This window comes from Excalfactoria chinensis, chromosome 8 (assembly GCF_039878825.1).
Source record: "Excalfactoria chinensis isolate bCotChi1 chromosome 8, bCotChi1.hap2, whole genome shotgun sequence".
In the NCBI taxonomy this organism is placed as follows: Eukaryota; Metazoa; Chordata; class Aves; order Galliformes; family Phasianidae; genus Excalfactoria; species Excalfactoria chinensis.
In genome coordinates, this window is record NC_092832.1 from 24203096 (window position 1) to 24347274 (window position 144179).

Consider the following 144179-nt stretch of genomic DNA (forward strand, 5'->3'; position numbering starts at 1 on the left):
ACACCCAGCCTGTTTGAGATTAGATATTACCCAAATCGAGGCGCTTCTTTATCTCCTGTCCGAGATGTATAGCAGCCATCACAACTACTGGCTATGACAGGGATATCCACGCTGTGCTGTGCAAACGGCAGGACTTTCACAGAGGAGCAAAAGCTACGAAACAAACTTACTGAAATGACGCCTTTTTAAAATGTTTTTATTCATAACAGTATTACATGGTGTGTTACAGAAATTAATGGAAAAGTTCTAAAAACTTGTTGGGTTTTTCGTTGTCGTCGTCGTTGTTGCTGAATGCGTTATACATAAAGTTAAAAATAATGTGTCCGTATATGTTAACAAATGGTCATTATCTGAGGTAAAAGTTAAAGTAGGTTTAGAAATGTACTGCAACAGTCATTTTTTATCTTTCTCATCTTTATTAAAAAAATACGTGTCAGAATGCAGAAATAAAAATGAATGAGAACCACGGAGTAAACATTTTTGCAAAGAAGGTGCCCAGTACGTTATTAGATGAAAGGTTTTGTCAGACACTTGGATGACTACGATCTATCTCTTCATGACAGGTAAAGATCAAGAATCTACGGGGGATGACAACAGGATGGCTGGTGGGATTCCCTGGTTTTTAAATTTAAAGTGACAAATTTAGTGCTAGTGAAGGACGAGGGATTCAACAATTGCACAAGCTGGATATTCGAGTTTATCTACAAGACCGGTGCAGTGCAGAGGCCGCACATTCCTCTCAACTCAACAGCCCAATCGTGACCCAAGACGATGTAATTGCATGACACAACAGGTCAGAATTTATTTATCAGTGTTGGTAATGGTACGACAGCGGCCCATAGGGATGGCCCAGCTGTCTCCCATGAAACGCTACAATCCCAGCCTCGTTCCCTCTGCACCTATTTGCTGCAAGAGCTACAGAAATGATCTGCTTCCTACCGATACGATGTCAATGAATCCTCTGAGGCATAAATCTCTTCTTTTTCTTTCAACGTTTTACCCCATAACTGGAAATGCACTAATTAGACTGAACCTCAAATGTCTACGATGAGTCAAAATTGTCTTAGTTCCGTACAGAGGACAAAACCAAAAAGAGCTGCTGAAGAAATAAGTAGCACCACAGTGCAAATTAGGAAAATAGCCTTAAAATGTCCTTCGGAAACATTTTTACCTCTGCTTTTAATCCTGAAACACTCAACCCACCAGGTTTTAGTTCATCCTCTCCAGTTAGAAAACCAACCTTCCTTCTCATGGGAAAATAAGATTCGCTACAAAACTGTTTGCACATGTCTAAAGGATAAGCATCAAACGACCGTGAATGGGAATAAAAGCCCTCTTCTCTGCATGTTCATAGGTCTATTCACAGCTAATTTTTTCATCCACATACATTCTGCAACGCACTTTGCTCTAATTTCTCTAATTCAAAATTAAAGGTTGGAATCATGGCGTGAGATTTGGTTGTACACATCAACAATTGCCACCCCAGGTATTATTTTGCCTTCTAAACCATTTTTAGCTCATCAAAGAGATGAAGGAAAGCAGAATATTTATAACTCCAGGCCTATTTTAACCATGACAAAAATGCAAATTCTAATGTGTAAATTTAAAAACAAAATCTGCACAATAACCCTAAAAAACAGATTAATCATTTAGTTTCTTTAACCTTTTTCACTTTTTCTATTTTTTTTCTTTTTTTTCTTTTTTCTTTTTTTCTCTTTTTTTTTCCTTTTTAGTGTTAAACCACTAAATTCAATATACTGTAACTGCATAGGAACATCAGGAAAACACATTTGACCTGTATAACAATTCTCTGTAGGGCAAAAATATATAGATTCTTTATGAAAATCATGTGCTAAACGTATGAACCCAAACACTGCACTTCTGCTTCAGAAATGTAAAAAAAATGGAAGTTTCAAATTCTTTCATTCTGTGTGTAAACAGCTGGATGACTTCTATGCAGAGGTTCTGGAATCATAAAGGAATGCCAATGAAACGTGATTTCTTGTTAGTGGAGTACGCCTGTGTGAAGAAGTTACGCCATCAAATCATGTGTTCCCATTAATTTCGCTCGTTGCTGACAAGCTGACTGCCTTCAGCACATGCACTTGAGCTTCAGCCCATTACCATAAGCACGTGAGAAAACGTACGTGACGTGAGAACCACAAACTGGGTTTGCCACACCTCCCAAGCACTGCAACTCGCTACCTTCTCTACTGTGTAATGGCATTAGTAAAAGAATTCTCATAACATTGATATTTACATTAAAAAAAAAAACAACAAAACGAAAACAAAAAATCAACCAACCAACCAACCAAACAAACAAAAAAACCTGGCAATTTTCATTCAAACTCCTTAAAGCCATTTCCCCTTAAACATTTAAAGAGTTTAACAGTAAGATTTTTTTTTTTTCAAGTTATAAAATAAAAATCCCATTTGATTCTTTTTTTTTTTTTTTTTCTGATGTACAAAAAGTGATAAAGATGAACAATTCGATCACAGAATCAGTTCGTTATTCCAAAATCCAGGCCACCCTTGTCCCATTTGCAAAGTCTGTTTCATCCGACCTCCTAAACCAGAATCACATCAGTATTATTTGGCAAATGATTTTTCTTTTTTTTTTTTTTTCTTTTTTTTTTTTCATCAAAAATGGCACACAGAGAAGAAAACACTTGTCTGCATAGCATTACAGCAGCAAGATATCGAAGAAATAAAAATATTCCTTTTCTGTACTTTGTTTAGAGTTTCCTAGGAAATACTGAATCTTCCGTCTCTTCCATCCGTGGGACTCCATGTCCTTCCTCTACCCACAATACAATGAGTATTCAAACAGAAAAGCAGCATTTCTTCCTCACAATGCGCTAGAACTTAAAGGTACATTTGGCAACATCTTCAGTCCGGATGGATAAACAACAGAGTTTTTATTCCGTGGTTTCAAGTTAAGAATCATTTCCGCAGGAGGCGTTTTGCTCTTGGATCTGTCACTCATACAAAACAACAGAATAAGAAATATCAAAGAAAAAAAGAATGACACTGCCAGCGCTTTTCTGTTGTTGCTGTTCAAATATGCCTACGCAAGGGGAAAAAAAAAACCAAGAGTCAGGATCAGCCTGATGTAAATGATGATGAAAAACATGTCACCGTGACATAAAAAGTGCCAACTTGTGCCCAAAAAGGCTGTTGAATGATAATGCCACTGCTAATACAGATTCTGCTTTTTTTTGCTCAAAAGAAAAGGAATGCTCATCATTTATATGTGGCATACACAAGACAAGAAATGCTGAAAAGAAGAGCGAGGAGTGAGATTTCCTAGTCTGGATACCCATGAGTTGTGGGGACAGGGCCGGACTCTTGGTGCGCTAAGCAGGGGAGCTGTCACTTTGTGCTGCCATAGGGATCTGCCATCGGTTGCCAAAAATTGTCAGGAATGCTCGTAGAGCCAGTCCAGGAGGGCAATCATCTATCCTTGCCAGACAAAATCAATCGGAAAAAAGCATGAGAGCCAAAGGCCTGCCAGGTGGTTGGGTTTCGTTCGATTCTCGGAGCACCGCAAGCCCGTACCAATGCTATTTCTTAGGTCTGTTGATCTGGGCGTAGAGAGGTTCTGCTTCCTGGGGATGATAAAAATAAAATAAGCGGAGATGTCTCCAGACATTTTGAGAACATTTTCACAACATCTGTTTGAGGACAGCAATACCTCGTGAGTCAAAACCCAAAGGAAGTGTTTGTTTTCTGCGCTGCTTTGAGCGATCGCGGCACCCCAGTTGGGTTGTGAAGGAAATGTGACATTATTTCGGGAAAGGCATGCTTACAATCAATTTCCTCTTCCATATTGGCCATGCACCGATCCTCAGGAGGTATTGCTGGGCATAGACACACGGAGAAATGAAATGATTTTTGTACAAATGGGTGTTTTGAAGTTTACGGGCCAGAAATGCAGCTGGCACAAAAGGCTGTTGCATCGGGCTGAGCATCCCACCCAACAGCACAGCGACGGTACTCAGCTGTGGATTTCACACAGCTCACGTAGGAAAACAACTGCAAGCAGAAACTGCTGCTGAAAGCTGAGCTAATGAAGCTGCGATGGGATTGGAATCAGCAGTATTTTCAGAGCGATGTGGTGTGTGCTGCTTGTGAAGGAAAAGGAAAGCTGGCTCTGAGCAGCTTGATTAGGGCTCTGCACAGCCATTAGTTCAGGTGTTAAAGCAGGGAGGAAAGGATGGTGGTTTTTCTTAGGAGTTTCCTAGATGTTGAGGAAAGCAGCTGTGTTTTCAGTGCTCCTTCATAGCTGACACCCGGTGCTTTCTCAATGCTACGTTCATCCTGTCTGCAGAGCGAGGCAATGCAGCCATGCAGTCTGCAATCCACTCTCCTTCATTTCCAGAAACTAATTTATTCAACTAAGAATGACATCTAGGAAAAGAACAAGATGGGCAAAAGGGCTAATTAATGCCATACTGCATTAACTCTCCACAGCTTGATAAATATTCAAATACAACACCACAGAGTTGAATTTAACCAAGTTCGAGTCAACTCATGCTGCAGCAGTATCAGCAAAAGCTGACTTTAGGCAAAACCCTTTGAAGGCTGGCCAAGCACTGCAGACCACAGAAATACCTGGCAGGATGTGGCAATGGTTGAAGATGCTTCATTTCTGCAGCCTGCAGAGACTCTTCTTCCCTATTTCTTGCCTACAAGAAGCCCTGAGCACACTATGAGCATCAAGAGAGAATGAGCAAAATCCCTCTGAACGATTAAATAAAGGCTGCTGAAATTATCCACAGCAAGAGGCAAATGCATCTGATGACCTTGAAAAACCAAAGGTAATCAGAAGAGATGAGTGAGAGTAAATACCTGCACCTCACATCCTGTGCGCTGAGCCCACCTATGCCAGTTTTCAAGTACTGCAGACACAGAGCTGGCAGAATGATCCATCATTGCCAGTTCAAAGGAAATATGTACTAATTAATGGGGGAAGCTGACACACACCAGGACACTCTTCAAGCACGTGCTGAACCTGAGGTGACTGCAAAGGGAAGCAATAAGAAAAGAGAAGAAAAGGAGAACAAAGGACGTTGGTTTCTCTAGTTCCTTAGGGAAAATAAAAGCCTTTTGAAGCATCAGATGTGTTTGTTAGAGGTGTCCTCTAATGTCTGTAAGGTACACAGACACATGGAAAGAACAGGTACCCCAAGGGTCACCTGGCATCACTGGAAGAGGAGTTCACTGTAGGCTACTGGCACATTCAACAGTCCATGATGGAGACTCCAGAATCACAAGCCTCAACCTTCTGTTCATACCCAATATTTATCTAACATACACTTCATGTGGCAACAACCTTCATTTCTCAGCATCTCGAGTAACTTTTCTTCTAACAGATTTTGAGTATTTTGAGTGAAAATCGTGCTCTTACATCTTCCTTTAGGTAACTTTCCCATTTAGATGCCTGATTTTTCTTCTCGGTGCATGAGACTTGTTTTCTAATATTATTCTAAGACAATTCATCAGTGCATCTTGTCTGCAGCTCAACACTGCAAATGGCACCTGTGAAGAACCGATAGTGACCCTTCATAGAGCAGAAAGAGCAGTAAAAGTCAGAGGAGAAACAGAAGGAGAGTTCAGACATGCTGACTTCCCAGACAGCTTCTCCCAGTGACAGGCAGGAGGGCTTTCACAAGGATTGTTTGGGAAGGTCTTGGAAGCAGAAATACCCCACTCGCCTTCTTTTTATGCCCTCTACATGAAAGACACAGGACATATAAGTAAAAGGAAGGAGAGCCAAAGTTTTAGGAGAGCTGTTTCACTGACATCTTCTGCATTCTACCTCTATTACTGCATTTGGAACAGATCCAAAGGGAAGTAAACCAGCAAACAAAAAAACAACGGGTCTTTTTCAGAGAAAAAAAAAGAAAAGATTAAGTAAGATGGCATACAAGGCTTCCAATTGAGTGTTTGCAATTCTATATGATTGGCCCCAAAGCACTCCTGATGTGCATTAATCAGCCTGCAGGAATAAAATAAGAAGACAAGTGGCAGCATCTGGTTTTGCTGTTAAATTACACTTGAAGGGTTCCAACAACTTTGGGTTATGCAGTTTCTGGTAGATGTTTAAAAATCAAATGCTTTCCTGTGTGTCTGGAGGCTGCTATCAGAGCAGCGTTCACCTGCACACATACTGACAGGGCTCCTGTGCTGAAGTGTAGCCCTTAAACTAAGAGATAGTGAATAATGAGGATATGAACTCACAAATCAGATATCTGACTTAAGTGCCAGGTTGGACAGGGGAAGTCCAAGGGTACATTGCCTCAAGTTAAAACACCCAAATATTCAGGTATCTCGAAGTACGCTGTGCCGTGCTGAATTAAAAGCTCTCTGGAATCTGACTGCAGAAACTATCAAAGAGAAATTTCTCCTTTCGTATGACAGATTTACATATCACAGAGACACATCATGCTTAAAATCTGTTCGTTGTTCTAATTTTAAGGAACATTTTGCACAACAAACACACTGCTTACTAAGCAGGAGGGATTTGTGTTAGCCTACACTGCATGAGATAACGAGGTTCCTAATGGTCTTGAATAATATTATGTACTCACTACAAGTGAAGTTGCATCCAATCTAAAGGTATTAACATCTGGCCCTCAGCAGACATGGGAGAAATCTCCAACACATTCAATATCTACTTGGGTCCGTGTCAGTGAGCTGGCTCACAAAATGTAACACAGGACTTGGTTAGGAAGCAGTTCTTTTTACACGGGTAGTCCTTTCATCATTGCAAGGCACCCTGCTATGTGCAAAGCTCCAGGCAACTTGTACTGAATTGTAGAGGTGAGGCCTGCAGAGATTTCTTTGCCCTTTGCAATAGATTCTCAGCACTGGTTTTACTCCTGGCTGACTGATCAGAAAGGGCAGGCTCAAATGATTGGAGTTTCATGAAATAAGAGTGCTGGAGCACCAGCCAAAACGAGAATCTTGTGCTGGGGATGCAAGTGAAGGGAAGCAGGAGTGCAATGCATCTTCTCAATTGCATGCTGATTTAATAAAGGAGGACATAGTACACTTGGCAAGCAATATTCAAATATCTTTGGTGGTATCACGTCATTTCTACTCACCCAATTACAGCCTGTGGCTCAATGTTGCCTATTTTTAGTATAATTAGCCTCTATCTGCAGAAATATAGCAACCTGCCAGTTAGGGATTGTGGCTGGAAGGCGTCTGTGTTCTTACTACAAGCCTGCCCGGGAATATCTCCTAGTTCCAAGTATCTAGTAGTTTAAAACTTGGTTATCTTCTCATCAGGAAGGATGCTACACATTCACAAACTGGGAATTAAACCAAAAACCAACAGTTGAGAACTACTGACAAGAGATGAACTCTGCAGTGCTTCCTAAACTGTGATCCATTACAAGTGCTCAACCTATTAAAGTCACTCTAAGGTTCCTAATTCTGCTTGCTGCTGTGTTTTCTTGCAGAATAACAGCTCTGGAGCCTGCGGCAAGAATAGGTCACTTAAAGTCATCAGGAATTTTACTCTGGACTCCATTCAGTTCCTACTGAGACGGATGAATGATGGCAACAGATCCTGCAAATACATGTCTGAGCACACCCAGATTCTTAGTGCAACTGAAAGGGACCATTAAGTAGTAGCAGGTTTCAGAAGCAGCTCTGTACAGCCTCCCGAGGTTGTCTAAACTCTCAGATGAAGCCAATACTTTGTCCTTAAGTTGCTATTGCTGCCAACTGCGTAGTCACAGCCTAGATAAAGACTTAGAGCAGTCCGTTCTGGAGCTGACTGAAATGACTAGGAACACTCATCACAAAGAATGGCACATGGTCCGAGATGGGAGATGGCAGCGGGCCACCCAAGTCCCACCAAAAGCTGAGAGACAAATATTCAAATGCGCTGTTGCTCTCCTGACAGTGCTGATAGCATCATGAAGGGTGTGACATACTTTGAGGGCTTACAACTGTCTGCACACATTTCAAAGAACAACCAAACAAGCTTTTGAGGAAGATATGTTCTAGCCGCAAATGTTTTGAAGGTTTCCTGAGAATCCCTCGTGAATGACTGCCAGAGCAAGTGTTGGACTGGGATGCATATCAATAGAGCTGTATTTATTCCAGCATTTGGAGTTACTTTTATTGGGTTAATTTCAGTACCGAATATCCCTTTATTCCCCTTCAGAACTTTCACTCTGTTGCTAATTAGCCCAGAGGAATCAGTTTGTATGGTCCATAAGGAGTGAGGCAGAGTGTCTGACAACCAATCCCAGTATTCAGGGCATACTGACTCTTTCCACTGTCTCTTTTAACCACGGTTATCCACTACACAGCCTAAAGACAGCAGCAGGGATTAAGTGTAAGTCAGCTGAAGATGGCAGTCTTACTATTTACTGTTCTCTCTCTTCATCCTCCACACTACTCCTGAACAATGGGAAGACAACTAGATACAAATCTTGCTATGAACAGTTCTGCAAATAGTTGATGTACTGAAAATCAGGCCTGGCTGCTCCTTATCTCCAAACATAAAGGGACAAATATGTAACTGATCCATAAAATGTCCCATTTACCTACAAAGAACCCATGGCCATTTGTAGCAGAGCAGTCTGTATTAATGCCTCCTGGTAGCATCAGGATTTGGAGAGTGTTAAGATCACAAAGGGAAGAGGTGAAATACAGAGAAACGAAGATAGATAGATTCCATCACTAAGATGATAGCAGACTTCAGAACTAGATGGGTTGGTTTTAGCAAGTGGATTTCCTACAGTCTTCTGCTGGATGGCACAGTACAATGATGTACAACGATGCCAGCATAACTTCACTGGAGAGACGCTGTCTTCTCCTTCAGCTTCCTGTTCCTGCCTACAGCTTTTAGGTGTTACTGTAATATGATAATTAGAAACATTATCTAACAATTCCTGGAATGTATTTTGGATAATTATATCTAATTTATGCCAGACTGTACGAGGATTAACAGCAACTATGGAAAAAATATGGAGAGACTGACAACATACCGTTCTTTTAGTTGCCAGGTAAAAGAAAGTAGCTCAGTGTTATACACATACAGAACAAAAAGGGGTCCCTCATTTGACTGCCTTACACAGCACTCTGCAGCAACAGCCTTCAGCCACCGCTTCCAGCTACTTCCAGAACTGCTGATAGGTAAATGCGTGTGGTTAGCTCACAAACGATGCTAATTATCTTAGCGGCAGAAAATTAGAATGAGATTTTATCATTATTCTCCTTGTGATGAATTCCAGAATTACCCTGATGATGATGAACCACAATAAACGAACGCACGTAGGGCTGCAGAGCGTGAGATTCAGCTTAAAGTCAAATCCTCTTTCTTCTTCTAAGAAAGAAGTCTTGAAATGGGCTAAGGCTGGGACAGCTGGCTGCACCAGTGCTGGTGGAGTCAGACAAAGGCAAATGGTGCCATGTGGCACCATCAATCTGCACAAGCAGCTCTTGTTGGTTTACAATAACCAATAGATGTTCTTGCTAAGCAGTCAGCCCAGCCTGACTCTATCTTTACGCTGTCATTTTTAGACTCACAGAGGCACAAGGCTTAACACTGCTTTTGCTTCAGCCCCCAAGAGCCAAGCTTTGTGTTGGTGAAGCAGAAGAAGGGGGAGATGCCTCCTCTCAGCACTACATATTATTAAGAGATAATCTTATTACTCCCAAGTGGATCAAAGCTAAGTTACTGTAAGACATTTTTTCTTAACCACATTTCAGTGTACAAAGTGACTCCTAATGAAACTATTAAGTTTGAGTTGAAACCGATTATGCAGGCTCAGGGCAGATAAGTCAGTGGTAAACAACAGTGTGATTTCTGTAGAAAAATAAAAAGGGTTCTACCACTGTTATGGATTTGTTCCAGGAGCTCTGTGCAGAAGCAGTATCAGGTCACGTATTTGGGTAATACAAAACACGAATGGCAGGCAGGGAGAAGATAATGAAACATATCCTTCAAATAGTAACACTGGAGAGTATTTGGATGGAATAACAACGCTCAGCACTCATAACACTTTGCAGTTTTACTGCCTCGTTGGTAGAACATATATACTGTATTGAAACAAATCACAGAACATCCACTAGCAGCCACATTTTCCAATGTGTTCCGTAACACAAAAGATGAAAAGATCATCTTTCCCCTCTGTCTAGGTCAGCCAATGCTAACATCAGGGATGATAACTTTCAGATGTCTTTAATTTGCAGTTGGAGGTCAAAAGACACAAACCCATTTCAAGAAGTTTTACATGCAGATAATACATATGCTGCTTCTACTGATTATCACATCGATTTTGAGTGGAGGTATTCCTGTATCATTACATGATTTTACTTAATGTTTGTTATGTCTATGGGAGAGATGTCTTATCCCATTTGATACGTTACGACTGACTAATGGCCAGAATGGGCTGGATAAAACAATTGTTCTGCATAATACATTGTTGGTAGTGGCTTGGATTCCCTATTTCCCCTTTGAATTCGAACACAAAGTAAAATAAGTCCACATTTCTTTAAAGCATGCAGGCAGCTGAAACACACATATTCGCATAAGTTGCAGCACACAGTGAATGGCAAAAGCCATGCAAACCACCAAGCATGAGGAAACACACTGTGGATAATGGAGAGGAAAAAAAGGAAGAGATGAAAAGGAAAAAGCAAACCATGCATCCATGAAAGCAATGGTAGGCACTGGTGGAGGAATAAGTGAGCACCTCAAGGTGTAGAGAAAAAAAGGACAGATACCTACCCCAACCTGCGCTATCTAGCTACCGACCTGTGGACTTATAGTATCACCAGTTGGCTCACCAAATGGATCACTGTTGGATGAGGCCTGAGACTCATCAGGCTAGAATACAAGAACATAACACCTTTTTTTCTCAACAATAGAAAGTGAAAAGTCAACACGAGGTTATTTTCATGCTGTGGGCATAACAAGTACATCCTATCTCATGAAAACCAGAAAGTGAGACCTCACCACTGATACATTCACAAAAGCCAAAATGCTTTTCTACAGCTGATGCAGGCAGGAAAGGACCATACGTGTCATTTTTGTACCTTTGGGTCCTTTTCTGTACAGATTCCTTCTTGCCTTTGGCTCACTTAGGCTCTTATCTGCCTAAGATACCTTGTGATTCAAAGTCACTTCATTTTGATAACACTCCTTGCTTTGGTCCACTGAGTCTAAGGCAAAGAAATACCAAGGGCCAGGACATTGAGGAATGCAACGAGGGAAGCAATTGGGATGCCAGAATGTGGAAGACAACATCAACCATCATTTTTTAGCACACAACCTCTCGCATTTCTTTCTGCATCCTCAGCATTCGTGTCATTTTACCTTGGACTCCCTTACCATCTGTAAGTGAACATTGGTACCAGATAAAGTTAACGAGCATAACTTCACATATGAACTCTGAGTTTGGTTCCTTGCATGCAGTATTAGGACACATCAACAGAAATGCTGTGCTGATGTTCCCAGCTATCAAAATCAAACCTGCAAATGCAGACCCCCTTAATTACCACCCAGTCCTACTAGAACCCAGTGATCTCTGACACTACTGAACAGCATTTGAGTATCTTCTCCTTCTTTTCTAGCTAAAAAGTGCAAATTGGTATTTAGAAGCCTTATTGCTACTCACAGCCTCCTGCTCCTCACTTTTGCTTGGGCTTTCAAACCCCTCTTCAAAGAGGTCATCTGCAGCAGGATCGCTGGTATGAGATGCTGATGATTTCGATGGAGAACTCTGTCTGGGTGCAGGGGTTGGAGCTGAACAAAGATTAAGGTGACAGCAACAGAATATATATCTCTTCATTTGTTCAGAGAGACAAAGCAGTACAAAATTTGCTCATGCTCTAGAGCCCTCAACTTATATTATCCCCGAAAACCACTTTCAGCAAAGAGCTGTAAGATGTAAATTTAAACAGAGAAGTCATTATCGATTCTGTAGGTCTGATTTCATTCAGTGGCTTCCAAATTAAGTTTGGCTGCATCTGGCTCATGTCTTTAGGAACCAAGGAGACACCGCTACATCACATTAGGAATGCGTGAGTTGCCTGCCCTATGGCAGATAAGCAAAACATAAGGTCTCTGACTGGCTGCTGGTAAATGCCTCCTGAATTCCTTTTCAGCAATCTGCAAAATCCCCCATCTCCATGCTATGGCCATGCTAAGCCCATTTTACAGCTGCTCAATGCATTTCCCCACATGTCCAACACATCAAGCAATTAGAATAAATACCCATCTCCTACTTTGCGCAAAGTATGCCTTGAATGGGACGTAGAAAAATCATTTGTAAGGTTGAATGTTACCAGCGTTTTCCAACCAGCTGGCACGTCCCTAGCACAGAGCATATATTACTGTCTTATTAGCAATTAAATTTCAGGCTGCAGCTACTGGGGCCGTTGATTTGAATGGTCTCTGTAACACTTTTCTTTATGGCCAGAACACATTTAATAAGCCAGACCATGCATGAAGGTTCTCAGTCCACATCTGTGTTGCAATTTAGTATATGAAAAGTTAAATGCTTCGAGGAGCAGTCACATTTGAGGAAAGTTACGGCATAAATGATACGAATACTCACGTGAGTTTGTTGATGGCGTCGTGGAAGTCACAGGAGTCAAATTTAACTGAGAGATGTCAAAGTCATCACAATCATCTGCTTCCTGTGCCATCCCAACTTTGTTAAAGTAACTTGAGAAGGCCTCTGAGGTACAACTGAGGGAAGGCTGATCTGGTTTTCTTGATGGCACCGGTGGAGGCTGAGCCATCTGGAAATCTTTAAACATTTCTTTTCCCATTTTCTGTCTGGGCCTGTCTGTCTGCGGACTCGATCTGTTGGAATCGCTTGTGGGTGGAACAGTAGCTATAGGAGCAATGGTACCTTGAAACATGGCTGCTTGTAAAGGCAAAACAGTTTGTGTTGGCATGAAGGCAGTTGGTTGGAACTGACCAGCTACAGATGGCCAAGGCTGCTGGGCTGAAGGAAAAATCCCAGGTTGGCCCCACGCTATCGGCTGTCCTCCCTGCATCACCTGAGCAACTGGAGGCTGAGCACCCATGGCCAACTGCTGTTGAACAAGTGGTTGCTGTCCCCAGAATGAGGGCAAAACAGCTCCCATGGCAACATAACCTTCAAAGAATAAAGAAAGCAGAAAAATAAGAATTCCAATAACGTCAGGAGCATGCAGAAAAGGCCACACAATAAATGAGAAATATGCGAGCTGCATTACTGATCCCAGAGCTTCAGCTTTTCTTTGAAAAGAAAATGGAAATACGTGTTTGAATTCACATTACAAACACTTCTACGCTATAACATGGGTTTGGTGTATATTGGCCATAATTCTTCTCCTTTTCTGAACAAAATGCCATTCTCTTCTTAGTGACCACTTGCATGACTACTCACACGCGTCTGTGAAGATATCTGCATGGACCTCAGCCACGTGCCACAACCAGAAACTAAGTAAAGTTTCAATCATTGACTGATTCTAAGTGGACCTTGCAAGGCAAAAAATACCCCAACTCTGTGATTCCAAGTGATGAAAGAAGGAACAGTAACTCAAATGCGTGTGGGTGGCTATGATAGATTCTCTAGGCATCTTTCTACCCTGCACCCACCATCACCTCAGCTAAGCAGTGAGGGTTTTCCCCTGACGTTATCCCCAGACACTTCACCATCAGCATAACCCTTCTGAGATGTGGTGGCCAATCTAATGCTGCAACACAGCCCATCTGATAAGGAGTTAACCATTTAGAAAGTCACTGATGAATGATTCAAGGCACTCCTCCTTCTTCCTAAGTGGAGCTGAGTGCTGTTCTTGCAGTGCTCTGAGTATCCCAGAGAGAGATCAGCAGTCAAAACCCAATTCCATGCATGCCTGTGCCGAATGTTACATGGTTTTTGAATTTTGAGCACTTTGAGGAACACAGATAAGTCTATGGGAAAACACCAGGGTTTACCTAAGTGGAGTACTTTTGAAATGTAATCAAATCCTTCATGTCTCATTCTCTGTTTACCGAAGACAGCACAAGATATTCATTGCAACTGCAAAGAAACCAGGGCTAAGCCAGCTGCTTTTCTCTCTCTTGCAGCTGTCCTTAGAAGGTATGTTATATAGATGGCTAAACTGCGGTTGAACCTCCAGTGATATTTTTGGGTTTTGCTTTTAATAATGTTGGTAAATTCATAATCACGTATTATTGGCTTGTTAAAGACTCATTTTGCCTTGCCCTGCAGCACTGTCCTCAAAATCCTTCCCACTTCCACTGGACAAAATCAATGCTCTGAGGATTGAAATGCAAGCCAGAGCTGAGAACTGATGACTAAATTTGTGCCAAACCCATATTTCTGGTAAATTTCTTACCTGAGGGTACGGCAGCAGTGCTGAAAGGTACAGAACCAAACATGTCTGTACTAGCAGGAAGTGACTGGGATGAAGATGGGATAAAGGCATCACCTGGAGTAGCAGGAGTCTGCAATGGGACAGGAATAAAATGAAGCAATACATATCAGCTGCAGCATATATTCACTGTCACTTCTCTGAAGCTCACAGTTTTACAGGGAAGAAAGTGAAAGAAAAAAGAATGGAAAGATGCAGAAGGAGAAAAGCAGTAGGAATAAAGAGCATCAGAATGTGCTGGAGACGGGAGAAAAAGAAAATGAGAGAGAATTTGTGCCAGAGGAAAATAAAAATAAGCTTTGTCTGGATTATATCACAAACAAATATCAGTGTATAGACTTATGATTCTAGCCATTAGGTGACAGCCTGTATAAGCTACAGACTTAGGTATTAATGCAGAAAAACAGTAAAGGTAAATGAAATATCTGCAAAATATAACAGTGCTTCCAATCAACCAACAGGACCAGAGGCATAGGTCCACGTTAAAGGAGAAACACAACCTAATTGAGCAAGCCAAGGGCAAGGAGACAGGACTTTGAATATCTAATCCCAAACGTCCTCCAGAATACACTGGAGATCTGAGCCTGGTGATTTCAGAACACCTCCACTTTCTCAGTATCTTCATACTCCCCTACAGCTTAATATAAGGTTCAAAAATGCAATAGGAAAATAATGACCGTGTTTTCATCCTGTGATGCAAAAAAGCCTGTTGAGAATGCTTTAATTCCTCTCAAAACACATTCAGCTTTCCCTCTCTTTACTCTTTTGTCTACCTTTAATAGCAGTTCTGGGCTACGTGCTTGGTGGAAGCAAGGAGTTGTGATATATCAGCTATAACTGGATCTTGCTGCAACACAGGAGAGAGGCAGGGAGCTCAAGACAGAGAGCAGTGAAGCATGCAGCTCTGATAAACACCATGGAAGGAGATCTGCAGTTCAGATTATATCTTATGTGACATCTAGCCCTATATCAGATAAATAAAAATTGAAGATATTTTTGCACTTCTTCAAGAAGCAGTGATTCCATGTTCAATTTGCTTCACTTTTATTTTCTTGGAACATAAAAACTACTTTGAAATCCTCCCTACTGCAATGGCCAATGACCTGAATTGTAAACATACTCCATAAACGTGTTGGAAATAGGATGAAGAAAAAGACCTCATGCAGTTTCCCTTACCAGGATACTTACCGGGGGAGAGGTTACATCGGGAGGAGTGGACATGTCCCCAAAAAGCTCTAGTTGGGTAACAGCCTGTAAAGATAAAATAATATAACATTTCCATTTATCTTTTGAGGATAAGAAAGAGCAAGCTAAGTCACAACAACTCGTAAAGTTAACTAGTAACAGCCATCAATACAAAACCAAAAGTGCCTCGTATGCTTCAAAATGTCCAGTTCCATATAGAAGAAACACATGGACTCGAGCTGTGGGCTTTTTATATTGCCCATGGACCTAACTAGATGGCAGCTGATGCTAAAAAATGGTACTGTGGGGAATTCTCCTCCCTAAAAAACGAATGAAGCATGAAAAAACTACTCTGAATGGGACTGGATGCATTATTGCTCTGCCCTTAACATCACTGAAAACCAAGCACAATTTACCACCAGCTCTGTTCCCTGGCTCCTTTTCTAAATCCCCAAATCAAGGTCTTAAAACACAGCAGCAGGCTGTGGAAGTGACAGAAGGATACAGAAGGGAAGGACTTTGAGAGCGCTGCCTGATTTCCCCTTGCCCATGGGACAGGTGTGACCTGGATAAGTGAACTTGAAGGAGGATGCACAACTGGGTTATTATAAGTTTGTAACTCTACATATAACTCATGTTGGAAGTGTTTTCTAAGGGCATCCTTCAGATTGATCTCAAAATAGGTCACCCGTACAAGTCTCACGTAACTGGACCAGAAGGGAAAAAGCAATTTCATAATAAGGAGCACCTTGACTGGCTGAATAATCAAACCTCTGTCACATGCTCTGGAATAAAACTGCTCATTTCTACCCAAAACTTCACTCTGTGAAATGACTGGGATGAAAGTCCTCATATTTCAACTGGGAATCAGAGTAAGATATTAATTAAGGTTAATACAGCAATCTGAAGGACCCCTATAGGGATATAATGCTCAGAGACGCTCCACTTTCAAAGGGTCAATTTCAGGACAGCCTGATTCCAGCTCTCAACCTCTGGCCATTATTCTAACAAACACTGATGATTTAAGGTAATGAGCGTTTTCAGTATGGGTAGAGCTACAGAATGTGGCCAGTCTTTACAATTAGAAAGAAGCTGCTCATGGCTGAACTATAAGGACAGAAATAACCACAGGGTCCGTGTGTGCTCATGTTGAGATCTGGGTGGAAGGCAGCAGAAACAGTCACACATCTAGGGATGTGTCCCCCCAGCTGGGTGCTTTCCTCCCAGATCAGCTCAGCTGGAGTCCAGGACCACCAAACCTCAGAGCTCCATGGCAAACCTAAATCCATCTACAGTCGTTAGCGGGATGGACATATGGGAATGCCACAGTGGCAGCTCAAGGACTACTTCAACACTTTTCTCCTGCTTGTGGTCTTTCTTTCTCCTCTGCACGGTACTGAATCATACCCACAAGTATGGGGAGCTGGAATTCTTGGTCTGAATGAGATTTAATGGCAACAATAACTTGGTTCATCAAATCTCTTCTCCGCTCTCTGCAACCTCCTTTCACATACACTCGATATTAACTTGAGTCTTGACCTGCCAACACTGAGCCCTTACATTAACCACCATGCTAGCTGATCAGTCTTCACAGCTTTACAGCCAAAGGGGAAAAAAACACCCAAAGACCTTTTTCCCCCACACTCTTCCACTATAAGTGCTCTTTTAAGAAATAAGACTGCTGTTCAACATATAATAGTTTCAAAAGGTTTGTACATTTTTTGCAATCCAATCTCTGCTCCCCCTTACAAAAGCAATGCTACGATCAGTTTCAGCTGGAATCTATATAGCAGCTTGGATAACTCCCAACTTTATGTCTAAAAACATACCTAGGGGTGAATTACTTCATGCCATTATTTCATTCTCACATCATGCCATATATATTAAATAGATCTCATTTTGCTTTGGTGATATAACACTAACATAATGCATTTTCTTCCTATGAGCGTATATATCCCAGTAAATATCTGCATGGAAATGGAAGAAGGAATAAGGAAGAAAACCATGTTTTCTTCAGGGCACACCAATTCTAGAGTGTATGGCCAAAATCCTGCTTGAATACTGCAAAAAAACACACAACCCAGAGCGTGGACACACACACTAGTTACAATGCCCACAGATTGGAATGACGACAATGGCAGCCCTCTTCTGAAGTCGCTCCAAGCCTTGTGTAGGCGCTGCTGATTCAAGAGGCCAGGAGACACCATATCTCCAAAAAGGCCACTTTCTCCCCATCTCCCCAAACTACCTGCTCAGCATCACCCCTAAATTTGCTTTTTTTTCCCCTCCCTGCATCACTGCTGAGCTTTTTGCAGAGCTGTCCCCACAATCACAGTGTTACCCATCTGTAGGTGATGGGATTCTGGCCACCACTCTTTACTTTTGTGATTTCAGTCTCACTACACACAACCAAATGCATCCATTAAGACTGTTTTATATTATCCCCATCTGCTATATTAGCTAAGTTCCAGCAAAGTTAATCCCAAGCTAAATGTTTTCAGATGGCACTATTCCTACGGCTGATTATCTCCTTAAAACATTTTTAGTGTCACAACCTTACCTGAGTGACTGAACCAAGATTTTCATCAATGTCCAGCAATAAGTTTCCATTCTCCAGCTGTAAAGTATGATTTATGAAATGAAATGAATGATTTATGAAAATGACATGAATTTCTGAGCATGAAAATGAAAACCTCCACAATTATTGACACCGCTATTGAAATGAAAACCCTTCCCATCTTGCAGTGAGGACAGATAGGATATCACACAGTCAAAACGAGTTTAAATGCTGCAAGATGGGGGGAAAAAACACAACTTATCCTTTCTAAATCTTCTGATGGATACAACAACGCCAACGCTTGCATCCCAACTGTTTACTTTTTCAGATGTTTCTTAATAGCATACACAACAGAGTCTGGTTCTGATGACATTAATGGAACTTCTTTTTGTATGTCTGTGTGAATGAGTGAGCCAACTGTTTGTGTGCCCACAAATTCACACTGGTTTCCACCCATTGACCCATTTAAGGCAAATCATGACCTAAGCGGCCTCAGAATGCTGAACTTCAGACCAACACCTGTTGAAGCAGCAGAGAACTTCCCCAAGAAAGAATACTAACAATCAATCCTTGAAAATCAAACATTATGCAACTGAGAAGTTTCATAGGAATCACCGTCCTGTAAACCCATCTCATAACAAGCCCCCGTAGCCTCAGCAATGGCTCAGAATGTCTCCCCCAGCACCTCATCTTAGCCCTTGTTGGCTCTGGAAATGCAGCAGGGAGGCAGCACGTGTGCAGGATGGGACTGCTGGAAATGCCCACTTGTGCTGCAGCGTGACCCTGCACAATGCTGGTATCCTGTTACCAGGTGGGGCTGCATCTTGCATCTGCAGGGTTGAGATGTCAGGGGCCCTGGGGTCCCTTTCAACCCAAATCTGTGATGATATTAAACAACCAGGGGCCTGGTAAGACGCTCCAGCCCCCAATCTTGCCTTCTGTTAGTTCCCCCTGGACTTTCTTTCCTTCATTACCCAAAAATGTGCCTCCTTAACATAAGCTCAGCCAGCAGAGCAGCGTGCTGCCATCTGCACAGAGTGAGGCGGAGGAGTGAGCATTAATCCTTGTATCTGGGCGACGTGAAACCTGTAATGAAAGCTCCATCTTCCCATACAGGCATGCGAGACATATTGTAAATCTTCTAAACACCAACTATGTAAATCTGGCTCCTTAAAGCAGCAGCAAGCTTTTTTAAAGCACTCCAGCCACTAATGAAATTCCTCGTGACACTTTTCACTGCTCGGTAAAGAAAAGCATATAATCCAAGGGCTGGGAAAAACACCACCAGAAGCACAGGAGTAAAGAAGTGCTCAGAGAGAAGAGAACTGCAGCTTTCATAAACCTGAACCAAAACCCACCCAGCTCCACTCTGCAGTGTATCCTGTCTGACTGCCAAATGCTCTGAAAACCAGCTTTTTTTCTAAGCAATGTTTGGAGTTTAAAAGGGAAATCTAAGAGTGGAAGATGTTTTTTTTTTAAGCTTCAGTTCTATGTCTGCAAGAGCCCGAATAGTCAGCTCCTTTACTTGGCCTGGTTTTGCCAAAGGATCATTCCAACACTGACTTACAGCAGGAAAAAAACCTGAGTAATATTGCTAGACTTTTGCAGATGAGATGATAAAAGCAGCCTCTTAAAACGTGGCTCTGAAATCCCAGAGAATGAAGCAGAGAATGTTGCTTTAAAAAAATAAATAATAAAAATACCCACAGTAATTATCTCGCACTCTGATACAGATCTCAGCAAGTTAAAAAGTGTATGTAGGATACTAAATATAGTGATTAACCAGCAATTAGCAATTAACCTTTGAGCTGGGTATTAGCTATTCAGATCCTCTCACAGCAGAGGGATTTGCACACATTTCCTGCCCTCCACTTGGCCCAGCAGATAACAGAGTGATCACCTGCCCATGCTGCTGCTCTGTGCTTCTGAGCCCTACGTGCATTTCACATGCAAAGTTTAATGACGAGTCAGTGGTTAATATTGATGCTGAAGATACATATTGTCTTCATTTTAGTTGAGAATGTAAACATTTTGGCTATATCAAGAATTACTATTTTCTTTCTGATGGTTCAAATCATTGTTCTAGGTCATCGAGGCTTGCACATTTTATACACAAGGAATGCTGATATTACACGAGCTCCATGAGCTGCAAGCTGCTTGCTAATTAACTACAGCTCATTCTAAAAAGCACAACTCTAACAAAGGAGCACAGCAGAACCGTGGCTAAACCAAACACCAGTGAAACCACAGCCAGTAGGTTGGGACTCACTAATATCCAACAAGCAACACTGTCTTCCCTCCCTGGAAGCACTCAAGGCCAGGCTGGATGGGGCTGTGAGGGTCTAGAGAGAGGCGTCCCTGCCTATTGCAGAGGGCTTGGAACTACATCATCTTAAAGATTCTTTCCAAATCAAACCATTCTATGATACTATGATCTTACAAATACAGAAAGGGGACGGACCTTGACTGGCACCCAGTGCCAGCTCCACACATCTCAATGTATTCAGTGTTGGACAAAATCAGAACAGTCAATGTCATGACTACTCCACAGATATGCATGCATGTCCACTTCTATAAATGCCTCCCCAAACACCACAGAAACTCAAGACACAAAACATTATCCTAACAAACTAATGCATTTTCAAATGTTGCCACAGTTAGCTGTGCCTGATAAAAATCCATGCCCAGTGTTAAGACTTGGGCATGGGATTGGGCTGAATGCAGCTAAGTCAGGCATTCGACCTCAGAAGTCTTTCAGCAAAGGTAAGCAGAAAAGGAAGGTTTTGCAGGCACAGATGGTCAGAGGTTGGGTCTGTGCACTCTCTTTCTTCCCCTGTATGAAAATTGGATCCCAAAAGCAGATGACAGAGGATGAAGTCAAGAAGTAAAACATCATCAGTTTGCAAAGTAAGGCTACTGATGCAAACTTATGGGAAAGACATGGTTACAGAACTTTTCTCCACACCAACTGCCACTGAAAAAAAGTCACTTCTTAGAGGATCAGAATCATCTGGAAAGCTGCTCTGAGCTGCTCTATTGCCAGACATTTTGAGATGACATTACTCCAGGGCCAGACCTTCTGTGTGAGCTGCTGGAGACGGCGTGCCCGTGGCTTCCAGATGATGCCTTCCAGGCACGCTTCTTTTGACACAGGATCTGAAAAATCTGCAAATGTCAATGTGTTCCCAGCCAGAAATAAAAACACAGCTCTCCCAAACACAGCTCCCCATTTTGGCAGGAGGGCCAGGCAGTCCTTGTAGCCCCAAGACCTGGGTGGGCTCTGGTCCAGCCAAGCTTCACGTGCAACTAAAGGTCATGGTGAGCATCCCTCCAGGTAGGGCTGCTTGTCTTCCCATCCCTTTGCCCTAAGACAGCCAACTACTCCCTGCCTGCTCTGTGCTCATTTGGGAGTATTTCCCATGTAGACGGTACAGCTAAATGGTTGCCTTAACTGTGAGGCTTCAGCTACAATGCTCTGGATCTTTATACAGCAGTTGAGTTGTTTGAAAGCCTTCATAAAATGGTAAGCAGAGAGTTTAGACATTTTGATGAGAAGGTTTTATTGTGATGTGACTGACAGTCTCAGTGAAGGGTATTTACAGTCTGACTCTGATTACTAAAAACACCATGACAGGTAGAACTTGATGTGTATGTATAAAGGGGAGACGATGGGAAATTACAACAAAAAGAGCTCATTAAACATTTCACTTTTTTAGAACAGTTAATTTCCCTTACAGAACTACAATTTCTAAGCGGAGCAGGTACCACTTAACACAAGCTCTTTGGGGTAAGCTTGCTTTCTTTGTCTGCTTGATGTCTACCCCCACTGAATTGAGAATATGAGAATTTGACTAAGGAAGGAGCAAAGTGGAAATGAGTACAAGAAAAGTCAATATAGAGGAAGGGAGATATAGGGAGGAAACTGAGTTCTGGGAGAAGGGTGTGTTTGAAACTGAACTCTATTCTGCCTTTTACATTCAACACTGTGGTAGAAGTCATCCCATTTAAGCATAGCTAACTGAAAGTCAGTTCCTTATCATTCCTTCACACCCTTTAAAGCTCCTCCACAGCCACAAAGGAATGAGAGCTGCATATACCTGGATATATCTCACCTCCACTTGAGAGGGACACCTTACAAGATAGGAGGACATTCCTGGAGGTGCCTATATCTCTTCACAGAGAGCCAAAGGTGGAGGGCACCAAGATGACCAGCTCCATGCCCCCACCTTGATGCACTTAGGCTAGGGATAATTTGCCTGAGAACACATCAGAGGAAAACGGTTGTTTTTCCAAGATAGAAAATCGATCTCTATCTAGGGAATGTGGGTAATTCAGCCTGAACTCGAGCAAAACTTGCTGCATTTTTATTAAGTGTTGTATTTATTGTCAGGAGAGAGAATTCATGGTGCCTGAAACCTATTAGGAGCTACTAAAAGTTTCTCTCTTCTCTCATCCATTATCAAATTAATGAAAGCAAGACCTCCTAATAAAGGAAGTGTCCTTATAAGTTTAAACCAGGTAGATGAGCTGGATTATTCGCCCTCAGATTGAATTTTAGAGGTTTATATAATAAGGACAGCTATAAATTGGAAGAAAAAAAAATTATGGCAAGTGTCTCAATGACAGAGAGTTTCACACACGGAAGGGTGAGCAATAAATCAGATGGGCAGTGGAATATTAAACTGCTAATTTTAAGAGCCATCACTGCTTTTCTTTTCTTTCCTCTTTCTTTTTTTTTTTTTAAAGTACATATTACTATAAGAAAGGGGAGATAAAATCGCTGCTACTTCTTCCTCCCTCTCCCCCTTTTTCTTATGGCCCTTATAAATTAAAGTAGGTAACTCGTCTGGAGGAAGAGGTTTAACCGGCTTAAGTATAACCATGAAATAACAAAAAAATGAAGTCTGCAACATCCTCCAAAGAGATGACACGTTTAATACATCTGATGATTACAGAGCTGGTTCCATATGCCTTATATCTCACAGCTATGCTCTTTACCAGGACAGTCTAATACCAAAGTGTCTGAAGGCATGATTGCAAGTGTACAGTACGCACAGTTATAATGCAATGACCTAAATTACAGACTATACTCTGAGTAAATCTGCAGCATCACTGGGGGAATAATAAAAAAGTCACAGGAAACATACAGAGGAAAACCTCTAATGCTGAGCTATGTGAGAAAAGTGAAAACTCTACAGCTATTCCTGGTCCACGAATACTTTTAATTAGCTATGCAACGTGAGTTATCTTCCTACATTTTCCCAGCCAACAAGATGATGGCTCCCTCCTCCTGGTGGATTATCATGAAATATTTATGGCAAGCTTTGTTTGTTTCTGCAAACCTCAGAAGTGTCACAATTCAGACCCTCATCCAGCCCCTCCCCAGCATTTATCTTTTTTATTTGGCATCTCAGTCTCTGCGCTCAGCCCAAGCTGTGCAGTTTACCACATCCTTGTGTGAAATGAGCCCTTCTCTTTCCCTCTCCTACAGGCATTTCTGCCATGCTTACAGCAGACTGAAATCCTGACCTTTTCCTCCATTTCTTGCATAGAAATTTCCTCAGAAATACGTATTTTCTGTGTAACCAACACAAGCTACATTCTATCAAGATATTGTTTCGTTTACACAAATGTATACGAAACAACACAACCCACCCTTCAGCAAATGTATGTTTTCTTGCTAAGGCATCTGTCATCCCGCTTCTCTCACCAGCTTGTTACCATTCCTTATACATTCAGGGGATAAATGTTTCACCACTTCTAGATGCTCAGATGCAGAAAGGGAATGGTGCCATTTGGACAGAACAGCGCTTTACCCTCCTTTTTGAGCAAAAATCAACTGTCCATGCAAGGCACAGAGCAGAAAGAATTCAGTCTACCATCTCCATTGATACTCAACCTGTTATGTACTCCAAGCACTACAGAAATAACACAACCATTTGGGAGCAAATCTCAGGGAGTGCATGGGGTGAAAACATAGCCACAACCAGTCCGCACGTACTATGTGACTGCAGCAATGAGAGTGGGTGATAAGCTTCTAGTCGAAGCGGCAGAGAAACATGCATTAACATGCAGAAGGCTCACTGTCAACTCTTAACTAGACATCACTTTTATAAAGGGTGACTTGCATAAGAATCAACCAGAAAAGACAAAAAGTCGGAGATTTAAGTAATGAATGAGATGGATGTAAGTGACATTACCAGCCTGGTTACTTTGAAACAACTCAACAACAGTAGATTGCTGATGAAATTCACATTTTAAGGGATGTGGCACACATTACATGCAATAATAAGGGTCACAGAAGCTAAGAAACATACCTCCTTCCCTGCATATAAACAGTGAAGATACTTACACTTACAGGTTGACTTTTTGGCACATCATAAACACCTTCTTTCTTTTGGCTGGTAGGAACCTGGAAAAGCAAACAGACACTGTGGTCATTCTTCCAGCAGGTCTGATGACAAGTCAAAGTTTGCAACTGATATTTAAATACAAGGCAGTTGTTTAAGGATGGCATCCTTGACATTCAAGCAGCAATGTTGATGAAGATGGCACCGAAGAAATAGAACATCTATCTGAATTTTTAAAAACCTAAAACTCAGTAGTGCTCAGAGATGAGATTTTCATTCTCAGTTTAGTCCAGCTGCATGGAATTCAGGTGCATTTGGATCTCTTTCCTGCAAAAGTGGTTGCTTAATCATTTTACTTGGGGGTTCGAAGATGCACATGGGAGTTATGATCAGGCCAGAGTGTCATCTTCCACTGTAAAAGAGATCCAGAGCAGCAGTGCAATCAAAGAGAGAGATGTTTGGCCTATGGCATTCAATTTCTTCCTTCCAACTCTTTTAATAATCTAAGTCAAGTGAAGCCACAACATGTATCCCTGCAGTGACTGGGTCCCATGGGATGCTCGAAGCGATGGTTGGTCACAAATCTGCAATTCTGTAAAGAATTACAGCCTGTCAGGGTGTGAGGATGCACAGCCAGAGAGCTGGAGTCAACAGCCTCTCTTGTGGATAGGGACAATGATGACACAATTAAATAAACTAAGTGAGTCAACAGTCATAATTTATACCTTGGGCATTTACGTCCTACTTGAGTGAATTCATTTGCTACTGGGCTTAGCACGCCCAAGGACTGCTGTTTTACATATTTATCATTTGCCATTGTATTTCTTCTCCCTCCTAAAAGCACTAAATGCCTATTGTAAATGGCACAAGCTAAAAGAACATTAAAAAAAAACAGAGGCTCTAAATAGACACACATGCTCTAAGTAAATCAGCGCTGCTTTTCCACTGAACAAAGACACTCAACCTAAGGTTAAGTTTCAAACATTTATGAAACCTCATAGGTTAACAGCAGAAATGATCCTACAGGTATGACAGACTGGCTATCCTTTTGTTTTCTAAGACAATAAATACCTTGGAGTTCTGATATGAGAGCAGGCCTATTTTAGGGAAAGCTGAAGGAACTGTGCATTCACCGAGCTCTAAAATTATTTCTTAGTTTCTATATCCAAAGGTCTCTCTACTGTTCTAGCATCTGCATGCTCACATTTAAGTGCTGAAACTTTAACACGGTGCACATGGAAGAAGCTTTTCGAGAGCAATCAAGAGGCATAAATACAGAACCCTCACAGAAACAGAATGCAATTTATGATCATAGGCACATTTTTAAGACTTCTTTTCTGTTCCTGTCCCAGGAATGACTTGATTCCCTCAGTATTCTGAAAGTACTGGTCTTTTCCACTGAAGCCATGTATCATACGAGGCATGTGAGACTGGCGAGAAGGGAACAATTCAAACTAAAAAGGGTCACTCTTCACAGACTGGTAGGCAACTGTGCAAAACCATGAATACTCTATTTCATAAGTTACTGGAATGTTTAGTTTACATAGCAAAATCCCATCCCTGCATCACTATTACAAAACAGACAGGCAAAAGAGATGACATTAAGAAATCTGATACTAGCGAGAGGACAGGCAGATGCTCAGTGATCAATTCAAGCTCAGTGATTAATTCCCGATGGTTGCCTTGATGACCTTGAAGGTATTTTCCAACTTTAGTTATTCTAACTAAACTTCAGTTATTCTAACTAATACATTATATAGACAGACAGTATTAAAAGAGCAAACAGGTGTAGCTTTTGGGATAATGTATCAATGAAAGGCGATAGAGAGAAAAAAGGAAGTTGTGACCTCCACTACATTAAACAAAAGTAGAGATTGTCACATTAGCTATTTATCTTCCATCTTTAGTTACTCACTGGGTAGGAATCTCTTCTACCATGGGAGAACAGAACTTTTTGAGTACCAGCTCTTGGTTGAAAAAGCAGAGCAGGACCAGATGACAGATTTTGCCAGGCTGAGGTGAGGAGCCATGAGGCAACTGAGGGTTTATATCAAGCGAAAACCAAAACAACAAAGAGGACCTTTTCCAATCTCACTTGTAATAAAAACCTGGATGGTTCTACGTTCATCAAGATCTTCTAAGAGAAACAATTTTTCTGGTCATCCGAGTGTAAGATGTGGAATCCCAGACTTTCCCTCATTTTTGTTCTTTCCCTGCTCATGTCTGCCTCAAAAAAGCTTCTCCTATTAGCAGATCAACCTCCAGCACAACTGTTTAATCACTTCTTGGATCTCCTTCCCCTCTGTACCAAAAGATTTCCTCAGATCACAGTCTTCTTACAGCATAGATGGATTTCCGTCTATCTCCAGATTTGTTCCTAGTATGTCATACAGAATGAATTACGTGATATTTTAATAAACCCTGCACTGATCCCTTGAGAAGAAACTGAACTACAGAAGATCATTTCATATGGCTTTCAATGCAGTTCATCATTGTGAAAAACATGAGCTTGAGCTCTAACATATACACAATGAAAATATTTTCCCCAGTATGGGGGATATCCATTGATAGTTAACTCCTATGTTTTGCTGAGTTGTTCTCCCTGCTTAGCCAAAAATGAAGAAAAGTACCAATAAAATGACTTTCTAAGAACTGCTTGGCTGGTCTCTGTGAGATTTCACTCTTTCTTAGACCAGCTGTTAAATGTTTTGTAGAATTAAAAGGAGAAAAGAGGATCTACCAATGATCACTTCATATGGTGTGCTCAAGGCTCCAGAGCCTTCACAATTTGGCTAAACTTACAGAGAAAAGTTCATAAAACCTGCAGAAGCTGAACAGACAAACAAATACACAGAGACTGGCAGATTAATCATGTAAGGTCGTAGGAATGAAATGTCAGACACTGTTTGTGATGCATGAAAACGAATAAAAGCGAATTATATATGAAATGTGTTTTACTAAATGCTTGCAATTGTTGCAATGAAAACACGGAAGCAGTGATTTTATACCTGATAAATGTTTTCTTCTGTTTCAGGCTCACGGATTGGTTCATGTCCAGCCTCAAACACAATGTACTATTACACCAGCAGCCAGAGAGGAAAAGTCAAAGATGAAACAGAGGGAAAAAGGCAATTTGGAATTCCACATAAAAACACAGGCAGGCATTAAAGAAACAAGTTCAAAGTAAAGGCTGGATGGAACCAGACAACTGGTTTGTTGGAAAGCACAGAGTAAGGTTGTTTCATATTTCATAAACCGGCAGAGAATAGACCTAAATCTCCTCTAATGATCATTAGAGCAGCTTCCTAATTCTTTCTCACTAGGGATACCGCCTGTGGTCCGATATTAATTTTCTGAAGTCAACGTGCATTTTGCCTCCTTTACATAATGGCAATTATTTCCACACGTATTTATTATCTATGAATAAAAAAGCTAAATGCGAACTGGGAGAACGGGCTGGAGCTCGTGCAACATACCACATAGTGAAAGGATGCCACAAGGCATTTCATCTTCAGGTTCTTGTTTTATTGTGAGGAACAAACACACAAAGTAAAACTCCTGACGTTATAAAAGCTGAATTTAATTTAGGGCATCCTAATTCCTCTCATCTTCCTTGAAACACCTTAGACAGTGCTCAATAGTCACTAATGCTTGAATTGGTTTCTTTCAGTGTGCCTCCAACTGGTATTTTTAAGTGGAAGAACACAAAATCTCCACGAAACACAAATCTCAGCACAAAAACACGAGAATGAAATTACATCTTTTTCTTCTTCGCACTCAGCAAGATATTGGACATGAATATATTGACATAATTCTGATAATTATCTTTACTCCCAGGCATTTTGCTTGGATGGAGCAGGACTTAAACTACAGATTTATTATTAAATCGTAACCCAAAATGCCACCAAGGGAGTACATTATAACATTAATTCCTCCGTGTTTCTTTCTAACAAATATTCGCCCTCTGAATGAAATTCTGTCTGCACAGAAGCCAACAACAAGACGTCAATTTATTGCTATGAAAACAAGGTGTCATCTTCCTTATTTTCAAAGTAGCTCCCTTTTCTGTTAGATTGCGTGTTAAAAAAGAATAAAATAAGGAAATAATGACAAATCTCCGTGGGAAACTTCAAACCTGAACTCAGAAAGTATATTTTAGGATATATTCAATCTAATATTTCTATGCAGAAATGCTGTGCTATTACAGCTTAATTCCTGAACGTGCTACTTGCTGTAAAGTGCAGTCTCTCATGAGATCTATCTCAATACATTTCAAAACACTTTGTGAAAGGCTCTGGCTGTGTTTGAAGATAACATCTATCTAAGTCATTTCTGAAACTCCCAGGCTGTACAGCTTCAGAAATTACCTGGTATACAGGGTCTTCTACATCTTCTTCCAAAATTGTCTACAGCAAAGTAAGAGGACAGGCAGTAAAAGCAAAGAACATAAACAGCAGAGATAAAAGAACTGTACTCAGAAACTAAAGGACAGCAAAGAACTAAGCAAAACGTGCAGGTAAGTATATAATTCTCTTTCTTTAGTATGCAGATAAAGTCAAGTTATTCTACAAAGTAACACTATTCTTGTTTCATGTGAGTTTAGCAACCTGCACCTCATTTGATTTGACTCAAATGCACACATTCAGAAGTTTAATGAATCATCCCTACAGGACAAGATGCTGTTAAAAACCCAACTTGCAACACAGTGGCCTTCATTAAAGCTTTCCCCTTCAACTAGAAGTAACTCTATCTTGGAAAAGAGCAGGACATTTCAAGCTGCCAATCACGCTCATCTTACCCCAGGTGACCTTTTTCATCACTGTTTAATCCTACTTCTGAGCTCTCAATAGCTGTTAGTGCCTCTCTGGAGCAATTCTGGGGGATACTTCAAACTGCATTTTCCTTGGCAGTAGTCTAAGCTTATGCATGTACCTGGTATACCGCCTGTTCACACTGCTTGTCCTTTTGTGCCTTTTTTTCCATTTCTTCCCTTTGTTTCAGTTCATAGATGAGCTGAAACAGATCTCGCAAGTCCAGAATCACAGGTTCAGCCTATGGAAACAGAAGCAGTGTGAAAGGTTTCTATGAAGGAAAGGAAAATAATAACCAAATAGTGGAAAAAAAAAACCAAAAAAAAACCCAAACAAACCAACACATCAAGAATAATTGTAAATAGTGAAATATATTCCATTTTTCTTTCTTTTTTCTTTCTTTTTTTCCCCCAAGACGGTTTCATTAATTTGCCATTTAAGAACATCTAAACAGACTCCAAGCACAGAAAGAATACAAGATGGGCCTCTTGAACAGCTTGTTATGAACACAGCCTTTAAACTGAGTTCTTGGAACAGGTCTAGAGGAGGCCACTAAGATGATCAGAGGGCTGGAGCATCTCTCCTATGAAGAAAGGTTGAGGTAACTGGGCTTGTTGAGCTTGGAGAAGAGAAGGCTCCAGGAAGACCTCATTGTGGCCTTCCAGTACTTGAAGGGAGCGTATAAACAGGAGGGGGAACAGCTGTTAACGAGGGTGGGTAGTGACAGGACAAGGGGGAATAGTTTTAAACTGAGACAGGGGAGGTTTAGGTTAGATGTTAGGAGGAAGTATTTCACACTGGAACAGGTTGCCCAAGGAGGCTGTGGATGCCCCATCCCTGCAGGCATTCAAGGCCAGGCTGGATGTGGCTCTGGGCAGCCTGGTTTGGTGGTTGGCGACCCTGCACACAGCAGGGGGTTGAAACGAGATGACCATTGTGGTCCTTTTCAACCCAGACCATTCTATGATTCTGTGATATGATTCTATGAACTACGATGAAGAAATTGACGATTTGATACTTACTGCCTGGGCTGTTTTTATTGCCACAAATCGATGATTTCCCTCCTTTCCACACACATATCCAAACGCTCGGTGGTCTGTGATATCCTTTGCAATGTACGATATCTCATGAACTGCGTGGTGGTGCTGTAGTAGCTATTAAAAAAGAAGAAAACACAGGAAGAAATACCCATCAAAATGTTCCATTAAATCTGTATCATTTCCTTCCACCGGTGCTTCACCTGGATCTCAATGCACCTATGGAATTAAAAACACCGGCATTCCCTGGTGCCAAAATCAATTAACATCTGAACTATTTATGCCTGTTCCCTTTTCAAAGTCTGGCCAAACGTGACTTATTTTTAATAACTTGACAAGAAAAGCATCAACTGAGTACTTTTCTTCCTATCTTCTGTTGAGATATAATTCAATTAACACATATCACTACCTAATTAGAAGGTAAACAGCATTGTAGGTACAGAATCCCTATGGGTAGGAATAGGAAGAGAGAACAGCAGCTACTTGCAGCTTCCCACAGTGCAGCTCTGAGTACAGGCTGCAGGATGAGGGGTGAGAGATCCAATCTCTGCAAATCGACAGCGGGGTCTCTTTATCTCTACAGCACTAAGCAGCAGGTGAGGTTTCACACAAAGCAGTAAAAGAACTCCAAAAAAGCACAGTAAGCCTGATGGTGATGGATCAATGGCTGGACCAGATGATCTTAGTGCACTTTTCCAGCCCTAATGATTCTACAATCCTATAAAGTGCGTTTTGGCCAGACAGCAGCACTGAGTACCAGCATCCTTCTCACTCTGATATAATTACCATTTTATTACCAAAATTCAAACCCAGAGAGGATGTGTGCATATGGAAGAGAACAAGCCACGTGTATGCGAGGCAGCCACAGGGAATGTGGCACAGAACAGGCACATAAGTTTCAATGGGAAGGCAGCACATAAGAGGAAGCCGACTATATATAAAACAGCAGACTGGACATTCGTCACTTTCATTCCTCAGTAAATGACTCCTAACTTCCCGAGATCGAGACTGCTTGTTCTTAGGGAAATGGAAGCGCTGATGCTGACTTCGGGCTGAACGTGGCTAAGCTGAAGGTGTGCTCCAGACTGTCACAACGTGTTAAGTGTTCAAAATTAATGATGGGATCTTCCTTAGATAATACACCGGTATTGATTTATTAGGCTCCTCTGAAAGCACGCTTACATTCTATCTGTTGCAATGAAATGAAATGTTCTCATCTCTCTATTCTGCATATGACAAGGGAACGTTATCCTCGGCTCCTATTAAATCAAAGTTCTCTGACATTGCTTTATTGATTGCGAGACAGCGATTTGCACTGAAATTAAACTGTGATCAGATTCCTTCCTCGTGGAATTAAATTCGAAGACCATTCTACCATGGAAAAAGATCGTCCACAATGTAAGACAGCAGATGGACACACTTCGATTTATTCAGGAGCCCTCATTAACTATTGGAAAATTGTTACGCTTGTAACAGTTATGAAACCTCATTTACTGTACAAATTAAGTAAAGGTGACTGCAACTGCATCCTGCCTCACAGTATGGAGCATGCAGAGCCTTTTATTTGTTTGAGGGACACAGGGTTGGAATACACGCATAAAACGTAACGTTGCAAACACATCTATAGCGCAATGAAGGTACAAGCACTCCTTTGAATCTGTGCGTTCAGAGCTTGATTCATGGACTGTGTCCTCTTTACATTTTCCAGCACTTTCTTCCAAATGTTATTTTATGAGTGCCTGATTCTTTGCTCATCATTAAGCAGGAATGACACCCGCTGCAGCTGGTACAGACTCACCACTGTAAAACACCGGGTCAAGACTGCATCATTCTCCCTCCCCAGCTCTTCTGGCTCTTTTGTCTTTGGGGTTTTACCACGACTTAATCCTGTCTCCAGTGGGTCAAGAGCCTATAAAGGAGCATTTCACAGCTCAGGGATGTTTATGACACCCCCACACGCACATTCTGGTGGAGTCCATCACAAACTATTTGATGTTTTTATGACACCATTGCTGAGTGCTGCTATGAGCCATTTAGCACGCCTCCAGTGAGGTGTGGGATTGGTGGAGGGCTGCAGTATGGCAGAACACATTACAGAGAAGACTTAATTTGTACCGTGGTTCAATACAGTCAATTAAATATTGCGCGGATTAGAAAGTAATTTAACAATTAAGCTTCAGTTGTTAAATAAATTCACTGTACACAGCTTCCAAATTATTTTAGGTCTCGTGTGACTTTAGTCACTATTGAAAACACTCATGATCTTAAAAAGCAAGCACTGACAAAGCCTTGTATCAGCTATCAAAGTCATGTGCTGCAACAGTTGTTCTTTTCAGGCTAGACCTGATGTCTATATTACATCTTATTCATATGCTCAGATACCATTTCTTGCTGTTAAAGATGGAAGTCTGAAATACTTCCTAGGCAGCAATATGGACAGCCACCACGGGCACCATCCCTAATGCATCAGCCCCTTGTGTTTGCCCCAGTCCCTGCTGCCCAAGATATTTCCTCTCCCCTCTGCCACTCCATCTCCTACCTCTTCTCCTCTCCCCCCCCCTGCCCCTCCTTGCACATCATGTGGAATTGATTTAGCTACTTCTGAGATCTGTAGCATTTCTAATTTCCCTCGGGCTGCTTGGCACCTATCATAAATTTTTTCACCCCTTATCCTCATCTTGTCCCTTTATTTCCATGCCGTAGCCTCCAGTGCCACTAAATCAATTAAGTCAATCAATTAAGTACTTGGAGGGCCCAGCAATCATGTCAAATATGTGAGTTAGATGGCATGAGAAAGTCACTGCTTTACTATCGCTATTCCTCTTTTAATGAGGTTGTCTATTTAGTGAAGCCTGGGGCACACTGTTAAGAGCCACAACAAAAAACACCCTGTGAGCTGCAAAGCCTCCTGAACACGCTGCCCCACCGAAAGCAGGAAGCACGCAGCACAAAACTGTGTGCCCGAAAGGACAAGTTTCACAGGGATTTGAGCTGTAAAGCCTCAATCTTGAAATGTTAAATGTGAAGCCTCAGGATTTCCAGGCTACCAATACTGGAATGTGGACAGCCATGGTGTAAGCATCCTCTGCCTTTGCCGAAGGAAGCTGTGGATACCCTAACCCTGGAGGTGCTGAAGACCACATTGGATGGGGCCCTGGGCAGACTGATCTGCTGGGAGGCAACCAGCCCATGGCAAGGTTTGGAGCTGGATGACCATTAAGGCCTATTCCAACCCAAGGCATTCTGTGATCCTATGATTCCATTCCCACCTATCCTCTTCTCAGACATCTGAATAAACAGCAGTGTATTTTGCATGTCATGTCAAGCTCCCTGAACAACAGCTACCCTCCAAACCGCAAAATTCACAATGAAATAACTTCACAAACCTTAGTTTTTGTTATGCTGCCGTCTACCTTGCCCAAACTCCAATTCACAAAGCGTTTGCTCTGATGTAAGAAAACACATCCCATAACCTTTAGGTAGACAACCGAACAAACACTAAAACCTGAATCTAACAAGGAAAATTACAGCGATGCCTCAACAAGAAGCTTAGCAAGCTAAAAGTGTAATAGCACATCTACCGCAATATACTGCAACACATTAAGTGAAAACAATGAATTGTAAAACACGCGAGCACTTCTGAGATGAATCTCATCTCGTTGCTCCCAGAAATGCTAGATTTGTATCGACATGCAGCATAAAAACATTTCACCGGTGTTGTGAGAGTTGCCAAAGCAACAACACAGAGGCAGAACTTGCAGGTTATTGGCCTTGCTAGCCAGACCCTTTAGGGTCCAGCTTCTCCCTTGTGAATTTGTCATTACTGCTCAAAACACACAAACAGGAGCTAGAAAGGAAAACGTAAGCTCTGGTGTGTTCTCTGAGCCTGAATGGATTCCTCAGGTGGCAGCCTTGAAGCATGTCATCACAGTGAGACAGAAATAAGTCTGTCTAATCCCTGTGCTTCTTCTGCACAGATTGAATTTGCAGACAATAACCTAAGGAAAAGCTCTTCCAAGGGCCAACTCCTAACAGGCATTTCAGAGCACAAGCTTTGCAATAAGAACACATGGCATGAAAAGCACACTTTCAGATTATATGTAGTTCAAAGCCTGGTCTCTGTAAAGGTGTGCAAGTTTAATTTCCTCTTAATAACAATAATAATAAAAATTCTTAAGAGCCATTATTTTCTTGCAGTCGAGGAGACTGAAGCAAAAACAGATTATGTGCCTTGTGCAAGCTCATGTGACACTTCACAGCTGAGTCAGGAAGGACAAAAGTCAGTGAGCACAACTGTTATGTCTAAAGATGAGCAAGTCTTCAAGTGAACTGCTGGGCAAAGCACAGTCTGGGCACTGCAGTTCAGCCCATACAAGAACAAAAACTTGGTGAAGGAACCCAAGGCAACAGCCTGGCTGGTCAGCCTTAAGAGGATGGGTACTCTGGTCTCCTGTGACATCTGAACTAATCCTCAACATTTCCTTTGCCTAACAAAAAGTATCCTACAATTGCTGGGAAGCTGGGGAGTCAGTGCAAATGTGGGTGCCCATGTTTGTGCTTTCTGCAATACCCACGTGCCAGAATGCTCAGAACCTGCCTGGAGTTGTCCTCGTTCCACATCCACAGCATATACCAGTTAGTCAATTAAGTTAGCGGGACTTAACTTTGCCAGCACAGCAATCTAATTGTGATGAATGGATCTACAATATTGAGCAAGTTGGATATTCCAAGAGCCTAATTTGTGAAAGAGAACACCACTAAGGTAATAAACTTCTGTCTGGCTCTCATAATTTGTAATAATGTCTGACAAAGACCAGATATGAATTTAGTTATTGTTCATTGTCTTCAAAAGCAAATACTAAGTTGCTCGTGCAGAAGATTCATTTATTAGATGTATGAACTTAGGAAAGGAACAAAACAAAACTGGAATGCATACATGGCCGAATGTGTACCATCATGTCAAAAGCTTTTCAATTTCTTATTGTACTAGGAGTAAAACAAGGTAGCTAAATCTAAAGCCCTTGTCCAATTACTATTAATCCCCAGCTACATTTAAAACATGCACTTGCAAATATTGTTTTAGGACAAAGAAAATCCTAAAGGGCAAGGAAACATTTCCGTAGAGCTTTTGAAAAACAAATGTGCTACACTAAACCTGTGCTGTTGGACATCCCATGAGTCTTGTATTATTTTCTACAACAAAAAAGGATCTGAACCAAGCAAAAGCAAACCCAATCCCTGTTACCAAAGTCAGCATCTCCTTCGGGCCAGTGAGCACAGTAATGCAGTACGCACCTACACCTCAACTGTTCAACACAATCTACAGGCTGTAACACACTGCCCTACCTTCCCATTTCACTATTTCAGTGTGGCATCCAAGGAACAATTCTTGTTTATTGCAATATTATTTCATTCTTTGGATGGCAGTTGGTCCCATGGCCACTTCTGTGTTTCCAAGGCTGTAACACATCTGTCTAATTGTATTCTCTGTTAGAACCCACCTCATTACTTTATGGAAAACACTTAGTTGATCAAAATAGCCGTAAATACACCAACTTTGCCTCTCTATTCCCAAGCCCAAGCTGGCACACAGCCTAAACACTGCACCTCTGACCATGCCTTGTGTTCTTTCTTGCTCTGAAGTTCATAAGGTTGTTACTGATTAAATCTTGAATTTGAGGGAGCACAATATTCACTAATAAGACAGTCTGTTTGCTCCAATACCACAGAACCTCCCAGTATTTTTACTGTATTCATCTTTACAGCCTGTGAATCCCCTTTGATAGATTTCAACTTTTACAAAGTTCTTTTGTTCCTTCACACCAACATCCTTCACCTCCCGAAATGCTTTTGATTTACACGAACAGCACAAGACATTTTTTCATACAACTTCTAGTAGCTTTGGAGATATCTTTTGGCTTTAACTGCCTCAGGTCTAAAGTGCTTCAGATTTACTGAGCGTTATGACCCGCTCTCTTCTTCAGAGCGTGTCATGAGCCCATGATTTGAAAAGCTCACTGCTGAAAACCAGCCTCAGATGTTCAAGATTTGTCACACAAACTCTATAATGGAGAGCTTACAACGATCACAAAAAACCCACTAATGTAGGCAGTACTAAAATTCAAGTTGTATTGGAGAGCCATCAAACAGCAACTTTCTTCAACCATAAGTCTGCTTTTGGAATGGCACAGACTTCTCTGGAACAAGGTAAAAGGACAAGAGGAATTTACTTTATAGTTATTTATCTGTCCATCAGATACTTACACCAATTTGATAAGATTTAAAGAAGGATGACAGAAAGCATGTGTTAGTAGAAGAATGAGAATAGGAAACAACTCTATGAACTCATTAACTGCGTATGATGTCACATTCCAAAACCAATAGAGATGAAAGCAAGAGTTGAGAAGATCACAAGACCCAATGTTTAGTGTATTTCAAGTATGTAAGTGATTTCATAATCAGAAATAAACCAAGGCATACAAACAAGAAATCCCCCCCTGCATTTAGCGCGGGTTGGCTTCAAATGGCTCAGTACAGAACTAGACAAAGTTAACTCGGCTCCACTCTTCACTTCTTGTGGCTTCCTGTGGCCACCATGTTTGGCTGTAGAGCTTACGATCTTTGGAATTCAGAAACAGTACCATTACTCACCTACACTGCACATAAGAATCATTCAGACACTTCATGCTGTTTTATGCTCAGTCTTCCTACAGCTTTGCTGTAGAGCAGCGAAGACGATACCTTTTCCCAACAGTTACAACTGCAGGAATAAACCAACTTCAGATTATCCCATAAATGTGCCAATCCTTCTTTTTGTTCAGGTCCCACAACAGGCACTTAACCAAGGATATAAAACATCCACAACACGAATGCGTGTATTACTGGGGCCCTGAAGATAAAAATGAAATAAAATCTAAAAGGCAAACCTCAAAGAGACCCTCAAAAAAGAACAAAGAACTTTCATGTAACTTTTGGTTTGATTTGGGGTCATTTTCCCTGCAATATCCAGACAGCCTGTGCTCAGCCTTGGCCCAGCACAGAGCATGGCTCCACTCCCCCTGCTTTTCTCTCTATTGCCTTTCACTTCTTCCCCACGACTTCAGTGCACACATGTCTCCTGTTTCCCTTCTCCTAGCCCAAACCAAACCTCCTCATGCCTTCATTCTCTGCGCTGCCCAGCACTAAGCCTTGTGCATGCGCAGGTCACATTCTCATATGCTGTACACATCAAAATACTTCCAAATACTTCTCATTTCCTTGAAATTTCAAGGCCCTCAACAACATTCCATTCAGAATCTGCAGGAATGGAGCTGCTTGCTTTGCTGGGAGCACAATGATGCAGAATCAGCATGGGAACCATGAAGGGTAAAAAGGAACAAAAGCCAGGTATGCGTGTTTGGTCACGGCTGACAAATAGCAGCATCCTACATAACCCAAAGGAAAGAAAGCATTTACCCGTTCCCCCGACTGCCAGACTGAACAAAGCTCTTGCTGCCCTTCCTGTAAACACAATGTGATGCTAAGGGCAGAACATTATCCACTGGTTTTATTGCCAATAGCAATCTATTACTATCATCTAGAAAACTCGAGCTAACTTTAAAAGTAAACCTTCCTGTAGCTTCCTGTCCCATTACGCTGACAGCTAAGGCCATCTGTCTCCTGTGCATTTGACAGCAGCCCATAGGAGAGGTTAAACAACCTGCAAGTTAGCGCAGAAATTCAGGAGCATCACTGGTAGCATTGCTATTACTGGGGCAAACAGAAAATTGCAGAGCAGCCTACCAGATAAAATGCACTCAATGGGAAGAAAAATCATCAGCACACCTGGGGTGTAATGCTTCCCAACCACCTCGGAGGGAAAGGAACACAGGATTTCAAAGGGAGATGGAACTTTGTGTTATGGCACCCACAGGAGGTCCCCCACTGCTCTCCAGGGAAGTTTCAGTGCATCCCAGCAGCCTGCCCTATTATTATGTCAGCATTTCTCTTGCTAAATCCTCCACCGAGCAGTCTGAATTCAGCCATTATAATTCAGTGTGTACTGAAAATGGGCCTGCAATTTTTTTTTCTGGTGTGTAACGCATTAACCTGGCTTAAAAATACCAGCACTTGTAAGCAATCCTCCCCAAGCAAATGCATTTTGGCTGCTTTTCTACCAAAACTGCAGCTGGAAAAAAAGAATGTGGTTGTACCAATGAGGATGCCTTCTTTTGTATCTCAGTTCATCTGAATTAAAGAAGGCCACTGATATTACATGCCAAAAAAACTCACCAATATATGTAACTACATACTTTGAGTTTTTTGCTATGGAATAATACCTCACTGAAAGGATGCAATAGAGCATCCTATGCAACAGACATCCTACTATTTAATAGGATCTATGAGAACAAAGGGGTGTTTTTTTTGCTGACCTGAATAGTTTTTAATCCAAGTTTTGTTTGAGCATACTAAACATTAAAAACAGATGATATTGGAAGTGTTGAAACAGTAACTTCTAGCACAGCAGCTCTATAGGCAGATATCCACCCCCATACACAATGCAGGCCAATAGGGAATATACACACAGTGAGGTTCCCCATAACACACAGAACACACAGAAGTACCACCCCCCCCCACACACACACCCTTCCTTTAATCTATTTCTGGACACTTGACTTAAACAACAGGAGGCCACATACAGCCAAATGAGACCACCACTAAGTCATTAAATCTAATTTTCTGCCTTTTTGAAAGCAATCAAGTGTTTATCTTTTTCATATTGAAAAATACAGCTACGACAAATTCCCACAAATTATTTCAGTTTGGATTAAATGCCTAGAATAGCTTTATTTTATCCCCACACCAGTTAAGTGTTAAAACAATACAAGGCAATTCCTATGGGCACCCGCTACAAGAAGGCTAAACCCAGCTGTAGATCAGAGCATTGCAAAAACAATGTTCAAACCTCAAAACACTCAGATTTATCCATGTGCAAAGTCACACCTGAGTTTTATCTTTGGGGTTCTTTACTTCACTGTGATGAAACTGCCTTACATGTAAGGTTTTCATGGCAAATTGTGTGCGTAGAAAATATATCTCCATGAGCTTGTGGCTATTAAAAATCCCTTTGGAGCACTCTAAACTTTTTAAACTATCTAGGGCATGGCTGGGAAGGCCAGTAAGAAATGAATTACAATAGTCAATTAGAGATGTAATTGTAGAAGTAGGCTCTTCTGACATTTACGTTTTGCTAACTGTCAAACATTATTTACAAAATATATTATTGTTCCCCTTTTAAAGCATCACAAGACTATAAATACATTATAAGAATAATGTGCCATGTTCAGGTTTTTAAGTTCCCTACTCTGCTATTTCCTAATTAGCTTTATTTATCGCATGTAAAACAATAAACGCCACATCTGAAGTTCATATTTACACACAGAAAGAAAGGAAACTGTGAGGCAATTGGACAAGAACTCAACTGGCCAGACTTCCAAGCATACCTTGGTCAACAGGATAACAGCAGGCTCAGCAACATGGAGTTGACTTACTTGCACAGGAGTGGGTTAAGGAGATTTGAGATAAAATCAGGGGGCACAGCGTGGATATCTACAAAGAATTGCCCCAACTACGATGGGTAGGATGGGAAGAGACTCAGCATTGTTTATCTGAGAACTGAATAAGTGACCGATGAAAGCTGACTATGTAGAGTGGCTCCTTGGAAGGGGATGAGGAGTAAAGGGAGCCACTGAGAGCCTGGAAACAAACACAGAGAGGCTATGGGTTGATAAAACAGAGCAGGCAGACTCAGCCTAGGAAGGCAAAGAGAATCGTGACACGATCAAAAGAATAAGCTGGGGAAGCAATCTTGGCAGTCACAATGGATTTCAAAAATGAAAGTCAATTGTCAAGGACAGAGAAAAGGATGACAATTGAGACATAAGAGGAAGAGAGGCAGAACTGTGTTTTAACCGAAAGCATGACAATAAGTGCTGTATTTCCAAGCAGTTACAAGAAATCTGTAAGATCTGGAGTTACCCTGGATGTGGCAATTGAAAACAAGGTTGAGACAAAAAGGCTGCGGAGCTTGCAGGATGAATAATAGATGGTGCTGATGCTTTCCTCAGCACTCAGAAAGGAGGTCAGTGGGAGACCTTTGGGAGTCGGGATTAAAATGCCTTTTTCAGCCCTGCTAAGCTTGAACTGATGGGTAAATGTATGAGGAGAGGGCTGGAAGGCAGGTCAGCGTTCAGTACTGGCATCACTTGGCATGACACGATAACCACATTTCTATTTGCAAAGGAAATAATATTGATAAAAAACATAGCAGGTGGGAAAAAAAAAGGAGGGGGGGAGGGATCAAGGACAGAGCACAGGGAATACCAGATGAAAACTGCAGGAGGCAGAGTGAAATCAGAAGCACAGGATTAAAATCCAAAGATGAGAGACAAGGAGGCCAGGAGGAAGGACTTCAGAACGATGCCAATGCAATCAAGCCACTAAGAGGCCAGAGGGATTTTGGGAAGATCAGTTTTAAAGAAATGAAAAGAGATGAAAACTAACCCTGGAATGTCCTGTTCTGGATCCAGGGAGGGCTCCAGGAGGGGGACTTCACAACTTTCTGTATCACCACGCTCCAGCAAACACAAGGATCCGATGAACTAATCATTACCATCTCTGCAGCTCACTGCAGAGCAAGTACGCAGCAGATAAAAAGAATTCCTTCCTTTATTTCTATTTTTAAAGATTCGGAGATGCTCAGCGAGAGAGACTTGACAGTTTGACATTTCATCTGCTCCAGCACATGTGCTTCAAGGAATAATTAGAGATCCATAACCATAACTCGATTGCTGGCCAAAGATGCCAGAACCAACAGATTTCCAGTAAAGTCAAGAAGCACCTTTAGTACATTTTAAGTGAGGTATTTTCAGCTAACAGTGAGAATTTTCACCTTGCTAAAATTTTCTTTCGGCCAATTTTAGCTGTCCTGTTAGCAATCGATTGGCATAATTAACACCGTTGTTCTCATCAATGGAGAAGAGTACCCGATACTGAGGTTTATCAGCACAAAACTGCCATAGCCTCTGATCAACCTTGGAAATGATTTACAGAAGCCTCAACAACAACCTCAAAAAGACTGCGCAGCAGAAGGTCAAGAGAGCTTAAAAGGTCAGGAAGACGGGCAAGATGTAGAAGTCTAAACCCGTGATCGGGTCATGTCACAGCTGTAACGTAAACTCAGCAGAAGAGAACTGGTGAGCAGGAAGAAGCCAGCAGGAAAAAGAGTGAGAGTAGATGTCCAACACGACATAACTACACCGTTTTCCTTTCTCAGCTTCATACTGATGGCCTGAAATAAATGGCTATGAATTAAATTCATAAAACACGAACACCACACTGCAATACTTCTTTGCAGCGCTGTAACATAGGAATTCTACAACACAGTGCCCAAGCCCTGTATTTTCATAAAGATATGGGTCAGTGCTGCTGTACAACTAACCTCTCCAAGGTGCATAAGAGATCATGGAAATGAAACTCTTTGGGTGCCGCGTGTGATGAAATAAGCCAAGTGGGTGAAATGGCTGGCATCTTAATAGATTGGGTTACAATCCATAGCTTATGCTATTTCAGACAAATGAGGTAGTGATACAGGTCTACCACGCTTTTTGGACGACAGAACAATCTGGGTATTTCATCTGTAATAATAGTACAGAGATACATACTGCAGTGTATTCAGGTAATCTGCCTATCCCAGAGCTGACAAAGAATTTTACTTTAACAGAAATAATTCCCAACTTAAAGCCTAACAGTATATTTTTGCCTTTGTCATATTTCTCTTTCACAGAGTCTAGGTTTTACGTTAACATCAACAGGATTTTGCAATCAGAGCATGAATTTAAAAGCATACCTCATTACATGAATTTAGAAGAAAATGGTTTCCTTACTATTTTATACAATTAAAGTACTGTTTTTAAACACATTTTGGAAAGTAACCTACAGTAAACAGAGATTTATTGTAACATTAATAAACAATGAGACAATTACAGCCTCTTTACGGAGACCGTATTAGTCATGCGTGTCTAATGAAGCATTACTAAGCTATCACAGCGAGATAGCCTGATGTGTGTGATTAACAAAATAATACTCATAAATAGCTAATGAACAATGATGGTCCTTTAAATAATTTGCATATCCTGCTACGTGGAGTTAGGGATTTTGTTGCTTTCACAGTGCTGGAGATGAATTACATTGTCTCACGTCTACGGTGCAAATTCACAGCAAATCCCCCCCATAGCCTTCTTAGATGGAATCTTCCCAAATATTGTTCCATTTTCAACCCAACCTCCTTTGTGGATAAATTTACTCAAAGGGCAGAATTCCTGATGGCTGGAAAAAATGGCATGATTAAAATCGATATTTTTTTGATGAATATTAGGCCTGGAACCTATTAGAGCTATAAAGTGCAGGAGAAGAAAATCATGCTTATGATTTTCAGGAATAGCCCGACTACAGCCCTTCATCTGTAATGAATTATGGAGCAATTCTCCTAAGTCATCTGTATGAAGTCAGCTATGACATTGCCAATTTTTAAAAATTTGCTAGTTTTGAGCTACAAATTGATTTTTTATTGTGATAAATTAAAACCCAATAGTAGCACACAAGATAGCAAACATAGAGAAGCCCATATTCTTTCAGACTATTTTTCTCCCTTTCGGATCTCCTCAGACTGCCATTGTGGCAGACACGACGCCAATAGCTAACGATAAAAGCTAGGAAAGGGCATCCTACAGAGGTAGGCAGCCTTTCTAAACAAACAGTAAAGGAGCACTGTGGCCCAAAACAGCATTCTGGAAATCCCAAAATTGCAGAAAATCACAACTAAGGGAGGAAGCCTTGGCAGGGGGCTGGAGGGCAGTGAAAGGAGAAAGCAAATGCAAGATTACCCAAGTTGTTCCATATTAAGGGCATATTTTATTCCCTGTTGAACAAACCTGAACATCAGACTCCAAACTATTATGTGGCCATCAGATCTATGAGAGCAAACTGTGACCTTTTTGTGGTCCCTTTTCCCTTCCTTCCCAGCGGAGCAAATATACACGTCCAGTTTAACCTGCTGGAAACATATATGTCCAGTTTCACTTCCACATTGAGAATGGGATTATCAGTGTCCCACGCTGCCTAATTGCATTGAACTTATTTTCTCCGGGGATGAAGCTGATGGTACGGTGACTGTGAGGAACTGGCAAAGAAGTCCATGCAAGCCAGCTTTAAAAGCTTGGAAATGGAAAACAGGACATTCCTGCTTCCAAAAAGCCACGTTAAACCTGCTGGAGAAAGCACCCCACATCCCTCTGTCACAGTCCTATTTCAAGACTGACAGCCCAATAGTCCCGTACATCACTCCGGCAGCTCAGGGGCAGACATCTGGAAGGTGGATTTAAAGCTTTCCGTCTATGGCTCAGTGAGTGAGTGACAGCAGTGCTATGAGGATGATATAGTTATGTCAGATTTAGAGTACAGGGTGTCAAAGTTATGAAATCTTCGAAGGAGACCTGTCATGTCCCCACCTCACTAGTTGCAGATATGAGTGAGCAGGAATGCTGCAGGAGAGGCAATTTGGCTGAACGACAGCTTTATTTCTAAACGCATCCCTTTTCTCAGTGCCACTTCAATGGAAATAAATCCAACATTTGTGAAACACTCGGAGATAAGTGCCACAGGACAGGTCTGCCTCTTTCTTCTTTTACACGTCTCCCAAGACTAAAAGGAAAGTAAGTGCTCCCTTATTGCCCTTTGCATAAGGTGTGGTGAGGCACCAGCCTGCACACAAGAGAAAAAGAGAACAAAATAGTGATATATATTGTTTGCGGAGCGAAAACTTTGCTCCATGCACTGAACGAAGCTGGTATTCTCTGACAAAAACAAAAGAGAAGGTATGCCATCATGTAGTTAAATACTAACACAATGTCTACATGCCAGAGGACTCAACCATGACTGCTTTGCTAGAACCAATTCTGACACTTTCTATCTTCTAGGCACAGGCTGTAATCTCAGCAATGTCCTCTTCAACACTGCTTTTGTATGATTACTTCACACATGCAGTACGCAGCACATTCCAAACGAGCTCTTCATTCCTAACTACTTGTATCATGTATCAGTGAGCTCAATGACATTGATTTTCTAATAATATAAATTAACTGGCAAAGATAATTTCATCTATCATCAGCAGGGTTTTATTTCTGGCATCGTGTTAAATAGTTAATCTTTCAAAAGATTAAATCAAGAGCCTTTTAAAATTCAAGGCAGAGCTTAAACTGCTATAAAAATCCTCTTAATTAGGATTAAAACAGTTTGTGTGTTGTGTCTTTATATATAAGTAGTATAATGTTTTGCTTAGCTTTCTTCTTTCAGAGCAGTTTAAAAATAACCAAGTATGTTAATATTCTCTGGCAAAAACTGCACCAGATAGGGTAGCCTGCATCTTGCTTGACCCAATGCTGCCAGGAAAGTGGCTGCTTGGCAGCCTCGAAGTGCATCCTCAAAGTAAAAGACCTTAGATCCCATACAATATATGTATCGTTTTTCTACCAATTATGTTTAAAATATAGCAGTTCTCATATTTACCACGTATCTAACAAACAACCCATGTTGCTGCTAACGGGAATCCTCAGAGAATCACAGATTTCATAGATCTCTTGCTTGGGTTACTGACACTGAAGCTACAAACAACCATCATCTGAACTACAGGATATTTGTACACTGCAGCAGCAGTGGCTCCTGGAATGCTGTGTATTGTTAACCAAGATGGTAACTCAAGTGGCCTATTGGACAGATGAGGGAAAAGGTCCCCTCCAACTCAAATGATTCTGCAAACCCCAAGGACGTGTGTGCAGCTCCTGCTGCCCTTCCTCTTTGTCTTTTCCATTGGGAAAACAAGCTTCACTCAGCTGGGTTTGCCCATAGCTCCCCACAGCTTCCCACGTGTGGCCCAATCCAAGCCAACCTCAATCCTAACCCTTTGTCAAAAGACTCTCAGAAGTCATTTGCCCTCTGCTGCTGCTGAGCCCATGCTGGATGCGGAAACCCCTATGGGTGACATTACCAGCCTGCAAATGGACTGCTGGTATTTCCAAGAAGCAATTTGAGGATCTGGCAGAAGGAAAACAAATCCCTCCTTGCCACTTTCTGGCCTCAGAGCTGTGAGTGCTGATGCACAGAAGGAGCATTCATGTACTCAAGTAAATTGTTCTGCAGAAGTAGCTGGGACAAAGTTTTACAGTAAACCACATCCCCGTGCTACGCTTTACAACTCAGTCATCTAATGGCTTCTTCTGATATATGATAACCCTCTATCAAGCTTATCAGATGTTTTATGTGTGCCTACACTGGTGAGATGTTACTGCCCAGCTAGGAAATGCTTATAAAGGAACATCCATGAAGAGATTCAATTTTGTGCCACTGCATGGCTGTTTTACTTACCCCTGTCTTTTCGTCGAAGATTTTGATTCCACCAAAGGAGACTGTGAGGAAGATTTTTTGTTTATGCTCTCCTTTCGAACGAGCCGCAGCAACAATTCCCTATTGAAACAAAGAACACTTGGGCTGGTTTCATTAACCTCCTGGTTTTGTTTTCTGACAGGTGCCCACAGCAAAGCACCTGTAGACAAATCATCACGTTTCCAAGAATACTTCAGGGCTCTCCAGGAACAGTACCCCTTTACTTTTGGTCTTTTCCCTTTCCTAAAGGTACCACATCCCTTTAATGCCACCCAGAGATCATTGCAAACGTGCTCCCACTTTCAATCCCTATATTAGCTAATCCTCCGTGAAATTTGTTTTCTTGAATGTTGAAGGTCATTTCTAGTGCACTTCTTCCAGCTGTAAGCCATTCCGTTTTGTCTTTTTCTTGCTTTTCTTCTTTTAAAGGCAACAACAACAAACAAAACCCACTATGAACAGTTAGTGGGGAAAAAATTCCCATGACTTAAGCTCACATCATGGGTACACACTTACCTGGAGCAAGCAAATTGAGTTTTTAGAGAAGAATCAAACTACACTTCTACTGTAAAATAAAAACCCTGGCAAACAGGGTTAGTTTGGCTCATCTCTGTCTTCTCCTTTGCAAGTGAACTTGCTGATACACAATTCATACTTTACGCTTTCACAGCCTAACCATAAAATAAACCCCATTTCCACCCGCTGCCCCTCTGCCTTCATCAGTAACAGCATAGAAGATGAAACATTAAGCAAATTAAACAGCAAATAAAAATATTCAGCCTTCATATGATGCTCAGCAATTTCAAAATGTTTTGAGGTCTTTTAGAGGTCACTGTTTCTATTGCATAGACATGAGCAGAAAAGAGAACAACTGACTTGCCAAATGGCATCCCAAAAATGATTCCTGTCCTCAGAACTCCTGCTGTTACAGACTAGGTTTCTGGTACTCCCAACTTGCTATGCTGCCTTACATGCCAACACGAACTTCTAATGCTCCCTTCCTGGTTTTCCATCATCTCACAATACTGCTCAGAACCATCTCACCACTACACAAACAGGTCTCTGGCATCCTGGAGGTGTGGAAATGGTATTCCATAGGAGAAAGGAATACAAAGGCTTGCCCAGCAGGACAGTGCCAAGTCTCCCTGATTGCTACTAGGAACTATGGAATGTCGTGAAATATCCAGTATGCCACCAGAAAGATACAAACATTGTGGCAGCCATAGTTACGTCTGTTGTGAAGCTTTTTAGAACCAATTAATTCTTGATTGACCAGATCTTTCTTTCAGATTGCTGCAGCGTACGATGCGTGCCACCCTTTGCTGCTTCTTCATGAACAACCACCTACACCTGCCTGCTCCACAGGACTGGAACCCATTCTCTGACCTCTCAGAGCCCAACCTCCAGATTTAGTAAGTCCTTAAACCTGCTGTTCCATATCTGAACCCTACACCCCACACCACTGCTCACCCCTTCCAGCCCACCCCATCAGATAATGGCTAAAGGGATGGCTGGAGTTCATTAACATTGTCATATAAAACATTCTGATGTATTATTCTTTATATTCCTCCACCTCTCCTTCTGCATAATAAAACCACTCAATTTACAGCTGTGTTGCTTGCAATTTGTGGACAAACTGCAGCGGTGTCAATCATGAATAACTACTGAACTTTGAGACAATGTATTAAAATTAAACTGGGATAAGCAGTACCAGCCGGGAGTTCATGTAAAATTGACTGATTTTGATACATAATTAACCAGAGCGTGACTTGGTGTCACCAACAGAGAATGAGCAAAAGTTCAAGCTGAAATGTTCTCCCAATGCCTCCGTTAACATATAAACACTGAAGGCTGCACTGCACCTTGAGCTTCATCATGGAGTCCTGGCATAACTTGTCTCCCCGTGCGGCAGAAACCTCATCGATCCCAATCAGCTTTGCTTTGTATCGGACACCGTCACCTTTAAACCTCTTTATTAAAGTGGCTTCGCTGCGATCCTGACCTGAAAAAGACATAAGGGAAACAGTGACATTTGCAGGCAAATAAATGAATGAAAACCCTCCAATTAAGCAGGAAATCAGATCCAGCTCCTACCTCAACGCCCGAACATTTGAATAAAATTAGAAGAAATGTACAAGTCCAATAAAACCTTTTGACCCGACTGCTTCACACCAATTCACAGTGGAATTGTTGCCATACAAAATCACCCGCACGAAATTTGCACACAAATTAGGTTTACGGAAAGAAGAGATAAGCCCCAATCAGACCTCACAAATCTGAACGCTTCTGATCTTCCTGGGCTGTTTTAATCTCAATACACCTGAGAATTCTTCATTTTGCAGACAAAACTCAAACAGGAACACGCTGCTATTCCCTCGCATTATAACTTATCTCACCGTATCAGCAATACTCAGGCTATTATCATTCCAATAATAAAAAAAACAAACGATGTTATTTCCTTAAAGAATACCACTGCTCTAAAACCCACACAATAAACACCAGTTCAATCCTTTCTGTTGGCAGACACATATAAAGAGCCAACACTAGCAGCTCTGGCTCTCAGACGCTCAACCTGAGAAGCTAGAAAATGCCGTGAGATGTTTCTTCATAAAAAAGCAATCACAGGTTAATAAAGCACAGTGCTGATAGGGTCAGGGTACATAAACTGCTATGTGCAGACCAGACTGAGTACACAACCACGGCACTACAGCGAGGCATGAAAAGCACTTTGACTGTAAGAATACAAGCTCTTAGCAAGCGTTGGTTCCTCATCCCCAGCAAGTGTCTTCAGAAGGGTTTATTTTGTGTAATCAGTCATCCTAAATATGATTAAAGATATTTTTGTCTGCTGTCTTTGGATTTTTGTGCCAGAATCTGAAACAAAAAGCAGCAGCTAGCTGTAAATAGTTGCAAGCAAGCAAGCAGCTAAAGCCAAACACCCACAGCACAAACAAGCACGCAGAATTGGGACGTCCTGAAGAATTGGGCATTATTGGCCCCCAATGGATTCCAGCAAAATAGCTGAATCAAAGAATCATAGAATGACCTGGGTTGAAACAGACCACAATGATCATCTTGTTTCAACCCCCCACTGTGTGCAGGGTCATCAACCACCAGATCAGGCTGCCCAAAGCCACATCCAGCCTGGCCTTGAATGACTCCACAGATTCAAAGAGGCCAAATACTTGGCCCAAACACAAACCAATGTTGCATGAATTTATACTTCCAGCAGCTAGGAGCTCCTGAGCTCACCTTGTACTTCTAGCTATTGTAAACAAGGAACAAGAAGCTAGAACCAGCTACCAATGAACCATGGGTAAGTCGACTTTTAGACAACTGCATTTGAGAATTTGGACTCCAAATGTTCTTCAGCCTTATTCTGAATTGGACAGTCAGATTGAAGAGCAGAAAAAATACTATTCAAAGGACCAAAAATATATATAAATTAATAAAATCTGCTTTGGCACAAATAGCTTTTGATAAGTAGGACAAAGCTTAGAGGAAAAAGCTCTTTTGCTTTGCATTTCTATTTAAAAACTTCTTTGCCAGCAGGTCAACTTTACTAGCATTACACACCAATGGGGTGAACAAACCTGGCTCAAAACCATGGAACTGAAATTTCTACCATCTCATCATGGGAAAATATAGACAGCATACATAAGAAAGAATACTTCCAAATGAAGAGCCTCCTTTGTCTCTTCTTCACCCAGCACACAGAGCAGTCCATGCTGTGACCTAAGAGCAGGCTAAATATTTGTTAAAAAATAAAGCTATTTCAAGCATCTTGAGTGCGTTTGAGCACAAAAATGCCATTTCATTCAATGACAAGGATCTGCCCAAAGCAACGTCTTGATGCCTTATCTACAATCCCTAAAAATAAGGCAGCTGAGGAAGGTTGCTGTGCTAGTTCAGGGGCCACCCAACTGTCTCCTTTGATTTATTCTCACTCCTGCTCCCTCAGAAGGAAATAAACAGCAGGTTGAAACTTCATGCTCTCATGAGTCATTTGAAGAATAAGTAACTAAATAAAATAAACAAACAAGACCCCACAAATGAGGCACAAATGATAAATCTGAAACTCGAAGTAACGTTAATAGTATGCCTTGGGGGAAAGCCAAGGCAGATGTTGGCACTGCCAGCCAGAATTGATGGAAAAACCCTTTCCTCTTCCAGCCCCTGATGTTGGACAGGAGGGAGAACATCTGGAGACACAACAAACTGCAACGATCACAGTGGACTTTTCCGTATGCCTCCTACACTTGCAAAGATATCCTGTTGATTCGCAGTAAATAAAATTCAATTCCAGCAGCTTTCTTGCCAACAATTCTCAGCCTTACGTCTTCATTACAGCAGAAGGCAGCTGTTAGCTAATAGTAATATCACGGTGACTCTGTGCACGTAAGCACTACAGAGTGCTTCCCAAGTCATGATAACGAGCGTGCATTCAGCCGGTTATTTGAACATTTATACTTATTCCAACCTATGATCTATTTTTCAGAATGAAAGTAAATCTATGACATTAATAGCCCATTCAAACACAACGTATGGCTGTGTTTGCCTACGCGCAAGCCCCACGTTAATTATGGCCCAGATTAAGTAGGATAAAGCGCTTTTGGGATAAATGACTGGAAAAATCATCAACCTGAAAACGATGTCGATATTTTAAACTGTGGTGGGAACTGCAAATTACTAGAGGCTGCAAATTCAGCCATAAAAACCCTTGAGCATATGTCCCATGTAAAGCCTAGAGAGGCACATACGCACTGCTCTCTGCTATCAACCAGCCATCTGCAACTTGTCGTTCTCCTCGCTGTATGGCCAGATCTCCTTCATCCATGTTCACACTGGCTTTCCAAATCTTGGTGCTGCAGTTTGCACCAGAAAGCTTTCCACCTTCCATTACCAGGCAACCATTTAGGGCAAAATTAGAACATGTGTTTAATGACAGGTACTTCTTTCCATTAATGTCTACTTCCTTAGGTTTCCATTTTAGGGTGTTTTTTTGTTGTTTTGACTACACAGACCACCACACTTATTGAAACCACAGTGAGTGAGAAGCTCATGTGCCATCTCAGCTGCCCACCATCCCTGTAGAGAAAGGGATCTTCAGCAGATGACCAGCACCATTGAACCATTCTAAAATGGACTGCACTTCATTACCTTCAAGACCAATGGCTACTATCCAATGACTTGCTCTCAAACTCCCTCACAAATTGCTTTTCCTGAACCAAATACCTCAGGCACTTGTTTGCAACCAAACACAAGCATCCTGCCATCCAGAAGGAAACTAGAACTGATGCTCAGGCCCCACTCTGAGAAATGAATGCAAAAGGGAAAATTACAGTAACAACATCACACAGACTCAATTTAGAAAGGTGATCACTTTTAATTAGAAAGCACATCGCTGTTGACATAGGCAAATAAATGTTTTGTTTGCAGCATATGGATTTGTGATCCTCAGAGGCGCTTTATATGTAAATGTCTGAGAGATTATTCTATCTACTCCTCTATATGCCACTGCTCCCCTTGAAGCCACACACATCCCAGCTGCAGCCACTCCCTGTCAAGCAGCAAACACGGCCTTTGCTGCAGGGTTGCAGCTTTGCACTTGGACTTGGGCAATCCTAAGAGCACCACAAATCCCCAGAGTGCTGTGATGCAATGTGGTCCTGTGCTGGTGGCTGAAGCAGAGAGGTTTCCCATTGCAGCAGGTTTAGGGCACTTTATTGATCTCAATAAATCTACTGTAAAAGTAATAAATGAGGTTTTTAAATACATTCAATCGCTTTCATCCAAGGCAAGATGCCTTCACCAGGCTATAGACAGATTCGAACCCATGCGCCTCAAGTACATTCAACCCCAAGATGCGACTCTAAACAAGTTCTCAAAGCCCTCTTATGTAGTCCAAGAGGAAAATGAGGCAGAAAGTCCAGGTCTGAGTAGCCTGGGCAGAGTACCTGAAAAAGACTCTTCTTCACCTCAACACAAGCCCAGGACCAGGTTGTCACTGCTCTCAACCCACAGAGCATTGAGCCAACAGTGCAGTAATATGCCAACATGTTGAGCAACCCAAGGGACTTGTAAGTACAGGTATTTCACAAGCAGAAAAAGAAAACAAACCAAGGCATTGCAGCAATAAGCGCGCTGTTGCTTTTCCTGCATGCTCTTCTAACATAGTACGTATTCTTCACAGCATCCAGCAATCTAAACCAATAGCCCTGGAAATGGCTATATCCTTTATTTAAATGTGTGAAGCCCTCAGGGCATAATCTGAATTTCTTGATTTTATGACCGTAAAATATATAATGATATTATCACCAAAGTCAATAACATGCTCCTGGCAATCAGTTTGCTGAAGAATGACACACCAGTGTCTGTTGTTTGGTTTTTTTTCTCCCCCTTTTCTAACTAATAAACTGTCAAAGTTGTATTCATCACACATTCAAATTACAAACCTGAAATAACACCGCCTTAGATCTCACAGGGCTGCAAAACAATCACACCCGTGCTTATAAACAGCCTACATCTTCACGGGGACAATTAGCATTTTGATAGCACCGGTGCAAAGGAGAACACAAAACACTGCAGTGCAGAAGTGACCCCCAAGACATGGCACAGGCTGGAGAACCGTGAATTAATTGCTCCGTGAAAGATGTTTCCCATTAGCTGTGCCCTTATTTCCACAAATATATTTATCCATGCTCCTATGTATTTGCACATGTGCACACGCACACTGTGCGCAGCTTCATTTGGTAGCAATTACCTAAAGAAAATTCATGGCAATTTTAATCAACTACAGATTTCCCCAAGAAGAAAAAAAAAAAAAGTGCATAAGTAGGTGTTAAAGAGAAAATATTCACACATAATTATATCTATCTTTCAGTACAGCAGCCACAGAGCAGCAGTTGACAAAAGAGCCATGAGCAGCTCAGATGGGCTCCACTCCTTGATGGCACGTTATTCTCAATGGCTGCACTGAACCACAACTCCAACACACGGCACCCCAAAAGAAACTGGAACTTGTTGGCGAGACCACAGCACCTTGGGGACACAACTGTTTCTTCACAATGTAACGGATAGCAGCAATTCCACCTAGGATGCTTAAACTAAACAAATACATGCCCAAATTGTCCTCCCAGCTGTTAATCTAAAGTTAAGCGCCTCTTTTCTATGTAGAATCCTGGAGAAAACACTTGGTTACAATGCAAGTTGAATGTGATGGATGGAAACTTGCCCTTTCACCGCTCCAGAGTGTGATACTGTCAAAGATCTGCAGTACCTCCAATGGAGTATTTGTTTTCCAAAGGAGCAGCGATACACTGGCACTGCTTCCCAACGACTGTGGGGTCACCATCCCTGGAGCTGTTTCAGAACCCTGGGGATGTGGCACCGAGGGACACGGTCAGTGGGCATGTTTGGATCAGTTGGGCTTGTGGATCTTGGACGTCTTTTCCAACCTTGAAGACTCTACGATTCTAGTTTTAGGTTGCTTAGCTAACATTGAAGGGACAACCTCAGAACTGCCTTGGGAAGCAGTCATTAAGAAAGTGGTGTTGCAAGGTGTAAGAAAACAAAACCTCACCAAGCTAGCTTTTAAGACTCCTCCTTTCCAGAATCCCACCTCCTCCTGTGAGCTGACCCGTCCAGCAGTGCTGGTGGGACACGTGAGCCTCCTCACTGGGCAAGGAGAGGGAAACCTCCCCGCTGCTCTGCTAGTGCATTTTACTCAGAAAAAGGTAAAATGCCCAATTTTGACAGCAATGCAAACATTTGTCTCAAGTGCAAAAACAGAGAGTATTTTTTTGGGGAAAATGATAAACCACATAAAGAGGTGAAATGGAAACCACTCTGTAGGCTCAATGAACTCCTATTACGGTTAAATTTAAAAACATTGCCTACAATTTTAAACACAGATAAGGGCTCTCCAGGAAAACTCAATCATCATTCAGACCATCATCTCAGCAGTATTTCCCAATTGTTCAGCTCTGCTATTTACTGTAACCTCCAACTGAGAGACTTTATGGCTCCTGGCACCATTAGCCTGTGAATTACAGTACTCAAAGACACCTACACAGCCCCACTTGCAGAACCAAGTTTACTATATAAATAAATAAGATGTTTCCATAGTGTTCGCCATCTCTGATCAGAGCTTTATGAGCAGAGATGTCATTCACAAGGTGACAGCAACTCTGCCTGCCTAGTTTTTATCTTAACGTGCTGTATCTACAGGAGCTAGCACAAAACAAGATGGACATTTTACCATCTCCAAAGCCAACTGGTTGAGCAGAATAGATTATTTCTTTATAGCGCAACGAATTACATGTGAGTATGTCAAGAGAAGAATTCAATTATTTACACAGAAGGCCTCGGAATAAAATAACGTTTGATTAAACTTTTGGACAAATCTCAGTGCTAGAGAGGTTGGGGTGAGCACGCCGGAGCTGACAGTGACTGAGCACATGCACTCCATGGGCAGATGACAAAGCACTCGTTTTAGATTTAGCCAGAAGGCTCACTGATCAATTTTATTTTCTTAGATGGTCTCTGAGATGACAGCGTATGGCCACATCGTCAGACACAGAAATGACCAAAAGCTGAATGTAATTAAACTTCCTTTCAGCCTCTGCGCTGTGCAAGTCTTCATAAATCTCTGAAAGCCATTTTGTAAGGTGCCTTTCCACAGGCTACAGAAGCAGCTAAAGCCCCAGATTCTGCTATAAACTGAAATACGACATTGCAATAAAACTTCATTTTGAGGTAGTAGCCTTGCTCGGCGAGCTCTAGGGAATGGACTAAAGTGAAGCGAGGAGAAGTTGGTGGTCCATTTTCTGCTTAAGTAATTGAGAATAAAAATTAGGCTCGCAGCACAACTAGAGGGGATGGGAGAAGAGAGTTTTCTGCGGCTTTTGTCTCTTGAAATACAGAAGACAGATCAGCAAACTTTGTTCACCGAGTGTTTCAGACCCAGGCAAATGTTTAAATCAACCGGACATCAAAATGTCAAGTAAATGTAGCCTTTGGGAACACTGGGTCATCAACCAGTTCATCCCTTACCCATCTCAGTATGGAACTGTGTCTTTCTGGGACAAACAACTTTGATTAAAGGTGACTGAAAATGTTTGCTCCATCTCTGCATTGCTGTGGTTGATTTTACGGTATTTTTTAATTAGTGTTAACGAGGAAATGGTTTTAAAGGTGCACAGTAATAAGCCCAGATACTTTGGAAAGAAAGAGATGCTTTACAGCTGCACTAACATGGTCAACCAAAGCAGCCAGCAGACAGAATGTGCTGCCAAACATCCCCATAAAGGAATTTCAGAGCAGCAAGGAGAGGCCATTTCAAAAGGTGCCGTGAAATTATGTGTTGTTTACCAACCAAATCTGAACTTGCTGGGGAAGTGGAAAGTGAATTGCAATTGCCTCTTCTTCCAAACTGACTCTCTTTAATCCTACAGGAATCAAAACTAAACCCAAGCTCCTGTTAAGGATCTACCTGTATCTGACTTCAAGATTGTGATTTGCAAGAACAATTTTAATTAGACTGTGACTAATCCAGGACACAGACATGCATACACTTACACCCAGTGCCCCAAAGTCACATCCAGACACATAAATTCACAATTTATACACTTCAAAGCATACAAATGCATTCTGTTGACGAGTCTATGCAAGAATTTAGTTTTTCTTACGTATGATGAGAGAAAAAGGGGGGAGAATCAATTCGCTTCCTACAAATACTTCTGCTGCCTTAAGATAAATGTTAATTCTCCAAGGCTGTAAAAAGAGCGAGCTAAGAAAAGGTTATGTTCTGACTAGCCTTCCCAAATTTCTCACATGCTCAATAAGAGAACAATTTATTCAGTTACATACATTAAAAAGGAGAAGCCCTTCCCTAGGCACCTCCTAGGCCACCTGAGCACACTGCTGACTGATATTCAGTGGTCCATCTCCCACTTTCTGCTACCCAAACAACCCTTAGGCCCCCATCCCACTGAGCAAAGACTCCTGCAAAAAAACTACATTGTGTGGCATACAATCATAGAACCTTTTGAGTAGGAAGGGACCTTTAAATGCCATATAGTCCAACTCCCCTCAATATACAGGTTAATGAGGTTGCTCAGAGCCTGGTCCAGCCTGTCCCTGAATGCCTCCAAGAATGGGGCTTCCACCACCTCTCTGGGCAACCTGTTGCACACTGTGACACCAATATCAACCTGCAGGACCACTCTGCACTTCAGTTGCTATGGCATAAACAATATAGACAATTATATCTGGGTTTATTGGTCATCCTGAGGATATAGGTACGAAGTACAGCTCTGCACAGTGAAGACCAATGACTCTGGCTGAAGAAGCTGAGTCCAAGGCCATGCTATGAGAGACAGCACGTGGCCTCTGGGGGAAATTAGATACCTATGTTACAAAGCCTTCTCTAGTGCAGAAAAAGGGAAAGCATAAAAATGACAAGTCAAAAATGCACAGTCAGTAGATTTATAGGAAATATTCTATGATGACATTAATTCAGTAAGAAAAGCAGCTGCTATTTATTTTCCATGGGCTAAACGGAAATACCAGTATTCACCACATGGCAGTCAACAAGAAAACATCATGCTATTTCCCTCTTGAAATTGTTCACTTTATGCAATCCAACGTTTCAGGGAGAAAATTATTTTCATTTTGGCTTCCCACTGCCTCTGCAACATCAGAGAATGTCTCTCCCTGTTGGAAAAACAATAGGAGGCAAAGAGAAAAGCAGCTTTATTCCTGAGACTTTGGGCTAAAAAACACCATCAATTTCAAAATTACAACAGTGGCAAAGTGCTTCTTTCAATTTGGTCCTTTCATTTTTGCCTCCTGCTGCTGTTCCTATTGTCAAAGCGGCAGCAGGAGGCAGAAATGAAAAGACTACTGCAGGCAATCGCCCCATGGCAAAAAGTTTATAAGAAGTGAAACACCCCTGTGCCAGAACAGATTTCACAGGTAAGGGACTGGAGTTTGTGCCTCTCACATGTGTGGTGCCATGGAGGATCAGCATACCAGGACAGCTCTTGTTTCTGGAATCACACTGCCTAGGCACCAACCATCAAGATTTGGGAGTGTCGGTCAGGAAATTAAGAATTAAAGAATTAGCAGAAAAAGCGATAAAAATACAACAATGATCCCCAATAACAACAAAACCCACTTCAAGGAAATTATTCAACGTGGAAAAGCTGGGGTCACTTTTCAAGAGCACGTTGGGTGGTAAGGGTACAAGGTTCTTGCCAACCTCACCTACGATGGCTGAAACCAAGTGTTGGTGGTGTGCAAATGGAAACAGGCAAAGGGCTAAATGCAACTGCTCTGTGCTACCACAGTTCCTACCAAGTTTAACAAATTTGCAGCCCTTTTGAAGGCTGTGGGGCAAAAAAAAAAAAGAGCATGAACAAACTTGATTTTGTCTCCAGAAGCTCTTTCAAAATGGAGAAAACAACTGCAAAGAGAGAAGAGGAGCTAATGATGTTGATCATGATATGACTCTTCATTGCATGTATTATAGAAAAGAGGAGAAGGTTTTCTTCACGGAAATGGGGCCAAGACAGTTACCTTTCTCCTATTAAAAAGAAAAAGCAATAAATGCACCACCATTTATTGTGCTGGAAGCGAACAACAAAAATTTATGGAGCCTGAAAACTATATTCTATGCAAAGTGAACCTAAACGGCTTCATCACCTGCACTGGTATTTTAAAATAAAGGAAGATGATTGAAAAAATAAAAATCCATATAAATTCCAAAGGAGGAGTTTTATATTAACTTAACCTGTGCAAAATCCTTGTCCTATTAACTTTAAGGACACGCAGATAAAATCAGTCTGCTGAAATCAACGCAGGCATTAACAACAGCCTCGGGGAGAGAAATAGAATCTATTTATATCATTAAAATATTGCCAGCCTTCTAAAACGTTATTATTCCTTGTGCAGTTCTGATTATCTTCAGAAGAGCATTTTCTGTCTGCTTGGTGTGAGACTCCAGTTGTTTGATCACTGGTACCATAAAGCTGTTCGGGCTATTTCTAACACTGCAGCATTTTGCCAGGCCATGCTAAAAGCACAGATTGAGTGATGCACGAGTCCTCTTTTGGGCTGCAACCCAAAGCCTTCTCAAGAACTTGCCTATCAGTTATTCATTTATACAAACAAAATTGACCATGTCTAATCTCCATGACAAATAAAAAAGTGTCAAATAATTTAATGTCTGTATGAAGCTTAGTGAATTAGAAGATAAGGCACTGCTATGCCAGGTTAGTGTGCTATTAGCTAGGGGATTCTCAAGCATCTGTCATGCAAAGTAGGTCAATTTCTAGCCATATAATTCTGATTATGTCAAAATATTTATTCATGAGTTTTCTAATTCAACACACTTCAAATAAGTCATACTTATGTTTAAAAAAAAGAAACACAACTTAGTTACATCTAAATTATAGTTGCCAACAACTGGGTTACCACAGCTTCAAACACTCCTGTAATCCAGAGACACAGATCACGTTTTCCCTTTGTAACATACTAGGCGTTAACAGAACTGTTTCTATTTCCTCTTTTTAGTCTGGTTTCCCAAGGAAACTCTTGCTCCAGTGAGAGATCTGGTATGACACCAACCTGGGATGAAAAGCTGCAGGTAATACGGAGATGGAAAAGTCCATTACCCAGCCAAGGCCATCTGTGACCAGCTGGTCATACAAAGACAGGAACAAACAGCAGATCCGAGGCTTTCAGGTCTATTGCAGGAAAGAAGGTCTCCTGGAAGGAATGGCTTTAACTTTCTGCACTTAAGAACATGTCCCTGGCCAACTGAGAAAGATATACACACCCTTTTGATCCTCTTTCACCACTGAACATTCACAAACCTTCAGGCTGCCTTTAAACAGCCACGACGGAAAGACAGAAAGGATGCATCTGAAATAATTATTGAATGATGGAACTCTGTAATTCATTAATCACGCAGCTATTAAATGCATGGTTTTGGCCACTGTGAACCATTAAGAAGCTGTACGCTACCCTTGAAAGTTTACTTCTCTGACACCTTTAGGAGCTACACAAAGACCTGAGCACATTACTTCCCATATTTGCTTGAGATACCACATACACACACAGCCGTGTTTCGTCAAAGACCTTTCTAATCATAGATAAAAGGAGGGCATTCATTCTTATTAAATGTTTTCAATTACCAATGTCCTAATATTAATTTTCTAGATGTCCTTCTGCAGGGGTAATCAAACCACGATCTACGTTCCCTCTGTCAGGCTGCTTCTCATGCAGCGATTTAAATGCTGTATTTTGTTTCATCTTAATAGATCTCTTTGGTAAAGTCTGCAGGCATTCAATATAATCTGATCATTGAGTCTACCCATAGTAATTACCTAACTGCCTATTGGACTGGCTTGAAAGAAACACAACAGCCAGTAAGATTAATCTCAGAACTCCCATTTAAGAACAATTCTTTTAAATGCCAGCACTTTTCTTCAGTCGCTCTCCCACACGATACAACAAAAAATAAAATCCATTTGACATTAAAAACATCAAAACTGAGCCAGAAATGGCAGATCAAAATAGCAATTCGCATGTCGAAAAACTATTTCTACCATACAGATTTTGTGGTTAAAAATTACCGATATATAAAAAGATCCTTCACGTTTTAGGAAATCCATCATTAGATTAGCGCAAAGAGTTACAGCAGATAGGGTAAGATAAGTAAAGCTTGATCCTTAGAGCCATATTTTTTGAGTTTGACTTGGTTTCAAGTGATCAGATTTCATCTCCTCACAACCCTCAAAAATTAGGCAACAGCCACCTGAATGGGATATTCCAGGAAAACCCAGCTGCTCCACCCTTCAACCAAGGTCCAACTGTGCTGATGTGGGAAATGTGAACCCACCTGGCATTCAAAGGCAAATTCTAGAGCATGGGCATCCAACCTTTTGGCTTGCCTAGGCTGAGCTGAGTGAATAGGAATAGTCTTGGGCCACATGTAAAAGATATGACACAGCTGTAGTATGTAAGTAACAAAACTTGCTTTTCATTTATATTTTTCATTAAAACATAAAAAAGAGGGCAACAAAACTGTAAAATGAGTGGGTTGGACGCATATGCTGTAGAGCACCGTAAGATCAGCACTGTAGCATGTCCCAAGGATTCTACACGAGAGCCAATAAAACACATTTCTTTTCATGAAATCCAAGAATTGATGGCAATACCTTCCCAAGCTGGTAAGCAGACTAAAATACCACGAGTTTGCTCTCTTCATTTTTAAAACACAGTGAGTAAATGCACAAGTGGAGAAAAGGTCGGCTTGTCAGTTTTACTTTGTGCAGTAACATTTGTTTATTGGCTGGCAAAGTGGTGCCTTGAGCTGACTGAACATACTGGGGAATGATGGCACTGCAGAGCTCAAAAGGGTTAATGATAGTAGACAAAACAAGACTCATTTAATCAGCTGTGTATTTCTCTGATTATAACAAACAAAGAAATGGGATTATATGGCAATTCCTAGAGCTTAGTAAACTTCAGCAGTGCCTCACAATGAAGCCTTGGCAAGAAATAAGTGAAATACAAAGATTCATCACGTTGAGGCTGTGTAAACAGTTTCCATTTATAGAAATGTATCCTAGCAACTCATAGAAATGGTTTTAAAAGGCAGTTGGACAAAAGCAATTTGGAAGAAAAACAGATGTAATTACTGAGCCACAGAGCCCGGTGGTCCTGAGTTGGTCATGCAGTCACTTCTCAACTGTGATTCAAGATGGTGAGAAAAGAAACACCAGGACAAACATATGCTTTAAAACTAACATCTGCATGAATATCTCCAAAACAGTGCATCAGAGTTGGCAGAAATGATTCTGAATTTTGCCTTCTTTCCTTCCTGACGTTGGAAGTACCACTGGCTTTCAATAGAAACAATCGCTGGACATGCATCCCTTGGTTTCTATCTGCTTGTTGTCAGAGATACGAGATGCAAAGTTGAATTTTATTCATCAGGAGCTCACTCAATTCCATTGTGAATCTATTCTTTTTTTTTTCCCCCAAATCTCATTTTTCTGAAGAAAACAGAGAAGAGACTTGTGTAATGGTGTGCAGACCTTGATTAAATGTCTAATCCATAATTCAATAGAAAGATTCTGCTGACATCACCAGCAATAAAAAAGGTTCATAAAATCTATCATGAATACAAAAGCAGCCCAAACTATATTTCAGGATTAGCATTCAGACGACAATTGCATATGCATTATTATCAACGAGGATGAACCATGTTTATACATAACAGGTCACCTCATAAAAGACTTGGGAAGCTGAAACACAACAGAGAGTTCTCTGCTTCTGAGCTGAAACAAAGATAACTCCACAGAATTCTCGCTGTTTTATTGTGGATGACTATTGCCAGGGACTATTGACACATAGACTACAATACATGGCCCATAGAAAATAATTACCCACCGGGCTGTAAATTCACGTACTGTTTGGCAATTAGCTTGGTCACCAATCTTTGAAACCGCAGCACTCAGAAGTGGCTGTAAGAGGCAGCAGGTAGGGAACAGACAGGTTCAGTTTGCCACTGAAGGACTAAGCAAAGGATTCTCATGGGAGGAATGGTTGGGGTGTTTTTATTGGTGGGGTTGCTTTCTAAGCCAACATTTACCATAAATCCCCCAGTGTGGATTAGATATCAGGAAGAAAGTTTATCATATCGAGCATATATTGGGAAAAGAACATTCTTCTTTAGCTAGCAAAGAGACATACAACTCCCTTAAAATTCACATTTAACAGTTCGCCAGAGGATATTTTTCCACATGAAACATTACTTAATTTTCAGCCTCGCATTGCATCCCGTATATTCAAAAAGAGGTGCAGCACACACTGCAACACACCACACATTTAATTGTTTCTTTCCATGGAAATGGCATCCTCTATGATACATTCTCCAAGTCGTATAAAAGGGGCCAAATCCAGACATTTCTGCTTGATTCATACAGAAGGTGTCGTGGTCTGAAATTTGTGATCTTAAGCTTCCCTAAAATCACCTTCCCATCCGTTTAAAGCATCCGTTTCCCTTCAGAGCATGTTGCACATCCCTATCAATAATCACAGTCTGTTGAACTGCAGAAGTGGCAGAGAGCTCATCTCAAGCAGAACCTCCATCCCCACTTCAAGATCCCCAAGCATCAGCCAAAACCATGACAACACCCCGCTTGCCCACTTATATTTTGTAGAACTAAACTTTCAAGTGCCTTCCCCTCCCTGGTTCTGAGTGACTGACACCAGCCCTCTGATGAAGGAAACGAAGATCATTTTATTACCACTCCCTCTCTTCCCTAATCCATTTATTACTTCTGAACTTTAACACCTACAGTCTCAAGCCACTTCTCAAGAAAAGGGCAAAAGATAATCGGATGAAAACTAAACCACAATTCAAGTGGGAAGTAGCACACCTAACACTACGCTTGATTTATTTTAGAAAACCTTACGATCTCTTGTTCTAAATAGAGTCACTGACCTAGAAACATACACTCATCTCTGGAAATAAATCAAGATTCCTCCTACATTAATCTAATTGCAGTGGAAGTTAAGTAGTCCCCTAAGTAATTTCAGTTCCCTTATTTGAAACAAAAAAATATTAAAAAATATTAAAAAAAAAAAAAAAAAAAGAAAGAAAATCAGATCTTCCTTATCCCTGGGAGTGTCTTCTGTAGAACAGCCCAGTTGTGATTAATTGACCTGCTTAAAGTAGCAAAGACATTTTGCCTTGAAAAAGAGATAGGTGTGGGCTGACAGTTGGGGTCTTACAGGGCATTCTATGAAGGAGTAAATAAAACCCTTCTTACTATATGAAATGGTCAAGGGTTTATTTACTTATGTTGTTTAATTATACTGTCAGTGACATAAAACTCCCCACAGTAACAGTCTGTATTCCAACAGACAGCCAACCTAACCCACCCAGCTTGCTTTCAACTAGCAGGATAAACTCAGACTTCCTCTACCTGTGCCCTACCCCAAGAAGCAAACGAAGATGTGATGATATAGCATTCATACAGTGCAAGTGCTAAATCACCACCACCAATACACCTGAAAACCAGAACAGGGACTGGAGCAGTATGATTGACAGATATGGTCCTGAGCTTTCAGTGTGTTCCAAATACACTTCAATATACTCCAAACTAATACAACAGTGCTTGCTTAGATCAGGGATACAGAGCTAGCTTAGCGGTACTGATCCATTTCCAACAGATAAAGCCCACTGTGAATGGGACTTGCCCCACCACAGTGGGTCTGCATAACATACCAGGTCAGCTCAGGACTTTACCTTCTCTGGCTGCATGGCCAGGACCAGCACAGACCTTCCGGCTCTCAGCCCCTTTCATTTGGTCACCAAGAGCATTCGAATGAATGCTTTTGCAGCAGCAAAAACTATTTCTGATGAAGCATTCCCACAGTAATCAGCACTAAGGGAAGCGTAATTTATATTAGCTATGTTTTTCTTGACATGCTGCAGCTGAGGGGACAACAAATAAAAAGTAATTATCTGTTCTTTTCCCAAAATATCACGTCTTGAAGTTCCAATTATTTGTTCTCACATACATTAAAGCTCACCATTAGCGTAAATATTTCTTTCCACCATTTCTTCCTTTGAAAGAAAAGCCTGTGTAGCGAAATCTAAGGATGCAACAGATTGAATATGAATAGCTTATCACTTTTGCAAAGTATCTTAACTATTGTAGGTCTTATTAATGCAGACAATTTAGACTTGATTAGGCTGAAGTTATTTTTTCTGCTCTAGTCATGCAGTTACGTTTATTTACATCAAAAGCCCTAAGCTGCATATACATGAAAATAAACCAAAATAGTGAAAGAAATACCTCCTAAGTGAACAGATACAACATCAAGTTAATCAGTGCTGCCTAATTAGAATAAATCCTAGCACTTGACTGAACTTTCCATATTCTTTAGATGAGCTGAAGCAAACCAGTTTCCGTATGATCTTTGACCCTGAATTTTAGATAGGTCTAAAAATGAGAGCACTGAACACTCTTCACACAATGCAAATGAACATATTGCAGAAGCACCTTCACTGGAGGCAAACAAAGGATGAGGTTCTCACATGCCTACTTCACTATTAATTTGATACTGACTAGTGATGAATTGAGGTGCTAATTGACTCATAAAGCTATCAGTAGTTGGCTTTAACTGATTGGCTGCCTTATAGAAACCCTATTCTATGATCACAGAATCACCGAATGGCCTGGGTTGAAAAGGACCACAATGATCATCTCATTCCAATCCCCCCCACTATGTGCAGGGTCACCAACCACCAGACCAGGCTGCCCAGAGCCACATCAAACCTGGCCCTGAATGCATCCAAGGATGGGACATGTTATATTACATCTGCATGTAAATGATGCTCCAAACATGTCAGAAAAAAGAAGAGAAACAAAGCTAAAAAGACTCAGGTTCTCACTGTTTTTGGTAACAGAAGGAAAGTCCAACAGATAGGAACTGCTCTACAAGATAATGAAGTGAATTAAACTAAACAACAGCCTGATGAAAATTGGTTAGGAAAACAGCACTAACAATGCTAAGAATGGAATATAAAATCCCTCTGACTAAAGCACACATTCAATAAGAACACTGCCTGCGTAAAACAATGCAGCGTGTGCAATAAACATAAACCATAGTAAAAAGGGAAACACACACTTTATATTAGGCAGTATACAGGAAGTTAGGCTGATTATGTACATAAGGATTGGTATATGCTTTGTGTGTGCACAAGGAAAAGAAGCCAATGACAGCAGCAGGCTAGATGATCTGCTTAGTGATCTTTTCCAACCTTAATGATTCTATGACCTGCAGGGCAGAGGGGAGTACTGTCACATGCTGAAAACAGTGGGATGAACCACCATGCTGGGAGGTGGATCCTCCCACAATACAGGGTATGGGGAGCTTGATTCTGACATGGAAAAAATAGCTGTTGGCAACAATAGCACAACTAAAGGAAGGAACCCACCTGTTACCATATCATCTCTGCAGCATTCTGTGTTAATTACTGATCATCTACATCAAATGCAAAGTCTGGCTATCACAGAGTTAATGCTGAGCAGAAAAGAAATACATAGGGAAAACAATCAGCAGGGGAAAAAGCCCACAGAACCATGAAACACGGATCCTTAAGTAACTTATTATATAAATAGTTAATTAAGAATAATTTATAGAAATGATTATCATTACCATATTAACACTAATTGCTCTACACAGGAAGACAGCATTGTATAAAGCAAGACTGCCTGCCTCTTATTTCAGAACAACAGAATACGGAGGGACTTTCTTTGGTCTCCCTGATCTCCTTCTAGTCTTAATACCTCAAGAGAGAAGGTCTCAAATTCAGATGATGGGGTTAATATACTGAACAGCACCTTGCTGCTTTCATTGAAACAAGTCAAATATCCATCCCTTTTCCCCGCCTTTCATAAACAAATATCACTTACAAACCCTGCACAGGGCCATCACCAGTATTGTGTGGTTAGCCAGCAGTAGGATTATGTCCTCATAAGTACATATGAAGAGGTAGAATTATAACTGCATGCACTTCAAGTCTTGAGATTTTAGATCCAGTGAAAAACTGTTCAAAGTGAGAAGAAACAGATGACATAAAAAAGAGGGACTAGATGACCCAAGAACCAAACATGGGAGGGACAGAAGAGGCTTCCTGCTCACAGTTTTGCTGCTAGCACTATTTTCTCAACAGATGGAAGTCAACATATCTGCACAGAGCCTGTCCAGGCTCAGGGCTGCTGTGAATGCTCAGGCTTAACTTAAGCCCTTTCCAAACTGCAGTGTTTTGGAGCTGAGGATTTGCCCTACCATATAGTGTTATTGTGCTCTTTGTATCTGTAGCAGCTTCCAGGGATATCAATAGGAAGCCTTACTTTTGGAGCAACCTACGCTCTTGCACACCACAGCAGGCACCGCTGCTTTACTTCTGGCACATCTGTGTTTATAAATGGGATCTGCAGGCCAGCTTATTAATAGCAAATCGGCGCAGGTCTACTGACTAACAAGGTTAACCAGTGAAGGTCAAAGTGTGCTTATGCTCCGAGAACTGAATTCCACGTGATTTTTGAGGCTCCTTTCCTTCACCACGCTGAGCACGCAGCTGCTCACCGTGCTGAAATCAGCGCTCAGCATTTCAGAGCTGCACCCAACAATGCTGGCTGATGAAAATGACGGCGGAGGAGAAGAGAACCGTAATGAGATGCTGCAAAAAAAAAACAGTCCCACCTGCTGACTTGAAGGTGCAGAAGCACGGAGGTGTGCTACGCAAACAGAAGTGCAGTGACGTCTGCAGCAGCTGCAGGAGCTCCTGTCCAATACAGGCATCCTTCAGTTTACAACAACCTGTAACTCTCATTCACTGACTGTAGTCTTCCTGCCTATACCCATCTCCGTATCTGCACAGTCTGCTTGCCCAGAGCACAAAGTGCCCAGAGATGACCATTCCTCCCCCTAATCTAACTCAAGGTCTCATGTCTTTTCCCTGCCTACCATCTTTTTGGCCATTTTTCTATAGCATAATGGCAATTTTGTCAATGGGCCAACACAACTTCACTGTACATTCACTGGGAAAAGATAAGAAGAAACCATCAGCTTTTATAGGGCAGAGATTAAGAACAACTTCCTGCCTTGCAGCTGGACCTATCTACCTACCCAGGACACCTACCCACCTCTCAACAGGCCAGCTCCTAACTCTGTGATTTCTCAAGAATCTTCAGTTCTCACAGTAATAAAACTTGATACGAAATTCCTTTTCTCTTATTGTTTAGATTCATTTAAGGCAACGACTTGAGTGTAAGTGGAATCTGCAAACAACATCACGCGTGACTGCATCAAAAAGTTTATAGCATTCATTTTCAGCCCTTCTGACGGTTCCAACCATCCTCTGGAGCCATCAAACCCACAGTTATTCCTGTATTCCTTGACATCAGTTTGTTGCGTTCCTTTCAGGTGAAAAGTGTCTCCAGGGTGAGTATTACCTGACTGAACAACACAGAGTTCATTACAGTCAAAGAAGGATAACATTTTTTTTCCCCCACTTTATTTACTTAACAGTAGATATTCACCATGATTTTCCCAACCAGCACACTGGCTCAAATGGAAAAGTAAGTATACTGTTGCATGTAAAAATAAATATAGAGTTATATATTCTGCCCTGTGTATAGGAAAGTTCCCCAGGGTACCTTTAAGTAATGTCATTGTGGTTTGTCTTCTAACCTAAGACCTTCATTATGCTCCTGGAGAAGAGAAATATATGGCTATGGCTGTTCATCACCAGGCACCATCAATTCCACACTTCCGCTGTGAAACTGCAGCTTACCAGGTAAAGGATTTTATTGTGTTGTTTGCTTTTTTTAATGCCTTTTTTCCTTCCTCTGCCATCCATCCCTTACCCATTCTCAGTTCTGCAAGCTGGTTTCCTAAGGATACTGCACTCCCGCACTTCTGTCTCTTATACAATTTTAAACACCAATTGCAATGCAATTTAACACAACGTGAAAGATTCCCACAGGTTCTATGAAGAAGGAAGCCAGACAGAGAGGAAGGATTCAAATGAATGCATGTTCTCACCAATGGAAACGTTGTGAGACCTGTTCAATCTCATTATTAAATGTTAAATAAGCCCCATAAGAGAAAGCAGGACTCAGCTAACACAGAACTACTCTAATCTTCTGCTGCTGCCACCCTCAGTTAGTTGGTAACCTTGATAATAGACGACAACCACCAAAAGAAGCGATTCTCAAGCTCTGCTTTGGGACTGAAAGCCCTGAGGACGGGTTTCACAGAGCACTGGAAAGCAAAAGGCAAGCCTGAAAACTCTCTGCAGAAGCATATCCTCACATTCACATGTATGAAAGGAGGAGCACGGGAAAATAAAAGCATACTGAGTTTCACAACAGTGAAACTAAGTGACAATGAGGTCAAACACAGCTTTACTGAAGCTGGAGATGAGAAAGTCAATGAAAACCCTCTTAGTTCATTCAAACTCAGCAACAGGGGTTTTCCATAGGTACAAAGTGCAGCTCTCTAGCACTGAAACACTAAAACACAACAACAACCTGAGAACGATGCCTCCATTGAGGACAAAATATCATTTTGTTGCTGTCATTTGATACAGAATACAGCATTTCCTTCTGCACAACTTGCTAACGCACCACCTGAAAGAACAACCTAAGGACGCACTCATTTGTAACCCTCATGCATAGGGAGGAAGCACAACTTCCTGCTGTTGGCTCTGATGCTATTTAGGATCGTAGAACCATAGAAAGGCCTGAGTTGAAAAGGACCTCAATGACCATCCATTTCCAACCCCCTGCTGTGTGCAGGGCCACCATCCAGCAGCCCAGGCTGCCCAGAGACACATCCAGCCTGGCCTTGAATGCCTGCAGGGATGGGGCATCCACAGCCTCCTTGGGCAACCTGTTCCAGTGCGTCACCACACTCTGGGGGAAAAACTTCCTCCTAATATCCAACCTAAACCTCCCCTGTCTCAGTTTAAAATCATTCCCCCTTGTCCTACCCACCCAGTCGTTCCCCCTCCTGTTTATATGCTCCCTTCAAACATCGGAAGGCCACAATGAGGTAGCAAAGCAGCACTAAAGCCTCACTCCAGCCACGCAGTCCCTAATTTTACACCCCCTGGATTACAAAGATTTACATCTGTCATAAATATCAGAAACACAAATCCTGGGAATCAAATCCTAAAATGAAGAACGATGCTGCACTGCACTGCAGCACACAGTAAATTGCTGTCATTTCTTGAGGTAGCATCGTTTCTGTGGTGGCTGATTGCTCTATTACTTTTGCATTCACTGCCCGTCACCAATGCGTGCAGGTTCCTTTCTGTGTTTTCAAACTAGCTCTACAATTAAAACTTTACAAAGCACTGCTCACAATAGGCAGAATACACCCATGATTTCCAGGCAGTGTGCTGCGACTCCTCTGTTTATTTTTCAAGTTCATAAAGTACTTTGAGACTTAGGATAAAAAGACAGAGCTCCATCAGCACAGACAGTATTTATAGGTTTGTATATAGCAAGATGGTGGAGAAAATCCCAGCAATAGGAGGCCCAAGGACACAGCAAATGAAAATGAAATGTTGCAGTTTCATGTTGATGTTTTCATTTCAGGAGAATGATCTATTTCCTCACTTGAAATGAATATATTGACGCTATTGGTGCCTGGCCAGTGTTTAAGTTCTCAATTCGATCATTATATGATGTTTTGTTTCATGATTACAAAATGCCCCCTTCCAGCAATCCATAGAAGTGAAACTTTGGCTCCTTTCCTGAGCTGTGCTAACCACTGCCTCCCATCCTTGTGAGGCTGCTGATGCGCTGTCATTTTCTGTTCTGCATCACCATCTCTGCTGTCTACCTGCAACCTCCTGAATAAACACAGCAGAAACGTTATATTTAGACAGGAATGGAAAGAGGATTGTAATGATGCCAAAGAGCAGTAAGCAAAGTGAAACAAATCAGATTGCAAAGGCACTGAAAGATGATTTACTTGAAATGCTGTATTTCAGGTCACCTAATCTCAGGGAGAGAAAACAACCGCAACACGAACTGCAGATTTTGATTTAGAGCTATGGTTAATTAATTAAGAAGGTAATAATAGCTGTAGCAGAGACACCTCCTGCCTGTGTGTGTACAAATACTGTAGCTCCCACACTCTCCAAGCCACCATTGGGCAGTTTTGGGGCAAGGAAGAAAAGACCCTTTTCAAGAACACTGCACTGAATCCAATTCAAACAGAATAGAATTGATGTGGAACCAGACCATCATGAGTTGAGTAAAACCAAGGTATCAAACACATCGTATTCTTAATACGCATGAGGATTCACATATTTGGACCTCCTGTGAAAACACTCTCTCAGCCAACAGGCATTACTGGTGCGTCTCACTTGGGCGCATTCAGACCATAAGGAATGGTTGGCATACAGCAGGATGCAAGCATCAAGTGACAATTAAATATTATTACATACTCTCAAAGCAATCACTTAGCACACGAAAAGTGCAGCATTAGAAGGGCTTGATACGCTCCGATAATATCTGTAAATACTTTAAGGAAATACCTGAAATTATGGGCCAGCTACATCTATTTTCAGCTCAGCATGACAGTTTTCCTCAAGGGAAGACGAGTCAGATATGAGACTGCCAGAAGTTTCTTAAAACTCAAGCATGACACAGCCTATACCTGCCACACAGCAGCAGAAAAATGGAAGAAACGTACAAAGGAAACCTCAGAAAAGTCTGCAGTCATTTTTTCTGTGCCTTCTGAAAAAATAAGTGAGGATTTTCTATTAAAGTCATTATTTCTTTTTTAATCAGAATCGTTCAAACCCAAACTTCCTTTCTATCACACAGAGGGTGGTGACGCACTGGAACACGTTGTCCAAGGAGGCTGTGGATGCCCCATCCCTGCAGGCATTCAAGGCCAGGGAGGGGGGGGGTTGAACTTAAGAAACACAGAGAATACTTCTTTGTTTTCATGACATCACACCACATTGTTCACCTGCCGGAGATGGAGATATTTCTACAGTCCTGTCTGCCCTTACATGAAGTTGTATGTTTGTGTAGGAGACTGAGGGATAAAAATTAGGTCTAAAAAGTGAGATCAAGGTTTATTACAGTGCACAGGAACAAGTTATGTGGCAGTGGAGACCTTCCATCTGCACAGAGCAAGCGGGGTTTACACAGCACCTAATCTCACAGCACTCTGATTTCTCAGGCAGCTTTCCCATCCTCCTTAGCAGCAATTTCATTCCAACTCCATCAAAATTCTACAGAAATTCCAGTTGACTGGCACTCCATGAGCTCCGTGCATTCATTCACTGACAAAATAGCAAGGCTTGTGTGTAGCACGTGCAGCATCTGCTTGCTGCTAAACGCATACCTGCTCCCTTTGCATCATGCCCTGCTGTGAGGTTTGCCACCTCTCCCTCAACGACAGCCTTAAGTTGCCAAACAAAACATTCAGATCCATTAGCAGGAGTGTGAAAGGAGCATGAAACAGCCTCAACTCCTATTTTCACATGACGTTAACTTTTCATTCTTTCTCCTCACATTTCAGCTAGTCCTGATCAGGATGCAGTAGCCAACACTGAAGGAAAACAACCAACATGTTTCCCTTAGAGTCCTAACAACACAACAGTAAAATCCCAAATGTGCATCCTACGTTCTTATACTGATATTTGGTGTAGGTTTCCTGCCTGTGTGTTATCTCCTCACACTTGAGCTTGGAGCTCAATGGACACTGCAGCACCTCCAACAGGATCCAAGCAGCATAGATTCATCAGAGCGGCTCCCAATGAATACACTACTCCAAAAGTCAATTTAAAACCTATCGCAGAGCATCATTTTTATCCACCACAGAGCAACCTAGCCTACAGCAGAGATCTTTATCTCTTGAGCCCTAACTCACCCAAGGTGAAGACTAAAGATTCCTGCTGCTTGCAGGCAGGTTCTTATATATTTAGAACACATCTATTTCACTATCTCGCTAAATGTTTCCAATTTGCAGGTCAGATTTTCCACTTAACTGGCAAAACAAATGGGAGCTGTCAAGAATACTGCCTGAGCAATACGTCGGCATATCCCTACCCAAACTGACCCCTGCTGCGAGATCTGTGAGCACCCAGAGCTGGCCCTTCTCCTGCCAGCATCCAGGATGGGGCACTGCAGTGTCTGGGAGGCTGACATCCATGGAGCAGTTTGGACAGCAGAACCCAATTCACACAGACTTATGGGATATCAGAGAACAGATGCTATATTACCAGACCACTATTATTATTGATGTTGTGTTTTGACCCAACTGAAATACTTCACTCTTATTCAGCATTTCTGAACGTACATTGCAGAGAAAAAAATAGTGAAGCCCTTGTTGTTTCACTAAAGTCAAAAGGAAGTACCTTCATGCATTTTGAGCCTTATTAAAACCTACACTTCCTCTTGAAAACAAAACTTAATTGAAAACAGCTAGAGGAACGCTCCATTCATCATGAAGCGACACCGTATAATTAGAACACAGCTCAGAACATAATGTTTAGCTGCAAAGGTGTCAATTTCCTTTCCTATCCTGCCGCTGCCACTTCCTACTACTGTGAACGAGGCTAAAACCTGTCAGCAGGTTACTGTCTCTTCAGACTGAAAATTATCAGCAAAGGAAAGCTGGGCTGTCTCAAAACAGCTCCCACTTGGTGCTCCTTTTGAGGAGATGAGGCATGGTAGAAATGCAGCCCCATGAACGTGCCCTGAGCAATGTGGGGCCAGCTCAGACAGGCTCCATAGCCAGCTCTTGGTTCAGAAGGCTCCTTGCTCTTGTGTTAGCAGGGCTGTGCACACACAGCAAAGAACGAACCATCGCCTGCTCCACAGCCTTTGGCTTAAGACGCGAATTGAACAAGATTTGGTTTCATAATCTGGCAGCGAAGCAGGAGCGATGAAAACATCCTTAATGGACCTCACCAAGTGAGTGATCCTAAGTCTCTGAAGTAGGTTAATACCATGATTACAGAATTTGCTGAGTTCTGCCATGGCTTCCTGCTCCAATCTCCTTTCATACTTACCAGCTACACGAATAAAAATGCTATTGGTGTAAAGGTTAAGCACACTAAAGAAGAGTCATGTGAAGCTTTAGCCACACCTCCACCTGATACACAAAACAAAGATCTGCAGTGTACAATGGCCTGATAAACCCATCGGCACACCCTTCCCATCTGTCCGTGCCAGCCTTTGTGTTCAAGTTCCCTTTCTGCATTGGGAAGTGAAATGTCACCATTCAGAGGAATGCTGTCACGGCAGCCATTCCAAATTCAACATTGAAATTATCAAGGTATAAAAAGAATCCTTCTCCCTAAAATTAAGACCGAGCATTAATATCACTGTTAGGCTCAGGGTGAGTAAACTAGTAAGTTACATCTCTTAATAACCAGAACTCTGGCACGAGGAAATCTCATACCTCAAAGCACACCTCACACAACAGATCAAATTAAAAACCAACTCAAAAAGCTGTCAGAAAGAGCTCCGAAGGGTAATATCCTCTGAACTTGTTGCCTTGGTCACATCAGCATCTTTTCTAACATAAAATTCTGGCTAACTAACTACTGATATTGCAGGGTGCTCTGCTTACACAAGCAGCATTGGCCATAGGGAATTGGCTGTATTATGCAGCTACTGGTGGCAATTAAAATCATTTAATTTCGTGCATATTATATTTTTAGGGAAAAAAAATGCCCACTTCTATCACTGAGGTCTGTTTTTTTTTCCACACAAGCCACCATTTCTAAATCTTTTAGCTTGTCAGTTCTGAATAACTTGGTTACTAAGACAGTGTTTACGGGGTTTAGAGTTTAATGCAGGCCAATAACCTTGAATATTTTAAAGAAGCAAGAAAGAAGCTTAGCCAAACATTTCAGCAAGCCTAAAGAGACATAATTTGAAAGGCGTTTATAGCTAGTGCCTTTCCGTTTTCACATCTCAGGCTTTTAGAACCTTTGGTCTGAAACCTAAAGGGGAAATTTTTCCCTTTGAACTGGGTTACTTCAAATGGAAATTACATTGCTAACCTCAGAGAATTCAGTCTCCTCCAAACACCATCTGCTTTGAAAAAACCAACCTTGTTTGGATATAATTAGTGTGGTAACAGAAACGATCCAATCTTGTACGCAGAGGTTATAGGGCATCAGCTACAGATGATGTTGCAATGTCTTACACTTATCCTGCTGGAGAAGAGTATGAAGAAAGGGCAGAACACACAGGAGTGATCCCAGCAGAGAAGGAGTTCAGCTGGTGGGCAGCAAATACACAAGTTTAAAGTGGAATTTCTCAAGATACCTCCACATTCCTGAAAACAACAACAAACCTGCACCTTGGGTATCTCCCACTCCTTTCTCTTCAAAGAATTCATCAGTGCATTCCTCTGTGCTTCACTGGGAGAGAACCACGTCTAATACGTGGCATGTAATTTTCATATTGTTTAATAAAACATAAGTAATTCTCCTTGGTAATTCTGATTGTAGCTCTGCCTTACTCTTTCCTGTTTGCCAACGGCTCTACACAAGAGAGCTCCTCCAAAAGAAGAAACTCCACCACCCTCATTCCAAGCGTTCTTTCTGTCTTCAGAACTTCAGCCATGCAAAAATTCATTCAGATATTTACTCCACACTTTGTCGATCTTAAATAGTAAATGGCCAGACATAAAAGTCTTGCAAAAGTCTTACTATAAATGTGGCTGACAAACAGTACCAAAGAATCACCAAGATAGGTTACTTCTTTCTATCTGGCTATCTTAACAGATGATCACCAGGCAACAGGCAAGTTGCATAGAAAGCTTATGGGATTCTTATCGCATCTTTACATTGATTGCTTCATTACGAAAAGGATTCAGATCTTCCCCCAAAGTCCCTTTCAAAAGATTACCTTTTGTCTTAAGATTTGGGGGAATTCAATAGAAATACACAAAGTATTTCATATAAACACACCATTATTTCACTTAGTATAATACCAGTATCCAACTGCTGTATGGACCCTTAGCCCCAGATAATTGGTTCTACCATAAGATTAAAAAACTTCCTTTTTGATCCTCACAATCTTTGCAGTATGCTGGCAGTTTATGCATAGAATACGATATTAGGAATTACTGAATTAAGGAATTACTGTGGGGAGCTAACTAGCTGCTCAAATATAGGACATATATGTTTGCCTTTTCTTTATTTGCTGAAATGACCATGTCCCTGAAAGTGGTTATGGGATAATTTGATTTGAATGACTGATGAAATAAAGCTAACATCCTCTATGCTTCTGAACACAGCGAAGGTTTGCTGCTTTCAGAAGATCCCTACCTCACCCCGTTTCCCTGTTGCTCCCTTAATAACCCTACATTAAATATATATATATATATATATATACGTGAATATAGCATTAAATAGGGCTATTGGATTCTTAGATCTCTCTATTAATTTATGAACACCAAACTTCCATTTGTTTCATTCAAGTGAGCAGTTCAGCAGCAGTGGGACCACCTAACACTTGTCCAGTGAGGAAAGACTTGCTGGAACTGGATTATGCACTGGAAAAGGTTGCCCAAAGAGGCTGTGGATGCCCCGTCCCTGGAGGCATTCAAGGCCAGGCTGGATGTGGGCAGCCTGGTCTGGTAGTTGGCAACCCTGCACATAACAGGGGATTGAAACGAGATGATCATTGCCGTCCTTTTCAACCCAGCCCATTCTGTGATTCTAGGATTCGCTGATCTTTGAGGTCCTTTCCAATCCAAGCCACTCTGTGGCTCCAACTAAAAGAGAAAGGAGATCAACCTGTACTATCCTGGGCTTTGTTAAGGTATGTACATACAGATGAGGTACAAGGCACAGAACGTTTAAACACTTCAAGCAGAACTTGGTAACTCCTAATAAAACCACTTAGTGTCACTAAAACTGGTTCCTCCCTTTCTAACCCCTCGACAACATTCATCATCCACAACTTCACAGCTGCTGTGATCTCAATCTCTGTTCCCTCCATCACTTGTGCCCGGTCGGCTCTGATTTCTTCATGAAGTGCTGCCAAAGCAATCTCTCCTGAATACTGCTCTGACGATGCTGCTTTGAAGCCCCCTGATGATTTCCAGTCATTCAGCCCATTTAAATTTATTGTTCCCTTCTTCCAGCTAAGAGTGACTAAAAAAGCAGATTCACTTAAAATATTCAGATTTTTCCTATTCTCCAAAAGCAGAAAGGAGCTGCAAAAGTAAATGAAGAAAGAAAGGAAGAAGAAAATAGCGTGCTATGGGACTTCTCCATAGCATCATGCCTGAGGATAAAGTTCTTCTCCCATCCCTAGGAATGAGACGTGCTCTTAGCTGAAAATAATACCTGTCTATGAAAAGCTTTCCTGCTAGCAGACCTGCCTCTTTTGTTTAGAAATCAACCAACCAAGCGTAATCCCTGAATTAGGAATCCCAAGGCCTTATTCCTCACCTGACTCAAAGTGCCTTCCTTTTTACACCTAGCAGCATCCTTCACTGAAGCACTGCCAGCTGAATTATTGTGACCATTTTCTATTGTGGCTGTATTTTTCTTACTCCAGAAAATTTTCCGTGCTCCTTTTAACATCCTTGTGATGTGACCTTTAGCAAAATCTATCAGGCTGCCTTCTTAGCAACCTGTTGTTAGGTGCTTTATTTTAGTTTTTAATAAGGAATATGTAAGAAAAGAACACTGCGAAGATTTAAAGAATTTAGATCTTCTGGTGCTCTTATCAAGGCTGACGTGTTCAGATTGGGGTTGGAGTATCATGAAAAAGCTCAGAGCTATATCTTGACAGAGGAGCAGAGAAGGCAGCAAATGGAGCGCGTCTCCTGACCGCTGTCCTTCCATTCACTGAATGGGGCAAAGGTCTCCAGGAAATAGCACTATGAGATCAGCTCATTAAAAATTGTATGAAAATGTATATCCTGAAGGGATGTTAAATTAGGGAGCTTTGAGCCTGTCCTTCCTTAGAATTTCAGTGCTTAACCTCATAGCCCCGGCATTTCTTCATGCAATTAAATACAGAGCTATAGGTATAGCACACCGCTTTAGTTACAGTCTAGCAAAGAGAAAGAAAATAGGGGAGACAGACAAAGAACTCTGTAGGTAGCCTTCGTTTTGATCTTCTAGCATCTGTTTAGAATTGCCATCTCTTTGACATGCTCACTACAGCGGAGGCTACATTCTTCCAAATCCAGTTGCACTGAGAAGTGCTGATAACACATTGCATTTAAAGAGATATTCCAGAGTCTGCGTGTTTAAAAAAAACAAAATGATGGTAATTCATAAACATCCTTACACCAGCAACCACAGCAAACATTAAACACATAATCAACATTTAACTTCAGCCAAGCCCACACGTAGAGTACATCCAGTTTTCCCAATGCATTTAGCTCACTTTATGAGATTTTGGATGTTTGAGCTCCACGTACAACTCATACAAGCTACCAAGTATAAAGGAAAGGACTGAGTCAACTTCTGATGTATTTCTACCTAATTAGAATCGTAGGATCATAGAATGGCCTGGGTTGAAAAAGACCACAATGCTCATCTCATTTCAACCCCCTGCTATGTGCAGGGCCACCAACCACCAGACCAGGACAGGATGAATCCCCTTGCCCAAACAGATTCAGTTCCCTCCAATAGGAGATCCTAGAAACATGACCGTGTTAACATTTTCGGTTCTACACACACAGACCTCTGTGCTAATGGAGCAACAGCCTGTTTTCTTTCATAATACATGCATCACAAGCAAACTCAAAGCCCAGTGAGAGCACACACTGCTCACATCTCCACTTGATAAACATGGAGCAAGCAAACGCTGCTTCACAACACAGCAGACAAATGGTAATTTGCCCAACTTGTCCTATTTTCAATGCTATTTTGCAGCAATGAGCAATGCTGTCTCCAAGAAATGGAAGTAAAAGCTACTCTGTTCTTGTCAGAATAATAATGGGCACCACAATGGCAATACTGCCCTTCTGCACTGCACAACAGCATAAATAAAAAGAACTGGGAAAAGCCATCAGTACTGCAGTAAGCTCACCTACTTGCAAATAAGCTATCAGCTCTATTGATTGGTGCTCCAGCCTGGGCAATAAGAACAGGATAAACACTTTGTCTATATCACAAGTGAGAGAAAACTCCACTAATCTTCAGCTGCACCACCAGAAAGAAAAAACAGGGCCAAGGCACATGCAGCTTGCTTACGGTTGGCCAAGGAAGAGAAATGTGGCCCCAAAGGTATTGAAGAGCAGCACGTGCAGGTTGTATAGACAGCAACGGGGCACGAGCTACAGAACTGAAACGTGGCTGTCTCCAAATCTCAGGTTAGTTTAAAGCTAAGATGTTGGCTTTGGCCTCCCTGTTGCCTCTCGTAGAAGGAAAGATGCCAATGAGCCAGCATATACCCCTAACCTGGCTTTTACAGAGCAGCACTGTGACTTGTTGCATTATAACCTGCTGAGCTTTCCATACCATCACTGGAAAAGGCCTTTAGAAAAGAAGCAATGTTCAAATACATGTAACATAATACACTGACAGAAACGTTATTTATTAGTAAGTATTAAGCAAGCAAATGCTTTTGCACACGGAATGCTATAAAAGCATTATCATCAACATACTTATCCCTGTAGAGTACTTCCATGTGAGCTGTATTAGCAAACCTCTACTAATCCAAACCTCTAGAGGCATTGTATGTAGCTACTAATCTGAGTGAATTAAGTCATTCCTCCTCAGCCGCACTCATTACACGATAGAATTTCCTTCCCTTAACACTTCATTCACTAAGGTGCCATCACAAACTTCTCCTGGAGTCTTTTCAGCGACTGCAGATGGAGAAATAAGTCTCTCTGAAAACCAACTTCTTTACCCATTTGGAAATGCCATCCCCTGCCCTTCACTCCCACCTTATTTTAACTAAAGGTCAGACATAATGCAGTACATACAGCTGAGCTGCGTGTAGCATCGCAGTAATAGTAATGCACAGCACCAGCAGAGCTGGATCCGTGGGTGATCCCATCACCAGCTGATTTCCTGCTCTACAGACAGCCTTGCAGCGCTGTAACACCCACCTACGTTTAATGACTGCGTTGCGTTAAGCTCCTAATTGCCGGTTTCAATTGAAATGCTTTGATGACTGTTAAAATATTGAAAGAAATGGAAAAGTAACAGGAGCTCTCAGGAAATGTTATTCTTGCGCTCAACAGATTATTGATTCCTGTATGAAGGAACAGCAGAGTTGGAGATCTCCAACCTTAATTTAGGCAGACCTGTCTCTCAATTAAAAACAACAGTAAACACTGTAATTGCAGCAAGAGACAACATCCATCTCCCTCTAAGAACATTTCAATTAACACAACCACAGATCCCCCTTTGGTTGAACATGGTATTTAAAACAGAATTCACGAGCTCTCTAATTTATGATAGGTTATTGGATAACTCGTGTTAATTACAACTACACAATGTCAAAATTAATGATTTTCCCACCCTCTTTCAACTTGAGAATGAATTCATAACTTATAACAAGACTCAAAAGATGTGCAATTAATATTGTCAGCAACCACTTCACAAAAGAGATTTGTTAAAGGCAGGCATGTGGACTCAATTAGTGTATCAATTAATGTTGCAGTTACTTGATCTATAAATTATTGAAGGACTCATACAACTACTGCGAGGAAACAAAGCAAATCCACTCCCTGTCGATGAAATGAGCTCCTGGCTGTGCTCCTCTTTCTTTACTCTTTATATCAAATCTGAATTTTGCTGGATTCCACGAATCTTTCCTATGTAATCGGAAAAATAAATGAACCTAAAACAGTCCAACAGCTGGGAAAGCCTCATTGCAGTGATGACACTTTAATTGTTGTTAGTTGGTTGCAGTGAAAGAAAAGAAAAATAAGAAAACGAAATAAATCTGACTGTCCTTGTTCATAACGCTTATTGCTGTAAAGCAAAGTGTCAGTCTTGAAACAAACCTGCAAAGACTGCATTGAGATTTCTAGGTATGGCAATAATTGAGCTTTCATGTCAACCAGAAACTTCAATTTTCCTCGTGATCAGGCTAAAGACAAGACTCAAAGGAGGTCTAAGAAACCCCAAGGAAGACTTGGGCTGCAATAGACACCTATGATCAAAACTGATAAAGACAGAACATAACCTTGTTTAAGGGCTCCTCATCCCCAGAGGCTCCTAAACTAAGTAGGAATGTCCTGTTTGATCTTAGTATGAATACAGTTTTGCTTCTGGGGATGTAAAGGGTTTCCTTCAGATGGCTAGATAGACTCCAGTCTCTCATTAGAGTTTTAAAGACCTGTGAAATGGATGTGATTAGCCAGCAGCCTGATCTGACACACGGAGTAGTCCTGGAGCCTCTGCACTCCCTTTAATTAGTAGTCACACACTACAGCAGGATGCTTATGCTCTTTGCAACCCTGATTTCAATAGGTTCAGTCTCACATCTTCCAGCCCCAGGAGAGCACTGCAGGGAGCTTCCCCTACTGCTGGCACAGCAAGCAGGGTCATTCCTTACCTGGCATTGGGAAGTGCATTGAGCAAAGCCCACTCACTCCTTCCCTCCTCAGGCACAGCTGCGGAACCTGTATATTCATTCAGTTAAATGTGATGGCTGTAAGGAGCTCCAGCAGAGCTGCACTGCATCCCAGCCCCTCCAGCTCGCATGTCTTACTGGCTGGTGAAGGCAATCCCCAGCTTGGCAGCATGCCTCTTTGGAATCTGTTGCCAGATGCCACGTGCTTCCAGTGCACTGCAGTGGAAACCTATTAAATAAGGGAGTTTCGCCCACAGGGATCCTTAGCATCAAAGATTGCTATGGCGGTTGTCAAGAGACCTGACTTATTCGCTTCCGTTTTCAGAAGACCCTGCCATTTTCAGTACTGCCTCAAGTCTTGCTACAGACTCCATACAGAGACTACAGTAAGAGCTGACTTTGCAGACAAAGCAATAAATACATTCTTAAGCTTCCAATAGAGCAATTACTGAATCTGAGCGCAACAGGGAGAAACCAATTCCCTAGAAAAGTTTCCTGGCTTCCTACAGGCAGACACAGACTGGGTTCAAATTTGGCAGCCTGGCATGCTCCCTTACAAACCTCTCACTTCAGCTTTCCTGTCTAATTTTCTATGAGCAGGTCGTGCAGTGTAGTCGTCAGGGTGGATCCGCCATCAATGCATCACGTTTCCCCCGAAGAAGCTTCTAAATCAATTTTAATTCCAATAGGCTTAAGGCAATTTGTTTTCAATTTGATTCATTAATCTGTACAAGTTTATAAAGTGGCCTTTACCCCCTCATGTACTGCAATATAGCCGTGGTTTATGTATCTAAATGCTCTGGCTAATAACAACTTCTTTCTTTTCCCCCAACAGGAATGCTACGAACACGGGATGTTTATTCACCACTCAATGAACAAGATCACATAAACAAAAAGCAAACTAACTAGAATGTTCTCTGTCACTCTTCTTAAAGAATCCATAACTTCTGGCACAAAAATCACACACCAAAAGGAATCACCAAGAAAGTCCAAGACTGGAGCTTTCTAAATCTCCTGAGGATTTTGCATGATTTCATTTCACAGAGCAGCATGAAACCTCTTCAGGATGCCTTTTTGAATTCGTCCATGCTCTTAAAGACCGCAGTTACAACATAGCTACCAGCAGATATCAGGCGAGAGTGGCATGAAGATTAGTGCTGGAGGTTGTGGTTGGCAGGAATATAATCTCCTCTAATAACATCGAGTGCACCGTAAGCTCATAAAATGGAGTAAAGTGTAGGAAGGAGAGTTGTGCAGGTCACAGCAAAACACGGGTCCCCAACTGCTCAACAACTTGACAATACACAGAGCAAAAAGCAACACCTTCCAGTCAGTTAAATTCCTCCTGTGTGCTGAGAATACAAGCAACTATCTTTGCCAGAGCCCATCAAATGCTGGAGCATATATTCATCAATCAGGTCAATATAAGGCAAATTAAGGACTTGGCTCTTAATGACGTATTTTTCAGATTACCCATGATGATAATACTAAGGTTGAGAGATTACAGTTTGATGTTATCATGTTAGTATTGAACTTCTCTATAGAACATCAGAATTTTACAGCTGAGATTTTACTTAAATAGCTGTATGGCTCTTGCAGAACCACAAAACCTGATCCACTGAAAATACATCAGAGCTGAAACTTCTGTTTATAAAGCAGAGACTGATTTCTCGGGAATACTCAGCTCTGCTGAATAATCAAACTCATTGATGAGAGATGGGAGAAACCTCACACCAGTGCTTCCTACCTGCTGCTGCTTGCACTAATGAACGTGGGAAAGAAGCCTCATGTTTGCCACACGTCCATCATTCACACTTTACAGAGAGCTCGTTTCTTGAAACATACACAAATATACACAACCGAGCAACAAGCAAATGAGCGTATCGAGTTTCTTTTGACTTCTCACTGCATGAGACTGGAACAGCAAACACCGTCAGAGCTGTACACCTCATCAGTCTGAAACGCTCAATGTACAACGAGGCTTCCAGAGCACTGAATGTGAGCAGACGTGCACACAGCACTGAGTGCAATCACTTCTGGAGATGCACTGCTGCACACTGTCCCTTCCAGCTCTTCAGACACTTCTGCGTGCTGCAGGGAGCTCTGATCGCTGCCACAGAATGTATTTTGTGCTCATCCTCAGCAGCTAAGGTAATTCTCACATTTTCCATGTGGGGGCTAGAATCAGATTTTGTGCACAGCGTTCTGCTACTGTGATCTATGAACATGATTTAGAAGACTGATAGTGAGTATTTTATTAACAAACATCGAGTTCCTCTAACAGATGTTTGCTCTTCTCAAAACCCTCACCCTCCAGCAGAAGGAATAACATAGGAGACACAGATCAAAAAGAAGTAATCTGCATCGTAAAAAACTGATATTTTCAGATTCATCAGCTTTACTTTCTCTGCCTGCCTTGATGAGCTTCTCCCTCAGATCACATTCCCATCTACATCAAAGTTCCCCTATTTATGTCTTCCTCAACTACAGCTTCTTTTTTATCTCAAATGAACCACTTCTTCTATGTGAGTTGAGGCCATGAGCAATAAGGACTCTACACCATCCACTGAAATATATATTTATACTGTCCCGTTGCTGTGGCTTTTACAATAGTATGAGAACTGTTAGGTATTCAGTTGGTTTTTGCTGTTTTACTACTTATCCTTTCAGCTTTACTAACACGCATTACATTCAGCTTTAATCTCAACATCATTGTCTTTGTAGGTGAAAGATACACAACAGTTACAACAAACTATAAATTGCCACTGGACATCAAAGTCTTGGCTTCCAAGTTCAATGGTATTTAAACAAGAAGAGCAATAAAAACACCAACATATATACAGTTGTATAAAGTACAAATGTAAGAGATAAGAATAAAAATCTCCACCAATGTCTTGCAGATCTCCTATTCAGGAAGCATCAGCTCATACAAACACGCATCACATGCTTATCAGTCCAAATAACTTTTACTTTCACCAGGTGCACAGACAACAGAAGAATCAGAGATGCATAGAAGATGGTTGAAATAATGTAGGGGATGCAAAAGAATAAAGAGAAATCGGACACTACCTTTCTTTTTGGAGTCTTTCCTTGTGCTGGTTTTAACAGCCACTTGAAGTTCTGTCTCAGTTGACATCCTATATCCTTAGTCCTCTTCACACAGATCCAGTATCTCGGTCAGGCTCATTTAGAATATGTCTCCAAGAGAATAATTGAGCCTTTCAGATACTATAACCCAAACAGTTCATCTCATTCAGTCCCTTCGAGTGCTGTTAAAGAAGGAAACAAAACGTAACAGTCATTTTCTGAGTTTAAAATATGACATGGTTAGTGGGCATGGTGGCGATGGGTTGATAGTTGGACACGATGACCTTAGCAACTACAAAGTAAAAACATCTTGCCAGATATTAAACTCGCATCTTTACTTCTCAAATACTCTTTCAATACTTCCATTCAATTACTTGAACATCTCTCATACTGAACACATGATACATCTTGCTTATGATAATGTGCTTCAGGTATAAAAGAACCTGCCTCTGTTTAGCAAGGTTTCCTTTTACCCACCTGGCACTTATTCTTGCAAACCTATGTGCAAATACACATCTTTGAAAATACAGTTAATTCAACCTTCCAGTCTGATCATGATTTAAATGCAACAGGACTACCTGCAAGGGGTGTAATGGTAGCATTTGGGAAAAGCTACATTTATTGTTGGCGAGATGCAGAAATGCTCTGCCTTTGAAGCCGCAGCAGTGAATGCAGATGTGTGCTGGAGAAGCATGAGGGAAGCAGACTGCAAGAGCTGGGGAAGCTTGGGTTGCATCAGGAGGCAATAAGCAAGGATTAAACAACCCAATGCATGGCTCCAGCTCTTCCTGCTCAGAAGAACAAGCCGCCTGCTCTGCCAGCCTGCTCAGGGCAGATCATACTGTCCCGAAGCCATTTCTCATGATGCTCCCTCATTGAACAATTCATCTCGTCCTTCTTTTGGAGAAAACGTTCTCCATTATTAGTGCAATTACAGCGAAGTCCATCTGCGCTGTCTGAACAGGTGCCTGGTTATTAAATAAGCATTTGATAAAGAAATTAACCCAGCATATCGGCTGGTTAGCTGGCCAGAGATTAACGGCAGTTAAATACATTTGCTAATGGCACTTCTCAGTAATTTAAGGAAGTAATGCACTTAAAAACTGAAATAACTTGGACAGTTTAAATCACTTCCCACAGCAAGGGCCATGAAGCCACTCACTCTTTCAAATCCAGTCTCTTTTCACATTTTAAAATGCTTCAGTAACATTACATTGCCACGCACTATGTGAAGTGACTTAATATTGCTGAAGTGTGTCGGGGGTTTTCTTTAATAAGCCCTTCAAATCTGTATGCCTGTTACGGAATATTCAGAGATAGCTTTTCCAAATCTGCTGAACTGATTTTGAATTAGGAAATTCCGCATTGTTCCTCTGTGGAATCTGTGGAAGTAAAGAAGAGCAAAAAGGAGGAAGAGAAAAAGCCAATTAACTTACAAATCTAAGCTGGAGTGCTCGCTATATGCACCTGATGAGGGTACTTTAATAAAATACAAACGTTTATTGTTGGCGTTGTTAGTTAAGAAAACAGCAGAAATGGAAATGCAAGTGAAGGTTGACCGAGGAGTAATGGAGGAAGGCAATGAGTCCCCCAGGCAGGGGGGTTGTGGGACCCCTCTGCAGGAGCCAGCTCTGCACCAATGCTTGCAATCCCCCAGCAAACCGGGAGAGAACAGATGTCCCCTGCTGCCCGCATCCCCGTCCCCTCCCCCCTGCACAGCCCCATTTCACATTCAGCTTTACAGCACAGTAGGGATGCATCAGCCTTTCCAGCTCAGTGACACTTACTTAAAGCATCTCTCAAGTCACAGCTGGATTGACAGTTGATTTTTCTAGAGTTTGGATTTTTGTTTTCCTAAAGGTTAGTTGGCACGAAGCACTACGAGGAACCTCCCGACAAAAGGAAAACATTTCTAATAGCTCCATTTATAATAAGATCCGAAGAAAGAAGTGAATTTAAAAGAAATACAAACTACCCGCAGGGTCAAGAGTCAAGCAAGTTTCAGTGTCCTAAAAGCTGTGTTTGGGTACAAAGCACCAAGAATTTCATCTCCTCTCGTCAGCTGCTATCAACAGAATAGCTGGAGCCGTAACATCTGAATGGCACTGAATATTTTAAGACAGCAGCGTATGAGTGCTATCTCATTTGGAGCTCTCCAGAAAAGCTGTATCCCCTCGAGGCTCTCCCAACTGAGTAATATTTTAAAAAAGAAATGCATGTCTATTTTTGGACAGGTTCACATATTGATTTACTTTAAAACCTAATCAGGTCATACTCTCCCGGGCTCAGAGATCCTTGAATAAAGCAATAGACATCTTTGTAACAGGAACACATAAACATCTGTCAGATCAAGCTACAGTTCAAACTGAATTTGCTACAGCGACAATTCCTCCCGAACTATAGGCCTTTATGTAAGCTACGTTAGTAAACTTCCATACCCTGTCCATATTTCAGTTGTTTATTACCCAGATGAGGACGGCAGTCAATCTGCTCCTCACTGCAACAGCTTTTATTGTCTCCTCCAATCTAGGTCACTGCTGTTAAATACTACAGCCTCCCAACTGTGGCGAGTACCGCAGCATGTGTTCTAGCAATGAGATGCCACAAGCTTCGAGCAGCTCTGCCACATTTCCCTGTTCTGAAGGCAAGATTCTGTTAGCTGCGTTTTTAATAACAATAATATTTAAAATCCCTAATCTTAAATATAACCACTCTTAATGATCTTCTTGTGCGCCTCGCTGCTGTTCCACCTACTACAATGCTATGTGCATGCCTCAGCTTTTCCTAAAGAGGATTCCGAGCTCTTCGTTTGAACAAAATACTGACATTCTCTATTCCCTTATTAAGTGGATACAGCAAGAACACAATCAGTGCTTTTTGGAATTAACTGGCTTTTAATTCCAAGTCTTAAGCCTGCATTCTGTATTATTCCTACGCCAGCGTAAGACCTAAAGCCTTGGATGAAGAAATACTTCAGTAGATTCCCTCCGCAGCCAGGATTATCACAGGTTGCACCTCCCATTCCTCAGCTCTGTGTTTATAAAACCACCATCCTTTGTCTTCTTGGCCACGCTCCGCTGAGCTCCCAGCGGAGCTTTGAGGTGGGCTTCCCCCGGCCCAAGGGACAAGAGGTCACACAGGATGACCTGAACGCTTCCCTCCGCCTTCAGGGCATCAAAACTTCAGCATTTCCCTCTCCTAAAATCAGTTTCCATCTGCTTATGTAAAGGAAAAGCAGCCTTAGGAAGGTTTTGTAACTAAGCCCTGGCATTCCCGAGGTATTTAGGTTCTCCACAGCCCTGGAGTGGGATCCAGCAGGGCCTTTACAAGAGGTTGGCACCTCCCACACAGGGGTTTAACAGAAATCCTACTGCCATCCTCAGCTCTTACTTTTAGACCTCCACAGCCTTAAAATTCCTTTCCTTTCCTCCAAAGCATCCCTATAATCGTCTGAAAAGGAACAGGAAGGCACATAACTTTGCAAGCGTAAAGCAAAACCTGAAATATCAAAAGGGCAAAATATAAGTAACTAAACCATTTTTAAATGAGCCTTGAAAACTGAAAAACAGCTGAAGTTTGAAGGGTTGCTATCCAGGGAGAGAACTATTACTCACAGGCTGAGCACCTGAGCAAAAAGCCTCACATGGAGACCTGCCTACGGACAGCCGCTACACCAGCTCTGTGTTGCTGCAGGCGCTATTCCATCCTTAGCTTTTCCCCACCAGCAAGATGAGTTCCCCAAATCTCCAGTTCTTCAAACCCCTGTTTGCAAAATAACCTTCTGGCAACTGTGGCCCATATCACTTTATTCTTTGTGGTTTACAACGTGCCTCATTACTCTGTCTCTAGGGCATCTTCCAGGCGCGCTATGTGCTCTGAGATGGTGTGAGCAGCACCACTGGAGCTGATTTACAACAAGAACAGCATCTTGCCAAAAAACTGACCTACAGCATATTTCCAAAGTGAGATGTTTATTAGTATTCCAATGACAGCAGGAATAATTACTGAAATTCCTCCTGGAAATCAGTCCTTGTAGCGGCAAATACCGCACTTCACTTCACCGCTTATTCACCAGAAGTGCTGCAAATTTCCCTCTCATAGAATATGCTGACTGGATGAAATAGACACTGCTCACAGGAATGAACCGATTTCATAACCATTTTGAATGGGAAATTACTAAGAGTTCCATCGTATATAACAGTTTCTATTTTATATCAAGGCTAGCATTCTTGAAAACGATGCAAAGAGAAAAGGCACCAAAGAGATCTGCACCAATTGGTTGGAAGACCAAGAGACAAATATTGGCACTGTTTCCTTCAAGTGCTTTCAAAAAGAAAGTTGCTCTCAGCCTGATTTCCAACAGCCCAGCACCAGCTTCAACTCTGGAACACAGCACCTACAACCCCTTTCAATGGGGTTTGCTAACAGCTGTCCCCTCATTCAGACTTTCCTCTACGCCCATACTCCTTCACTGACTCCACAGCAGAAAAGAAAATGAATTTATGATAACGCTGGGTAAGAGCAAGCAAGAACCCAAGCTCGTAAGTGCTCAGACACTGCCCAGTCACAGTCTGGCTGCATTCCGACCTCCGCCAGCAGAAAGCTGCTTTGTCCCCATTACAGCCCATAAAGCCACACCAGCACAAAATCAATAGCGTTGCATTTGACTTCTATTGGCGTAACTCCATGGGTTTTAATGGAGCTGGAGTTACACCAATTTTATGCTGGTGGATCTGCATTAGCGTCAGTGAATTATGCTGGTGTGACTGATGTAAACTACATCAAACCAACCAACCCCTATTGGTCCAAAGCACTCTGCCATTAACTCTAAAGCAAAGTGAAAATGCAAACCTGTACGTTACCAAAGCAAGGCCTTTGGAGTTTATTTTTGCAAAGCAGGAGAAGGGCTCTTTTGTGATCCTCTCGACACCAAAGAAGCAGAGTGAAGACTGAGAAGGGAAAAAGGACAAAGTACACAGCTGGGATCACAGTATTCTGTAATTAGAGCTGTTAAATGATTACTAAAGCACAGTGGTGCAATCATCACGCCAAAGGAAGCAGAGAAGTATGCAGTCAGGAACATCACCAGGGAGAAGGTAACAGCAATGTCACAGACACCACATTTTATATTTAAATGCAAATTCCTTGCAATCAGAATCTGTGCTTCTAATTGGAAGAAAAGGTTACGGAATTAAATGCCTCACATCCTGGACAGCTCAGCAGGATTTAAAGTTGCGTAGTAAGTTGAAGGCAGCTTACTCATCTCCCATCCTTTACAGGAATATCTTAATTCAGCTATTTTCTTTTAATTTCAAGTTTGCTTTCTTACTATTGCAAGGAATACTAGACCGGGACTCAACTCCTCATTCATTTTAAATAACATAGAACACAACACCCACACACAAGATCTAAGTCAAGCTACACTTTGAACTCTAAAGCAGATCTTGAAGCAATGCTTTGCCTCCTAGAAAACATGAATTCACACCAACTCTTCCAGGTTCCTTCCACATTAGCTCAGTCCCATGCGTTAACCTATACATCGTGCTCTTCAATTTCCCAAATGCTTCCTGACATGACACCAAAGTAAAGCAAACTTCCTTTTTGTCGGCAACAAAAACTCCTCTGCCAGGATCTTTCCTCGCTGCCATTTGTCAGCACTCAGCCCTTGTCCCTGACAGTTAAGTAAGAGGAAAACTAATCAAAGGGCTTCATCTCACTGTAAATGGACTTCTGATTTATTACACCAGGCCCGGTGACCAGACTTGTACCAAAGTTCATTGACTTGCAGAGAAAAGGGGAAAAAGGAAAAAGCTTTCTGGGACCGCAAGCTTGAATTTGCACAACCAGGCAAAAAAAATTGGTGTTATGCTGTTGTTAAACTACTGTAAGATATCAGGATCTTAAATATCCCAGTAAATGAGCTTTAGTTACAGAAATACTTTTGACAATCCCATGTAAACACTCAAGCCTTCATACCAGCAGGGTTGCTCACACAGATAATTCCATTTGATAGCTAAGGTGGGCAACAGGTGATTCCAGACCAATGTGCTTGGGAATGGCTGCTGGGTTTTAATGGAGAAGTTTCACTGCTGGAAAATATACAAGTGATCAAAAATAAAACAAAATACAAAACCTTAACCTGATAATTTCAGGTATGTGGCCTGCATGGCCTCATCACGCACTGGAAGAATCAAAACCTAAGTGATCACATAGAGATCCTGCCAAAGGAATTACTGAAAAGAAATATCAAGCTACTGCCAAACAAAAATGTAAGGGGGAAAGAAAAAAACAGGAAGAAACCATATTAAAAAATGAGAGATGTTCTTGATATTACTCAGCTGGGGGACTTAAGTAGCTAGATGAGTAAACTACACCTACTTGAGTGGTAATGCATCACCAAATCATGCTTATTTTCTAAACATTTGTAAAAATTACCCAAGTAACATGCAGAGAGGATCCATTCACCTTCCACTGTCATGCTACAGTTTACTCTCTCTTGGAAGCAATTACAGGACAAATGCCAAGCTACAGAAGGTATTTTTCCAGCAGCAGCATCTGGCTTCTTGGCAGCCTCCTCAGGCAATTTTATTGGAAGCTTTAGAGATGCTATTGGGTCAGCCCTGGTTCTATTGCTCATGAACCGTCTGGCAGTTTCTTCTTCCTACATGTCATAATCCTTCTGATTTACCTTGAAGGAATTAGCACACTTTTATCCATTTCAGAAAACAGTTGACCTGCAAGGCATTTAAGGGCTATCTATAAAACACAGTAAAAATCACTGGTGTAAATCTGCAAACCTTCATGCCAGCAGCTTTTCAGGAGCCACTGCTTAATACATCATCAAGAAAACAAGCATGCAGTGCAAAATCCATGCATCTCTTACTGGTAAATTGAATGCATTCCTCTCAATTCAAGGAAAAACCATAAGACACGTGAGAAATAGACTAGTTAAAAAGAAAGGGGGAAAAAAAGAAAGAGAAAAGTCAAGCTGGAGCAAAAGCAAACCTATGCCTTTATCTAATATGAACTGGTCTCATACAGTGCAGACACTACTACGCCATATACCATAATAAGGAATGGCACCCATGAATTAAAGGAACTCCTCTGGCAGACAGCAAGCCTGAACTGAAATACAAGGAGATGCACTAAGTCAACAGAAGGAAAGCAACTTCCAACAAACCATTTCTTGCATCCTTCCTTCTCCAAGCTACCTGTCCCTGTCCTTCTGCTATGGTCTGCATCTCCGTGCAGCTGTCATCATGCTTAATCCAGGAGGATGAAAGACAGGATGCTGTTTTTATCCTCCCTCTTTGTGTATCAACAAAATGATAAAAAAGCTTTATGTCAGTACCTTGAGATGCTATGGAATTAATACAGAGAAAGGGGATAGGCTGCTGTAGAAAGTACATTTATCAGCCATAGCACTGTGCAATTGCTTGCAAAGTATATGCTCCTCAATTGGGAGAAGAAAAAGGTTCATTACACTACTACTTTTAAAGACTCTCCGGCAAAGATAAACGTGCACATCTTCTTGTGCTTCACATTTCTTCCTTTAAGAATTTTCAGAGAGGTCAGAGTAGGAAACACCAACAAAAGTAAATGTTAGAGGTACAAGAAACACACTTTATAATCAAATAAAGGTCCATGAACCTTGGATTTTCAGTATCAGGAGTACACTAAACAACATAAGATTGACAGCACTAAGGAAGATGCACATGTCCAGGTCAAACAAAAAGCCAAACAAAGCTCTGTCATCAGCAGAGAGCAACTAAATCCAAACAGACACAAAATTCAGACTTGGCTAATGCGAATTGACTGAAGTAATTCTGTTATAAGCAGGGTAAAACATATTCTGATTACAGGCAGTGGTGCTTGCAAGTTCTAAATTTAGGTATCATTAGGGCCAGGTGAACCGTTAAGTGAACTAATCTGAATTTTATCCATATCAAGGATTTGTATCGTCCACATAATTCTCGGAATTAAACCATGTATTCACTCTCCTATTACATACATCTTTGGGATATCTGCACTCATTAATTAACATCACTGCGCAATCACAGCACACATCAACCACAGAACCTGGGTTTCAAAATGCAGTGCAATGGCACATGGTGACGAAATCAATTATTTCGGCTCCAGTGCCTGAACAGAAGTTCCTGGCACACTGCAAACTAAGCTGCAATCAGGGGGAGAGAAAGCACAGATTCCCTTGCTTACAAGTTGTTTCTGCAGTGCAGGAAGCATCCTCAGTAACCAGCAGAGCACCTGAACACGCATGAAGTCTAACCTCCAAGTGATCTCCTAGAGCTCAGCAGCTACACACATGAGATGGAATTCAGGCAAGCAAAGAGGAGGCTTCCTACAGTGTTATTTTAAACCCTCTTTGATAACACAGCCTCTACAAGCCCTATAAGGTGAGAGAGCAATCACGAGTGCCAGCAAGTGAGTGCCTTTCAGCACAGCAAAGAAAATCAATTAAAAACAGGTGAGATTTTGGCTGACCTTGTGTACTGCTTTCCTGAAACACCTGGTACAATTAAAGCACTCTAGAGGGATAATATAACTTAATAAGAAATAAAAGATGGCTGCAGTGAAAAACTTTGCTGTTTTAGCAACTGAGCTTAAAGCCAAAGGTGAGGAGTATCTAATTCAATTAAAACGAGAGGGAATTCAAGGAGGTGGAAGTTAATTACTTCACCTGGAAGTTGGCCAGGACCTTTGGGTTAAGCACCTCTACTCATGTGAAAGTTTGCTTTGGTTTGTTTCAGCTTCCACAACTCAACAGCAGGTAGTAACAACAGCAGTTTTGGAAGACGTGCAGTTCATATCTCCACCCTCCAAAGTCTTTCAAACACTCAGGCTGAACAGAAGGAAGATGTTAAACCAGTGAGCAGAGTCCAGCTTCACGTCATTATTCTGTGTTAGCTGCCAGCAGATTACCTGAACAATGATTCTCCTCCCTTACTGCCTACATCCCAAATACCTGTAATCCTCACTTAGCTCAGTTACCATCAGCATTAAGGCAATCTATCCCCCCTTCAGGTAAAATCTAATGGTAAAATCACATATCACTAAGTTTATAACCTATTACAGCCTCCATTATTCCACAACGCTTATTATTTTGTACTCACAAAGTCAGGGAGATGTAATTTTATTGCTAACAAATCATTCTTACATTAGTCTTCCGCTCTTATAACTTCACTCTGCTTTTCCAGATACGCTTTTGCCTTTCTGCATATTTAAACAGTAACTCTAATTACCCCTACTTGATTGCTCTTCTCTTGCAAAGCCTTTCCACACTATCATCTGCGGTGAATTCTTCATCCTACTTGGATTTTAAAGGGCCCATGATGCATCATATTCTTTAATTAAAAAAAAAAAAAAAAAAAGCAGATTAATCACTACACCCACAATAACAGCAGTCTAGTGCCTCGTAATAAAGCCAAAGACAAAATCGAAGTGTTATCTACTGGAGCTGCAATCTCTCATGCCATATAGCAGATGTACTGACACAGTTCAATCTCCAAGACCACACTCTGCTGCCCTGAGGCATGAGAGCACAGAATCATAGAATGGCCTGGGTTGAAAAGGATCTCAAAGACCACCTAATTTAAACCCCCTGCTATTTGCAGGGACACCAGCAGCAGATCAGGCTTCCCAGAGCCACATCCAGCCTGGCCTTGAATACCTCCAGGGATGGGACATCCACAACCTCCTTGGGCAACCAGTTCCAGTGCATCACCACCCTATGAGTGAAACATTTCCTCCTAATATCTAACCTAAACCTGCCCTGTCTGTTTAAAGCCATTCCCTCTTGTCTTAATGATCATCCCTTCTTCCTCCTACTTTGATCAAGATGCAACAGTTTCCTGCAGACAGTGGCTGCCTTTCCCATGCTTTATTGCAAGCATAGATCAGTTCCTTTGCACAAAGACCAAGTGGAAAGAAAATTTACTACGTGACTACACCACCATTCACTCACAACTCTGCAACTCAACAACATTAACTTCAGCATTTCTTCACTGATGCATCTGACTACGCAATGGTAATTTACACTTCATGTATGTGTATAATAACATAAGAGTAAAAAGAGGATGCGTGGGTGTAGCATAACCATATTGCAGCGCCTCTTGAATTTGGCTTGCAAGCTGCGATCTTTCAGCACTTCCTTCTGCAAGTTACTTAGCGATACATGGTACGTATTCAGCAGAGGTGAGGATCTCTCAACTAGAATTTGGAAGGGAAGGATAGGAAAGAAAAGACGACGTCCAGCTCCAGCTGTGACATTCAGGTCTGTTTGTGCCTCAGCAATATCAAGAAGTATTAAAAACAAAACCAACAAAACAAAACAGTCCTGAGGCCCTGAGCGCTCACAGAGTTCCTGTTATTGTGAACAGCTGAATACTTCAGTAAATAAACTAAAGACACAAAAACACAGCGGTCCATCTTTGAGCCAAAGACTTTCATTAGGGGACCTGACAGTCAGCCAAGAAAAGTTTCTGTCTTGCTTTCTCAGCTCCTCTCCACAAACCACACAGCGCTGAGCTGGTCTGCAAAGGCAGCACTGCCAAGACAGCGAAGCAGCACAGTGCTGTTCCCAAACTCCAAAACCCCAAATTCCAAGCCAGTTTAGTTGCCTGTAAGGAGGACAGCTCAGAATCTCATAACTTTGCCCAAGATGACCTCTACAGAGGTCCTCCCTAATCCATAAGATTTAGATTGGTTATAAGGGAAGAAGGTTTTTATAATAAGGGTGATGAGTTGCTGGCACAGTGTGCCCAGAGAACTGGTGGGTACCTCTTCCCTGGAGATACCCAAGCTCAGGCTGGATGGAGTCCTCTGTTTCTGATGGAGCTGTGGGTGTCTCTGTTCAGTGCAGGGAGTGGGACCAGATGGCTTTTGAGGGTCCCTTCCAACCTGAATGATTCTATAATTCTACAGACTCCTACAATTGAGTGATTCTGTGAACACACGCACCTTGAGGGCCACAGCAAAGACCCGCAGTTGTACGGCAGAAAGTAACCCGCTGCCAGTCCATTCAGCACTGAAACACAAAGCAATTCAGAGCTTTCAGAGCATTATTTGAAGAACAACTCTGTTTGAAGCTCAATAATTAACTCCCAGCTAATTTGTTTCTACTCTTATCCATTAAAGAACATTTGGATAAACAGATTGAACAAGTTCATTCACAGCTTTACATCTACACAACTATTACAAACCTTCCCCCTGCTGCCCATATAACCAAATTAAGGCGGAAGTTTCATTTACGTGTCCTTGAAATTGTTTTAAAATCACCATTAAAATGCTTGATTTCATCTAGTTTTATTTACGACTCCAAAGTCATATCCTGACTGCCATTTCTATATGAATTCAGCGCCAAATACTGCCAGCTTCCAATGCTGCTCTCCATTTAAAAAATACCCTGGCAGCATTCAGCAAAAAGGCAAATGAAGATTAAAGCACAGCCTTTGCATTCCACCATGATATTTCAGGCAACAATTTCGAGAAAGGAAGGGCAGAAAACAGACTGTGCACAGACTACAGTTCAAAATAGATTCCTCGTGTCAAACAGCATTATTTTTCTTTTTCTCCCCATTAAATAGTTATTTTAAGTTTTCTGCTGAATATATTTCCATGCATAATGCAACTTCTTCAGTGGTTCCTTCTGAGTTACTATATATGCTTTAACACCGCATGCTCTGATAGAGTACACATATATACAAATGCGCACATAAATGTATGCGCTCATGCGCGCAAAATTCATGCAAAAAGAATTAATGGGAATTTTTGACTGGATGCTACCCCCTGTAAATATGTTAAATGTGAACAGTGCTTATGGCGAGCTTCATTAACTGAAAATATTGCTTTTGTCTACACAACTTGTGTCTCCCACATAAGAATGGATGGCACGTAAATGCTAATTTGCAGACTTGGTTCTTTTCAATGTACCATCGGGGGCTCTGTTGGGAAATTCGGTGGTCACTTACCACAATCCTTATGGAACAACCTGAGCTAAGAACTAGCTCAGCACCCAAAAGTAAAACTCAGCAGGTGATCTCCTCCAAAAAGGAAGAAGAAAACAAAAATCCAAAAGGCTATTGGGGGGAGAAGATGTGAAAAGAAAAAGGATCAATTCCTTTAAAATCTGTAAGCAGGTGTATCTGTTGTTTCACCAAAGCAGCACAGTGTTCTACCTAACTTTCCACAGGGCCTCCCGAACCTCCCTACCCCTCAGCATGCAAGCTGCTTTGTTATCAAAGCTCTGTTCTATACAGGCTACATTTTTAGCAGCAACTTAATGCCTTTAAACTCTTTTCTGTAACCTCAGTGTTCGTTTCTCAGAGCAGTCATTAGGGCTGGGCACTGCAAGGCTGATGGGTATATCCAAGCTTGCCCACTTGAGCTAATTGCATTCAATTTAACATTCTCCAAGCACTGACAGTCCTCATTCAAGCCAAGTGTGAAAGTTTTTAAATGAGTTTTCACAGTTTGATTCACAGACAGCAAATGCAAAATGGCACAGGATTAAGTTGTTTTTTTTTTTTTCCCAACAACACAGAGCAACAAAATAGCCCAAAGGTTCAACTATTAGGGAAGATTCACAGCACAGAGAATGCTCCAACAGAGACAAAGGCTCCGGAGTCTGGTATCGGACTGTAAAATGGCCTACATAGAAATCCATGCTCTCAGGAAAGTACAGACCATGGTTTTGCATATAATCTGTCTCTTGATCAGGCTCTGCATGTATTTCTTGAAATAGAAGTTACAAAGGAAGCCAGAAGACTGAATTGTTTGTTGCAAAAATGATTCCTTAGCTCACAAAATCATAGAGTCATTAAGGTTGGAAAAGACCTCTAAGACCATCCAGTCCAAACTCCAACACAGCAGAACAGGATGGGAATCTGGTATCCTTGGCACTTCCCATTTTTTCCAGCATGCACTGAGCCCATATAGTCAGCTTTCCCAACAGGCACAGCCCCTTCACAAGACTTTCAAGTGTGCAAATGTCCATCTGAGCAAGTACAGAGCTATGCATGAACCACAGTGTTCATTATGAAGAAAGAACACACAACCCAACCCAAAGCCAAGTAATTTCCGTCTCAATTTTCATTATCATCAAGAGATTTTATAAGGTCTGTAACTCACAACCACTCAAACCTGAGTATTTTCTAATATGCTATTAACTAACAAATGCAATCTCATTTAACAACCTAACAGCTGTATGGATAGCGGCGACCTGCATCACAGATGGGAACTACCCCGTAAGCGGGAGCGATATTGGTACTGAAGTACGGAACACAATTTTTTTGCATGCACAGATGGGCTCCAGCTTCAAACTTCACATTCCAGGTTTGACATAACCCAGGACACGCAGGTCACAGCTAGAAAAACAGAACAAGTCAAGAGCCCATTTCTAAATGTCAGAATGCTATTCTCTGAGGCGGGTATAAATTTGGCACTTCTTTAAAGGATTCAGAAAACAAATTTCAAATACCAACCTCGCTTTAAAGGCATTTTCTACTTTGTGCTTCTGAGTTACATGCTTGCATTACAATGACCACAGATAGCATCTCATTTTGTAAACACATATAAAGCACCTTTTTAGAATTTGCAAGCACAGCCTACATCATCTATTTACTGCAACTTTCATACATGACGCTTTAAAAGAACCTTTCACCTTTCTTTCTTCTAGGCAGTGCCAACACGGCACAAAACTCCACACAAGTCAATGAGACCCAACACAGCAGCATCATGGACGCTTGGGAGGCACTGAGGCAAAGTGAGAACCTCACCACAGGATCACTGCAAAGCAAGACACACAATGCGCAAACCAGTGCTCCATTTTATGGAACATTTTCTTCCAGGTGTTCTCAAAACAAACCTCCAAAACTTACACAGCTTTATCAGCTCAGATGGTCAATAAATACAGGTCATTTGATGGTATCCAATTAACACCATCTGATTGTTACTGAAAACAATAAATGCACTCTTCTGGTCATTTCATGCCAGGAGCTAACAGACATCCAAATCACTAAACATGTTCACAAAACATCATCTGCATGTGAATACTTATACTTAAGAATTCCTTCCCACTGTAAACGCCACAGTAGAGCTGATTAGTCATGACCATTGCAGTCTTCCAGAAAATTATACTTTCTTAAACAACTAAGATTATGAAAGAATTTAGGATTTGATAAGAATGAATGGTCAAGGGGTTCTAGAGCTACTCGCCTACAGGCTATGATTCTCATGGCTTTGTTAGGCAGTGACTGTACCTTGTTCCAGCTAACAGCTGTACAATGCATGAAATGAGTCTGTGATCCAGTTTGTACCCCAATTTGCCAATGTCCTCTCATGTACCTAATGCTGTAATTGGCAATTCCAAAGCAGGGACAGTGCACTCAATGGGTCCAAAGTGTATACAAGCCCATGCAGAATCACTGCGTAACACTCCACAATACTTGGCCATTAATAAGCATTACATATATAGGTTATGCAGTTGTTCAGTGAAGTACAGTACATAATCTGACACATATTGTAGGCACTGGGATTCCAACATAGAGAATAGAGCACATAAATGACAGACGCATAGCTAGATTTCTTATGGTCATTTGACAATCTCAGCTAGTTTATTTCTGCATCTGAAAATACAGACATAATTTAATTTCAAGAAACTAATTAATGCTGATCTCTACTGAACACGTGCTGATGAAAGATACTCCCCCTATAAGCACTGATTCCATCTGAAAAGCTGCATGCACACTGGACAAGCACAAAACACAGGCATTCCCCTTCCATGGCTACTGATAAAACACACAGCTGTAAGCAGCTGCAAAGAACAGATTAATTCTTTTTTTCCCCCAGTACAGATATTGGCATTGGCTGGAGGAAAAGAGCATGCAGTTTCAGCATGATGTTGGTTATTCTTTGGGGACCTCAGTGGACATAATTGAATCCTGATGTTAAGGACTGAAGACCAAAGCAACCGACTTGCATCTGAAAGCCATTTCAAAGCACACTAGGGGAAGCAAGCAAAATATACCACACACATGCATATATGTTTCATTCATTTTGGTACTTTTTTTTCCTCCTCTCATTGCTTATCTTACATTTAGATCTTTATGCTCTTCAGATCCACCTTGCTCTTTGTTTCCCCTGCACACAATAGAATAAGGACCTGACAGAGACCAACAGGGACCTTGTTCATGATATGTAGCTCTGCTGAAAAACCATAACATAAATGACCAGAATGACTCTTCAGACAGTAATCTAGGATCTGTCCCAGTGTATAATTCCTTCATCATTACATTAAATCATGTTTGCCACCAACTACCTTGTACTAATGGGTGCATAAAGCTATTCTGCACCTGTCAATTGCCAAGGCATCTGTGCAAACACAATGAAATGCAAAGAAGTGAAGCAAGGAACCCCGCAGCCAAAAATAAACATGAATCAATACAAATAAAACTTAAGCACTTGGCAGGTATGGTTGACTTCATGCTAAGTATAAATGGTATCAAGGCATATTTTAGCCCAATACTACCTATGTTTAAATACACCAGTTTATATGTTACTGAACAACATTCTAGATGTACTAATGCAAATACTCAAGATGAACCAACTTGTTAAGTTAGTTTTTCTTCCTAGAAATACTAGAGCTACTTTTGTCTTCTCACTGGCTCAGTGCTGTTTTACTTCGATGGCTCTGAGGGAATCATCAGTTCTGGTAGAAAATCTTCAGCTTTGCTTTATGGCACTGCCAATACAAAACAACAGCACAAATCCAAGCAGTGGAACTTCCATGAGATGTTTCACTTGCACGAGTAGCTGTTATTCCAGCTGCAGCAGTCAGAATATCAGTTTACCCACTGCACAAATATTAGAAAGCCTGATATAAAAGGGAAGGCAGCCTTATCATTACCTGCTTGTTTTCATCTCAGAAAGCTGCCTTCCCTCACCTTCTTTAAGTATCTACTAACGTATTTTTTATTGCAGTTCATCTTGAAAATTAATCATCATAAATTTAAAAACATTCTCTTGCAGATCTGTCAGGTTTGTAGAGCTACTTCATTTATTAGAGGACCACATGACGCATCAGAGCTCTGTATTTGAACATGACATATTTTCACTTTGTTTTGATCCCACATTTGAAAATTGTTCCTATCAATCTCTCGCCGGAGCCAAAACTTAACTGTCTTGTTCACTGAATCATTAAATGCCAAGTCACACAGACAAATAAAAGCATTTGCAAATTGAACACTTCTGCGTTTGCAGATGCAAATATTTGCAGGAGTTTCCTGTCGAAGGCATCTCTGGAAAAGAACCCACAGAAATGATGCCAGGCCTTGGCCAGTATCAAAGCCAATTATTCCTAATCATTTTGGTCATCAGCTCACATCGAAAGCTCCAATGCTTCACGAAAAGGCTGATTTTTAAGTAAAATTTGGTGTGTACAGTTCCTGTTTCAGAGAAGCATTACAACTTGGATGCACTTGCCAGACTAAGCTTACACATTAATATCCATGATTTTCTGCATCGTTTGCCAGGAGAGAGGAAAAAGAAAACACAACAGGCCATATACTTACATTCCCCATAATGCATCATTTTCTCTCTAAACAGTGGCAGCAAACAGGCACATCCAATACTGTATTACTTTCTTCTCTCATTCATGACGATGTCACACACAGGTTCTTTGATTCTGAAAGAGAAGCATTTCCCAGGTTCTAAGGATAGAGGTACCCCAACCAATCCATCATGCTTTGTGCACTAATGATAGACTCATGCATAAGAGGAACCAGAAGCAGCGAGAGGCAGCGGGCATGAAAAGGAGTGAATCAACTGTCAAGGGTTGTGATCTGAAGGACTGCAAGGCTGTGATTAGAATTTTCAATCAGGACTTCCACAATTCATCACGCTACAAGGCAAAGGGGGGGATGTATTTCTTCATCAGCCCTTCCTGCTGTGGGCATAGCAAGTTCCAAGGCACTAAAAAGGGGAAATCTTAAAGCCTTACACTTACAAAAAGGTACGATTGAATCTCTGGGGAGTGAAGGATTTTCTGGCACTGCGGAGCTACTACTTTTTGTGTGCATATTGAAAACTGAAAGACGATTACTCGCAGCACAGCCTTTCAGCTGCTGGAAAAGAAAGGGCTGCTCTTCCTCCCTGTCCTCTTGCAGGTTTATTAATGTTGGACACCTGAGTGAGAAGGAGCCCTGGAAACTTTAGACTGCTGTCCTTAGGGATGTGAGAAGGAATAAAATGCAACAGGAATCCTTAATCGGAACTTGCAAACGCTCTCAGAAACTTCAAAAGGAGGCAGGCAAATCCTTTTGTGGGGAAAGCATTATCCCAGCCTGCAGAAATCACCTGCACACCACAACAGAAACCCAAAAACCTCCCCAAATGCCTTCCTGTTCCTTTCTCCCACTCCTTCATCAATGAAGCACAGTAATTGCATCAGCAAAACTCAGTGAGCTTTAGGAGGGGATGAAGGCCGCAGCCCTGTCCCAGCACCGCCATAAGGCCACATCCCAAAGCCTGCATCCAGGCAAACCAGACCCATGGATATATACAAGTGAAGCATTCTCTTAGAAGGCAATTTCCACGTTAAGCCACAAATAATGAAGAGTAAAGAGAGTCCTTGTTTGCATAATTAATGTTTCAGTTATTGATATTCCTTCAGAGGGTCACTAGCCTTTTTTTCCACCGAGTCAATTAATTAATAAAACAACTCTTTTTTTTTATTCCTGCAGGTAATTGCAACCAATTTAGTACTAAAAGGCATGTAATATGTAGGCTTTATTTATTTACTTAATGTTGCAACTCTCAAAGCACCAGTATGACTTGGGCTTACAAAACTTGTTGACTCTCCCTATCTACAGCAACATCCCATCCTGCCAACAAGAGCCCTCAATGGGAAGGTTGCTGGGCTGCCCTCTAACAGCAGTGCCAGACAGCCCTACACAGGTGATTTTTTGCTGCTATGAAATACACTGAAAAAAACACTGAAGGAAATGGAGGGGCTCAATCCACTTCTGTAACTCTGGGGAATGGCTTGGCAATATAAATTATAAATGCTATTACTTGTTTTATGTACTCATCTGCATTTTATCAGCTGCTAAAACCTTGCAAATACTCCAGACACCATCAAGAATCACTTCAGCCTTTACAGACTGCAGATCTCCAATCTAATCTCTATCTCTGAGATTACAGCAAAATGTGAAATAACCAAGAATTGAAAGAAAACAGAAATAGATACTGTAGGAAAAGCACATTCCAGACTTGCAAATCCTCTCTTTCATAGAATCCTTATGCATGATCTTCCAGGGACTGTTCTGATGTTTCCCTTGGCAAGCACACCTCACAGTAGTTTTAACCTCTGCAGATCCTTTTAGCCAGTGCTAAAAGCGTATTCAACTGGTCGCCTTAGAAAACTGCATTCAAAACATGCAGCAGCGAGGAATGCAGCCACAAAGCAGATTATGAATAAAGCACTCAGATATTCTGTTCCACATTTCAGTAATTACTTGCAGCCAAGGCGCTAATAGAGAGCTGCTCCTTCAGTGTCTCACTTCGAAGGGGATCGATGCGGTGCAAACACAGGCACTGCAGGGCTTAATGCAGGTCCTAACTGCTTCTTACAAGACAAGGTTCTTCCCGACAGCTTTCTCCAGGGCATAGAAGAGCTAGCTAAATAGTCACTATTAATGTGTATTTGTGTCTTTTTGTCAAAACCATACTTAATAAACACAAAGAATCTGTAGTGGAAAGATCCAGGAGAAGATAGAAATGAATTTCTAGATTAACAGAGCTGTGTTAAATCAAGTTAGCAATTTTATCCCCGGGGATAACAATTTGGCTTGCAGCAGTAGGCTAAATAACACAGTTCAACACATTAAGAACAAATCCGTATTCAGACTGAATGGACTGTCAGCTCAGAAAAAGGGCAGGAGGGAAAAGAAATGCTGCAGGAGCTCTGCTGCCTGCCCAAAGAACTCTTTCTTCCTTCTTTTCTTCCTTCTTTTTCCAGGCTCACTGCCTTGCCTCTCCCCACCATAGCAGCTTCAGCCATGCAGTTTTCCTGGAGGTCAAGAAAAGTTTCTCTACTGTCAGCCCCAAAAGCTTTAATTCAAGTAGTCCTGTTTGTATTTTAATGTATGCACTCAAGTTTGAGGAAAATGTGACTACGTTTAATGAAACTGTTTGAAAACCTTGAGATTTAGGTTAGAAAAAGAACATGAAACACAAGGTAGGCTTTCCAGGGAATACCTCCCTAAGCCATCTCTTGATAGGCAGGAGATCTTCCTGTTGAGCGCAGATTTTCAGTGGTCCCCAGAGATTTAAAGGCTTACAAAGACCTAACTTCATTCTAAGCTACCCCCCGCTTTTTCTGATTCCGTATGCATTCAGATGGAATACAGAACTGGGCAAAAGATGCCCTAAAAATACCATCTAATGCTGTCAAGTTTGCTACAGAATATTGCTTTGACTGCAAAAAGAAAAGGACATTTTTCAGATTAAAATTTCAAGGTAGGTGGGAAAAAAAACCTGTTATGAAAGGACAAAGTTAAGCCTAGGGAGAAAACAGAGGAGAAATGCATAATTATGTGATTTCTATTATGTCAAAATTGGCCACAAAAACTTGAATGGATCTATTTCAGACCTGCACATGAATATTTTTGTATAACATTCCACCAATGTTTTCACTCTCATTTTTTGTTTTGCTCTAGAACTTATAATTTGTATTCCAGAATCAATCACTTCTAACAGACGTTCATGCTACCTGCCCTATTCCAAACAGGATTTATTTGTTAGCCAAGGAGCATTCAACTTTAAACATTCTGCAATATCAGCACATAAATCACCCTGAACGCAGCTAAAAACTTTGCAGCTGCATATATTAGCTAGGTAGGTGACGAAGAATTCCTAACACGCTGCATTGTAATTCCTCATATAACTTCTACTGCAATGAAAACCCTGTAACTAAATGGATTCAAGACTTATCCTTTATGCTGCCCTTACAGGACATGTCAGACATCCCAAGCTTCACAAAGACTGCGTGTCGTGCAGACGACAAGACATGCTCCAGTGTTTTTATCTTCCTCAAGAACTATTTCAACTCTTATAGATGACCTCCGCAGCTTAACTGATGACTATTCAGTGCCTCAGTTACAAAAACAGCCATTCTCATTTCCTTTACACCTCTCCTCGAAGAAATAAATCAGCGTCTTGACTGATGGAAACACTTGGCTGCCAGTCATTGTGCTTTGTCCCCTTGCTGCTCCATGCCAGCCTGCATGAGCGCAAGAGATGCAGAGCAGTGATTAAATTGTAACATGCAGCACAGAGAGCAATAACTAAGTGAGTGGTTATAAACAAATAACACAGCTCTTCATAACTCAGTAAAACACATTATTTGATTTTGTGCATGGTTTTGAAAGCCAGTCAAAGCAGCAGTGCTTTTTCACTAATGCAATAGCATTATTGCTTAATGGCGGAAAGCACAGGAGGGCAATATACAGCCTACAAGAAAGAGTAGAATGTGCAAGCTTAACAATACAAGTTTATCTTCCTTATGAATTACCTAGGCAGTGCTTCTATTATATGAGATCCATTGTTTCCTGGTCTGCAAATTACTTCCTGAATCTATTAACTACAGCAGGAGAAATGCATTTTTCAGTCCTATACCCTGGAAGAAACAGCAACATAATAAATCAATTAAAGCAGGTGAGTCTACACCAGCAACAAGGCCAAGGTATTCCAAGTACACACATTGGCTTGCAATAACACCAAAGGATTTTTTGCGTGTGTGAGGGCAGGAGCACAGAGACGAAAGGATTTAAGTGTAAATTATACAATGATAGTACAATTCTGAAGTAATACCATGCGTGTGAGGGATTATTAAAGATCAGGTAGGATTTTTCTCGCCTTACTTCAGACACCTCCAGGGAAACATATTCTGCAATGCTCTGTAGGAGATAAAGAACAACCTAAGTATATTAAAAGGCTCATAGATATAATTCCATGAACTACAAGCTTCCTTTGTAACCTGGATATCACTGAATGTACAGCATTTCCGTGCATATCATCCTTAAAAACACAAATTACATCTCCACTTATCAACTTTGCATGTCTTGAACTCTCTGCTGAGGGCTCAAGAACAGTAACGTTTTTATTCATATACCTTCAGAATGATCAGACAAAGGGTATGTGGTATGTACACAACCTGTCCTCAGCACTCTCTTTTCCAGTTATCTCTTAAATCTCCAACCTCAAGGTATGGGAATAGGTGACCATTGCTCAGGCTGCAGGGCACTTCCCAGTCCCAAAGGCTTCTTGCAGTTGCTTACAACTTTGTCACATGGTGACAGTTCAGGCTCTGGGGTGGTTTTCAGGATATGAAGGAAGAGGAATAAGTTGAACCACTTCTAAGAATTAGACTGAAGAGAAACGCTGAGTTTTGACCATGTTAAATGACCTTTACAAACTTGCACTTGAAAAGCATTCAGGGTTTTGAAACTGGGAGCAAGCCTTCATATCATGGATCTGTTTGGATGTTTGCCTTTGTTAAACCCTATTTCACTATTTCACTGGGAAACTATTTCACTCGTTTTACACTTCATCAATTGAAGCGATAATGCGAATGCGAGACACTTCAAACCTGCCACAAAACAAAGAAAAAACAAATCAAGTGTCTAATTAGAAAGCTGTGATGGCCATTTGGCAAAGTGGAGTTCAATTTTTCTATTCACATGCTATACGTAGGAAAGCACCGAAGTCAGAAGTAAATGCAGAGCTGGCAGACCTGCAGGCTTCTGTGCAGAGCAAGAGCTCTTTTAGTGCTTGCCTTGCTACAAGGAGAAACCAAATCCCCAGGGTGCAACATCTCCGCCTGTGAGATTTACAGCTACACAACAGCGTGAAGTGTTGAACAAGAGCAAGAGAATGTCAGTTTTCTGTGGCATAAAGACTAAGGGCAAGTGCAATTTCTAATGTTGAGCATAACAGATTCCTCCACGCAGCTGAATCCTAATGGCTCAGAACTCAGAACTGTGTCTTGCTTTTGAATATTAGAAACACGAAAGTTCTTGTATTGCAAACAGGATGCAGCTCCTTGAGGAGCCATCAGTCTGTTTCACAAGTTCCTAACACAGTTATTCATGAATAGAAAGTGAAGCTGTTGGCAGTAACATATAGTCCCTGTAACTGATACATTAGGGTGGTTCTCTAAACAGTGCAGCATTGACTCTAAGGCTACAACAAATGTTATGGGGAGCTGGGAGAGTTGGTAAGATCATGGCTGGGTGACGAAACAGTATCCAAGTGTGGTATATTAGTAAGAAACCATAAAAACAGACATTGGTAATACAAACACATGGAGAAGTTTCCCTTACCTCACTGCAATGGAGGTGCATTAAGAAGCATTGCTAGTTAGACGTCTGTCATCTAAATGAGAACTCTACTCCCTGTTCCCTGTATTCCTCTCTGCAAGCTGTGTGCATGTCTTCTGCTAAAAGCTCCTCCTAAAAGCACTATCAGTAATCGTCAAGTATTGGAACTGGTCCTTTAGACATCAGCATCCCTACTTGCAAGGTGAGCGGACAAGTTCTCTCCACTTTCTGCACTTTCTGTTCTTTTTAACTTAGATTGAAGGTGCTCCTTCCACGACACCTGTAACATCCACGTCTGGCACTGAAAGAATCCTCAGATATCATGGCTCCAGCTTGTATGTGTTTTCCAGAACTGTCTGAATAAGCAGTAATCCCACAGTGATCCTCTGAATGATTATGGGGGAGAAGAAGCAGTACATGCCCTAATTTCATAGAGACCAGCACAATTCCTGCAGCTTTCTTGCTGCCTTTTTCTCCTAACAAATCAAACCATGGACAACCTTGGAAAAATCCAATGTTGCTCTCTCATAAAAACATCCGTCCACACTTGAAAATGAAATACATCTGCCATCATTCAACAGAATGGTACTTCTCTAAGAAAAATAAATCACTACGGTAATGCAATTTAATCCATCAAAAGGAGGAGGGGGAAAAAATCACAGTGGGAGTCCATTACAGACATTACCACTGATATTATATTTGCTCTGCTCGTTGTCTACATGCAAATTGTGCACACATTTCCAGCCACAATGAAGAAAATCAACGCTGTATTAATCAAGGCAATTCTTCTTGTGTTACTGGGCCTGCAAAACAAACGCCTGCACCTCATTTGTTGTGACGCCTACCTGTACCAATTCCCACCTCTGCCAAAGTTCCATCTAAATTACTGATTAGCGGAATCAGCCTCCCGCAGTGTTTACAGGCCATTTCCAAGCTGCTTTTGAACAGGGGAAAACTGTAGTGGTGCACAGAATCACAGAATAGCTTTGGTTGGAAGGGACCTAAAGGATCATAAAGCTCCAACCCCTCCGCCACAGGCAGGGCCACCAACCTCCCCACTTAATACCAGACCAGGTTGCCCAGAGACCCATCCAACCTGGCCTTGAACACCTCCAGGGATGGACGGGGCATCCACAGCCCCTCTGGGCAGCTGTTCCAGCACCTCATCACTCTCATGGTAAAGAACTTTCCCGACATCCAACCTAAATCCACCCTCCTTCAATTTAAAACCATTTTCCCTTGTCCTGCTATATCTACCCTTTCAACAAGTTGACTCCCCTCCTGTTCATAGGCTCCCTTTAGGTACTGAAAGGCTGCAATGAGGTCACCCTGCAGCCTTCTTTTCTCCAGGCTGAACAAGTCCAGATCCCTCAGCCTGTCTTCATAGGGAAGGTGCTCCAGCCCCTGATTATCTTAGTGATCTCTGGACCCTCTCCAACAGATCCCTGTCCTTCTTGTACTGGGGGCTCCAGATCTGGACACAGTACTCCAGATGGGGCCCCACAAGAGCAGAACAGGGAGGGACAATAACCTCCCCATCCCTGCTAGCCACCCCTCTCTTCTGATGGAGCCCAGGATCCTATTTGCTTTCCGAGCTACAAGAGGACACTGCCGGCTCATGTTAAGTGCACAGGATTGTTAATGTGAATTTTTGCTGTCTGGAAATAGCAAGGCAGCTGGAGATGAGCAACTGAGAAGAAGGCCTTTTTCACCTAAATTTTAACCACAAGGAATGGGCTCATTTAAGCTAACAAATGAGGCTTCTTCTACATTGCACAGTGAGGGACCAAACCATCCTGAGGACAGTCCCCTCTCTGCCATCACTTCTTCTTAGCCAAAAGCCCAGCCCAGCACATTATGAAATGAAAGGAGCCAACAAAACACAAGTAATGTTACAGTCAGTCAGAGCAAGCACACAGAAGTAGTTTGCTGGACTGGGAGTCCTGCTGCAGGAAACAGAGCTGCACACAGAGCTCCTTATGAAAACCGCTTGCTGTTCATTGTCAGCCCCAAAACTAGGAGTGCCAAAGCCTGTGTGAACTGCTCCATGGCCGAGGCAGGGCAGATTTTGTTTCCTTCTTGTTTCACAGCATAAAGAGGATTTCATGTCCTCTCCAGGATCACTCTGCACTAAAAATCCAGAAAGTAGAGCCTGGCACAGCTGGATTCATTCAATAACAATTCTCACTTTTCTGAGGATCTGTATGCACCAAAATCAATTAGCATTTGCCACAAACGTAACATAGCAACAGTGGACAAGCGCTCATTTGATGTAAATCAGTATGGCTGTTCTGATTAAAAATAAAGAACTTCACCAAATTTCATCAGCTGTAACTCTCACACCGTGCTTGTGAATAGCTCTATGGCTGGGGAAGTAAGGGTCATCAAATCTGAGTGCCAGGAGCAGCAAGTGGCCAATGCAATCCGATCTCCTTTTTAGGACTTCCCAAACATTTTGTTTTGAAGGAAGAGAAATGGGTCTGAATACACGAAAGGTGTTACTCAGGAACGATGAGCAACAACCATCCTGAAGCCGCAAACTCAGATTACTTCAGCAGCCACAAAAACCCATTCATAAAATGATCTTTATTACATTCGCTCCCGTATTCCTTTTAAACTTCAGCACAACTGCCAGCACACTGTGTGAAGTACCACTTCCTGCTGATTTGCTTTGTATTAATTATAGCACAATTAAAAGGGGAGCCTTCGTTGCCATCCACTACCAGGTGTTTTTAAAACTATAACCAGAGCCTTGAGCATTTCTGAATGAAGTCGTTAGAGTTACTGGTGCACACTGACCAGATTTATAAGTGCTTGTGCATTTAGGGATGAAAACCCTATAAGGGAGAACTTGTTTTACATTAGAAAAGGAGCAAAGCCCCCAATGATAAGAACCTTGATGGTAGTGATAGAGTTGCCACAGCTGGGACAGAAACACCATCAGATCATCTGTTGTTGCTGTTGGAAGGTTTCAATCTGCTTAGCATGCTTCAAGGCTTGAAGAAAACTGACATAAAAGGCAGCAACAAAGAGAATAGCTTGACTGTGCATGTTACTACATAAAGGAATGAATGGGCTAATTGAAATATTAATATTCACTGCACTGACTGTTGATTACACAATGCAGTTCCATGCGTATCAGATGGGCTGCAATGAAGTTTAATTTTTTTAATTATTTTTTCTTTATTTTTTTCTCCATGATTACCCTTATGCTTGGCTTCATCATGCAGTACAGTTGGAAATTTCTTCCCTGAGTCCTCAATGGCAGCAATATCCTAAAGTACAAGCTAATGCTGTACAGCAGCCCATCACTGTTAACCTCAAAATCTAACGGAGGCAGAGGAAGCAAAGAGTCTCCCACACCACCACAGCCACAAGCAAACTACACAAGTTTAACTGAGCTGGTAAATGCTATCGATTACCAACACACTGTGTGCTTCTGCAGGAGCAGAGTCCTGTCAGCTGGTATAGCACCATTCCGGCCTGACCTTGGGAACTACTCAAGGCACCTGAATAAACTCAATGACGTTTAATCAAGTTTAATCAACCCCTTTTCATTGCTGCTTTCGTATAGTTTAACTGCTGCATCTCAGGTAGCTGTGAACACACATAAAACATTTTTCATCCAGCCATCAGTTACAGGTTTTCTCCTCAGCCACTTCAAGTACTACAAGATAATGATACTAACTTAATGATAATAATAATAACAATAACCCTTTAGGTTGAGAAATACCCAGCATGATTGAGGCTACTCTTCAAGTAACCAATCTCTCAGCAGATTCAAAGTCAATTGGGTAAGAGAACAACTAGAAATGTCGACTGCACCAACAGGATTCACAGCAGAGCTTCTGATCTCCCAGATGAGCACATTTCAAGCCTCCCCATCTCCAAATCCTAAATGTGGAGCTAGAAGTTTCAGTAACCTCATGTAGACACCCCAACTCACTGACATCTTTTCTCTGTAGGTACAATGAAGTGACATGTTTAAGAAACTACTCCATGTTACGCATTAGCAGGTGAACCTTTAACCAACAGCAGATAGCCAGGAAAGAAAACAGACCAAAAAGCTGCTGTAAAAGCAACAGCTGAAGAACCTCTTTTGGTTTCAAGTATCATTTACATGGGCTAAGAACATCATACAGGGTATTATTCTGCTCTCTCTCAACCATGTTGACCACACACTGTTCAAGAGAAGTGGAATACAATTTGCTCCACAGCTATGAAAGAATTAAGGCCTTTCTTATTTTATAGGCAGCTAGAACAAGGAGAGTCATCTGCTGACTGTCAAAGCTATTAGCTCGCTAATCACTCACTCTTTCTAAACGAGTGTAAAAGCTCAGCTGTCCCAAAATGAAAGCAGAGGACAAAAACCCTCTTAACTGGAAAGCCAGAAGGCTTCAAACACTGCATTTAAAAAGAGAGGAGATGCACTACTTAGCAGAAAAGCAACTCTTGTTGGAAGAGATTGAAGCAAAACCTCCCTGAAATGTACCGAATAAGCACAAAAAGAGTCCTGCAGCTGGGGATACCCGCTCTGAAAGCAAAGAACTGTCTTCAGGTAACTATTGCTATGATCTTCGATTTCTGCAGGGCCACAACTTTCCAGAGCTTTCCAAAAATACAGCTGGATAGGTTTAAAAGCCCTTTTTCTTTTTTTACAGCACGAATATACCTAGAGAGACTGATACTTCAAAAGGGTACCTTGGGACCTAGCACAGATAGACTGATGGGTCCTATTACCTGGAGAATAACACCAGAAAAGGAATTGAAACACAAGGAATTGCTTCAGCGGGCCACAACTACAATGCCTGGATACTAATCAGCGCCCAATTAACTTCAAAGCACGCTGGCCTCAACAAACACACTCAGTATCATTTAGCAGCAGCTCCGCAAAGAAGAAACCAGCAATCATGCTGCCAGTTGCCCTATCAAACACACAGATGACAAAGATATTTACATCAGTATTGGTGGGGTTTTTTTTTTGCTATAAAAACCACTCTGGTGAGATTGTGGCTCCATCCTTAATAGTAATAGGAGAGCTTTGTAGTGGTGCAGTGGGCTGCCCTCAGCACTACACAATGATACACTCACATTCAGGTCTGAGTAACTCCATCAGTCTGGATGTTATATCCTGATTATCTGCTTTTTCACAGCTGTCCTCTACATGTAATTTTCCAGTAGCTACTCCTAAAAGCACCTCCTAAAACCACAGGGACGCTGCCTAACTGCTAAATCTGAAGACTTTGCAAGATAGCAATATGCCCACTAAAGGAAAACAAAATGGCAAGCACACATGCATGATAGGATTATTTGATTCAATACAATATAAATTAGGTCAGACTCCTCTTTGGAGAATTCCATGTCAAGAACTAGGTGGTCCACTAAATTTCTATTCATTTGCCTTTAGGCTTGGGGAATTGCAAAGACTCTCAAGAAACCCATGTTCTACTCACAAGAGTAATCACTATTTGCTAGGGAGAGGAAAAAAAAGCTCTCAGTGTCTCATTGCAGCTGCTTGGCAATATCCGGAGATTTGAGCAAGCTTTGTATAAAGCAGCAGTTAATAAATCTTATATACATATATATATATGTATAATATGTATATAAGAAAATAATATATGTGTATATAGGGAAAAATGTGTAACAGTGCTCTTGTGTACTTAGGTATTACATTGCCCTATTTTTTTTACCTTGAAGAAAAGTAACAATTTGTGGATTATCATTAAACCAGCAATAATGGAGTGATGAGAGAAGCACCATCTATGGGAGGGTAAAGGGATGACAGGCTAGAAGCTCAGCCCAAACCTGCCCTGTGGCACTGCTCTTGTTCCAGAACACAGCACTTCTAAGACATGCTGTGGTTAGCCTGCTCTCTTATTCCAAGAGCAACTTAACTTTGCACCTTCACGGTGCAGGCAACAGACCACACCAGTGAGTCTAAATGCCCAAGGAGGCTGTGGATGCCCCATCCCTGCAGGCATTCAAGGCCAGGCTGGATGTGGCTCTGGGAAGCCTGGTGGTTTGTGACCCTGCACATAGCAGGGGGTTGAAACTAGGCGCTCACCGTGGTCCTTTTCAACCCAGGCCATTGTATGATTCTATGACTTACGAGCAAGACACAACACACAGCAGTCCTGCTGCAGCACAAAGAACATGCAGTGAGTCTGAAGGACTTGCTAACCACATCCTCACTGCTGGGGACATGATGCCTAAATCCTACATCAGGGCCATGAAATATAATTCCACTGTGCCTAGACTGGGGCAAAACCTCCTGTTACATGCAAAGTACAGGGTTGCATTTTCACTCTGTTTCGAGCCAAAGCATGCAAATGAAAATACTTAAATCTGATTAATGACTTGATTTAGAATATATGCTTTTCATCCTACTGTATCAAAATACTCATAATAAAACACTGCTACTGGTGAAGTCAAGCACACCCTAACAAAAGCTGGCAAATTTGCAGAACAGCACTTGAGGTTTAGATTAGTAAAATCCTAATGAATATCTACTCTAATACCCATGTAATTGCACGGAGTGCATTTGCAAGTGGTTCCATTAATAAAGAAGGAAAAAAAGAGGAAGAAAGAAAGGAGGTTAAAAAAAAATCTGGAACAACTGAAGTCCAGACTGTTATTTTAATGTCAGCTGGAGGGACCAAAGCAACAACTCAGAAGAATTAATGGTGCTTCTCTCATCAAGCCCAAGGAAGGAGGAATCGCAGCAGACACCTCCAGCTCTTTCCCACACCACAACACACCTCAGTCACTGCACTCTGCATACCAAGGTCAGCATTTAATTACATCATTTTTGTCCCAGACACCAAAACTGTTTGTGGATTTTACCCAATGACTGCATTATCAGAAATGCCCACCTCGTCCTGCAAACCACCTGAAACACCTGCTTGGAACTACACACGTGAAGGCTGCTGCTGCTGTACCACACAGCTTTACAGTTCTTTTAAGAGATGGTACTTAGCATAACTCAGCCTTATTTCCCTACCTATAAAAAGAAGATAGCATAGGACTCATTTTATCCCACAAATCCTCTGTGCTAACCCACATGCTTTACAGACAGAAGCAGTGTTATAAGAACAAGGCCACAAAGGGCTGGTGGCAAGCACTGCTGAAATATCAGCTACCACTGGACAGCTGAGACCAAGTCATAATGTATTTTTATTCCTAAGTAACTGGCTGATCAAATGTACTGTGATCCTACAACTCTGATTAATTTTGCAGGAATGCTTGGGTAGTGTTTGTAAAAACCAAGTCATTACCTTGACTAAACATTGACTTGCACAGTTAACTTTAACCATCAAGACCTTGTCTAAATATTGACTGGGAAAGTTTATTTGAACTATAAAGTCTAGAAAATCTTGGTCTTCCTTCCTATATTTGCTATCACTTTGAAAAGTAAACACGGTTGTAAAAACAGAAGATCTCTCATCAAACCACTGTTTAACCAAGTAGCTTGGCTGCTCCTAATTCAATACAAACATCTTGCAGGACTGGAAATCCAAATTATTTAAAAGCAAAGAGGCCTGTCAGGACTAGGGATGAGAAAGAAAGTCAACCTTCCTGCATTGTGCTTGAAGCAAGAACCTTGGGTGGGCCGTACAAAAGGATTAATAAGGAATCACGAGGTTCATGGCTTAAAATTCTTTCAGTGTATACATAAAGGGGTCAGAGAATCACAGAATGGCCTGGGTTGGAAGGGACCTCAAGGATCATAAAGCTACAAACCCCCCACCACAGGCAGGGCCATCAACCCCCACATTTAATACCAGACCAGGCTGCCCCATCCAACCTGGCCTTGAACACCTCCAGGGATGGATGGGGCATCCACAGCCTCTCTGGGCAGCTGTTCCAGCACCTCACCACTCTCATAGTATAGAATCCCCTGATATCAAACCCAAATCTTCCCTCCCTCAACTTAAACCCATTTCCCCCTTCCAATATATATACTTAACAACGGTGCTTTGCTCTCAGCACCAAGCAGGCTGGCCACCAGCACTGTGTGTTCATGCGTGTTCCCACTACTTGGGAGGCCCTACAGCAGGGACCACAAGTCAACACCTTCCACTGTTGGCATCACTTCATCATGTGAGGCCACGGGTCAAAGGACATACATGGGGTCTTTCACTGGCTGAAGTAAAAATCATCAAAAACAAATAAAAATCAATTTCAATCCTCCTAAGATGAAACCACTGATGTGTGCAGGCACTGAAGTCCCGAAGGTAATCCCACAAGAAAAGCTGATGGTGTCCTCCATCACTGTGCTGAGCTACTCTTAAAGTGCAGCAAAATCTCCTGTGAGGCAAAATCCAAGAGCAGCATCGATATCCAGCCCCACAAAGCATAAATCTGAACTTGTAGACCAAAGTGAATGGTGTGTTAGAAGGCGTGATGAACAAAGTGAGAATGACAAAGGGGCAGGAAACGGTGTGGCTGGGATGGAAATAAACAATAGCCACGAACCCAGCACTAATTCTACTTACAGCTCCATTTCAAGAGTTGGAAAGTGCCCTTTAGCTTAATGCCTTCACTCCTTTATATGTCGGCTTGATGAAAATTAGCCGAGGAGCGAATACAGGAGATAAAAACCTCAGACTAAAGTCAGAATACTGAACTCACTGGTGAAAACTCCCATCATTTTTGAGTGGAACGGAGAGGAACAGATTGATACCAGCGCTGTGGGGGCTGGGGGTGGAGAAGGGAAGAACAATAAACAATACCACGGTCCGTCGTTTGCACAGTGCTGCATCTCACAACGGAAACATACTGTGAGACAGCTTGCGGGACAAGCTCCATCAACGATAAGTAATTTTTATTCCATTTGAGTGGTTGAAAACAATAAACATGATTAAGTGATTCAGACGTGCATTCAGAACGCAGACAAAACGGCAAAGAGTTCCAAGGACTCCACTTTCACAACTACTTCGGGGAAAGACCTCAACGCTAACTTCACTTGGAGCCGCACAACGCAACAGAAGTTGGCACTGGAATTAAAAGCATCCCATCACCTGCAATGAGGGGGGGGGGGGAAGTGGAGCAAGCTTTGTCGGCTGCTCCCCATCGCACTGCTGGGCCATTCCTTTGGTATTTAGGATGGAGAAGATCACCACGGACAGCGCGCGCAGAGGGGAGCCGGCCCTTCAGCTCCCGGTGCCCGTGGGGCAGTCCCGACCCCGCAGCCGTCTGCTCGCGGGTTAAAGCCATTCGTGCTCCCCTGCCGGCAGCCGAGCGGGTGGTTCTGGGGAGGGTCTGGGGGCAGCGGCCCCTCAGCTCCAGGCGCCATTTCCCCTCCGCGCCTCAGCGCGGCGTCTCCCACCCCGACTGCGCCTTCAAGGGGAGAGCAGCGACGGCGCAACCCGACCACCGCGGCGCGGAGCCGTGCCCGCTGCCCGGGGCGCTAACAGCCCGCGGGGCCGGGGTGAAGCCGGCAGCGGAGCGAGTTCGGAGCTCCCAGCTGGGGGGCGGCAGCGGCCCGCAGAGCGGCCCCGGCCCGGTGCGGGATGGCAGCGGAGGGGGGAACCCCGCACAGCACCGCATCGCAGCGCGCCCGGGGCTGGAAGGGCTGAACGCAGCCGCTTCTGCCCCTGGGACTCGGAGGAAACCCGCAAGTTGCAGCGAGTTGCAGAGATTTCAGCCCCTTTCCTCCTCCGGGTGGCGAAAAGAACTTCCACCGGAGAGCCCCCGCCTTTCCCCGGCAGGGAACGGGCCCCTCCGGCTGCTCTCGCCCCCGAGGACGACCCCCCTCAGCCCCGCCCCGGCATTCGCTCTTAGAGCCGCTTGCTCACCTGCCCCAGCGAGCCCTCTCCTCCTCGCATTCCTCTGCTCCCCATCGTGGGCGCAGCAGCTGCTGTTATTCCTTAGGATACACATGGCTCGTCCATGCTGGGAGAGCCGCCTTCCCGCGCCGCCTGCCCTCTCCGGCCTCGCCAGTGCGGCGCTGAGGCCAGAGGGAGGGGATAGGGAGGCGTGCGGCGGAGGAAGGCTGCTGCCGGGGGTCGGTCTCCTCCTTCTCCTCCTCCCCCCCCTCTCGTAGGGCTGGGAACGGGGGGCGGCCCCTTGCCCACGCGTGGAATCCGACCCTCCCTCGGGGCTGCGGGGCAGCGCTGCCCCCGGCCGTGGGGTTCGCTGTGGGGAGGGGTCCGCAGGCCCCGCTGTTCACCCCGCTTCTAGCGTGGTGTTTTTCTCATGGCTTCTCTCAGTCACCCGTGAAAATTTAATGAGGCATTTAGGGCTGTTACCTTCAGAGTCAATGGAGGAAGCATATTTAGCCTAACGCACTTGCTGCCGAGCCAGTAGGTCTATTGCAGGCAGATCAGAAGTCAGAGGGAGACGCTCCTTTCAACACAAAATTCACGACCCATTAAACTTATTCTTTGATAACAGCTTCTTTACAAACGGAGACCATAGAAAAAGGAGGCTGTCATGCACTTCCTGAAAGGATTTACATACAGAAGTATACTGGTGAGGTGATTGCTATTTCTCTAGTGCTATCATCTCCAATCGAGGCATAAAAGCAGCTCACCTCCAGCTAACTGAGGTATATTACTGTAAGAAAAGCTTTTTGTAGCTGCCAGATCGATGTGATTCACCTCGAGGGCCTGGGTGATGACTCCAACCTCACTGGAAGGTACCAGCAAGACATGCAGAGCACACCAACACTGCACCTTGAGATGGCCATCAGGCACTGAAGGCCAGGTTGGAAGGGGCCCTGGCAGCCTGGTCTGGTATTAAATGTGGAGGTTGGTGGCCATGCCTGTGGTGGGGGGGGTTGGAGCTTCCAACTCAAGCCATTCTATGATTATACGATCAGCCAGTGATCAGCACAATGCTCACCAGGCAGAAAGATGCTTACAGGCTGTCTTCCCTCCAGCTGGCAGGAGAGAGGTCTGCACTGACCTGGCAACTTGCTCAGCAGGGCAGAATGCCCATCCATGAGGCTCAACGCATGCAGATCTGAGAGCACTCTCTTTTATTTTCCTCCATTATTCTTCCCTTAGCTTGTTAGGTGTTAAGTGTAAACAGATAGAGTCATCCAACAGCCTTTACGATGTAAAAAAAAATATGCATTTCAGAAGTCATATCACATTTATAGAAGCATGCAGTGGAGTGGAGACTTCTACTATAGAACTCTTCAGTTCCACTCATTAAAGCAATGAAAGGCAAGATTACCAATGGAACCCACTTATTCTAATGTGGGTTTAAATAATCTAAGTCCCTGTAGCGAAATGACTGCAGCAGTGTTTTCCACTGGAGTGAATTTTGTCATCTCAAAGAGACAAGAGTCTGAAGAAAAAGTCAACAAACAGAAGGACACTTTTCCATTAGGAAATAACAGCTTCCTCTGGATGACATTCAGCCATGCTTGTCTGTAAGCATTAAGTCAGACAAAACCTTTGTGAACTTCAGTTCCTGAAAGGTGCATTTTGTGTTGGGGAAACAACCACTGAGCTGCTCTACATCTTTGCCTGTTGCACTATAAAGTGAAGTTGCATTCGGTCCCCGATGTCCTGCTTTTAACAGGAAGGGTGCTGGCAGTTGGCAAACAAGGGAAGGGACTTGCAGTAAGCACAAACTCCATTCCCGTGATGTGAATTTATGGATGCAAGTCACACTTGCTAACAATATTTTTCAAATATAAAAGAACATCCTCGCTCACAGCTTGTAATATGAATGCAAATGAACTTGTAATTATACTATGCAATTTCCTGCTTAAAAGAAAAAAAAAGGAGAGAAAAGACTAAAAAACTATAAAACAGACCTGCAAAGTAATATGAACTGCAGTTCTTCATTGAGTTCCTCCTCTCTACTGCAAAAACACAACCAAGAGGCAAAGGAGCAATAAATGTGGTGTGGAGATCTCCACAGACTTCTTTTGTGTTGTCTGTGAAGCCTACTTAAACATAACATCCCTACATTCTCCTGCCTGATGAGGTGCTGCTAAACCATCACAAACAGAGGGATAAAACACCGATTATAGGCCGAACACATCATTTTTGGGAACCACTGAGTAGCTACAGATAGGAACCAAAATAAGCTGGTCTCTTAAACTGTTTTCCAGTAGGAACCTCAGCAGCACTCAGTCCCTTAGCACTTACTGAAGGGAAAGCAGTATCGCCTCCTTAGCTCTTGATATTTGAGCTAACAGGATCATCAGCTAGCGAAGGGTCCCAGTACTTGTTAGTGGAGACAGAGACGAGTTCAAAGATACAATTATTCAAAGAAATACCTCAAAATACCCCTAAAATCCCCACCACTGATCTCCAAGCACCTGGATTTGAAGTAATTTGTTTTATTACCCAATTTGCAGTTAAGACCTGCAGTTGCTAGTCCACTGCAGTAAGGAGTACTGCACTAAGGCAAGAACATCTGCCTGGTGATGAGAGAAGTCACAAGAGAACTTCCTGATGGAGTTTTCTCACTCCCTAAGAAGAGGGTACTCACAAGACTTCTTGCTTCCACCTCACATGTTGGTTAATTAGCACCACACAAGCTGATGTGAGCTGGTTCCCTTTCAGAACAGTCTCAAATTAAGGGGCATTTGGTGAAAGACAGTTTCCCTTCCTAAAACCAGCTCCAGTTATGCACATTTCACGTGTTCTGCTGGGCGAGGAGAAAGTTTCCTTTTATTTAATCCACTGCGTTTTGTCCAGATGCAAGCCTGTGTGTTTATCATGTGAAATGTTAAGGCAGTATCCACACCGTAAAACTAACACCAGCCTGCATAATTGGTAAATCACTAAGCCATAAAACCAGCGAGGTTACTGTCAGCGCGTGTGTGTAACAGCCATTAGTATTAATGAGAATTGGGCATTCTCAGAGTCAGAAAATGGAGGGTTATTGTCGTTAAACTAATTCATGTATCCTGAGTTGTGATTACAAAGGGCCAGCGAGCAATATGACAAATAAGTTTGGGGAGATGTTAGTTCAGGAGCTATTTGTTGCACTTCACAAAGTGAGATTCTTGCAGTGAGTTTGGAAACATCTGATGAGAATCTGCCATGGTTTCTGTCGTTAACGTCTCATTAAGGCACAGAACAATGTGCGGACCCTCCCTTGCCAACCAAATGACAGCTTCCTCACAAAACCACTCTTTGCTTTTACTGATAGATATTGTAGCCCACAGCAGGATCATCTGATGGCTCTGGAGATACTCCATGTGAATAGCTCCCGACACAATAGTGCTTCCAGTTTTAATAAGTTCCTCTAAAGCAATTAGGCAGTGACAGAAAATAAAACCTGCTGCATTATCAGTCATAATGGTAGTTACCAGTAGTTATGTAGCCCCTCATACCATTGTAGTCACACAGTTAGTTCCTTAGCCACTGAGCAGAATTAGCCGTGATATGGTATTCATCCTGTATTTTATCAAATGGAAGGAAACATAATTCTCTATTTCAGCTCTCTCATGCCATTAAAGAACTCCTTGCAGGGATATTTTCTTAAGGATACTTAGTAGACTAATGGGTCACAGAACAGAAGTACGCTGCTGAATACTGCTCTTGCCCTTCCAAAAGATCTATGTAGAAAAAATGGCAGTGCTGCTTCACAGAAAAGAAGAAGCCCTCTGTCTTCTGGTAGTGAGGTTTTTTGTATTGGAGAGTGGTTATGATAATTCCTCACCATACAGTGCAATCTGGTGAAACAGATGCATGATACTGACGAGTCACAGACATCTGTTAAAAGCCAGAACATGAACATAGTGCAAATGAAATTGAAGTCTTGAAAGAGCCAGGCACCCACCACTGGTTTCTGAAGATGGAACCTTGCACATTCCTACTGCGCCATGGGCTGGTCACTGAAGGAGTTCTTCCTGTCATACTTCTCAACAAAGCTTGCATGATTGTGTAGTTAGACATGCCAAAGGTTTTCAGGGACCTGGTTCACATTCCAGCCCTGTCACCGACCAGTTGTGTGACCCTGGGTAAGTCAACCAGCACTTTTTATCTGTCAATCTCTACCAAACCTATATATCTACTATGAGACTTTCTCCTCTTTTGATTTGGAAAGACCACAGAGACTGAAAAGGACACACAATATCACATCCATGCTAACCATTGCTATCGATGCGACACTTTAATGAAACCTCCTTCCTCAATTGCAAACAAACAGCTCCAACATACAGTTTACAACCATCCCTCTAAAATCAGCCGTCAAGCAAAGGGCAGTAAGTGGATGTCCACCTTGCCAAACCATGGAATTTGTGAAGGCACAGCAGATTAAGAAACATATTATTGCCCAGATGCCCACGAAAGAGCCAGCAATTCTTCAAGTATGGAGATGACTTCTTCACAAATCCAAACTGCTTCATATTTCAAATCCTCTTTGGCAAGGTGCATTTCCTTTCACAGCCAATTAGCTGCAAACTAATTTAGAATGGGTTTGCTTTTGCAAACACTGTGTCAGATTCCAACAGAGAGCTTGTCGCTAAGAACATGATATACGCGTGCATTCCGAGTTCCCATTGTTCTGTCATCCCCTCCAGACATCACTGATGATCCACACTGAGAAACCTCTGAATTTAATCATCTCCTTTCTAGGAAGAGTTTGGGGATGAAGAAAATTTTCAGCATCCTTTATCTACGGAAAGCCCACGTGTTCTGTATTACTGCAGAAAGCACTAACAATAGTTTAATACGTGTTAACTGACAGTAAAGGATATCTACTATGGAAAATCTGTACCTCCTATGGAAAATCCATCTGCCCATAAGAAATGCAAACGATCTGCTTTAAAAAGAACTTTGAAATTTGGCTGCATTCAGAATTAGAGAGTAAAAGGGGCAGAGGGGTGGCAGCTTTGAAGATCTGTTTGAAATTCTCGCCTACACTTCTTTCCCTTTTGTGTTGCTCTGTACATTTAGCTGCGTTGCTTAAGGTCTATGTTTTGCTTTATATAAAATCGAAACAAAACGGAAGGTAGGAAGTGAGCAGCTTTACTAACTTGTGTTATCTTTCCCTTCCCTGCCAAGTAAATTTCTGGTAGTTGTGATACACACCTTGTAAAGATTTCTGTTTTCTGTAGAGAAGTGAGGAGTTCATCACTCAGTAACAGGGAGAACCTTGGGTGCCTACCATTCCCCTTTGCAGTTTCCCCTTCCCTGACATCCATTTGGGCAGCAAGGGGATGTGGAAAGGATCCACAAGATGCTGCTGAGATCCCCATCACAGCACACACACGCACAGCTCGATCTCAACAAGCCTAAGGGCCTTGTGATGAAAATGTGTTCAAATGCCTTGCACAGCCTATAAACAACACAAATATGTATTTCCAGGTGTCCAGGTTGGATGGGGCCCTGCACAGCCTGATCTATTATTAGATAATGAGGTTGGTGGCCCTGCCTGTAACTGGGGTGGTTGGAGCTTGATGATCCTTGAGGTCCCTTCCAACCCAAGCTTTTCTATGATTCTATACAGCCTACTTGAACAACCAGCCAACACACTTGAGCTCCCTGAATCTGAGCAATACTGAAACTTCTTCTACCTAAGCATACATTTATCTTCATCATTTGTTCACTTTCAGCTGTTAGCTTTACAATCAAAACCTTCAGTCTTCGAGGTTCCTAGAGATCTTGGCTGTTGTCATGTTCTGAGAATTTGACAGCGAAAGATTTACCTACCATTGTAAAAATCTCTTCTTTTTTGTTAGAAAGAGACAGACAAACATGATATTTAGGGCTGCGTTCCCCTCAATTTCTGCCAAAATAACAGCTATTCAAAAGACAGCAATTGTGCGCAGTGAATGTCCTCAACAAGTACAGTTGTTTTCCATTTCCTCCTATGTCACATCGCATTTTCCCCTTTATATTTTCCTTTAAATATTTAGACAGAGCAGCGAGTTTTAAACGTGTCATTGACACAAATAAATGTTTAAGCAGTCGTTCTACCCTGGGTTCAGCTCTTGTCAGATCTGATAAGTTAAATATCACTGGATCTGGTCAGTAATTGGATGGAAGACCTCTGAGGAAAACTCGAGTGCTGAGGTAAGAGGCACTAGTTGTTCAATAGGTATTTTTCTTAACCTCAGACTCATCCACAAAAAAAAATGCCCTCAGCATAGTATTAAGAGTGCTTGCAGAACAAGGCATCTTCAAATCAGATTTAATGTGCCATTTCTGTTTGGTGTTAGAACAGATTCCTAACAATTTCCTTTGAAAGCTGCTTCGCCTGTTTCCGTATCAGCTGAACCCACTACTATGTACAACTACCTTTGAAACTATGAAATCAGTTCTTAATCATTTACCTTTTAGGAATTGCACACTTAGAAATCTATTGTTTAAATAGGATCTGGTACATTTATTTGCTTTTACTGCATTTCTGACTTTTCCTTTTAGCCTCTCAATATGTTCTGAGCATCCAGCTCAGCTCCTGGGTACCATATCATGGACATCTTCTTATACCACCTCTGAACCAACACTGGTGCTTCAAAATGCAGATGTATTCCCTCTTTTGCCAATTACAGACTGCCTGGCCAAGGATTCTCTGTGCTGAGCAGCAGTGGGACTGATTCCATGGAGCCATCCCCACACCCCACTGGCACTGCAGGCTCCAGGCTGTGTTGCACTCGAGGAAATAAGGGACATGAAGCTTCTTCACCAACAACCTGAGGACACAGGTGTTAGCAACCAGCAGGGCTAACGCCTGCACTTCACTCTTAAGGCTTTCCACATAGAAATAAAAACTGCAAGTGCCAGCTAGCAACTCAGTGCAATCATATAAATCTTAACATTACAATTGAAGTGAAGGATATTTGAAGCATTTAGATTTTATAATAAATTTATAGATGTCAGCCAGATCAGGGCTTCATTTCTAAAGAGTTTTTTACTGTTTACCTCAAAATACAATCCTTCACTGTTATAATCCAGAGATTATAACAGTATCTTGAGAAAAAACACAGGTTTAACAACACACCCCAAATGCACGTTATTTATTGGTATCAGAAAACTGCTTAGTGGCCCAGTTTATGTTCCTAAATGCCTACCTTGCTTTTATTTCTTACTTTTCTTATTTACCTTCAAAAGGATGTTATGACAGAGCCAAGACAGAATCTATACCTCTCAGTTTTGGAGTCTTCTTCACCCACTGCTACATAAACATGACATTTGAAAAGATCATTAACAACCAGGATTTAAAAGAGACCTATGCTTAAGGCTCAGTGTGTGACCATGCACCATATCCAGAGAAGGGGTGAGAGTTCTTCAGATTGATCTTTTCTCTGGCATTTCTGTAGCAAAGCAGACTTTAAGGTGGTATCTCTCCAAATCAGAGCAACATTCAGCGAATCAACAAAATACCATCGCACCTTTTATACTTGATCTGAGGGTCAACTTCTAACTTCAGATGCTAAGGAGGTACTCTTGCAACTTTTGGAAGGCTGAAGCACACGTACTGTGCTTCAAAGATTTGAATCTGTGTGCCAACCCCTAGCAAATGTGACAGAAACAGCAGCATGGGCATCCAGAGAAGTTACATCGAATCACAGTTATGAAAAGAATGAGAAGAAATGCAAGTTACTGTTAAATCAAATAACCCATTCCTCATGTATATCTTCCCGTACAGTGGAGTTTTATTTCCTCAACATAAATCTGAACAGACACACCAAGATGTATGTCAGCTTTCAGAGCAGATTAAAATCCGTGTTGCTTAATAAGCAAGGCTTTTGAGCTCGTAACGTGTTCATTCCGGACTTTGAATACATTGCAGATGTGGTCTTTTGCAAGGAACAGAATCTTTCCAAATTTGATTAAATGGACAATGGATTACTAAAAATCTATATCATTCAACTGAATAGTTTGTCTGCTATAGAAGTGTTTGGGACTGAGAAATGTCAATAAATAATACAGCTCAGGAGTGGGTGGAAGCTAGACTAGATCCATCTGGTCTGTTGATGAGGAAGAAGGAGCTGTAAAACTCACAGCATGACCAGGAACACATATGCAAGGGTGCATATTGGATGAGAGAAGGGAAGCATACAGCTTCCTCAGCCTCGTGCCCTCCTGCTCACTTCAGATCTGTAGTCTCGGATGCTCCAGTCCTGTGTGTTGTTGTCTGCATATATGCACAATATGGAATTTCCCAGGAGGGCACAACAATGAGTTGGGTTGGAGAAAGTTAAGCTCATAAGAAAATATGCTGAAATTAAACTGTATCAGTAAACAGAAGGAGAAGTTGCTAATATTTTTATCCAAGTAGCCATAAATCCATCCTCCCACTTTTCCCGCTCTATGAACATCTTCTTTTTCTAGTCCATGGGGATTTTTGCTGACACAGCTAACACAGCTATTCATTGCTTGGCTTCCAGGATAGCCTAGAAATTGAACCCCCCTCTCTATGGAACTGTAATTCGCTACACCTTTAGAAGATCATTTTGCACTGGATGCAGCCAGTAAGTGCTTTTTGTATGCGTTTCCATGAACCATCAACCATTTTAGATACTATTCAAACTCACCAACAGATTTAAAAATGAAACAAAATCTACCCCTCATCACATGCACAACAGGATATAACAGATGTCACGAGCAAACCAAGGAATGGTAGTTTTCACGGTTGAATTCAACAATTACTTTTTGCTCCATTCTGTGGGCTCTGCCATAAGAGCCCAATAAGATGAAAGGGAGAACTACCCCAGGAGCTCAGAGTAAACCTTATTAACAGAGACTAGTGATGCACAAGCCAGAAAAACATGCAAATGGAACAGGTTGCCCAAGGAGGTTGTAGATGCCCCATCCCTGGAGGTATTCAAGACCAGGCTGGATGTGGCTCTGGGCAGCCTGGGCTGCTGGTTGGTGACCCTGCACACAGCAGGGGGAATGAAACGAGATGATCATTGTGGTCCTTTTCAACCCAGGCCATTCCATGATTCAGTCTATGAAATATGCATCTTCCACATTAAAACCTACTCGAGAGTTAGGATGTATCTACTTGAACTCCATGCAATATGACCTGCAGGAGCAAGGAAGGATGTACACTGCTGTAGAATGAACAAAATTCTGGCTCTTCTGGGAAGAGCAAAGAGTATTGAGCACACACTGTACAGTATAAATTCAACTCACATCAGTAATACTTCCAGGCAAGAATGGTACCATGTTGGTACTTCCATCACTGCCCACTTGTACTGCATCTTAAAAAAACGACCGCGTTTTGCAGCTCCTTCCAAAGCCCCCTCTGGATGAAAAGCCCAATGAAGATCCTTTTCTTCGGCTCATTGCACAAGCGTTGTATGTGGTTTTTCTATGTAATTTTCTCCTGCAATGTGTACTCAAGGTTAAAACGCTGTCCTTTCTCCTTGGTGATATCTGTCACTGAACTATCAAAGCATATGCGTTAGAGGACTTGGCAAGTAGACAGTCAAGCAATGCAGAGATGGGCCTTTGATGCCCACAATGACCTTAGTGCATTCCTTTTAAACATCATAAGCAAGGGAATGAAAGCCACTTTTCTTTTCTGTTTGGGGGAGGGGGTGTTAAGCAGCTATTTGGGTACAGTAGCCTACACATTTATTGCAATTATTATAGCCCCTAGAGGCTTCATCTGGGACCGGAATCCCTTTGCGATGAAGAGTGAATGACATAAAGCAAGAGAAGAGCCTCGTGTCAAAAAGACAAAAATAAAACACAGACAGAAAACATGGTAAGAAGACATCTTTCTCCCTGTCCCTACAATAAGGAGCTTTGGGGCTTTGAGAATAATAGAGCTTTCCCCTGGAATCACTGGGAAATGTATGCAAAGCCAAGCAGGAAGAACACAGGCCTCTGCCTATGCAGGTATGATACCTTCAGTTCAGAACGACTCCTTTGTGGTGCACTGCTTCTCTTCCAGACACTGCAGCTCTTTGGCACTGAGCACAGGCTTTGAAGGGACTTTGCAGACCAGTTAATCAGCATTCGCAAAGCTAATTGCATACACATGCTGTTCTGGAGAAATGGCACTTTGTTAGTTTCTCTGTGTTTGTCATAAAACAGGGGAAGAGGAGAAAAACACGAGTTTCGGACTGTACAAATATTAGCTGTAGGAAGCATTCAGGCCAGACATCTGGTATGACCTCCAGCTCCTCTCTTATACGTGGTCTGCATTTCCAGCCAAGAATGTCCATTTTACTCTATATTCACCCAGGCTCATGTTTGAATTCTCACTGTGATTTAAACATCACTGCACAGAAGAACATTAAAGCCCAGACACGACTTAGAGCACAGTTCAACAACAATCTTTTGGGAACTATCTAATTTCAGCTAAAAGGGAGTAGGATTAAATGCAATTAAGGGCTCCCAATGATGTAATAAAGGCATCTAAAAAAGTCAAGGCAAGTGGGCAGGAAGCAATCACCTTTCTGTCTAGAAACAGTAAGATAATGAAAGTCTTATTGTTCCTGGGGTCATCAAGGCCAAAATGTGCAAAATGACCTTCATTAAGTCATACTATATACTTTTGCTAGGGGACTGTTCCTACTGCATCTGCTCCTTTCAATTTGGCTTGTTTGAGTAACAAAGCTCCCTGTGATCATCTAAACCTCATTTGAAGCACCTGTGAACAATTCATTATATTAATATAACAGCAGGGGAGGAGTACAGATACTAATAAATAGGTTGTTGAGCAGCTTTCACTGCCAAGGTTGCTTTACCCAGCAAGGAAATGTCTTCTCCACCCAAAAAGCTGGGGGGGGGCACTGGGATCTGCTGTACCACAACCTGTCAGAGCACACATCTGGCAGTAGAGAAGGGTGTCAATTAATTTCTCCTTTCCAAACAGTTGATAAAATTGTGTTCAATACTTTGGAGAGGCTCCAGTACGATTCGAAACAATTTGTTCTCTGTTAAAATAGAACAAATGTTCTCCAGCTAAAGGTGGCTATGAAAGGCATTTGGTAACGATTTGTACCAGCTGGGCTCCTCATTACTTAGAATAGATTTGTGTAAATCAGCACATAAAATAAAGCGAGTGGTCAATGCCTCTAAGTGCATTTGAAGGTAGCGTAGCAAAAGCAAATATCTGAACTTTTTGCGTTTTTCTTCCCATTCTGCAGGTTCAGAAAGTAGTTGTAGTCTTGATTTGTTTTTAATAGAAGAGCATAGCAAAGATTTTGCAGTTAACATCTATTTAGTCTGTTTTCGGTCACATTTTGCAAATGGCAGTAAGAAACAAAGGTCAGCTGGGAAAAATAACCAGTATGCCATGGATCAGTATAATTATAGAGCAGAGAGCAACACAGCATTGAAGAAAAAGCTCACAAGGAGAATATATCTGTGCTATTGGATTTGCATGCTGCAAAACATTGCTGATGGACCAGAGTAGCTAACACCTTCCAACGGTACAAAAAGAGATGGTGGTTCTATTACTATAAAATCATTTTCCAAGGAAACAGGAGAATGTCATGCTTGGAATTCATTTCCTCTTTTGTCACACTTGGGCAGCTCTGATACAGCCTAAATACAAAACTCTGTCTCGTATTGCCCTGTATCTCCATTTCTCTGATGGGTATGGGAGAAGACACACCATAAGCTTTGATAAGTCAGTGGAGTCAGTGCTGGTGAAGCACATAGAGGAACTCCTACTGACTGAGCATTTAATAATTTTGAAGAGGCTTCCCCTCACCAATCTGATGGCAAGTTTGTTACTACTATTATTCTGGAAGGCAAGAGAGTGGTGAGGTGCTGGAACTGGCTGCCCAGAGATGCTGTGGATGCCCCATCCCTGGAGGTGTTCAAGGCCGGGTTGGATGGGGCCCTGGGCAGACTGGTCTGGTATTAAATGTGGAGGTTGCTGGCCCTGCACATGGTTGGAGATTGATGATAGCTTCCAACACAAGCTATTCTGTGATTCTACAAAGCCACACAGAAGTATCTCAAGGCATTAGAGCTGGAACAGGCATTGCCCTGTTTTCATCCCTTAATGAGAAGAATGGGAAATGAAAGAAGGAAAGACACTACATATACCAACAGCCAGGAGGGAGAACATTTAAGACAGAAGTTAATACTATCAATATAATTTTATATCAATATAGCAGAGTAAACAAAATCAGTCTTGAAACATCACAGCCTCGCGTTTTCTAAGTCACTTATGGGCACGGATTAAAAGATTATGTTCTTTCAGCCAATTTTCTCTTTATGAGACAACCTTTTTATTCTGTAAATACATTTGTTGGTCTCTCAACATCCAATTAAACACGTGCAGAAAAGCCATAAGGATTCTGGATTCATATTTTTGACTTGCAATGAATTATTTTCAACTTACAAGCCATAAGTAACCAAAATCTATTATTATCTCCTTGCTGGAATCGATCCAGCAATAAATTGGTAATTATCACACTGCTTGTGGGGTATCAAATATAAACAAACATTTGCACATGCACTGTAAAATCCTGCCCAGCAACACGCAAATGAAGAATAGACAAGACTGCTTTTACAAATCCCTCTCTGGGCCAAAAAAGGACAATAAAATACAAATCCCAGCACACAAGCAAGCGGAGGGATTTTCAGTAATTGTATCTTTCACATCTATCTTCTGCATAGATAGCTATGAAATACTGCATGTGAGCAAGTATAAAAATGCGCTTGAAGTACTTCTGTTAGATGGAATCTCGTCCCCTTGAAATTGCCTTTCACATGAAAGATGCCTATTGACAACCAGTGGTTTAACTAGCTAGGAATATATATAGTCAACTACCACTCAGCCTTAAACTGTTATCTGATTTGTCCCATAAAGCAAAATATATGAGGTACATGATACAGCGTGGGGATAATGTACAATAAACATAACTTACACGGCAGGAAAATGAGTTCCCATTGGATCATCTCACAACAGAATCAGCTGTGGAAGAGCCCTCCCAATCTGATCAAACTGTTTTCTTGTTTATATTTCTTATCCCATAAGCATAATTAAAAAAATAGTCTTTTTGGTGAGATAGCTCTGTAATAGCTTCTAAAGGACGAATTCTAGTGAAGTCTGCCAATTTGTTTTTCAGCCTTTGAAAATTAAATGGGTATTATTTTCTGCAGCCGTACGGGAGCCATACGACTCTTCTCTCAGCTTTTCCACCTGCATCCTTTCAGAACAAGTGATTTGTGTGGTCTTTTTAGGTTTCTTCTTAGGACATGAGAAGCTGCAGTTCGTAAAGAGTGGAATCTGAATGTGCTTAGAAGATTTTCGAAAGTCATTAAGTTTGAAGCTATAAAGCCTGCTGAATAAGAGCTTGCTAAGTATGTTTACATTTCAGTAACAGAAATTATTAACTTGTGTCTCCATTAAAAGATCAAGTGGGGAAAAAAATAAAACCTTATCTGTAGCGCTGGATTTATTACATATTTTCATACATATTAATCATCACTTCAGATATTCTATATCCCTTTAAGTATCTGGAAAGAAAGTCTTTACCTAACTCGCATTCTCAAATATTTGCTATAAAACCAAAGGCACAGGTTCTGGGCTGATGTTCTTCACCTGTTCACGCACTTTCTAAATGCTGGCATTGAGAGGTTTGGTGCTACTCTTCTTTTATAAACCCATAACGTTCAGGACACACACTGTGGAAAATCATAGAAGTTTTCTTTGTTGCTTCAGGACCCAAAGACCAAGTGGAGTTTGTCCTATTGAATGTAGCAAAAAATCAGGTCAGGAGGCCCTGTGACTTGAGGAACCCATCAGTCCCATACACAGACAGTACAGGCTTGGGTTGAAAGGGATCCTGGAATACATGCTGTGATAGCAACAACTCCATTATTCCAGGCTGTGTTTTCTGAATGTGGAAAAAGAGTGCTATTGGGTAACCTAATGAGATGAAAACTAAAGGAGATGGTGTTGGGAATTCTGTCAGAGAAAAGCACGGTGAGAAAGCTGCAATGATTATACAGGGCCCTAAGGGTGGAGTTAGAGCAAGGCTGGACACAGGGCTCACCACAGCCCATGGGTGGGCAAAACATGGAATCTTCCAGGAGCAGCTTTGGTACCATGTCAAGGCCAACACTGGGTTCATTCTGGCCACATTTATGAGGCACACATTTAATTGGCTCTTAAGTCCCATGGCTTGTTAGCACTATACAGACTTCATTCTGAACAGTGAAGACAAAAGGCCAAAGTAGGTAAAACCAACTTTGACCATAAATGGGTTTGTAGGAAAGCGTAAAATTCAGGTAAACATATATAATAATTGCTCAAAATTCCCCAAACTACCCCTTGTAGTCATAAGCTCACTCTGCATGAGTTTTGCCTATTTCTATTGCCTGTTTCTCACTAGTTTTCTTGAGTTGCGTAGGCCGAACTGTATCTTAGGTTATAAATACTTCAAACAAACATAGTAAAGTACACCCTCTGATTTGGGTCCTGGTAACTGCATTTTAAACATATATAGTAACTTACTGATTCATTTTCAAACAGAATGCAAACTAAATTAATGTTCCAACAGAAACAACAATTCCTCACTTCCCTCAGCGCTTGCATCATGCAACATTTCTTCACTGTTTAAAAAGATGTTGTTTAAACTTAATGTAAACAAGAATGCTCGCTCAGCACAAGCCCTGTTGTCTTTTGTTATTCCAGATCTGTTCTTGATGGAGAGACATCATCAAGACAACTATGTCATTTTCCAGCCATGGCTCTTTCTACAGCCTTCCACAAAGCTCTGCATGCTGTTGGAAATAATATACCTTTCTGGTGCACCACTATCCACTATACTGGCACTCAGGATTCTACTTCCAGGCATTGACAAATGTTTCTCTTGATTTCCTTGACTCTATTAAAAACTTCTTTAAACCACAAATGCTTTTTTTCCCCCTATTTCTAGCTACAGGGCAACCAGTTCATGGAAATGATTCCTTTCCATTGACAGCACGGTCCAGAAAGTAGTGGAGCAGGGAGCAAGTGCAAGCATAGTGATTCTGGCCATGTGTTGGAAATCATTCAGCATTCTTGGTTATGGAAACATCCTTAGTGAAGAAGGCAACTGTGCAAGGAGTGGTGGGCAGGAGCATGCATCTCCCTCATCTAGCCAGAGCGGGAAGTGGAAGCTAGGATGACAGTTCAGGCCTACAGTTTCCATTAGCATCATAAAAATAACATATTTTTCCACAGGCCCTATTTGCCTCTGAGACCTGTCTCTTCCTCTTGACAGTTAAATTATGGAGAGATACCTTCCAGGACTTTCATGTGAAGCAATCAGTTATTTGCTCTTTGGGACCCTTTTAGCCAGCGTCGCCTGAAAAAGTTTGTTGGGACACCGGAGTGTCAGCTCTGTGGGGAAGGGTTAATCTTTGAGATTTTCTACATCTTGAGTCCTTAAAAATAATTTTAACTTTAGAGCTTAAATCAGCACCATGGGGGGCACCCAGCGCTCCTCCTATCACAGCAGCCCAAGGCTGCCCAGAGGCATAACCACTGTTGCATTGAAGCTTGCTGTGAGGTGGAAATACTACCCCGGAGTTCATGACTTTGTAGCTCTAAGAAAAGACATATCCATCAGATCTTATTATTACCATCATATGCGCAACTCGGTAGGAGCGAAAACCCCAGCTGGAACTCTGGGAACCAATAAATCTTGAACTAGTTATTTGTGGAGAAAACAAGATGCAAAACCCAAACAGGTAGAAGGAGCAGGCTTGGCTTCTCAGCTGCAGAGTACAGACACCCCCTGAAAACAAGAATTTACAACCTCAGCATCATTGCGTGACCAGCACGTTAATGGGAAAACTCCCTCCTTCCCAGTTTGCAACTGCACTCTGACCAGCATGACATGCTCCATTAAAAACATCAGTTTGCCTAAAACACTTTTTTTTCACAAAGATTTTATACATCTAGGATGAAACTTCGTATCAAATCCATGAAAGAGTCTAAGATAAGAGAAACCCAGGTTTGAGCCGGTGCCCTCTCTCATTCCAGCCTGAGCATTTGGTCTCTCATTCCCCTCCCCTTTAGCTCCATAAATATTTATTCTTACAAAATGGAAGAGCTTTTAACAGTAGAGATCAAAAGCAACTGAGCAAATCTGTGCCCGTGGCTGAGCTCTGCTCCATGCAGGCTGCAGGAGGGCAGCTTAGAGCTCCAGCCACAGCCCCAGTCCATCCTCTCCCCCATCCCATCAGGGCTGGGGAAAGAGCTGCTTCAACTAGATGATGCAAGTTGTTACCTACATCTCCATGCTATTCATCTCATTTTGTGTCATTATTGATACTTAGTTTTATTTTCAGAGCTACATGTTGGCACTTGATTCCTACGTACCCATGCTACGAGCCTCTGTAGGAATCACTGAATCACAGAATTGCCATGGCTGGAAAAGAGTTCCAAGATCATCTATTCCAACCTAACTTAGTCCACCTACCACCAATATTTCCCCACTAAACCCATGCTGAAAGAATTCACTGCCCTTCCTCTTAATGACAGTTCAATGAAAGGAGATCCCACTAATGATCCAGTGGAGCTCATTGCATGTGGAATGGCAACACAAGTATTAGCTGGGGTTGTTTTATATCGGCTGCCAGCAGAGCGATCAGGCAGGATTTCACACATAGTTACAGACTGAAGATGAAGTTTGATGACTTGCAGAAAACACTGGCAGATTGATTTACTACTAAAGAAATAAGGCCTGATTACAACAACTAATGGGAGAAATGGAAAACAAAGCGTCCATTTTCAAGGCCGCACTTGTTTTAATCTTAACTCAGATCCACACCATAAGCATGCTAAAATATTAATACAAATATCTATGCACGGGGGAGAAATAACTGGGTGGAGGTTTTATCTCCTGACAGAGGAAAAGCCAATTTAAAATATATATATATGTGACTTATTTCCCTCGGAGGTTAGCTATGAGGAACTCATAGGTCACATAAAAGTGCAACGATAAAAAATGCAGGTGCTGTGAAACATTTATAAAGCCAAAGTATGAGGGAGTGTGTAGTTCAGAATGTGAAATGACATCTTGGCATGGAACGGATCTCCCAGGGGGCTGCTCTGAAACTTCCAGAAATCCTGAAAACGACATCTTTCAAAATGAACAATCATCAAACACGCCAAAGTTGTTACCTCAAAGCGCTTCGCTGATAACTCAGCCTGGGAATATGTTAAAAATAAGCTGCCTGGTTTCACAGCTTGCAGCCCTGACCCATGTAGGCTGTGCATGCATCATCTGCTGTGGGTCAGCATGGTTCCACCTGTGTTAACCTGGGTTTATTTCGGCAGAACTGAGGGATGGCAGAGGGGAACCTCATCCAGCAGGACTCAGAAAGACCCCGTGCAGCAGCAAGTGCTGAGCCAAGCTTGGATGAGATGTGCTCACCTTTAGGGTCAGCCCAACGCAGCTCCCAAATGGTTGAGCTTGTATTATTGAGCCTGTTTGGTTTAGAGGGGGAATGGGAAGGCAGGAAATGAATGGTACGACACAGGCATACAGCCTAGCGTTTGCTAGGCTTCTTTTCTTTCCTAAAAATGGAAATCCTGAGGTGCAAACCACAGCCTGACAGGAGCCTGGCACTTACAGGTGCAGTATTTAGCAGTGAGTTTCTTCTATGTGAATTAAAGTTACAAACTATTGACAAAAAAGAGGAAAAAAAAATAAAGAATAAATGGTCCACTGCATCCCCACCATTGATCTTCCTTTAACCCCAGCGATGCTTTAGCATTCATTTCCTTAACTACTACACATGCACGAAGTCCCTCCTGCCCCCAGATGAAAGGTTTATTGAAGCTAAGACCTTTCAATGCAGCCTGGAGGAATCCGTAGCACAAAACCTACTGCTGCAGAAACATTTCTGGCTATTGCCTCTGCCTTGGCTACTTGATTCAGAGAGAAGCTGAGTGACATTGCTCAGCACCATCAGCCCCAGTGCTGAGCTGCTGGCACAGCTATGTGTGTGATCACACACTCAGTCAGTTCTGTTCTGCTGCAGCAATCTGGATGACTTTAAGCATGTGTAAGTAGTTGGGTGCTCCCCCCCCGTGTGCACGTGTGTAAATCCAGGTTAGCAGACAGGCACTGAGCGTTATGGAGAACAAGCTTCCCACAAGTGTTTGTTAACCTCCTGAGGAGAGAAAGGGTTATCCCCTTTTATTGATATGAAGCCAATAAAAAGGGCAGCTCCAGCATTCGAAATCAGTGCCTGGCTCCTAAGTGAGCAGTCCAAACCACAAAGGTACTAGAGTCTACAAAGAAAAGGTCATCAAGATTTTAGGATGCTTGTTACAAAACAAACAAAAAAACATATTGCCATTTCCCTGCTGCCACAAGAAGCCTCTCTGCTGCTCGATTTGACCACCACACGAAGCCAGCTGGAGGCAGGCATACCTACAGCACTCAGAGTATGGGGGGACATTGCTTCCAAGCACTCACATCACTGAGTCTGTAGAGGGGAAAAGCACTTCACCAGCAGCACAATGGCAGGACCAGGGCATGGGATTCCTTCTGAGTAAATGTTTTCTCTGGGAAGAAGTTTTTCACCCAGAGGGTGGTGATGCACTGGAACAGGTTGCCCAAGGAGGCTGTGGATGCCCCATCCCTGCAGGCATTCAAGGCCAGGCTGGATGTGGCTCCGGGCAGCCTGGGCTACTGGTTGGTGACCCTGCACATAGCAGGGAGTTGGAACTGGATGATCATTGTGGTCCTTTTCAACCCAGGCCATTCTGTAATCCTATTATTCTATTCTATGTCATAACAGCTTTGTATCAGTAAGGAAACTTATTAGAAAGAAATGGAACTGATGCCTATACAGTAATTTGAATCGGAGGGGCTGAATGTAGCAGCCAGAGCAAATGGTGGGCTGGTGGAGTAGTGAGTGATGTGCCTGCATGGACATCAGTGAGGCTGTGACATCCCAGCTAAGCATGGTGTTCAGAGCCTAACACATATTTGCCCCTGTCATAAATTTAGAGCATCAACTCTGGTTCTAGAAATTCAACCCCTGAAGAGGGGCCACAGAGAAGATAGCAATGCAAGCTGCTCCTTTTCACCTATCAATCTGTCCTTCTGCTAATTGCATGATTTTGCCCTAAGCAAATAATAAAATGGGGACTTGGTGCATTTTCTCTGTGTTCTTAATTACAGATGGGAAACACCTGCAATGCACTGCATAAGACAAGGCTGCTTCCAGTCCATTCTCAATCCAAGGTATCTCCATAGGACTTACAGTGGTGTAACGTGGAGCAGAAGTTGGTTGAATGCTGTCACAACAGAAAGTCTGCTGGCTCAGTAACACAACAACACAGAGATGAAAGGCCTCGAGCTCCTTATCCAGCTCTGCACACAAATCACACATAACTGGGTTGACTTAACTTCGCTCTAAAATTCAATGGCGGTAATGAATTTTTACATCTTCCCTGCTATTAGTGACTCATGTGTAATAATCCCCATAACATTATCTCAAATTCCTATGATACTACAATATTAATGGAAATGTAAAACTCAACTGCTAAAACTTAAAACCGATTAATGAAATATCCCGTCAAGCAGATTCATTTCACTTCCTAAAGCAAAGCACTTCACTTGATCTCACAGCATTAGCTATTTGAAATGCTAAAGCGTTTTTCTTTCAGTTTTAGGGGATTTTTCCTGCAGGCAAAGTGTTGTTTGTCGCTACTCACTGGTGCAGCCTTCCCCAAAATAAAAGAATCCTGCTCTGCATCCTGGCTTAGGCTCTGAGTGCCTAACAGGAACAGTTAGAGATGATGCGGTGAGCTAATTGGGTTTTGGAGATGGTTTGGGAAGCGACGCTCTCTCAGGTTTCCACCTCCGTTTGGGGAAATATGATTTGCCAGTCAAAATTAGGATCTCTGCCTGAGCAGATCTTCAGTCACATCTGCTTTAATGGTCTGGACGTGAGGCTGAGGAAAGGCGAATTGAGTTCCACGTTAAAGCCCTGGGCGTCAGAGTTCTTGCATCTGAATACCTAAGTTCAATGTAAATCTGTGCTGACTTTATTACAGGGGATGTGCCATGGAGATCCGCATCTGAGCTCAACAGAAAAGCTGATCTGCAGAGGTAAAAGCAATGGCAAATCCTCATGACTGCCAGAAAATCACATGGGGGAACGAGCAGGGCTGAGCCCTGCCCTTGACCATGGGCAGAGCTTGGAGCCCACTGCTCACAGCATTGGGACTCACTGTGACTGTGGTCAAGGGATGCATTCTGCTCCCCAGTTAAAGAGCAAAGCCACTCACACTGCTACAAAGCGCAGCATCCAGGTACAGATGTGACATAAAACTGCTCACAGGGGCCCCTTGGCTTTCACCAGAAGCTTCTTTATTTTACAAGCTCCGTTATTACAGGGCTATGAAAAGTTTTAATGATTTCAACTGCACTCTTGATTTAAGCCAGATGCATCTTCTAGGGTTGATAGCACTCAATTCAGTATTTTCATTTAACCAGAAATTCCTCTGGAAATACTCAAGATTTCCACAACCTTAAAGAAATAACCCACTTCTTAAATTCTAAATAATATTTATTTTAGCTCAGAGCAGCATGTTAAAAATCCATGCCTCTGTAATCCTATTAACTTCTAATACTACCAAGTTCAGCTATATGGGGGGAAAAAGCACCTTCCTCTTGCCACTTCTGAGACACAGGCTGTCATCTAAATGGCTAGAATGCAATACTGTTCCTGGGATTATTACTACTCAAGAGAAAGATATTTAAGCAGGGACTCGGAGCAGAACCATCAGCGAGAGGCACAGAGCTAAGCCGTACGGGTAAGCACCTCTTCTAATTTCATTGTATTTATAGGTCAGCTAGTTTTATTTTGAAGCACAGGAGATTTACTGGGAAAATTCATTACTGCCACTTGCTCTGATTTTCTGTCTCAATATAATTAAGCTCTGCTAATTGTCTATCATGATTAAAATCATGCCAATAACAACCTTGTTTCCCCGTCTGGCTGTGCTCCAAGCTCTTCAGAGCTCTTGGCTGAGGGCAGTTCATCCTGCAGCAGTGGTGAAAGGTCTCTTCCCTAACACGGTAGGTGAGATGTTGGCTTGTTTGCCAATAAATTCATAGAAACGAGATTCTACCCATGGATTTTGCAGGTGTTGGGGGGGTGGGGTGGGGGGAGCAGGAATATGAATAGCTGAAAATAAAAGAGGAGACCAGCGGCTGTACTTTAAGTTAAAAAGTGAGATTTGATGAGGATGTAGAATTCATTCTTGAGGGTCAGAAAAATGACCTCAACCTACAGACAAAGATATGGAGGTGTTGAAATGAATGATTACTTCAGGGCTTCATTATCCTCCCAGCAAAAGCAAGCTGATGTAAGGCAGGAAAATTCAGCCAGAAAACAGAAAGGAGAGAAAAGAGGTGTGGAGGAAAAGGGGAGAGGAAAGAAAAGGGGAAAGAGAAGGGGAAGGGAAGGGCCAGGAGCTGCTGGCAGCTGTCATCTGAACTGCCCAGCACAAGAAGACCCCCAGAAGAAGCCCTTGGAGGGAAGAGCAGGGCACAGCTGGCAGGCCAACACCATCTTCTCCCTACCTTCATCTTACTGCCTACCCTTTAGGACCTTCCCTTGATAAACAAGAGATGGAGGTGGTGCTTTTAGCAGCGCTCATCAGAACATTTCTGACAAAACAGATTGACACACAAAAAACACTGATTTATTGTCACTTGGGTGTTTTAACCTTCAACGCTCTTGTTTCCCAAAAGCTCATTAGCTGACCTGCTTGGAAACCCGTGCCTCCAGCACCCGATGCCTTGGGCACTCCTAGGGCCAGCAACAGTGGTGCAGGGCTGCTGGGCTCACCCCCAGGACACCAAGGGGCTTTCCAATAAGGGAATCTGGGCTAGAAGCAATGCTGTGGGTGCCACATTTTGGTCTGATGGTTATTAGAGTGCTACCTCCGTGTGGAAGCCTCAACAAACTTCAAATAAGTCTGCGTCCTCCTGTCATCAGAGTCTGCCAGAGTCCTGCTTCTAGAAGCAAAAGAAGCAAATGACCAAGAGCTTTCCTCTCAGCAGCATAACACGTGGACCTGGGATTTTCCAACCCATTCACAGTTAAGTCTACGTACTTCTGCTGTGTAACTCATTCCCCTGGAGGGGAAAAAAAAAAAAGGAAAAAAAGCACTGCCTTTCTCTTCTCTACTGACTAATTTACACTGTAACCTCTTTGGGCCAGGACCTATTTCTTGTTATGTGCTGGTACACCGCCTAGCACAAAGGCAACCTAATCTCAGGCCCCTTTCTAATGCAAATGTAATAGAGAACTGGGCTGTTTGAATAGAAAGGGTAATTTTGGTTCCCCCTCGGTAATGGACTTTTTCTCTGGAAGCAGATAATTGGGCTGTTTTGTCATTATTCTTTTTAAGCGAGGTTAAGATGCTATTGGTGCTAAAGTGAAATATGTATTGTGGGCTAATCAGCAGTCCACATCAAAATGTGCTGGGGCAGAGCTCACCCTGCATTTGCTGAACTCAATGGATGGGTCGTACTAACGCAATTAAAGGCAGAAACTGGCTATCTTCACATCTAGATTGTTACACTCGCATCTTGCTTTACTAGAGAACTTGCCAAGGAGGGTCTGAAGATTAAAATCACATCTGCAACAACTGCGGGTCTAAACAGCTACTGGCCTAAAGACAGCAGCTGCAGTTAGTGCAACTTAAGTTACTGCCTTGTCCAAAGGATGCAGCTGGAGAGGCAGCCATGCTCATGCTCCTTGCCTGTATCAACATAAAGTACAAGAGCCTGCAGCCCAGAAAGCTGTTTCACATAGCTTTGCAGAGGGCTAGAAGGATGCACAAGACCAGCTGGTGCATCTTGGCTGCAGAGAAGCACCTTTTAAAGCAATGGAAGTACTCCATTGGTATCTGGTCATCCTCGCTACAGAGCCAACGGGCCCAGTGAAGATCCAACCTGGTGAATTCATTCCATGAAGAGCAGATCCAATCCTCCCTCCGTCTGTGCTACTAGTTAAGGAAAGGCCATTGCTCCTCACAGAGGGAGGCATATTTTTCATGGTGCAAGGGTTTGAAATTTAAAGAAAATACCCCATTCTTCATCAACTCTCTAGTCAAATGCATTTCAAATGTACCAAGCTCTATCTCGGCGATATTTGTTTCAGTCCAAGAGAAAGCAAAGGGCTGCCAATCTTCCATCATTTCTTACCATGAAGGTCAGCTTATCAGAAAATAACATCAGTGGCAGACATTTAAAATACATTTATTCCAAGGTTTCTCCCACCCTTTCCCATGAATAGTAGATTTAAAACCTCTACCAGATAGCCCAAACCAATAATGGGTTATTCTGGTCAGTCTTTTAATGCAATGCATCCGATTTGCTTCTGAGTGCAAGGCGGTGTTGATATGAATCACGAAGCCATATATGAAATACACTTTGGCTCTATTAGAAACTTCTGGCCACTGCAATATTCATGTGACCAAGAAAAGAAATTGTCCAGGATATCTTGCAGAAAGAAAAAATCATGGTATGTTTCTGCAGTGCTTTTCAAACGAGAGAGAAATTTCGGACCAAACCTACAAAAAGCCAATCTGAGCAAGACAATAATTAGTGCACACTCATTTCTTTAAACACTGGGGGAAAAGAACTGTTCAATATGTTTGAAATTTCTAGGCCTTTCTGCTCCAACCCCTTAGACATCAACGGCTCTTTAACAGGACATAGTATGTAATTTTCTTGAGGCAATTTGCAGTGGTTAATCTTTCCCCACTGACATCATAAGGATGATTTCTCCACTTAAAAAGGTCTCCGGAACAAAAGGAATGTGAGAAAAAAAAAAGAAAGAAAGAAAGAAAGAGTTCATCTGCAGTTTCTCTGCTGGGCAGACAAGCCATACTTTAGAATCGTTCAATGACAGCCTATGGGACAATTGTCCATGCAAATGGTTATCATATCATACAATATGTGTCCCAGCAAACCCTGAATAAATTCCTACACTGTAGTGCAGGCTGCTGTACAGAATGTGGCTGTCTCATTTGTGGCATGGGAGGGCTGGGCTGTGCCGTTGCCCTCTGGCACACTGCCCTGCAAAAACCTCTCTGCTTGTCTCTGTTTCTCCACCTCTAGGACAGGATCAGGATATCTTCATCAAACACCCTCCTGCAGCGGGATCAATGTATAATTGTCGTTTCACCCTTTCAAATGGCTCTCCTGGAAAGCAAAGGATTTCAGTCTTCATTTAGAGTACAAAAGGCGCCGTGTCTACGGCGTTTTTAAAGGCACTTGCACATCAGGCTCTGAGAACGTGTAAATGAAAACACCTGTGAAGCAAATTCTGTTTGTTTCTCATCCATTGTCTGTATGTACTGACACGCAGTTCATCTTGTCTTCAAGGGGGGAAGGAAAAAAAGTTAGCACTTAAGCACTTATTTCTGCTGGAAAGCCATTCATATAAATAAAAGAGAGACGGAGAGAGACAAAGTGCTTTGTATGGGCACTTCAAGCTGACAGAGAAATGTTCCTAGCACAACAAACTGGAGCATGCTCTGGGAGGAAGCACTGCTCCTGATTTTCATCTTTTAAAGAAAATGAAGAAGGATGAACAGCTATGCCTCACTTACTCCTGAAGCAAATCAGAGGGAATATGCCGCTATCTATTTTTTATTCTTCTGTTCTCGTTAATGAAAACAAAAGACCTCGATGTTTGATTACACCCTCTCTGTGTCAAAGATAATAGTTTCTGTCCTTTCTAGTCTGAAGGCTTGTTAGATCCAAGTCCTCTTAGTGACGTTGCCATTCCAAGACTTGCCCCTTGCTGTACCCTGGTCCATCCTGAGCCCTTAAAAGCCAAACTGATCCATGCGAAAGGCTCTGTGTAATGCTTTCAGGACATTCACATTTCTGAGTTTGTATTTTAGCAATTTCAGCAGCACTCACGGTGTTAAAAATGATCTTTCAGAAAAGATTAATGCGTCTCAACAAGAAAACTGTATGTCAGGATAGAAAAGAACAAAGGGACCCGAAACTGGTTGAAACTAAAAAGGATGTGAAATAATAAGGGAGGATACGTTTAAGTAATGCATATACAGAGATAAGGGATTCTATTTCAGAAAATAACATGTAGCATACAATCACAAGAAAGTCATGGGAAGAGTGACCTGATATCACTGGGGTTGTTCAAATTATTCTAATAACAGCGTGTGGATTGAGAGCACTGGCAACAAATAAAGGCATGTTGATTTCTTGGTTCCATTTCTTTTCCTGTTGGACTGAACAGTACTTCTTATCACAACATCTTTCCTACTCCTCCCCTACAGGGGAGGTTTAGGTTAGATATTAGGGCATTTTTCACATAGAGGATGGTGATGCACTGGAACAGGTTGCCCAAGGAGGCTGTGGATGCCCCATCCCTGCAGGCATTCAAGGCCAGGCTGGATGTGGCTCTGGGCAGCCTGGGCTGCTGGTTGGTGACCCCGCACATAGCAGGGGGTTGGAACTGGGTGATCATTGCAGTCCTTTTCAATCCAGGCCATTCTATAATTCTATGCTTTTGCTGATCTTTAAAGTAATTTGAAAAGAAAGACAAAGGGAGAAGAAGATAAACAGCAGTTTGAATGGCTGCAGCCTTATAGTGGGATTATGCCAGCCTGCCTCTGGATAGGTCACATGGAGAGTTCTTTCCAAATGGTGGTGCAACCACAAAGAAAAAAAAAAGAAGAAAAAAAAAAGAGAGAAATATATCAGGGCATGATTAGTCTGTGCAGCAAGAACTGGGTAAGAGAACAAATCAAATTTAACACTAGGAAAGCAATAATGGAAAATGCCTGTCTTGCCGACGGGTCCCTCGAGATAAACAATCTGATAGCGCCGTGCTACTGAGGTAGCACACAGCAGCATGTCCACACTGAGAACGCTGTAGGAAAAAATATCAGCTGTGGTCTGTGCCTTGTTAGCATTATGGATCCCTATCTTTAACAAAGATAAGCAATTTAACGACATGCTATCGTCCAGAAACTTATTAGTCACCCTCTGAGATACTCAATTAACATTTTCACAAGTCAAGGAGTTAAAAGGAGCTCAAAACTCCCCAGTGCCATTGAAAGAGTTTATGATGTATAAATATCAAAATACTTCTTATTCTTGCAGTTCTCCCTGAACTCTCCCATGTAGCGGGTAGATGTGCTCCCTCAGATCATCACTGTGTCAATGAATTCTTGGGAGTGATATCCCCACAAGGACTGCAGCCAAAACACCCAATTCAGATAGACTGTTCCCACAAGGAAACCTGTTTGATAACCACACATGACGAAAAACATTACACCGCTCAAGGAGAAGCCAGATAATACAGCACCCACAAGTCTTAAGTCGTGCATTTTGCTATCAAAACTCATTTCAAGTTAATTATACCAGAGTAACGTGGCCCTGGCTAAAGCTCTAGTTGATATTCAATATATCTACTTGAACATGCATTAATGCTCAGCAGCTTGTCAGATCACAGAACCACAGGGGTTGGAACAGATCTCCTGAGCTCCCCCAGTTCAACCCCCTCTACGTGTCCAAGAGGGGTTGGGTCTCTCCAGAGAAGAAGAGTCCCCCTATGGCCTTTCACTGGACTCTCTCCAGCAGTTCTCTGTCTTTCTTGAACTGGGAAGCCCAGAACTAGACATAGTTGTTGCCTCACCAGGGCAAGGCAGAAGAGAGGAGAACTTCCCTTGTCCTGCTGACTCTCTTTGTAATGCACCCCAGAAATGCCAACGTGAAATGAGAACCACGAAACAAAGCAGACAGAGAAAGTCATCTTGTATACAGCAAACCAAATGCATTTGAATGACCATGATGTGAGAGCTCAGTGCCCTGGAGGCTGGCAGTACCTGCTGGTCACGAAAGTGCATTTGGAAACTCACTCCCAAGCCATTCTGTGTTGATCTGGGCAGAGCCAAGGAGCTCTCCAGGTGCACTCAGTGAGACCCAGTTTGGCTGCTTCAGCCCCACTAGTCCAGCTCAGTGTTCAAGGGGCACACACAGCACCTTGCCACCCACCAGGCCTATGCTTAATCCCAGACTTCTGCCAGCTGGAAGACAAAATGGGATGGTGGGAAATTTATTAGGCATTATAATCATGCATAACAATCCGCTGCACATCACGACTTAAAGTGGAAAATACGCCTGACAACAGAATTTCACCCTCGTTAGAGTAAATGAGGAAAGGTGATTGTGTGTGATCTTCGCCCCATGCTTCCATTGTGAGACAGAAGGAGCCACGCAGCAAGGGCGCTTCTTATTAACTACATATTATCTCTTTGAATAGACAGGGTTATAGAGATCTCATTTTTTCTCCCTCTGTTCACCAGCACAGTGTGACAACTGCATTGTTGTTAATAGGACAACAATCCTTTGGGCTATAAGGTACTTAAACCCCAAGAACCTACAGAGGAGTCCGCGTGCGAGAGTGAGGTATGTGTCTTTCAGGTAGGGATCAGGAAGAATAACAGAGTTTTAAGAGTAACTCCAGGAAGCACCTGCTGTATAGGAGCACATTAACACCAAACCAAGCAGAGAGACTGAGAGCTGATGCCTGGCAAAACAGAAGGTACCTGAGAGCTGACTGAACTCATTCAAACATTGAGATGATGCTGTTACACTGAACTGCACTGATCGTGTCCAGAAGTGGCCGCGTGGCTCCAAGTAGTTGCACTGCGTTTTATCATGGGATTTACAAAACCTACAGCACTAGAGATCAGTACTTTAAAACCTAAAGCAACCTAAAGCAACCTACAGCATTGTGGATGGGTGCCCTTGCTTGCCTTTTGCTCAGCGGGTAATGCTTAGTAGAAGGAATTCCCCCTTTCAGGCCACCTGTAGGGGTTGGCTGCAGCACTCTGCATACAAATGGGCTATGCTTGGCTGCAAGGTTTGCCATCCTCTGCTGCACTGCTTCCCAGTTAATTAGTGCCACTGCGGCACCTACACACGCTACACATGATGACTTGCCTTGCGTGGCAGTGCAAAGAAAGAGCAGGTCCTTCTGAATCCAGGGAAAAGGCTCTGAAGTGTAAATAGATCATCAAATCCAGACAAGATTAAAATTAGCAGACTATCAACCAAGTGACACTATTAATAAATGTCCGCAACAAGCAAGCACAGAAAGGGCTCTGAAAAGAACAAATGTAATTTAATTAAACAAATGGGAACATATGAAAGAAACTGTAGCAGATAGCTACATGGGAAGACAAATAAAGATTTCACCAATAACTGATGTTACATCATTCCCTGTATAAAACGAACCATACCAGAGTTCTTCTCTATTTACATAGCAAGACCCAGCTGGAAAACCTTCGGATTTACTGCAGCCTTGTACAATACAGATACTCATTCTTTGTGTTAATGAATGAAGTTTTGTTCTCTGTGTAGCAAGTAGCATAGACCATTTGAGTGCAGAAGAAACACGTGTGCTCACAGCAATCTTGCAATGCAAGGGGATACTATTATTCTGATTTTATGGATTGAGTTTTACAACCTCATTAGTCTTGAGGCAACACAGCTTTGTTGGTAGGGTTTGGCTTGATGTTACAGAGCATGAAAAATCACATCCCATAGTTTACATGACTGCAGTAGGCAAAGTTTTGGAGGTAAATACTATGAGGTTGACCCTCCCAGATGCAGTCCACCAGCCTCCAAGCACAGAGGGGCTCGGCACATGTCTAACAGCATGCACTGAGCTTCCCCCTCCACAAGCAGCACCGAGTCATCTCCATTTCTAGGAAGGTAACTCACCATCATCACCCACTGCAAACTGCACTGGAGCAACAGAGCAAGTGGGGATGCATCAGTTTTCCAGGTTCCCCCCCCGCTGCAGGTAGGTGGGCACAAGAGGT

General features: G+C 42.1%; 1 protein-coding gene across 7 annotated transcripts; it reads right to left on the bottom strand.

Moving 5' to 3' along the window:
* Window positions 1–2457: 2457 nt before the first annotated feature.
* Window positions 2458–115505, bottom strand: DAB1 (DAB adaptor protein 1). Of its 7 annotated transcripts, none has more exons than XM_072342836.1 (17): window positions 115241–115388; window positions 99636–99748; window positions 83032–83231; window positions 47683–47822; window positions 45803–45901; window positions 30329–30460; window positions 29428–29547; window positions 28863–28901; window positions 27504–27569; window positions 24504–24557; window positions 18149–18205; window positions 15592–15654; window positions 14368–14476; window positions 12588–13136; window positions 11646–11773; window positions 10757–10855; window positions 2460–3608 (listed from the first exon to the last, which is right to left on the bottom strand). In XM_072342836.1, exons 3-16 carry the CDS (start codon window positions 83096–83098, stop codon window positions 10772–10774), a joined length of 1707 nt encoding a protein of 568 aa, XP_072198937.1. In that variant the 5' UTR covers window positions 83099–83231; window positions 99636–99748; window positions 115241–115388; the 3' UTR covers window positions 2460–3608; window positions 10757–10771. The 7 variants fall into 7 exon arrangements, with proteins under 7 accessions (XP_072198940.1, XP_072198937.1, XP_072198935.1 ...); XM_072342834.1 differs by having other exon boundaries at window positions 24498–24557; XM_072342839.1 differs by lacking the exon at window positions 18149–18205 and having other exon boundaries at window positions 2458–3608; window positions 24498–24557; window positions 115241–115409.
* Window positions 115506–144179: the final 28674 nt, after the last annotated feature.

Excerpts from the sequence above, each read along its gene's own strand:
- DAB1 (XM_072342835.1), bottom strand. The coding sequence starts at position 83,098 with ATGTCAACTGAGACAGAACTTCAAGTGGCTGTTAAAACCAGCACAAGG. Across the intron at positions 30,461-45,802 it reads TCTTCGACGAAAAGACAGGG|CTACTACAGCACCACCACGC; the intron begins GTAAGTAAAACA and ends CTTTTTTAATAG. Across the intron at positions 11,774-12,587 it reads GACGCCATCAACAAACTCAC|CTCCAACCCCTGCACCCAGA; the intron begins GTGAGTATTCGT and ends ATCTTTGTTCAG.